Source organism: Pistacia vera, unplaced genomic scaffold (genome assembly GCF_008641045.1).
Source record: "Pistacia vera cultivar Batoury unplaced genomic scaffold, PisVer_v2 Contig108, whole genome shotgun sequence".
In the NCBI taxonomy this organism is placed as follows: domain Eukaryota; kingdom Viridiplantae; phylum Streptophyta; class Magnoliopsida; order Sapindales; family Anacardiaceae; genus Pistacia; species Pistacia vera.
In genome coordinates, this window is record NW_022195115.1 from 302,639 (window position 1) to 446,817 (window position 144,179).

A 144,179-nucleotide genomic window follows, 5' to 3' on the forward strand; every position below is an offset into this window, starting at 1 on the left:
AAGAACACAGAAAAAAAACAGGGGATTTTAGACTTCCGAAAAGTCTTTAAATAAATGTGTCTTAAATACATTATTTAATTTAATGCATTCGCTTTTGACATATAGGAAACATCAGTCTCAAATTTCATCAAATACTTAAACCATCAATGGGTTTACATGTAATTGTAAATTACAATATAATTGAAACGCATTAATTTATAAATGACACTCAATACTTAAACAATAGAGCCCAAAGACAAGAAAATGACTGATAATATAGCAGACAACATTGTCATATATGGTGGAATGCGGCCTGTGTCCTTCCTACAAAACATCCCTTCAATGATTGCGTAACCCTATCAATATATAAAATGAGTAAAACTTGTGCAAACATCTTCTCCCAATCTCCAGTGATAATTATCTAAGAACTCCCCAAAAGAAAGCTACAATGTTCAAAATAGTCAAGGTAACCAATGGAGCAAGGAACATGGTTGAAGTCTGGAAATCAAATATGCCCTGAGTGTATCGCTTAGCTTGTTCATCATCATCAGCTTTGTTCGTGGGCACAAAACTAGCTTCTGACAATCCAAGCTTCGACATTATGGCATTTAAAGTCCCATAGAAATAACATGTAACCCCTTTTATCATCCATATCCTTTGTTCATTTCTCCATATCCTGATTGATCCTCCCGTTTTAAGAACCTCATATAAATGTTTAGATAATGATGATAGAAAGATGAATAAGAATATGTAAAATTTGGAGTCCGAAACCTGTGAGTAAAAAACAAATGAAGTATCCGGGGAATATCCAATAGAAATAAACATAGGGAAGAAGAAGAAATGATAGAATGAGAAAGGAAGGGTGTTACCTTAGGGAACAAAGGGATGCCATTGAGGAGGCAAAGTTGAGGAATAGTGGCAAAACACCAGAGAGGGAAGAAATAAATGGAGAAAGATGCAAGTTCTGCATAGCCCATGCTCGCCAGTAAGGACATCCTGGGCGGCCCATATATCAGTGGACTAAACTTTGAAATAAGAACTTGAGCCAATCCTGAGCCCCATCTCGTGCCTTGAGTCAGCAAGTCGTTTAAATTGGTGGTAGAAGTACCCAAAAATTGTGGCCTTGATGGGTTAAGATACACTGATTTCCATCCCTTGCAGTGCAAACTTTTGAATCCAGTGAAGTAATCTTCAAAAAGAGAATGATACATAAAACCTACCTGTAACCACAACCAGGTGATTAAACAAACAAACATGATGTATCATTTCAAGTTTTCAAAATGTGGTAATTAATACTTGCCTCTTCACCCCATTTTGAGTTATCTTCATAAGCACAGGAGGCTAAAACTTTGGTCTCTGGCAGCAATTTACTAGAAGAATCACTACCATCATCAATGATAGACTTATGGTCTGCACGAAGAGATTTGAGGAACTCGTTGGATTGACCGAAACAATTCTTCAGCTCTATGAGATCCAAACCTGTTATCAATAATAAACAAAGGTACTATTTAAGAGAGAATTTAATTATATATCCTAATGATATACATGCAAAATAGTTAATTACAAACCAAGTTACCTTTCTGTAAAGAAATGCCATAGAGTGCTTCCCTCTTAATATAAAAATTTGTACCAGACAAGACAGGTCCCTTTAGTCCATCCAAACCATACCATGATATCTGAAATGGTGCAAATATGTTCGAATCAACAACATAGGCAAATATAACTAAGAATGGATTGGCCAATGGTAAAGGCTTTAGGGTGAAGGGTTTGCTCCCCTTGTGGTCTTAGATTCAAGTCACAAAAAAGGTTGCTAATATTGTTGGTTACGGACGGTAGGCTTGTCTGTTTGGAAGTCTTGTTTGGGGTTAGAGATTAATCGAATGGTGCGAAAGATAATCCGAACACCCCCATAACCAAAAAAAAAAAAAAAAAAAAAAAAGAGGCAAATATAAGTGAACCAAAATTGTGTTGAATTGGCATACCCGAAATATTGATCGAATCTCACTGTCTAGATATCGTTTTTACTGAGATTATAAATGTCTGAGGAAATTGAACAAATGCTACGATAGAGATCTTGGGATCAAAATGAAACACATAGCTTGCCTAGCCGAAGTTGGGTCATTGCAGTACATGTCACAGTCCAGCACTAGCATATAGGAGAGTTGCTTATCACACCAGAAACTCGAAGCTGTAATATTCAAAATATTTTAACCATAATATTCATGCAATATCGTTCAATGACTTTATGTATACATGTTAACTACGAGTAGCTCTTACAAGGACGTTCAGAGCTCCGGCCTTGAAATGGTGAGGATGAGAAGGCCTTTTTTCACGGGAAACATAAACAGAAGAGGCATCTTAACCTGTTCTGTTGCTTCATTATCCTTTTCATTTATTACCTGCAAATTTTGATTTCAAAAAAATTACAACTTACATTGATATGTTAATAACAGCTTTGGGTACTCTTTTTATCAAGTTCACTCAGATTGTGATATGCCGTAGGCTGTAGCTATTGGGGAACATGTGGTTAATTACTGGACCAGACTGATGAAAGGAGCCATTAATTTAAAGTAATGAAATAAACCTCGATCAGAGAAGGATGGGCTCCAGTACTGATCTGACCGTTTTTGTCCTCAGCCTGCCCCTTCTCTGCAGCTCTTATACCCGTTCCTTGAACGCTTCATACTTTTCCTGCATTCAAACACATTTTAATTATTATGTCTCTGATGTACTTTAAGCCTTTGGCTACATCAAAATAGTTCTTGAATATTAAAGGTATTCTTTCTTATCGTAATTTTGAATTAGAGAATAATATAATAATTAAGATAATTAATCAGTCAAAATGTTTTACATACTATATAAACGTTAATATAGTCAAAGAAATAAACTATCACATGAATAGATTAACAAACAAAACCAAAAGAATAATATTAAATAATAAATAAATTTTATAAAGTTTTATATAAATTAATATGACAAAAAATAATAATAATAAAAGAAGAAGTATGATGAGTTTAACTTTTTGATCATTTTATTTAATCATTATCTTACAATTTATATAAAAAACTTTATAAGATTGGTTTTTCTGTAAAACCCTTTATATCTACAATAAAACAAAATAAATTATTACAAGTAAAACTACACCCCTGTAATTGTTTAGACATTATTAATCAACCAGAAAAATAGGTGTGGTAACAGCCTGACTGGTGATTTAAAAAAGCTAGTACAATAGTTTAATTAAACAACTGTTCATGAATATTATAATCCACAAACCTTAATTTTTGCTTTTTCTTCCATGAACTCAGCCCTTCCAGAATCACATACTGATATTCACTACTAGAAAAATAAGCTTTGGGCAAATATTTTGATTCCATACTTCTTACAAAATGGTAGCCAAGACCTTGCAAACTTAAAAGCTTCCTTCATGCCAGTCAGTTATTGAAGCACCTCCACGTCTGAAAGATAAACATGCAGTTTCTCGGGTGGATAATCAAGCGCCATAGCTGATAAACAGTATTCATTACCTCCACGTGGGCTCCTTCTTTGGATCCGCAGTACAAATAAACACATCAATGGCCGGAAACTTTTTATCATCTTCGGTAATCTCTCAGGAACCAGTTCGATAGACGGGACGCCAACGGTAAGCTTGGCCTACGAGCCACATAAAGAGAGAACCAGCTCTCCGGCAAGACTAGAAGCCACGGTAACAAGGGTGTGGTTCTAGTTTTGGGTTCCTGGCAGAGAAAAGAAGCTTTGTAGTAAATCAAGAAAGCTATAGCTATGCAATGAGGAATGCTATGTCCTGTTTATGATGATAGAGAACTTGTGGACGTGACAGAGATGGAGAGGAGGAGTTTTCCATTTCCACAGCTTCTTGTTTGCCCTCTTCAGGTTATATCTGATAAGTTTTTAATTGGTTATAAACCTTTGGCAATAACCAATACTAAAACTATGCCACTGTGGACTCATGTGAAACCAAAGTATAAATGTATTTATGAACCACAATCCGAATACCGGGGGTAATTATAAATTATAAACATATCACAGAACAGTGTTTTTAGTTATTTTTACCTATAAATAATAATGTTATATTTTCTATTATTGTTACATATTTTTTTCTCTTTTATTTTTTTTTTTATTCTATTATTCTTAACTACTTTAAGTGATAGGGTGGTTTAATAGGGACTCTTAAATGTATTACTTAAGAAGTTTTTAGTTTAATATCTCTCATTGATTATTAATGGTAACCATGAAAACTCTTATCTAACCGATAATTCCAAGATCTTAGGAGATTGTTATAGAAATAGTCCCATAAATTTTTATCCAACAGTATTTTCAAGGTTTTGAAAAATTAATTTATGGTACATAAAATCTTTAGGTCTGATCATTAAAAAAAAAAAGTGATTAACCGATGTATTTATCTTTATATATAACTTAATATTTAATGTGATTTTCAGTCAAAGCATAATTTACTGACTGGTTTGCGTGCCGTCGCCGTTTATTGTTTTACCTTGGGTATCACTTAATGGACTGAGAGCATGTTGACAATATAATCTGGCATTTTCTTGACGACGCTACAGCTACAGCTACATATACAATTGTTTTTAATGATAAAACCAAACTTTTCATTAAAAACTGATGAACAAGCCAAAAAGAAAAGTTTGACTGGCTTTGATTTAAATTTAACAGCCCGGAATGGATGACAGTGAGGAGAAAGAGATTACACATCTTTGTAAGATTAAGCAGTTTCTGTGTTTCGCTGCTGCATGTGGCATGTCCCACAAAAAGGAAGTAGTCCCAACAAAAGGATATACCATTGAGGAAGAGTTAAATATTGTGTGATGTGCAATCGGTCCAATCCCATAAGAGAAGCTACACAAAACGAAATGAAAACTCTTGTGTTCTATGTTCAATCGACTGGCTGCACGTTGCTCCTCCTCACGTAAGCTATCATATTGGTGATTATATTTTCCTTATCTTTCTATTTCTTTCTCTCTTATTTATGATTAGAAAATTAAGCTAAAGCCAGGGCCCAATAGCATTGGCACGGCTAATCCCATTAATAAAACAGTTATCACGAAAGTCTTAAATGAATCTTTTCATTCCCTTGCCGCGGAATCCCACATTGGGAATGCACAATATTTGGTTACATTTATAAATTAAAGAGGTTGCCGACAGGCTATTGGGTTGGGGGCCGGAAAAGCACGCGCCTCTTCGAAATCTAAACATTTTCCACAGGGACATTGCCACCCAACCACGATGGTGACTTTCTATAAAATAGTGGTAGGTCCCAATGGGTGAATCGGACTCGAGAATGCCCGTTTTTTATTGCGACTTTTAAAAAAAATGTTCTAGGCCCCAATGGGTAAGTGGAGAATGCCTGTTTTTTACGTTGGGGTTAATAATTTTTGGATAGAATTTTGAGGATAGTATTGGGTTATTGGATAGGAGAGTATTACGAGATAATTTTAAAAATTAAAAAAAAAATCTTAGGTTTACTATTTAATTAAGACCCTAACGATAAAATGACAAAACACACCCCCACTACCTATAGTGATAGGGCCGAAAATTTTGTTACGGCACAGATCGGTCAGATCTGTCTGTACACGTCGTTATGGCCTTTTCACGCCAGATCCATAGTGGATCTAGCCGAAAAAAGCTGATCTATGGTCTGTTATGGACGTCGACGGCCGGAAAAGGCCAAACACGGCCATCTTTGGCCGTCGCTGAAGGCCAGATCCGTGGTGGATCTGGCCGGAAAAGGCCACATTGGCGAACTTTCGGCCATTTCTGGTCGAAGTTAGGCCATTGTACAGATTCCGGCTATCACCCGGTGGTTGCCAGAATCTGACAAGTTGGGTTGATGGGGGTGTTTTTGTTAATTTTTAAACTTTTTTTTTAGGATATTTAGTGAAATTAATAACCTTATGGGTCTAAAAATAATAAAAAAATAGGGTAATATTTGAAATATGTGTCAAACATATTTGGGAATAGGATCCAGAATATGGATAAAAATCTAAGCCAAACATAGCCCTAATCTCCCAAATTCAACAAAAACTCATACAATCACTCCTAACAGTGCGGATCCAAGAATTTTACTGGATGGGGGTAAAAAAATAACAAAAATAAAATAAAATTTAAGCCATCATAACTACTTTTTTTTTTTTTTTTTTTCATTAGGATGAACTTAAACAAAAAGTTACAAAATACAATACATATATTCAAAAAACACAACTTTTTCAATTGTCCTCACAAGTTTTCATATCTGAAAACGTTGGATAATCATCTCATTGTCAATTGTATCAATACATCTTTCTAATATAGGTGACCAAACAATCGTTCATCCATTGATCTCCCATTCGATTGCGTAACTGACTTTTCATATATCATTGCAAAAAAGCCCTTTCAACGGTCGCATCGAATTGGTAAAACCAAGCAAGTTTCACAAGCTTATACACCAATGGATACAATGTCTTTTTAAACCAAACTAAATTCTTAGCCAAATCACCAATTCCTTGTAACTTAGCAAATTCATCAAAAGAACGCTGTCAATAACACAAGTCTCAGCCTGGTTCTCAAGTACCATCAACTCAAATGCAGAAAAATCAGATGGATAAAACTGGCAAAACGATCAACTATGTTTGTCAAAGCAGAGAATGAATCACTTGGATCTAACATGCCATACAAGAAGCAGGTCAGTACTAACCTCGTGAAACGAGTATAGTTCTTGAAGTTGCATATCTATCACAGTATAAAACAATTCAACTCGATAGTGATGCAAATTTGTCATGTGCTCAACTCTCCATCGTGGCCGCCCTCGAATTGCAAACATACCCATATTCAAAATGGCAATATCATGCTTTTGGCAAAATGAAGAAACTTCACTCACAAAGATTCCCATCCTTCAATCTCTCAACAATTGTAACCGTTGTTTGGAAACTTTGACTAGAGCCATAGCATTTACAATGTCTTGATCTTTCTCTACAATGCTGTGACAACTCATTGGTAATTGTCATATTACTTTTCATCATATGTAAGTTAAACGCAAAATCAAAGGAATAGATTAAATCTAATTATACATGCTTCACCCCTTTGTTCAGGATTTAAACCATCTTCTTCAATAACCTCAAGCACCTCGCCCACAAGGATAACAAAAGGATTAAGTCTATCAATGTATAATAATACGAGCCCCACGTGTATCACACACTCGTTTTAGACTTGTCTCTGATTCAAACCTCGTCCTTGCTAACTCACCAATTTCTAGTGCTTGAACAGTTTATTAATTTGGCCCTCCCGAAGCATTTCTCGACGCTTGCGAACCTCTAACAACATTTACTCAGATTAGTAACCAGCTAAAAACAAAGCATAGAAATGTGATTTTTGCAATACTACTAGTGTCAACTGAAGTTGTGAGCAAAACAGTGAACATAATAAGCATATTCATTCTCCCTCAAAATCAAACTTTTCAGACCATTAATTCTCCTTGCATATTACTGCCCATAAACCTTGTCCCGTAATCTTGACAAACTCAATCCTGTTGACAAAATAATGACTCAAGAGCCATCTTAAGTGATACTGCAGTTGTGTCACTAACATGTACAATGCCAGAAATCGCTCGTACATGACCCTTTTTATCTACATAATTTATGGCAATAGCCATTTGTTCTTTAATTGACCATCACGAACTCATAAATCAAACTGAAAATATGTCATCTCAAGATCACTAATGATAGCTTTTGTGGTTTCATTTGCTACAGCATTCACAATTCTTCTGAATCACTGGTGCTATCAATTTAAGTTCCCATGTGCATTCTCAAAACAACGCTCCTAAAATGTCATTATGCTGAGCTAAGAAATAAGAGTCCAGAAAGTTACCTTGGTTCTTCGAGTCTTTAGTTTCATCATGACCATAGATGCCAACCCTTGATGCAAAAGAAATCTATGCAACAATGGATGCAATCAAGCGAGTTTGGTATTCAGTCTTAACTTGACTATGCTTAGATAGAGCCACTTCGATTATGTTGCTTTTGATTCATTAATTCACACAACTCTGTCGTGCTTGGTTATGAGCACTATTTGACTGGCAACATGAATTTGAAAGCATTCTGTTTTCTTCCATGACAAAATCCCTCACTAACGAAAGCGTCACTACCACTTGGCTTATAATGGAAGGTCTAAAAAGATAACAATACAAACAGAATGCGGCATCTTTGGTCACACTATACTCACCAATCGCCATACACATCAAACCAAGCAGGATTAAATCGACGATATCCTTTTCCAAATTTTGTCAGTGGAAATGCATGATTTCGAGGCTGGCAACAACTCTTTTGCAAGTAAAATCTTCAAATTGCATCCCTATAATTAGGATGATAATATTGATTTTAGGCCGTAGAGCTAGATCAGATGGAAGATCTTTTCAAGATGGCTTCTAGTTTCTACATGACTTTCTTTTAATGGATCATTTTCTTTATCTGGCTTTACTTTCTTGGACTGATGAGGATGATTGGTCTATTCTAATTTTCTTTTGAGAAATTTATCCATATTGCATGCCTAATAAGAAGTTTTAAAACAAATAAAACAATAGGAATTGTACAAGAATAATAACCTATAGTGATTTACATACATAGTAACCCGTAGTGTTTACAATCATAGTAATGGAAAGACAATAGAATGTGATATTTTGTGGTTTGATTCCTTTTAGACTCATTTAACATGAATCATGCATATTTAATGAAAAAAGAAGTCACTCTTTTATTAAAATTGACTTAGTAAGTATTTAATGAGAAGAAAGAAAAGATACATAAATAATGTTCTCAAGCTAATCTTTACAAACATAAATATTAGTTGTTTATGTTATATTTTAAAAGGTTTTGATATTGTCAACAAAGAACTGTTATTAGTATCCATCCTGTCAATTGTTTCTCAATCAATTATCTCCTATTATATATATTGGCAATGTACATTTTTTGCACATCTCATTATATTGTTCCCACCTATTTCCAGTTTCCTTCAAACCAGTTTGTGTATCACTTATTTGCTCAACCCTCGACCTTTTCAACTGAAAAAACAACAGTATTATTCCAGAAATTAGGTGCAGAACGTTACTCATATTATTCCTTCTCCCTTTTTCGCCATTTCCTCCTCCTAACTATATTTTTCCCTCTATTTGTTGTCCATGTCTCAATCTTGTCTCTACATACTCTTCTTTTTTGGGTCTTTTGGGTTTATAGGGTCTGAATGATTTTGTGATTTGTTGTGTTAGTCATACAACATAGTATTGAATGTCAAACTTGAGTCTTGAAGAAACCTTGTTACAAAATGATGCATAGACAATATGTCATGATGTTCTTGTACTCTTTTTGAGCTTTGTTATTGTTGTGGAATTGTGATTATTTCTATAATTAATTAATTGTTTCTTTATGGTAACAGCAGCAATAGTAATTTTTTTCATGTGCGCATCCACACACCCATATGATAAAAGTTATTAACCACTAACATCCTCCTTTTTCTTTTAAGCTTTTATGGTCTTAACCAAATGATACTATCCAATTTGCCCTTTGGAAACTTTTTCAACCACTTTCTTTCCATTACGTTATTCATTCCAAAACAATGATAAATCTTTTTCATTTTGATTTTTTGCCTTTCCCAATTGAGAGGATTAAAATTAAAATACACTCCAAACCAAACTTATTTCTCAACAACAATTAAATTAAAGGAACAAACTGGAATGATACATGTAACATGATCCAAGTTCCAAATCCAACCATCAGCAGTAAATGAGGCCTAATTCTGATGATGATAATTTATTTTTTTGTCCTGTTTTTCATTGTGCGTGGGGGCGTTTGGCATGCCGCATTGCTAAATGGTAAGGACCCCTTCCAAGACTCTGGTTGGCCATTAGGAGTAGGATTCAGGTTTAGTAAACACAAATTCTAATATATAATACTCAATTTTATTGAAAACTACAATAACAAAAGTCTAAAACGTAAAACATTGAATGAATAGAGAAAATTAGGATTTTAGTCTTTAGGATTAGGGACATTACCTTTTGATAAATTGAGAAAAGTAGTGTTATTTCAGCCGTTCAGATTGGAGAGAGTTTGGTGAGAGTCTGAGAGAGCTTGAGAGTTAGAGCACCTGCCACCATAAGAAAAAGGGAAGAGAGGTTTTAGTGTGTTGTTGTTTCTAGTGCGGTAAGAGTTCAAAAACCAAAAATCTTTTCTTTTCCCAAAATGTCAAAGTCATATAGTGGGCAAAATGTCAAAGTCTTATGGGCAAAATGTCAGTCCTTATGGGGGCAAACATGCAACAATAAATAATATTTATAGAATCTTGAATTTTTTAAGTTTGATTGGGGTCGTGGTCCCCACTCGTCATTAAGTAATCCGCCACTGCTCCCAAACAACTCAAAATCAATCAAAGCAACCAAAAGTGAGGATCTCTTTTCTCTCTCTCTCTTGCACGCCCCTACCTCCATTGCACTTCCTTTGTCCCTAGTCAGCATTGAATTTGTAGGCTCCTGCTCGTCACCACTTCTTTCGCCACTGTGGTCGTCGCCGACGACTTTTGAAGTTCCCCGCAACACAACCCCACCCAAACCAATCGTATCCCCTCTTTGTGTCGTGCTTGCGAGCTACGGATTTCAATGACAATTTGAAACTCTCGACCCCCAGCTCACCTTCCAACAACACCACCTTTCCTTTGCCGCCACAAAACACCATCCCCCACCCCCCGCAAAACCCATCATGAACAAAGTTTCACGTGACGCCTTCCGCGCGCGAGAGGTTGATACACCTCCTCTCCGCCACCTCCCACTCTGTCCTCCTGCACCCTTAGTCAACCTCACCGCCCAGCCGCCGTTGAACACATCTCGTGCACCTTCGTACGATAGGGTTGTTTTTTTCCGATTGAGATTTGATTGGTGTTGATTGAATGCAATTTGTTGGGATTTTGAAGTGTATTTGTGTTTTGGATTGAAGTTATTGTGTTGGTGTTAAGTTAAGGTGGAGAGGAAGGTTGGGTTATTTTAAAATTTTGAGATGTGGAGGGTTATTTTAAAATTTTAGAGTTTACTAACGTGGAGTGAGAGAATTAGGGTTTACTATTTTGGATAAAAAGACCTAAATACCTTTAACTGTTATATTAAAAGAGTTGGGCAAGGCCCGTCCCAACCAGGTTCGGGACTGGGACTTGAAGGACTGGTCCCAAAATGGACGTTCCTTCAAGGACAATTTCTCATGGGCATAGGATCGTCCCGGCCATGAGAAAATCAGGGCCCAAATTGGTCCCTAGGCCCATAGGATCAGTCCCAAGACTGGTCTTATGGGCTTGAATATACCATACCCTCCTAATTTTTTTATATATTAGGGCTATAGAAATTATGTAGAAGGTTTTATGTATTTTTTAGGGGGTGATTTGTAAATTTTTAATTAATTAGTAAATAAATATAAATGAATGGTAATTGGTTACAAATTCAGGGTGTTTTTTTAATTTAATTTAAAGAGATAATTTAATTTTATATAATAAATATTCACACATCACAATTCCAGATAAACAATTAAATAAATTTGTTTTTATTAATTAATTTATGTCCAATCTGTTTTTTTGAAAAGATCATAGTTCGGGAGCTTTAGGGTGTTGCTATAGTCTTCTGTCTGCATGAGTCCAATCCTGTAAACATGTTATGACTCAACCATCTCATTGGTTAACGACATATTCTGTCTTCAACATCAGCCACTATTGAATATTAACTTAGATGCAATTGTCAAACTGGCACAGATAAAATGTCACATGCCTTTGGGCTACAATAGTGAATCAACTTGCATTTTGGCTCCACATTGAAGCAGATCCATCTCACGTTTCTCTCCTTCTTCATCATGTAGGAACATGTCCATTTGTAGTACTGATACAACTCATTTGGTCCATGTCTATACGAGCTGAGTTGCTCCTTCCACTAACACCGCTATTGTGTTCCATATACATCTACATGCTCGATCTTTGTTGATAATATCTTCATCAGCAGGGTCCTAGTCGTCTCTGCTGGCATTGGGCGGTCCTGTCCTTGTCTGATATAAAGAAAAAATCTTTCCTTTTTCTGTTAAGTCTATCAAATAAAACTATAGTCATGATCTAAATGTCGGCCTATCTCAGTAACTATACATTTAAATACATGTAATTAAACCTAGGATCTACAATAGACCTAATCCATAAAGAATGGAATATTTAACCAATATTCCATTATTTTGTTTCCATTTTACAACAATGTCGCTTAAATTTGCATCATATCTATGTTTAGCAAAACTTTTAAGAATTTGAAGTAAATATCTACGCTACATTGGTAGTAGGATAATAAATACTACATATGTATTAGTGGATCGTAAAAACTTTAAGAAATGATAAAAAACATTGCAAACCGTCCAATCATCATCGTTGATGACTTCATTGGATAGGTCTTTCGGTTGACGAACTTTGTAATTTTTTTTGTGTTTTAGCATAGCTCTTGTCAACATCAAGTACATGAGTTCCAACAGACAAGCATGTTTATGCATAACTTCTTTGGTTGAATCGGCGCTCCTCTTGGCAACAATATTTTACGTACTCATCCATCTTGTTTGCTACCACACATGAATTCGATAGCCACATGCAACCCTTTCAATCCTAATGTATAAGCTTCTAAACCTGCTTTAACAATCAAATTGATGATGTAACAAACACCTCTCTAGTAAAAAAAATTGCCATCACCATGCAGATCCATCTCTTTTCAAACACATCTCTGCATTATCAAAAGTTAGCGCCACAACTCTCTCAGTTAATAAATAATCTTACAAAACTTCATAATTTAAATAAATTGTCTCTGCACTTTTATGTTAACATATATGGTCTAAAACCTATCAATTTTTGTTGTAAACCACAAGTATGATCAGTGTGATGTATTGTGACACTCAAAAAATATGTTTTTGATTTAAGGCAGCCCATATGTCTTTGGTAAGCGCAATAGTATATTCCTAAAGCTTTCAAATTCTATTTTAAGTTGATCTTTTATTTTATTTAAAGTTTTAGTATGTCCCTTCCATTTGTACCTCTACTAACAAGGTTATATGCGAGACAAAAACATATTTAATCATTTCACAAAAAGGATTTTCAGATAAAGAAAGAGGAGAGTCCTCTAGCAATTATTATCTTGTTATTGTCTCTCGCGCGTTGAGGGCATTGTATTGCCATGGTTGAGAGAGCTGATGATTGTGGATTAAAATTAAGTTGTGTTTGAATTTGCTTACGGTGCGATTAAAGTTGAACCGAACGGTCCGAGCTATATATTAGGGTGCTTCTTCTCCAATGTCACACGCATCATCGAAGTCCGTGCTCAACGCCGATAAGATTGCACAAATTTTAGGCCCGAGTTTAGGCTTGGCCCTATAGAGCAGTCCTCCAAACAGACCATCGTTTTGGTTTTTTGGGCAATTTTTTGGTAGAATCGGAACTGACAGGTACCTAATGTTGGTTTCGATTCCTACCTGGAACCCGCCGTAATAGGGTAGGTTCCGATTAAAAAAATTGGAACTGATACTATGCGATTTCGGTTCTAGTTCCAAAACAAAGGAATCAAATTGGGAACCGAGACTAAATTGATATAATTTTATAGAATAGGGTTTTTTTTTTTTTATTATATTTTGCATTGGGGGTTTTGATATTTACATCTCTAAATATATAAGAAAATTTGGTTTTTTTATCTTACTATCAAAAATCTTATTAATTTTCATTAAAGATCAGTTTTTAAAAAATATCTTATTAATATTAAGTTTCACTTATTACTTAACTAAGAAATTAATATCATTAATACATTTATGTTAAATATAGCATTTAAATGTTTATTATCAGTGAAAAAACAATTAAATACTTATAATCAAGCATCAAACATCAGTAAATATAAACAAATTATTATTTAATGTTTTGCACTTAATTTTTAGGGTGTATTGTAATTTTATAAGGGTTATTGTTTATTTTTTTTAAAAGGGAGTAATTGATATTTTTTAGGGTTCCCGAACCGGAACTCGTACACAGGTTCTGGTTCTGATTTCGTTTTGGTTTCTGGTTCTTTGATTTTGCTTGCCCACCTTACCATTAGGCTGGACCCTATTCCCACCTTAATATTAAAACGATTTTATGTTAATTTAAGGGTGAGACTGGAATAAATGAACTAGAGTGGAAACTTGTCATTTCACCAATCTTTGGGGGGAACATGTCATTTTATAATTATTATGTTACTCATCACCACGAACTTAACACTAAATTAACCATAGAATATATACTCTCTTTGACACTTTAAATTGTGTTTATGTTTAGGTTTTGATTAAATTAACAAATAGAATAATTTATATTATAATTTTTTATTTCTAGACTTTGTTATAGCCGCCTATGCTGACTGATCATGGAGTGTTATATTTTGAGATAGAAGATCTTATTTTTTATAGATGGTAAAATCTACGGTTACAGAATGAATCTGATCCTATGAGGTTAGGCCATTGACAATCCGTTAAACCTACACTCAAAAAACACCCCGCGAAGCTTACTGTAAACACCGTGTGGTGTCTACCGTAAGCACTCCAACCTTAACCATAGGTTGAATAGATTATTTAGTAGGGCTAGTGTGAAGGGTTCCAGAAGTTTAGTCGGAGACTAGAACTATGACGTAGGTGTATAACTCTTAGGAGCAATAGCTTAGGATCTAATAGGTGGTATTAGATTGATGCCTAATAGAGGCAAGACACTCTCTTTATTAGTGGTCATAGGATATTCGAATCCTAGTAGGACTTTGAATCCATTAGGCAAGTTCTTAAATAGGAAAAAACCTGATTTACTTGCCTAGTAGGATTGAGTGAATTAGATAAAACCCAAATGGAAGTAGGTGTACTTAGTTTTTTAGTGGGATTCTGAACCCTTGGCGGTTCCCACGGACTAAGGGTTTGGCCAAGGTAGCCAATAGTGTGCCCAATATGAGAGAGGCTAGGCTTAGCCAAAGGTCTACCCATGACATGAACTTTGACATAGCCCAACCGGAATTGGGCCGTGACCTTAGCCTACATAATGATGTTATTTGTTTGTACTGATAAGGCCAAGACGTTTTTGGCCCATACATATTAGTTAAATTATATTCCTATTTTAGACTTTCACGAAGGAAAGAGACATGAAAATTGTTAAGGAAATAAATCATTTTGATTTTATTTCCTTATTATCATGATCATTTATAATCTTAATCTTTCTTATATTTTTTATTAACTCTCATTAGGATGATTGTATTTCCTTAAGTTTTGATTAATTTCATTATTAGGATGATTATATTTTCCTTGTATGAATATGTTAAACCTATATGTACACTTTTATTAATATTGAATACACAATCATTTATACAATTCTTCACGATATCAAAGTAGTAATTACTCTTAGGTCCTATTCTTAAAGCTACATTTCCCTCCTGCAATAGGATTTTATCTTTTTCTTCCAAAGCACCTCCCTAACTTTGCGATCTTGCAAGTCACCCATGCAATTTTTTTCAATCACACTGCCCAGCTTCCTGACTCTGGCGACTGTTCAGCTTCCTCGCCTCGGTGACGACTCTGTCCTCTTCTCAGTCATCTTCTGATCAGACCAGCCACTATCTCTTCTTCTCTTTCTATTGTCTTATCCGTGATTTTTTTGCAGATTTCTTGCTCTTCTCAACCGCCACAATTTGCGTTTCCCGTTTCTCGGCAATCGTTTGTACTCTCTAGCCATGCTCCAGTAGCACCTACTTTGCTCTATCATGCTTTAGCCGATTTCTTGTTTTGCCTTCTTGAAGCCTTTTTTTTTTCTCATGGCAGATTCATCAAAGTCCACCACTTCACCGTGACTACCAACACTTCTGGTGTCCTCTTCCGGTCAACTCTCTTCCTCAGTTTGTTAGCTGACAATCTCCCACCATCCTTCTCCCTCTCCATGGGCATTTTCCTTTACCCACCACCACACCACATTTCCTCTTACTCAGGTGCTCACTTCTACAATTAGCTTATCTCACTCGTTGACACTATTCACCCCACCACAAGCATGTTATTGCCACCCTTGCCTACCACAATCAACATCGAAGAAGCTACTTTTCTTATCTCATGAGTGTGATACGTATCGCGCCTGGAAGTCCCAGTTTCTTGATGTCCTTGCTATCCACGACATACAACATTCATTGTTGGTGATGCCTTCCCCCTAACACCCTTCCTCTCCATGCCACTACAAACCCAGCTCTTCCATTGTTACGAACCGAAAGATTGGTTCTAACATGGATCAAGTCTACCGTTTCACCTTCTATTGTCCAGATCTTTTACTACCATGTACCACTGCTGTCGAAGCTTGGATCATACTTGACCATCACTTGAATCCTCTGTCTGGTGTTCATCTTCGTTCTACTCATGATCGACTGCGCAATCTCCGAAAGGCCACTACCCCATCAATGACTTATTATCTTATTGATGCTAAATCTGTGTTTGATTCCTTTCTGCAGTAGGTTTTCCAATTCCAGAATCTGACTTTGTGGAATATATGTTGATGGCCTCAGTCCAGAATATCAAGGGTTCATTACCACTCTCTATCTTCGGCCTTCTACTACCTTTGATGAATGTTTTGATCTTCTAGTTTCAAGAAGAGCGGCTTCATAGAAAAACTCAAGTTTGTCCACTCAGGCTGTGGCCATGGTTGTTAACCGCACTTTCTCATAGTCATATGGTTCCTCTAGCTCTTCCTCCAACCGGCACAACTACTGTTCTCACAATGGGGCAATCGCGGGTGAGGCCGTAGTGCTCAAAATATCAGTCACGCCAGCCGCCTTCGCCTCTTTCTAGCCTCCTCTACTGCCTCTCCAGCTGGTGTTCTTCTATAGGGTGCTTGTTAATTTGTGACAAACATGGGCATTCTGCTCGTGTTTGTCCCCAGCGTGGCAACTTTGCATATTCCGCAGAGACTTTTGCTACACCTTTTGCTGCTATGTCTGTGTGTGACCCTTCGACCTCCAATTGGTTTTGATTCTGAAGCCACACATCACATGACACCAATGCTACTACCTGTCCTCTCTTCGCCTCATAATGGTAGTCTTCCGTTCTAGTTTGGAATGGTCAGCCTTGTCTATTACCTCATAGGGTGATGTATGCTGTATGAGTCTCCTAATTCTAGAATTTTTTGTCTGATGCTTTGTGTGTTCCATCTCTTCGTAAGAATTTATTGTCTATCATAAACTTCCATTAGATACTAATTATTTTGCTTATTGTATTCGTCTGCCTTTGTTATCAAGGCAAAATGACTGTCAGATTTCTCTCTAGTCGCTAGCAGTAATAGTTATACTAATTACGTCTCCTATTACATTGCTCTTTCATCTGTTGTGTATCGTCTGATGTCTGGCATCGTCGTCTTGGACACCCTTCCCTACTGTGCTCGAGACTATGCTTGCCTCTGTGTCAGTCCAGTTCAATCTCTCTACCGAGTGCCAGTATGTCTCTGGTAAAGGCTATCGTCTTCCCTTTAGCAAATGACATACACAGCTAAATCTCTCAAGCTCCTTCATCTTGATGTATAGGGTCCTGCTCCAGTCGCGTCATTGTCTTCTTTTAAATACTACTATCTACTGTTGACGATATAGTTGGTATTTCGTTTTTCCTATGTTTAAAAATCTGATGTCATGAGATTTTTCGTAAATTTAAATTAATGGTTAAAAACCTCTTTCATGTTCTATTAATTTGTGCATTTTGATGGTGGTGGTGAATTTGATAATAAATTGTTTCGTTCCTTCTTGGTCTCATGTTATTACCCATCAACTGTCATGTCTTTACACTCCTGCCCAAAATGGTGTCGTTGAAGCAGAAACCCGTGACATAGTGGAAAAAAGACACTGCCTTTTTACAATCTAACTTTCCACATCCTTTTGGGGGGAGGCCTTTTCTACTATGTCTTTCTGATTACAGGTTGCCTACACCTATGCTCAAGCATCGCTATCCTTTTGAGGTTCTTTTTCGCGATCTCGTGACTTAAGCTTCTTGTGACTTTTGGTTGTCTGTTATCCATTGCTCACTTCTCCTGAATTTGCTCACAAACTAGTCCTATGCTCTGCTTTCTGTATTTTTATGGGTATGACTTGTCATCGTGGGTATCGGTGCCTCCATATTCCTAGTGGCCGTGTGTACATTTCTCGACATGTGGTGTTTCATGAGACAACATTTCCTGGTTATGTCACTATTGCCACTTCACCACCACCTCATTCGAATTTCCGCCTTATATTTGTTCTCATGCACAGTGCTTCAGCTTTTCGATGCTCTTGGATCTGGCTTCCTCTTCGTTACACCAGCCATGCCACCATCATCTACAACTAATATCAATCTTTCAATTAGTTCCATCCAACTCCACTGGTCTTCCTTAGTCTTCATCACTAGTACTCTTGTCTTCTTCCATCAAGGTTCCAATCGTCCCCTTGACGCCTGCAGATTCTATGCCTCCCTATTCTACAACACCCACCACCAGCAAACCAATCCGTCACGGTATTGTAGTCTATAGCCTCCTCACCTCATGTGCTTCACATTCTCTATGCAGAGACATAATCCTATGTTACACATGAAACCCATCCTTCAAGTAAGCACATCTGTCTCTCATTAGCGTTAGGCAATGTGTGAAGAATATAATGCCTTCTACGGAATAGCTTGGTTTTTGTTCCACCTAGTCCTCATCAGAATCTGTTGGTTGTCGTTGGGTTGACAAAGTTAAACCTCGAGCTGATGGGTTCTATTGAATGATACAAGGCTCGTCAGTTGCGAATGGGTTTTTATCAGCAACTTGGTGTGGATTTTGGTGATACTTTTAGTCTTATTGTTAAGCCTATCATTATTCGCACTGTTCTGCTCTTGCCACAAGGCATGTGCTGCTTCGCCAACTTGATGTCAAGAAAGCATTTCAACAAGGTTATCTCACTGAAGAAGTATTCATGGAGCAACCTCTTGGTTTCATTGATTCACAGCGACCCTCTCTGTTTGTTACTTATTAAAGCTATCTATGGTCTTAAGCAGGCTCCTCGTGCATGGTACCATCGTCTATACTCCTTTTTTATGATATTGGATTTACCATAGCCACTCTGACTCCTCTTTCTCATCCGTCGAACATCAGGATCTGTTGTGATTTTCTTATCTATGTGGATGATCTATTGTCACTGGATTAGACCCCTCTATTGTCATGAGTTGTGTCTCTTCATTATATTCTGCATTTGCCTTGTCGGACTTGGGCTCTGTTGGCTTCTTTCTTGGCATGGAAGTTTGTTCAGGATAATACTATTGTGTATCTGTCTCAACGACGTTATGTGGTAGACTTACTTAACACTTCCAACTTGATTCTTGTGCTCCATGTGTATAACCCTTTAGCTCCTCCAAAGCATCACAGTCCTCAGATGATGATCATTTTCCTGATATGACCCTTCATCGCATATGGTTGTGTCTTCAATATCTCACACTCACCAGGTCGGACATTGCCTTTGCTGTTAAATTAGGTTGCTCAAAGATTGTCTGCTCCCACTCAAGTGATATGCATTCTGTCAAGCGAATTTTTTGTACTTAAGGGCACACTATTTCGTGGTCTCACTTTTCATGTGACCCTAGCGTTCATCATCTTGCCTATTCTGATGTATGATTGGTTTTGCTAATTAGCTACTACCGGCGTTCTATTTCTAGCGGTTTTGTGTTTTCTTGGTTGCAATCTGATATCTTGGACTGTTAAGAAGCAATCTGTTGTGTCTCACTCTAGTGCTGATCTAAGATCGTGCTCTTGCTCATGATACTGTGATGTTTGGTGGTTTTGTTATTTACTGAGTGAGTCTGGCATTCCCTTGTATTCTCCTTACTGCTTCTTATGACAATCAATCCAGTCTACATAGGCAACTAATTCTGTCTTTCATGCTTGCACTCACATATCGATATGACCTACACTTCATTCGTGAGTTAGTTGCTTGCGGGGCCCTTCGTTTTCGACATGTCCCCACTGCCTCTCAGCTTGTGGAATATATTCACAATGCCTATCTCGTGAGCGATTTCAGTCGCTTTGACTTCAATTACAACTTCGGATCTACCCCTTCATTGTGGGGGAGTATTAAGGAATAAAAACATTTTGATTTTATTTTCTTATTATCATGATTATTCAATATTATCTTTCCTTATTTTTTTATTAACTTCATTATTAGATGATCGTATTTCCTTATAGTTTTGATTAATTTCATTATTAGGAGATTGTATTTCCTTGTATAGAATATATGTGAATTGTATGAAATGTTGAACCTATATATTGTACACTTTTTTAATATTGAATACCAGTCATTTATACAATTCTTCAAAAACACCCTCTTGTCTCTTCAAATTAACCAATCAGTTTATATCCTTAATTTACTTGCAATTGCAACAAACCTCTTTTTCTCTTCTTTTTCTCTTCTTTTAAATTTGTTTGGAGTTTACTTCTCTGAAGCATAGAATTAAAGAGAATTTGTTTTCACTAGCGACAAAGCCTGAATATCAGTTTGATAAAATAATGTCAATAGCTTTGTTATCAACGAATATGACTCTCATATTTATCCATTAAACATTAGCATCATTATCAACTTATCATAGGAAACTTCATGACATCTACCCTGTAAATAAGAGCAGACACAGCAAAAAAAAAAGGGGATTTTAGACTTCCCGAAAAGTCGTAAATAAATCTATGTGAAATCCTTCTTTAATTTAATGGCATTCACTTTTGACATATAAAGGAACAATGTCTCAATTTTCATCAAATACTTAAACCATCAATGGTTTACATGTAATTGAATCACATATAATTGAACGCATTATTTATAAATGACACTCAATACATTAAAACAATAGATCCCAATACAAGAAAATGACTGATAAATAGACAGACACATTGTCAAGATGGTGGAATGCGCTGTGTCCTTCCTCACACATCCCTCAATGATTGCTAACCAATAATCAATATATAAATGAAGTAAAACTTTGCAAACTCTTCTCCCAATCTCCAGTTTGATCATCTAAGAACTCCCCAAAAGAAAGCTACAATGTTCAAAATAGTCAAGGTAACCAATGGAGCAAGGAACATGGTTGAAGTCTGGAATCAATATCCCATGAGGTATCGCTTAGCTTGTTCATCACATCAGCTTGGTTCGTGCACAAACTAGCTTCTGACAATCCAAGCTTCGACATTATGGCATTAAAGTCCATAGAATACATGTACCCTTTTTATCATCATACCTTTGTTCATTTCTCCAATCCTGATTATCCTCCGTTTTAAGAACCTCATATAAGTTTAGATAATGATGATAGAAAGATGAATAAGATATGTAAAATTTGGAGTCGAAACCTGTGAGTCAAAACATGAAGTATCAGGAATATCCAATAGAAATAAACATAGGGAAGAAGAAAATGATAGAATGAGAAAGGAAGGGTGTTACCTTAGGAACAAAGGGATGCCATTGAGGAGGCAAAGTTGAGGAATAGTGGCAAAACACAGAGAAGAAGAAGTAAATGAAGAAAGATACAATGTAGGAGATAAAACTGTAAGATAGATTGTAGATGCAGATAGTTTGAAATTTAAATTTGTTATATAAGTTTAAACAAATCAATGAGTTGTTTTTTTTATTTGGTCTCCTAAGAAATAGGAGTCTATATTATCCTGATCTTTAGGTGTGAGTTGTTATACATTTGTAATATTTAGTGGGTCAATACTAATGAAGAAAGTGCAGAAGAATCAACAAACTCAACTCCTTTTGTTACAAAGCAGTAATTTTTTTTTCTTTCCTTTTGTTTCTCTCTACAACCTACCATTATGACGACCCTCAATTCCTTTGTTCTAGTAACATCAAACCCATCCATTCACAACACCAATGAGCCAAAATAAACTTTAAATCAGCATATGCTGCTGTTCAAGCCCTTCTCAAACTCATGGGTAATAATTAGTCTCCCTAGAAGCTCAATTTCAAACCTCTTTTCCTTGGTTATGTCTCCTCGTTTCATTGATGGCTCCAAACCATGTCCACCACGACTCTAACTATGACCCAATGTCACACAACCAAATCCTACCTAAATAATATGGTGACTCAGCAGATAACTAATCTTCCAACGCACTTATAGGCTCTCTCTCCTACAATTATCTCATTCATTGCTAGTGCCAACATGTCTCGTGAAGCTTAGACTATTCTTCGCTAATACATATGCCAAACCATCTCGTGGTCGCATCAAACAGTCAAGAACCTTCTCAAAAATCCAACCAAAGAATTATGAATGTCACTGAATATCTTCATTCTATCAAAGCCCATGCAGATGATGACTGGCCATCTAGGAGCACCAAGGATGAAGAAGATATTACAGAGAAGATTTTGGATGGATAGGAGATGACTACAAAGAGCTGTACGTGTTGTTCAAGCTCGTGACCCTCCATCACCTTTGATGAGCTCTCATGAGAAACTTTTATCCTTTGAAGCATCTCTTCCAACCAACTCCAAATCGGAGGCACATCTCCAATCACTGTTAATCTTGCAAACAACAAAGCAAGCCCTAACAAAACAATAATTGGTGTCCATTAATTCATCCCCTACAGGTAACACAGGCTGGCGCAATCCAACCCAAACACTAACCGACCTCCCATCCACCAATCGAAGCTCCACCTCACAACAACTGCCCTCCACCATCCATATAGGATTTTGCCAAATCTTTGAGTTCAAGGTCCACAAATCAAGCGTTGTCCATCGTTTCACGCTTTTACTTCAAGCCTCTATCCAAAAGCTCTTGTTAGTGTATGCCCTAGGAACCAATCGTGTCCGTTGGTTCCAAGGCATTATGTTTTTGTATATATATGTTAATGTATATATTTTGTATATACATTTTATCTTATCATAGAAAAAGTGTTCTTATTTCACATGGGTTTATTGCTTTATTATATATTGTATTACATGTGAAATATCCGATGATACAACTCTTCAGAAGATCAAAATCATCAAAGTATCCCTACATGGGTAATATTAATTGGGCAATAATATTCGTTAGTAGGCATGTTGAATGCCTCGTAGAAATCATTGTATGATATGTGTGGGTGATTATAAAAGTTATATCACCAGGGCATTAACATGGATACACGGTTCGTGAACTTTTATCGAATATGCTCATTTATATGAATCCATGGACATTTTAAATTGTAGTCAATGTTTATCATAAAATCGTACTATGTATTATTAATCTTAGACTTGAGATATCATGGTTTGGATTTTGCATAAACGCATATGGTTCATATGGTGAATAAACACGAGACTAATTATGTCATGTGCTAATAAGCGATTTTGGCCATGTGTTGTTTATTGTGTGAGGACAATGATAGTCAAGATGGGATCTGTTGACTTGGTATAAGATTGATATCAGTTCCTCAAAAATGTCAAGATACATTAGAAAAGGGAAATCTCCGGCCAGGTCTATAAAATATTTACTTGAAATTTTTTCATGGTGACACGTTCCATATGTATGATTGTCAATTTGATATAAAATCAGATAAAGATTTTGACATACCATGAACCCATTTTAATTGGATTAGACAATAGAAGAATTTGATTATACAACGCGTATGATTATAAAGGGTTTGTGTGGAGTATATCTTCATTGTGACTTAAGGGCTATGAGCTTGCTAGATGCTACCATATGTCTACCATAATCGGTGGGAGTTTTGTTCATAAAGATTTATGACAAACATATCGAAGTAGACTATGATATTGGGCCCCATGGCTAGGCCACAGTGAACCTAAGAGGTCACACATAAAAAACTAAGAAAATAGAGAAAGCCAAAGAGTGATTATCTAAGGTTGGCTAGCACCTACCAAGGGTAATAAGTATTTATACATTATCATTGAATTAGATTCATGGAAGGTTAATTAGTTATTATGCATAATTTAAGAGTTAAATTGCTATTGGAATTCAATGGATTTTATATTCATAATTATCATCTTTCTTATATTAAATTGGATTAATAATGGGTTGTAATTGAAACATATGAACAATTTAAGGTTAATTGTTACACATAACAATTTAAGAGTTAAATTGTTAATGGTGATTAAATTTAATCCAATGTTATTTTAAAGAAGTTTAACAACTTCTAATATTATGGAATTATTTACAACTTCAAATAATTATGGAATTGTTTAAGGAGTCCAAAACAATTATGAATCTTTACAAGGCTACATATTAAAAAAGATATATCAATTTTAGGGTAGAGATAAAAATTTCTAAGACTTCAAATGTCTCTCTTGCCTAATTCTTCTCTTTACCTTAGTGTGGATACTCTTTTGTTTAATTTCTCTTGAAATTAAAAGTCTCCAAGGTTGCTAAGGACTTGAGGTAACAGTTATCCCTTACTTGTTTTCAATTTGATTGAATTTTTTTTTTTTGCAAAATATGAATAATATGTTATAGTATCACATGCATCATTCTCCATGTATTCCCTTTCAGCTCCGCCATCCTCTACCTCACAACTATTGGCAACCACAAGCTTACCATGCTGTACACTCCCTCCAACAATTCAACTGGCTACTAGACAGCGGAGCTTCTCACCATGTCACTACGAACTTGAGCAACCTATCTTTTCATGCACCTTATACTGGCTTCGATGACGTTAATGATTGTTGATGACACAAATCTCTCCATCTCTCATATCTTCCCAACAACCTACTAAAACACAAAACTAAATCCGCACCAACACCACATGACTACCCGAGCAAAAAATAACATCACCAACCACTAAAAAAACTCAACCTGCACACCACAAAAATCTCTACACAAAATTTCGACCCTACATCCATTCACAAGCTCCAAAGATCCTCATTGGGGTCAAGCTATGTCTAAGAGTAGATTTATTGTCTGTAATGGAACATGGGAGCTAGTTCCACAAATGGTATCACAATTTATGTTGTTGTAAATGGATTTATCGTATTGAAGACATTTTGACGATTCTGTTGATAGGTTTAAAGCTCACCTTGTGGCCAAAGGCTTTCATCAAAGGTCGGGTGTGGATTACCATGAAACTTTAGTCTTGTTATTAAGCCTACACAGTAAGACTTGTGCTTAGCTTGCAGTGAGTAATGGATGGTCACTTCACAATTGGATGTCAATAATGCGTTTCTTCATGGCAGCATTATGAAAATGTGTTTTATGGCTCAACCTCTTGCTTGTAGATTCTGATCATCCAACATACGTATGCAACTACACAAAGCTATCTATTGTCTCAAGCAAGTCCTTGGGCTTGGTATCATGAATTGCGCCAATTTCTTCTAGCCACCAGATTCAAGAATTCACACTCAGATACGTCTCTCTTATTCTCAACAATGGCATCATATTCTGCATCTCCTAATGTGTAGATGACATTACCTAACTAGGAACAATGATGCCCTTGTATCTCATTTGTTGATTGTCTTGCACAATACTTCTCTCTAAAGATCTTGGCTCTATTATCTTACTTTCTTGGCATTGAAGTTCTCTCACATTGTCATGGCATTTTGCTCTCACAACGGAGATATTCCAAGACTTGCTTAAATGGACAAATACGGAGGATGCCAACCTGTTCTTACTCCATTGCCAACTAGTTCATCAACATTCTCCTCTGCATCTGGCTCTTCTCTATCTGATCCTACTCAATTGTTGGTAGCCTACAATACCTTCTCTTACTCGTCTTGATATCCTTTGTGTAGTTAATAGAATGTCTCAATTACGCACAACCCAACCACAGAGCTTTGGGTGCTGTTAAGCACATTTTGCGGTATCTTTGTGCATTTTGGACAAGGATTTCTTCTCTACGTGCCTCTAATTTCATTTAAATTTGATGCATCAATGTGTAAATTTATGAGAGACACAAGAATGTGTGTACTTACAAGGGTGTTGAGAGCTCCAGCTTTGAAACGATAAGGAAAGGATGGTCTTCTTCTCACGTGAGACATAGACAAGGCCAGGCATCTTGGTTTGCTCATCTTTGTACTCTATATCCTTTCTATTGTCATGTATATTACCAAAAAAAAAAAAAAATCATCCCAGAATACCATCTCAACTATAGTGACTTTGTCCACAAGCATTGTATTTATTCTCATTAGACTATTATGATGTAATTTACTTTTTTTTTTTTTTTTTTTAATGAAATAGTTGATATCTTTATTTCAAATAATTTCTTCCTGCCCTATTCCTTTGGCTGTTCTTCCAGGAGTATCTGAAATTTGTTGCTATGGGAGCTAGTCAGCTACTACTTATTTCCTCTATGGTTTGTTGTTTCTTTTGTTCGGGTTTCCAACCAAATCAACTCAGCATAGAGATACAATAAAAATAAATTAACTTCGACTGGGTCAAGATATCATACTGACCTCTATGCTAGATGTCAACAAATTAAAGAAAATTAAGCTGATTAAGTCTCTAGTTATTACATTAAATCATATACAAATTTTATTATAATTAAGGTAATATGGATCAATTTATGAAATGAATCTTATAATTAAACTACTTTTTAATAGATTTGCATCTGGATCATTAATTAACGGTTTTAATCTGAAAGTATACAGTAAAAAATCCCCTTCAAATAGTAAACAAGAGTTCCCATATGATTAATTTAAGCATACCTCAACAAAAGGGGTCGGTCCATCGCCACGCAATTGTTTTCATCTTTTTCACCTATTTCTCCACATTGCTCTTGAAATTTTCATACTTTGACTGTACAGATATAGATTAGATAGATATTATAACATCACGAATTGAAGTGTGATCTGCAGAAGATTATAGTAGTAATTAACAACAATAATGAAACACACCAACCTTAATCTCCTCCTCCTGGACCTTGAATTCATCACTCCAAAAAAGCCTCTCATCATCAGTAACATCGAGAATAAGCCTCAGGACACCTAGTTTTGGCCATTGTTCTTGCAAAAGGGAGTCCAACTCTTAGCAAATTCAAATGCTCTTTTAAGCATAAAACTTATAAAGACCCTCCATCATCCGAAAGATACACAGACAATTTCTCCGGTGGATAATCAAGTCTAAGGCCGATATAACAGTGTTCATAACCTCCACAGTCGGCTCCTTTTGGGATCAGCCGTGCATACAAACACATCAATTCCCGTAAACTAACATCACTAGTAATGCTTTCAACTGAAACTGAACGGGTCACCGGGAGCCATCGAAAGGCTTGTGTGAGTGCCCAAATGAAGGCGAGAATGAACTCGGAGACAGTGATGAGAGCCCATGCAAAGGATAGTAGTGTATTGTTTTGGTGGAAAAGATTTGTGAGGCGATAATAAAGCAAGAACGATACGGCTGTCAAGTGGAAGAAACCATGAACCCTGCTAGTTATGGCTCGAGATTGGTGAACTTTACAGGAGTGAAGAGCTGATTCGACCTCCATAGTTTTTTTATTTCCTGACTTGGCTGGGAATGATTTATGAGCTCACAAACTTGTTAATTCTCCTTTTATAGAGTTCCTTAATATGTTCTGTGAACTTGCATGCCATTAAAATGGCATATAAGAATGTAAAGATGCTTAGTTTTGTTCAGTAATTAATCTTGAAAATTATCTTTAAATTAACAATTGTTGTTTATTCATTTACGTACAAAACTACCAATAACATTGAGTGAAGGTTTATCTGTTGCACCAATTGAACATAAGACATTTCCTGGTATTTTTATTAATGGTGGCGTATGATTGAAGAAGTTCAAATTTGCCTTATATGTGTATGGCCAAATCAATGTGCATAGCTGGACGAGGATTGTCCTTTGTAGCTTGGAATTTGCGGCCTCCGTCTATTTTATTAGTTCAATAGTGTTAAAGAGACAAAATAGTAAAATATTTGCCATTATCAACGAATATGATCCTCACATTTATCCATTAAACATTAGCATCATTATCAACTTATCATAGGAAACTCCATGAACATCTATCCTGTAAAATAAGAGCAAGAACACAAGAAAAAAAAAAAAAAAAAACAGGGGATTTTAGACTTCCCGAAAAGTCTTAATGGCATTCGCTTTTGACATATAAGGAAACAACAATCTCAAATTTCATCAAATACTTAAACCATCAATGAGTTTACATGTAATTGTAAATTACAATATAATTGAAACGCATTAATTTTATAAATGACACTCAATACATTAAAACAATAGATCCCAAAGACAAGAAAATGACTGATAATATAGCAGACAACATTGTCATATATGGTGGAATGCGGCCTGTGTCCTTCCTCACAAACATCCCTTCAATGATTGCGTAACCCATAATCAATATATAAAATGACAGTAAAACTTGTGCAAACATCTTCTCCCAATCTCCAGTGATAATTATTCTAAGAACTCCCCAAAAGAAAGCTACAATGTTCAAAATAGTCAAGGTAACCAATGGAGCAAGGAACATGGTTGAAGTCTGGAAATCAAATATGCNAAGAATTTGATCATAAATGGTGCTACGTCACATTCCGTGCCATAATATATGATTCATCTAGTTCATTGCTATGACGTGCCCGTAGGAATTAATTTGTAAATTAGAAATGTCCTCTAAATGACTAAATTCATGACTAAATATCTAGAGAATGTCAATAGGTGACAAGAGCAAGAAAAAAGAAAATACTTAAATTAATTTAAAGATTAATTAGGGATTTTGTATTTATATTACATGAACAATGACATTAACTGGTATATTTCATTCAGAAAACGTAATTATATATGTCTGCACTAAAATGACATCCTCTTATTATAAAAAAAATGTGTTATACTTATAGGTGAAACTGGCTTGTCCTAATTCGTTTAATATTTTATTTTTATTCTCCCATGTTATAGACTGTTATTACTATGATTTGTTTCATTAATTATTAATTGTTACGCATGTTAACCCCCTAAATTAACACGTAATTAACCATAGAATATATACTCTCTTTTAACACTCTAAATTGTGTTTATTGTTTATTGTTAATCTTGAGATAGAAGATCTTTGTTTTGTTAAATTAGATTCCTGTTTTAGACTTTTACGAAAGAAAGAGACATAAAATTTCCTCTTGTCTCTTCAAATTAATCAATCAACTTCATGATTCTCCTAAATTGTTCCACGACGGATCTACCCATATAATCTTTATATTTGTTTGGAGTATACTCTTCTCAAGAAAGTAGAGAGAATTAAAGGGAGAATTTGTTTTCACTAGCGACTGAAGCCTGAATATCAGTTTGATAAAATAATTGCCAATAGCTTTGTTATCAACGAATATGATGCTCATATTTATCCATTAAACATTAGCATCATTATCAACTTATCATAGGAAACTTCATGAACATCTACCCTGTAAAATAAGAGCAAGAACACAAAAAAAAAAAAGAAAAAAAAAAACAGGGGATTTTAGACTTCCCGAAAAGCCTCTAAATAAATCTGTGCTGAAATACATTCTTTAATTTGACGGCATTCGCTTTTGACATATAAGGAAACAATAGTCTCAAATTTCATCAAATACTTAAACAATCAATGGGTTTACATATAATTGTAAATGACAATATAATTGAAATGCATTTTTTTTATAAATGACACTCAATACATTAAAACAATAGATCCCAAAGACAAGAAAATTACTGATAATATAGTAGACAATATTGTCATAGATGGTGGAATGCGGCCTGTGTCCTTCCTCACAAACATCCCTTCAATGATTGCGTAACCCATAATCAATAAATAAAACGAGAGTAAAACTTGTGCAAACATCTTCTCCCAATCTCCAGTAATAATCATTCTAAGAACTCCCCAAAAGAAAGCTACAATGTTCAAAATAGTCAAGGTAACCAATGGAGCAAGGAACATGGTTGAAGTCTGGAAATCAAATCTGCCCATGAGGTATCGCTTAGCTTGTTCATCATCATCAGCTTTGTTGGTGGGCACAAAACTAGCTTCTGACAATCCAAGCTTCGACATTATGGCATTTAAAGTTCCATAGAAATAACATGTAACCCCTTTTATCATCCATATCCTTTGTTCATTTCTCCATATCCTGATTGATCCTCCCGTTTTAAGAACCTCGTATAAATGTTTAGATAATGATGATAGAAAGATGAATAAGAATATGTAAAATTTTGAGTCCGAAACCTGTGAGTCAAAAACAAATGAAGTATCAGGGGAATATCCACTAGAAAAAAATATAGGGAAGAAGAAGAAATGATAGAATGAGAAAGGAAGGGTGTTACCTCAGGGAACAAAGAGATGCCATTGAGGAGGCAAAGTTGAGGAATAGTGGCAAAACACCAGAGAGGGAAGAAGTAAATGGAGAAAGATGCAAGTTCTGCATAGCCCATGCTCGCCAGTAAGGACATCCTGGGCGGCCCATATATCAGTGGACTAAACTTTGAAATAAGAACTTGAGCCAATCCTGCGCCCCATCTCGTGCCTTGAGTCAGCAAGTCGTTTAAATTGGTGGTAGAAGTACCCAAAAATTGTGGCCTTGATGGGTTAAGATACACTGATTTCCATCCCTTGCAGTGCAAACTTTTGAATCCAGTGAAGTAATCTTCAACAAGAGAATGATACATAAAACCTACCTGTAACCACAGCCAGGTGATTAAACAAACAAACATAATGTATCATTTCAAGTTTTCAAAATGTGTTAATTAATACTTGCCTCTTCACCCCATTTTGAGTTTTCTTCATAAGCACAGGAGGCTAAAACTTTGGTCTCTGGCAGCAATTTACTTGAAGAATCACTACCATCATCAATGCTAGACTTGTGGTCTGCACGAAGAGATTTGAGGAACTCGTTGGATTGACCGAAAGAATTCTTCAGCTCTATGAGATCCAAACCTGTTATCAATAATAAACAAAGGTGCTATTTAAGAGAGAACTTAATTATAAATCCTACATGCAAAATAGTTAATTACAAACAAAGTTACCTTTCTGTAAAGAAATGCCATAGAGTGCTTCCCTCTTAATATAAAAATTTGTACCAGACAAGACTGGTCCCTTTAGTCCATCCAAACCATACCATGATATCTGAAATGGTGCAAATATGTTCAAATCAACAACATAGGCAAATATAAGTGAACCAAAATTAGTGTTGAATTGGCATACCCGAAATATTGATCGAATCTCACTGTCATAGATATCGTTTTTACTGAGATTATGAAATGTCTGAGGAAATTGAACGAATGCTAGCGAGGGAGAGATCTTGGGATCAAAATGAAAACACATAGCTTGCCTAGCCGAAGTTGGGTCATTGCAGTACATGTCACAGTCCAGCACTAGCATATAAGGAGAGTTGCTTATCACACCAGAAACTCGAAGCTGTAATATTCAAAATATTTTAACCATAATATTTCATGCAATATCGTTCAATGACTTTATTTATACATGTTAACTAGAGGAGTAGCTCTTACAAGGACGTTCAGAGCTCCGGCCTTGAAATGGTGAGGATGAGAAGGCCTTTTTTCACGGGAAACATAAACCAGAAGAGGCATCTTAACCTGTTCTGTTGCTTCATTACCCTTTTCATTTATTACCTGCAAATTTGCATATTTCAAAAAAAATTACTACTTACATTGATATGTTAATAACAGCTTTGGGTACTCTTTTTATCAAGTTCAATCCAGATTGTGATATGCCGTAGGCTGTAGCTAGTTGGGGAACATGTGGATTAATTGCTGGACCAGACTGATGAAAGGTAGCCATTGATTTAAAGTAATGAAATAATACCTCGATCAGAGAAGGATGGGCTCCAGTACTGATCTGACCGTTTTTGTCCTCAGCCTGCCCCTTCTCTGCAGCTCTTAATACCCGTTCCTTGAACGCTTCATACTTTTCCTGCATTCAAACACATTTTAATTATTATGAGCTTCTGATGTACTTTAAGCCTTTGGCTACATCAAAATAGTTCTTGAATTATTAAAGGTATTATTTCTTATCGCATAATGTTTGAATTAGAAGAATAATATAATAATTAGAGTAATTAATCAGTCAAAATGTTTTACATACTATATAACACGTTAATATAGTCAAAGAAAATAAACTATCACATGAAAAAGATTAACAAACAAAACCAAAAGAATAATATTAAATATATAAATAAATCTTATTAAGGTTTATGTATAAATTAATATGACAAAAAATAAATAATAAATAAAAGAGTGAGTATGGTGAGTTTAACTTTTTGTATCCACTTTTCTATTTAATCATTATCCTATCAATTTATATAAAAAACTTTATAAGATTGGTTTCTCTGTGGAAACCCTTTATATCTACAAATAAAACAAAAGTAAATTATTACAAGTAAAACCACACCCGCTGTAATTGTTTAGACAATTATTAATCAACGAAGAAAAATAGGTGCGGTAACAGCCTGACTGGTGATTTAAAAAAGCTAGTACAATAGTTTAATTAAACAACTGTTCATGAATATTATAATCCAACAAACCTTAATTTTTTGCATTTCTTCCATGAACTCAGCCCTTCCAGAATCAGCATACTGATATTCACTGCTAGAAAAATAAGCTTTTGGGCAAATAGTTTTGATTCCATACTTCTTACAAAATGGAAGCCAAGACCTTGCAAACTTAAAAGCTTCCTTCATGCCAGTCAAAGTTATTGAAGCACCTCCATCGTCTGAAAGATAAACATGCAGTTTCTCGGGTGGATAATCAAGCGCCATAGCTGATAAAACGGTATTCATTACCTCCACGGTGGGCTCCTTCTTTGGATCCGCAGTACAAATAAACACATCAATGGCCGGAAACTTGTTATCATCTTCTGGTAATCTCTCAGGAAAAACAGTTCGATAGACGGGACGCCAACGGTAAGCTTGTCCTACGAGCCACATAAAGGAGAGAACCAGCTCTCCGGCAAAGACTAGAAGCCACGGTAACAAGGGTGTGGTTCTAATTTTGGCTTCCTGGCAGAGAAAAGAAGCTCTGTAGTAAATCAAGAAAGCTATAGCTATGCAATGGAGGAATGTATATGTCCTGTTTATGATGATAGAGAACTTGTGGACGTGACAGAGATGGAGAGGGAGAGAGTTTTCCATTTCCACAGCTTCTTGTTTTGCTCTCTTCAGGTTATCTCCGTTTGATAAGTTTTTAATTGGTTATAAACCTTTGGCAATAACCAATACTAAAACTATGCCACTGTCACTGTGGACTCATGTGAAACCAAAGTATAAATTTATATAGGCCCAACGATTTGTGCATACCCAAGATTTACTTTAATGATAAGTTGGTACTCAAAAGGTTTTGAAACGATAAATAGGTACCTTCCGTCATATTCTGTTACTGATTTCTGTTTATTAATAGTGAAAAGACTAAAATGCCCTTCAAAGTTTTAATTTTAGTTTTTTATAAATTTAAAAATTTCTAATTTCTAAAAAACCTCCTAAGTTTTCTAATTTAATTAAACACCCCCATATATAAAAAGTTTGTTAAATAACAAAAACACCCCCAGTGCCAGATTCCGGCCACCATCGCCGGAATCTGGCCGAAAAACTACATTACGACACAGACCCGTCGGGTCTGTGTCGTAACGTGCCGATCTGGCCTTTTCCGGTCAGATCCGCCACGGATCTGGCCGGAAAAGGCAAGATCTGGCCGTCGAAGCAACAGCCAGATCTGGCCTTTGCTGGCCAGATCCGTGGCTGATCTGGCCGGAAAGGGCCAGATCTACTGCCAGATCTGGCCGTCGACGCGCAGATGGAGTTTTGCGGCGTCGACGGCCAGATCTAGCCGTAGATTGGCCTTTTCCGGCCCAGATCAGCCACGGATATGGCCGGAAAAGGCCAGATCGACGCGTCACGACACAGATCCGACGGGTCTGTGTGCGTAACGCAACTTTCCGGCCAGATTCCGGCGGTGGTGGCCGGAATCTGGCACTGCAGGTGGCGGGGGTTTTGGTTATTTTACAAAATTTTTATACATTGGGGTATTTAGTTAAATTTGTAAACTTAGGGGGTTTTTTAGAAATTTATAAAAAACTAAAATTCAAACCTTTAAGGGCATTTTAGTTTTACTATTAATAAACAGTAATAAACAGAAACCACTAACAGAACATGACGGAAGGTACCTATTTGTCGTTTTAAAACTTTTGGGTACCAACAATTGTTGTTACGACAAACCTTGGGTACGTGTAAGTCGTTCTCCATGTATATATGAACCACAAATCCAGAATACCGGGAGGTAATATATAAATTTTAAACAATCACAGAACAGTGACTTTAGTAATTTACCTGTAAATAAATAATGTATATATTTCATTATTAGTTATAATATTCTTCTCTTTTATCTTTTTTTATTTTTATTATTCTAACTATTTTTGTGTGGTTAAGTGGTTCAAAAGAAAATCTTTAATGTATTATTTAAAGGCTAGTTCAATTTATCATTGATTGTTAATAAGGATAACCATAAAAACTTTTATCCAATCGAAAAATTATTATGGTGCACATAAATCTTTGGGCTGCTAATTAAAAAAAAAAAAAAAAAGTGATTAACCGATGTATTTATCTTTATATATAACTTAATATTTAATGTGATTTTCAGTCAAAGCAATAATTTACCGACTGGTTTGCGTGCCGTCGCCGTTTATTGTTTTACCTTGGGTATCACTTAATGGACTGAGAGTATGTTGACAAATATGAATCTGGCATTTTCTTGACGACGCTACAGCTACATACACAATTGTTTTTAATGATAAAACCAAACTTTTCATTAAAAACTGATAAACAAGTCAAAAAGAAAAGTTTGACTTGGCTTTGATTTAAGCAGCCGGAATGGATGACAGTGAGGAGAAAGAGAATGCAACATCTTTGCAAGATTAAGCATGTTCTGTGGACGAATGAGACGGATATAGGTTGGATATTTAGTGTTTGGCTGCTAGCATGTGGCATGTCCCAACAAAAGGAAGTAATAATTGAGGAAGAGTTAAATATTGTGTGAAGTACAATCGGCCTAATCTGATAAGAGGAAGTTACCAAAACGAAATGAAAACATCTTGTGTTCAATGTTCAATCTGCTGGCTGCACGTTGCTCCTCCTCACGTAAGCTATCAGATTGGTGACTTACATTTTTCCTTTTCTATTTCTTTCTCTATATTTAATGATTAGAAAATTAAGCTAAAAGCCAGGGGCCCAATAGCATTAGAACCGCTAATCCTATTAATAAAACAGATTATCATGAAAGTTTTGGTTTATTATTCTAATAATTTTTATAAAGATCTAGCCAAATCTATTATGGATCAGGCTGAAAAAACTTAGATCAATATCTTATCAATCAGATTTAATTGATTGTGTGCTATTATATCAGATTCTAACAATAGTGATCAGAATCTGATAAATATTTATTGTTAGAGTGTTTTTATAATTTTTAAAAAAAATTAGAGATGTTTAGTTAAATTAATAAATTTAGTAAGATTTAAAGAAAATGAATAATATAAAATAATAATATGAGAATAAGTCAATTTTACTATTTAATTTTATTGAGAAAAACTAAAATAATATTCATAAGAGTGAATCAAACGGAACTGAATCTTCTCATTCCCTTTCCGCGGAATCCCACTTTGGGAATACACAATATTTGGTTACATTTATAAATTAAAAGAGGCTGCCGCCGTGGTGTATCTGGGGTGGAGGGCAGGAAAAGCACGCGCCTCTTCAAACACTAAACCTTTCCCACAAGGGACATTGCCACCAACCACGGTTGTGACTTTTTTGCAAAATAGAAGGTAGGCCTCAATGGGTGAGTGGAGAAGGCCCCTTTTTTCAATAATCTAGTCTCCCAAAATTCAACAAAAACTCCTACAAAATCACTCCCAAACAACTCCAAAAATCAAATCAAATCTAAGCAACCAAAAGTGGGGATCTCTTTTCTCTCTCTCTTTTCGCACGCCCCCACCTTTGTCCCTAGTCAGCATCGGATTTGTACTCTCCTGCCTCGTCACACTTCTTTCGTCACTTCCGTAGCCGCTGATGACTTTTGAAGTTCCCCAGCAACAACCCCACCCAAAACCACCCGTACTCCCCTCTTTGCGTAGTGGTGCATCGCATGAACTGCTAATTTCGATGACAATCTGAAACTCTCGGCCCTTAACTCACCACCTTTCCTTTGCTGCCGCAAACACCATCCCCCAACTGCCACAAAACCCATCATGAATGACAATTCGTACGATGCCTATGTGCACGGAGAAGGTCATTGTGCCTCCACTCCGCGCACCTCCCACTCCCATCCTCCTGTACCCCTAGTCAACATCATCGCCCGCCACCGTTGAGCACATCTTGTGTGTCTTCGCACGATAGGGTTTGTTTTTCCAGTTGAGATTTGATTGGAGAAGTTGATTGAATGCAATTTGTTGGGATTTTGAAGTGTATTTGTGTTGTGGAGAAGTTGATTGAATGCAGAGAGGAAGGGTTGGGTTGTGAGAAAAATTTTAGATTTAGAGGGTTATTTTAAAATTTTACTAACTTTGGGGAGTGAGAGAGATTAGGGTATACTATTTTGCATAAAGACCTTAATACCTTTCAACTATTATATTAAACAGAGTTAGGCACGGCCTAGTCCCAATTGGGCCCGGGACTAGGCCTTGAAGGACTGGTCCCAAAATGGGATCGATCCTTCAAGGACCATTTCTCATGGGCTGGGGATCAGTCCTAGGCTCATGAGAAATATCAAGGCGTAAACTGGTCCCTAGGACCAGTCCTAAGCCTATAGGATTGGTCCTAGGACTAGTCCTATGGGCTTGAAAAATTACCAATACCCCCCTAATTTTTTATATACTTGGGCTAAATTGAAAATTATGTAAAATGTCTATGTAATTTTTAGTAGACCTGGCAAAACGGGTGGGTGGGCCGGGTAAAACGGGTACGGGTCTTATACGGGTGGATATATACGGGTCTAATATTTTGGACCCGTGCCCTACCCTATACGGGTACGGGTGGACCCTTTTTTCTCTCTCCAGCTTTCGGTTTTGACAGTTTCACCCCTAACAGTTTTCAATTATGACAATTACACCCCCAAAATTCCTGCAGTTTTAATTTTTTACATTTACACCCCCTAAATCAACTACTCTAAATTCAATTCAATTAAGAATATAAACAAATATGAACCAAAATAAACAAATAACACATAAACAAACAATAACATATAATACAAAACTACAAATACCAACCAAAACAAACAAATACAAAATCACTAATACACAATTACACATAAACAAACCAAATAAGTCAATAAACTATAAATACCAATTAAAATAAACAAATACATAATCCATATTCAACAAAAAAATTCTTAAGACAGCAAATGTTCATTCCACAGTGGGCGTGATAGGTCTCTTGATTCCACGGTCTCGAGATCAGTCAATGGCACATCAAGATCATCCAGAATCACTTTCACCTCATTATCTACAAAACAATGATCAACTACAAATATTAATAAATGTAAATAATAAAATATACAAAAATGTAACATGGTACAAACATCAATCCATATAGCCAAGTTCGGTGCATATCAAAGATTCTGCATTTTTTGGTCGAGAAGGAGCTCGATATTTGTTGGCACTTTACTACCAATACTAAAGCGGACTTGAGGCACAGGATGTTATTGGTATGCCATGATATCACGAGCCATATGGTAAGTACCGGATAACGATCACGATTATTCTTCCAATGATCGAGGATATCCAAATTCTGATATTTGACGCGATCAAACCTCACTCTTCCAAATAAAGATCTAACTCGAATTTTAGTGGAAATGAAAACACTCCCTAGCTGTCAAAATCCTACATCATTTAAACAGTTAAGTGTCCAAAGTTAAAATTAAACAATAAACAATACTTTATTTATCATAAGAATATAAAAACTAAAAGTATAGTGAATTACAAGAGAATGATCTACACGCCTACTAGAAGTAGAACTACTCGCAGGAGAACAACTGAAGGTGAGGCAGGAACTTCTTTACAACATTTAGCCTCGTAAGCTTTAAAAAGCTTTTGCAAGTTATTCTTAACAGTCTCCAACTTCAGTACGGCATTATTTGAATCATAAACTTTGTTTGAAAATACTCCACAAACTGAAACTTGAGACATGGGTCAAGAATAGTGCAATCGTCAACACAAAACTATAAGAATCACAATATTTTGTAATTTTGGGATCATTGTTTTGCCATGCTCTGAACAACTTCATCCTCACTCGTACTCTCTAATTAAACGCAATTGAATTTCCCACACACATTTCAAGTACAAGTTTGCTGTAGGATATTAGAACCTGAGAATAAAGTCGTAATATCATTAAATGTTCCAAGAACTTGCATATCCTCTCCCCCTATCCCATTCTTCATTGATGGACAAAATTTATAACTAGGATCTATTGTTGACAAAGCCACAAACACGGGACGAAATATTAACGCTGTATCAAGCATTAAAAATGTCGAATTCATCTAGTGGAAACATCCAATCCAACCCCATTGAGCTTTTCACTCCATTTGTACAGCAAGTTCTCCAAACTTGATTCTCCTAGCCTCAGTTGCTTAATATATTTCATACTATTCGAATCTATTCAAAGCAACACTAGCAGCTCTTAACCCTCTTGAACAATAAGATTCAAGATATGTGCAGAACATCGCACATGGAAAAATTCACCTTTACATAACAAAGCATTCTGCACACAAAGCTGGTTCCTCAAGATATCCTCCATCCTATCATTACTACTGCATTATCCAAAGTAATTGAGAAATTCTTTCAATACCCCCTCTTGCAAGAAAATCAGATATTTTCTGCCAAAACAACCCCTGAGTGTGGAGGAGGAATATGACAAAAGTTCAATAATTATTCGTGAACTCCCAATCCTCATCTATATAATGAGCTGTCAAAGAAATATATCCCTCAGTTTACTAGAAGTCCAAACATCAGAAGTTAAGCATATCTACTTGTTAGCCTCCCTAATTCAAGCTTAGTTTTTTCTTCATCCTTTCAAAATTTTAAGCAATCGCCTTAGCGGTGTTCCTAGAATAATGCACAAGCTCATTACACACATATGAAAAGACTCTCCTAGTTCCTTGATTCTCCACATTATGATGGATGTTATGTTGAATATTGATAAGGCCATATATTCACGAAAAGTCTCTGATAATCTTTCTACTTTGCAATCTATGATCATGATCAACAATAATTGCCCTACATCATGGTTGGCACGTTTTGGCAATTCTGTATATGACGCTTCATATTTTTAGTCCCATGTGTGGCATACCATATGCATAAGGTTATAGCATGCCTTACACCTAGTCCTCAGTGTTATTCTCAACAATATCTCAAAATAATTCCAAACTTCTGATGTTTTAAGTTTATTTCTAGAACTAGTGTAGGAATACTAGAACTAGAAGGAGGTGGCATACCTAGAAGCATCGTCACTGCTCTCACGTTAACCATATCTGTATTATAGTTTCTGAACCGCCATGTCATGCTGAGACTACAAAAAAAAAAAATTATATATATAGATATATATTTAGGTCTCTCACACACACTCAAAGGATAATACAATAAAATAAAGAAACAAACATCAAGAATTTAGTGCTGATATCATATTCATAATCACTGCACTTATAAACCAATTTCTCTTTCATTTTTGTTTAATTATGGCTTGATTTCGGATTTTGTAGGAGAGGGAATGGTAGTTGAAAGTTATTGTTGTTTAATTAATAAAAATGTTTCTAATTTCAGGATCTTTTCACCATTATTAACCCATTGCTAGATCTTATTATCCTATATAGATTAACTATATATTAATTGATGATTAACTGATATAGATTAAATATATATTAATTGATGATTAAATATATATTCTTCTTTGTATAAAATTGGTCTATTTCATAATAGATTTATGTAGCAATTATGCATAAGTGAGTTTTTATAGATTGATTAATGTTAAATTATATACACATGTTGATCTAAATATATAATTACATGGTCAAAGAAAATGAAGTTGGTGTCATGATTTATTAATGCAGACAGCCTTTTAATACCCTTTTAAAAGCGGTCATTTTTAATATATATTTTTTTTTTGTTGCACTATATCTATCTACTATGATGGAATTCTAAATTAATCACATGGCACCTCATGTGCAATTTGCCAAATTGCTATCACAATTTCCTTTCATCCTTTTAAATATTTTAATCTTTATTAAAAAAAAAAAAGAATATTAAATGTATTGACATTAATTTTGGTTGCACCACAGAAAATGAAATTGAATGTTGAAAATATAGAAATAGAAGTGAAGGTGTTGTTTGCAAAAGAAAAACATATATGCATGAATGATGAATCATTAAAAGATGTCAAAGTAGCATTGATTCATAGGCCCCATGACAAAACTTGCCAGGAACATCGTTTAATTTCTATTTATTGAGAAGTCCCAGCAAAGATTCACCCTTAAAGCATATCTAAAAAAAGGTAAAAATACATACAGAAAATAAATAAAATAATAATAATATTTTTTATTGTCTAACTAACAAGATCGACATCTATTACATCAACATACATGATACATCCCTGTCAGGATTTAGATTACAAGGAGAAGGAAGCAAACTGCAAAATACCCATCTATTACATTATACATACATGATACCTTACAAACACTAATGCTCATGATATTCAAAGATGAAAATAAAACAAAAAAAATTAAACAAAGCAAACTGCAAAATACCTCTTAAATAAGAAATTCCAAAATCTGTAACGAGTTTGAAATTTGTAAATCTTCAGCTTAGAAAGCCCTGAAAAAGGTGGAAAATTAGAGGTTAAATAAATTTCCGTTTAGGGGATAAAGCAGCATTTATACAAGTCAATTTGGTGTGCATTAAATTAAACACAAAGAATGCCAAATTGAGTAGCTGAAAGATGGTAAATACAAAGGGAAACTTTGCTGTACAAGTATTGATGCGTTTTTGCGTTAAAATGAGCAACTGACAGAATTCTAGGTTTACAGGATTTTGTTACAAGGGGTGAATCATATCTTGTATGTATGTCTAAATATATGACATTTCTATGTTTTAATGATACTTTTGTTAATAATTAATCTACTAAACTTGTATAAGTTATATGACATTTCTTCGTTGGAAGTTTGAAGATGAACAGAGTATATTATTCTAATGTTTAAAATTTATGATAACGGTGTCAAAGAGACTAGGGGAAATGTGGTTTACATTAAATGAACACATCAAACAGCAGCAAAACTAAATGAACACATCAAAGAGACTAGGGGAAATGTGGTTTACATTAAATGAACACATCAAACAGCAGCAAAACTAAAACCCATAGATAACATAAGAATTACTTCACTGACAACCCCAACATCATACTACGCTAAATCAGTAAATCTACGATTTCTTCTGAAGTAAAAATTTCAATAACGAGGTTTGTTTGTATGGTTTTTCATTACTTTTTCTAAGTCAAGTTTATTCGAGTAAAAATTCATTCGCTTCCCAAAAAAATTAAAAAAAATTAAAAATAATAAAAATAATCGAAAAGGATTTGTTTTTGAAGAAACCTGTTTTTGCCGAACTTCGCTTCTGATCTCTCTCTGAGCCTCTATTTCGTTACCGAAGTGACGAAGTGACGAATATTAATCGAAGAAGACTGATGAGGCGATGACTGAAGTGATGAGAGACTAATGACGAAGTGACGATGCGGCCGCGATCTGAGACTGAAAGATCAGAGATGAGATGTTCAGATGAGAGTGAGACTGTGAGAGGGAGGCGTGACCGTGATTCGTGATGAGTCTGATGACTGATGAGATGCGTGAGAGGGAGACGTGAGAGGGAGGCGTGACTGCGTGAGTGTGAACTGTGACTCTGTGAGAGGGATTCGTGATGACTGTGACTCTGTGAGAGGGAGGCGTCAAGCGTGAGAGGGAGGCGTTAGGCGTGAAAGGGAGGCGTCAGGCGTGAACTGTGAAGTCTGTGATAAAAAATAAAAGACTTTTAGGGATTCATTCAGTTCAAAACAGAATAGAAGCCTTGGCTTATACGGGTGCCCGCGGGTGCCCACGGGTTCACCCGTATGACCCGTAATTTATTGGACCGGGTACGGGTACGGGTCACACAAAAATGGGTTTAATTTATTGAACCCATACCCTATATTTTTTACCCGGGTGCGGACCGACCCGCGGGTCCATACCCGTTTTGCCAGGTCTAATTTTTAGGAGGTGATTTGTAAATTTTTTAATTAATTAGTAAATAAATACAAATGAATGGTTAATTGGTTATAAATTTAGTGTGTTTTTTTAATTTAAACGTTAAAGAGATAATTTAATTTTAACATAAATATAATATTCACACAATCACAATTCACAAATAAACAATTAAATAAATTTGTTTCTATTAAGTTAATTTACATCGTCCAAATTTGTGTTTTTGAAGAGGTCGAGTAGTTCAGGATCTTTAAGGTGCTGCTATAGTCTTCTGTCTAAATGAGTCTAATCTCGTGAACATGTTATGACTCCAACTATCTCATTGGTTAAATTTGTGTTCTGTCTTTAAGGTGTTGTTATGACTCTAACCATCTCATCGTCCAAATTTGTGTTTCTGAAGAGGTCGAGTAGTTCAGGATCTTTAAGGTGCTGATATAGTCTTCTGTCTAAATGAGTCTAATCTCGTAAACATGTTATGACTCCAACTATCTCATTGGTTAAAGAGCATCTTCTGTCTTCAACAATGCAACCACTAATTGAGATTGTTGATTCAGATGCAATTGTCGAAACTGACACAGATAAAATGTCACGTGCCATTTGGGCTACAATAGGGAACCGACTTGCATTTTGGCTCCACCATTGAAGTAGATTCATCTTACGTTTCTCCTTCTTCGTCATGTAGGACATGTCCATTTGTAGATACCGATGTAACTCATTTGGTCCATGACTGTACAAGCAGGAGTTGTTGCTTCCACCAACACCGCTATTGTATTCCATATACATCCACATGCTTGATTTTTATTGATAAAATGTCTTCATCAGGGTCCTAGTTGTCTCTGTTGGCGCTAGGCGCTCCATTGTACATAGTCTGATATAAAGAAAAAAGGCTTTCTAATTTTCTATTAAAGTCTATCAAATAACAACTATAATCATGATCTAAATGCTGGCCTATCTTAGTGACCATACATTTAAATACGTGTAATTTAAATATAGGATCCACAATAAGACTAATTTATATAAAAATGGAATAACTAACCAATATTTCCGGTATTTTGTTTCCATTTTTAAAACAATGTCGTTTAAATTTGCATCATATCTATGTTTAGCAAACGTTTTAAAAATTTGAAGTAAAATATCTAACGCTACATTAGTACACAGTAAAACATCTCTATAGTGATACTCTATATAGGAATAAACTCTACATAGTCATAAAAAATTATAATCCTAATTTGGGATAGTTATAAATAAGAATAAACTCTACATTATAATAAGTTATAATTTTTCTAATTCCTGCATTAAGGAAAGTTGCCGCTACATAGTAATATTTATTTGTATATTATAAATAAATATATGTTATGTTACATTAAATGTTTAAGATGAAATAAAATATTTATCTAAAATTGTTTAGGACAATGATTTATGCTTTAGAGTTATTACCACATCTTTTACCTTACGAGTACATAATACCTTGCTAGATTGGACACCTTCTTATTGAAGCAAAAATATTTTTATCTTCTGAAGCATGTTTAGAGCTTCATAGCAAGAAATTTTTTGTATTTCCGTACTATTCCTTAGGATTATTTCCTTTATCTTCTTATCTAATTGCAGTAATGATTTCTTCTTTGGTTAAAGTATATACGATTTATTGTTCATTTGGATGATCGAGGAAGACATTAATATCTATTTGATTAGTGTAATGAAGATGTCAAATCTGATCCCTCAATTCTACAATGACTCTTTTATTCTCTTTATCTACTTCATTTGTAATTTTGCAGTGCTTAAAACCACTGGTAATTGTCTGTGGCTTTACATCAATTGATCATGTATTAACTATATTTACAGTTCCATCAATGACACTTATCTTTGTTGGTTCCAAGACACGATCTTCTGTCAATTTCAAAAGTAGGAAATTGAAGCGCTGAATTGAAATTATAATACTATACTACTAAAACATGAATTATAAAATAAGAAATCAAAATAATAATTTTGTAATTACACCTCAATTAAGTTATAACATTCTCATAGTAATAAAATTAGTTAGTCCCACCATTATGACTATAGAGAGGTTAGACTGTAGTAGAATAATAAATACCACTTAATGTATTAGTGGAATCGTAAAAAATTTTACGAAATGAATGCAAAACATTGCAAACCATCCAATCATCATCATTGATGACTTCGTTCGGATAGTTTTCTGGTTGACGAACTTTGTAATTTGTTTTGCGGTTAGCATAGCTCTTTGCAATATCAAGTACATGGAGTTCCAAAAGACATGTATGTATGTACATAACTTCTTTGGTCAAATCGATAGCTCCTCTTGGCGACAATATTTTACGTACTCAGTCTATCTTGTATTGCTACCGACGATGAATCTGATAGCTGCACAATCCCTTTCAATTCTTGAATATATAGCTTCTAAACCTACTTTAACTATCAAATTGATGATGTGGCAGACACATCGCAGGTGAAAAAATTTGTCGTCACTATGCGGATTCAATCTCTTTTAAAATAAAGAAATTGTCACGGTGCTGACAACTGCATTATCAAACGTTACCACCATAACTCTCTTAGTTAATAAATAATCTTGTAAAACTTCAATAATTGTAAAATAAATTGTCTCAGCACTATGTTTACATATAATGGTCTAAAACCTATCAATTTTTGTAGTAAACACCAACTATGATCTAGGTAATGTATTATGACACTAAAAAAATATGTTTTTGATTTAGCAGCCGATATGTTTGAAGTGCAATAGATATATTCCTAAAGTTTTCAAATTCTATTTTAAGTTGATCTCTTATTTTATTATAAAGTTTTAATATGTCCTTTCTACTTATACCTCTACTAACAAGGTTATACGCTGGACAAAAAACATATTTAATCATTTCAACAAAATAAGGATTTTCAAATAAAGAAAGAGGAGAGTCCTTAGCAACTATGTATCTTGTAATTGTCTCTCATGCTTTGAGTGCATTGTATTGTCAGACTAAGAGAGTTAAGGATTGTGGATTAGAATTAAGTTGTGTTTGATTTGCTTACCGGGTGTGGTTGAAGTTGAACCAGATGGTCCAGGCTGCATATATTGGGGGTGCTTATTCTCCAGGTGTTGTCGCATCGTCAAAGTCCTATGCTCAACACAGATAACAGTTGCACAAAAATTACATACCCACATGTTTCTTCCCCCTCCCCATTTGGCTTTGCCCATATTGATTTGATAAAGTATGGCAATGCCCCAGACACGACCCTCTTTGACGATCTTGTCGTGCCCGTGGTGTCACAGCTCACATGTGTTTGGCTACACACAGTCTCGACCATTTCTGGTTGTGGAATTACTACCTCTAGAAAGGGTGAAAATGGATCGAACTCTTCCATTACTTCGGTGCATGGAACATAATACTCATTTGGGGATGATCCTCCGAATGTATGATTTCGGGAATCCATTGCGAATTTATGATAAAATAATAAATACTAAAATTGAATAATATAAATAATAATATGACTATTAAATGAATAAATATAAATATAAATTGAAAAGAGTTTGAATTGGAGTAGAGAGAATGAGAGATTGAGAGTTGTGAAGAAAATGGAGGAAAATTGGGTTATTTGTAGTTTAGGTTTGGAGGCCTTTTTTGTTAAATTTTAGTTCAACCCCCATATTTATTATCAACTTTGTATAAAACTGGGTTTTTTTTTTTTTTCTTTTTTTTTTTTTTTTAATTTGCTAGGGGTGTATAAGAAATTAAAGGGGGAGGGTTTCGGTCGGCCGTGGAGGAGGGACCAACCCAAGGATCGATCCCTCCTATTGGGCCTAGGTCCATGTTTAGGCCCGAGCCTTATAGGATCAGTCCTCCTAAAGACCAGTCTTGGGTTTGGTTTTTGGGCAGTCACATTGGGCCCGGACCCAAATTCTCACCTCTAATATTAAACAATTTTATGTTAATTTAAGGGTGAGAACTTGGAATAAATAAAACTAGAGGTGGAAACTTGTCATTTCACCAATCTTTGGAGGAACATGTCGTTTATTAATTATTAATTGTTACTCATCATCCACGAACTTAGCCTACTGAATTAACCATAGAATATATACTCTCTTTGACACTCTAAATTGTGTTTATTGTTTAGGTTTTGAATAATTTAAACAAACAGAATCATTTAATATATAATAATTTTTAATTTTCTAAACTTTGTTATAGTCGCTTGTGCTGACTGATCATGAGAGTGTTAATTTTGAGATAAAAGATCTTTGTTTTGTGTAGACTGTAAAATCTACGGTTATGGAATAAGGTTTGATCCTATGAGATTGAAGTCACTAACAATCCATTGAACCTACACGCAAAGAAAACAAGCGCGAAGCTTACGTAAAACATCAGTGTGGTTTTGTCAGAGGCACTCTGACTCTCTAATCAATAAAGCTGAATGAGACTATTCAGTGAGGGCTAAGGGAAGGAAAGGTTACTAGAAGTTTAGTCGGAGACTAAAACTACTTCGCAGGTGGATAACTCTTAAGAGCAAGAGCTCAGGAACTAATAGGTGGTATTGAGATTGAATGCCTAATGAGAGGCATGACCTCTCTTTATATAGTGGTCATAGGATCTTCAAATCCTATAGGACTTTGAATCCTTATAGGCAAAATTCTAGTAAATAGGAAAGAACCTAATTTATTTGCCTTAGTACGATTAAGAGTTCTAATTCACATAAGATATATCTGGAGTGAATTAGGATAAAATCCAAATAGGAAATAGGTGTACTTAAGGTTTTAGAACCCTTGGCAGTTACCACGGACCAACGGGTCTGGCCCTAGGTGGGCCAATAGTGATGCCCAATATGGAGAGAGGTTGGGCTTAGGCCATAGCTCTAGCCCATAATGTGAATTTTGACATAGGCCTAACCAGAATTGGGCTACGACCTTAAGCCTACATAGTAGATATTAGTTGTTTGGACTTGATAAAGCCCAAGACAATTTTTGGCCATATATTTAGTTAAATTATATTCTTGTTTTAGACTTTCACGAAAGAAAGAGACATGAAAACACCCTCGTCTCTTTGTCTCTTCAAATTAACCAGTCAAGTTTATAATCCTCAATTTACTTGCAACAAACCTCTTTCTTCTTCTTCTTCATCTTCTTCTTCTTCTTTTTAAATTTGTTTGGAGTTTACTCTTCTTCTGAAGTAGATGGAATTAAAGGGAGAATTTGTCTTCACTAGCAACTGAAGCCTAAATATCAGTTTGATAAAATATCTGTCAATAGCTTTGTTGTCAACGAATATGATCCCCATATTTATCCATTAAACATTAGCATCATTATCAACTTACCATAGGAAACTTCATGGACATCTACCCTGTCAAATAAGAGCAAGAACACAGAAAAAAACAGGGGATTTTAGACTTTCCGAAAAGTCTGTAAATAAATTTGTGCTGAAATGCTTTCTTTAATTTAATGGCGTTCACTTTCGACACATAAAGAAATAGTAGTCTAAATTTTTATCAAATACTTAAACCATCAATGGGTTTACATGTAATTGTAAATTACGTATTATTTTTACATTATTTATATGCATTATTTTTATAAATGACACTCAATACATTAAAACAATAGATCCCAAAGACAAGAAAATGATTAATAATATAGCAGACAACATTGTCACAGATGGTGGAATGCGGCCTGTATCCTTCCTCACAACCATCCCTTCAATGATTGCGTAACCCATAATCAATATATAAAACGAGAGTAAAACTTGTGCAAACATCTTCTCCCAATCTCCAGTAGTGATCATTCCAAGAACTCCCCAAAAGAAAGCTACAATGTTCAAAATAATCAAGGTAACCAATGGAGCAAGGAACATGGTTGAAGTCTGGAAATCAAATATGCCCATGTGGTGTCGCTTAGTTTGTTCATCATCACCAGCTTTGTTCGTGGGCACAAAACTAGCTTCTGAAAGTCCAAGCTTCGACATTATGGCATTTAAAGTTCCATAGAAATAACATGTAACCCCTTTTATCATCCATATCCTTTGTTCATTTCTCCACATCCTGATTGATCCTCCCGTTTTAAGAACCTCGTATAAATGTTTAGATAATGATGATAGAAAGATGAATAAGAATATGTAAAATTTGGAGTCCGAAACCTGTGAGTCAAAAACAAATGAAGTATCAGGAGAATATCCGATAGAAACAAACTTAGGGAAGAAGAAGAAATGATAGAATAAGAAAGGAAGGGTGTTACCTCAGGGAACAAAGGGATGCCATTGAGGAGGCAAAGTTAAGGAATAGTGGCAAAACACCGGAGAGGGAAGAAGTAAATGGGAGAAAGATGCCATTTCTGCATAGCCCATGATCGCGAGTAAGGACATCCTTGGCAGCCCATATATCAGTGGACTAAACTTTGAAATAAGAACTTGAGCCAATCCAGAGCCCCATCTCGTGCCTTGAGTCAGCAAGTCGTTTAAATCGGTGGTAGAAGTACCCAAAAATTGTGGCCTTGATGGGTTAAGATACACTGATTTCCATCCCTTGCAGTGCAAACTTTTGGATCCAGTGAAGTAATCTTCAACAAGAGAATGATACATAAAACCTACCTGTAACCAAAACCAGGTGATTAAACAAACAAACATGATGTATCATTTCAAGTTTTCAAAATGTAGTAATTAATACTTGCCTCTTCACCCCATTTTGAGTTTTCTTCATAAGCACAGGAGGCTAAAACTTCGGTCTCTGGCAGCTATTTACTTGAAGAATCACTACCATCATCAATGCTAGACTTATGGTCTGCACGAAGAGATTTGAGGAACTCGTTGGATTGACCAAAAGAATTCTTCATCAATAATAAACAAAGGTTCTATTTAAGAGAGAATTATAAATCCTAATTATATACATGCAGAATGGTTAATTACAAACAAACTTACCTTTCTGTAAAGAAATGCCATAGAGTGCTTCCCTCTTAATATAAAAATTTGTACCAGACAAGCCTGGTCCTTGTAGTCCATCGAAACCGTACCACAATATCTGAATTGGTGCAAATATGTTCAAATTAACAACATAGGCAAATATAAGTGAACCAAAATTAGTGTTGAATTAGCATACCCGAAATATTAACCGATTCTCACTGTCATAGATATCGTTTTCACTGAGATTATGAAATGTCTGAGGAAATTGAACGAATGCTCGCGAGGGAGAGATCTTGGGATCAAAATGAAAACACATAGCTTGCCTAGCCGAAGTTGGGTCATTGCACATGTCACAGTCCAGCACTAGTATATAGGGAGAATTTCTTATCACACCAGAAACTCGAAGCTGTAATATTCAAAATATTTAACCATAATATTTCATGCAACATCGTTCAATGACTTTATGTACACATGTTAACTAGAGGAGTAGCTCTTACAAGGACGTTCAGAGATCCGGCCTTGAAATGGTGAGGATGAGAAGGCCTTTTTTCACGGGAAACATAAACTAGGAAAGGCATCTTTAACTTGTTCTTCTGTTGCTTGAGGCCTGACCCGACCCGGCCCGTGGCGGGTTACTTCTTTTGATGGATTGTTCCTAACCCATCCGCCAACAAAGGCAAGCCGGGTTAGGCCCGCCATTTTCGGGGTAATGGCTGGCCCAACCCGGCCCGTCAACCCTAACCCGTCGGGTTAGGCTACGGGTCGGACCGGGTTAACCCTATTTTTGGATTTTTTTTTTTATTTAGTTAACTTTTCAAATAAATAATAAACGATTTATAAATGAATAGATGTAATTGTTTTTAGTTAACTTTTCAAATATCAATAATTCAATTAAATTAATTTTTTTATTTAACATTTCAAATATTAATTTAATTTTAATACAATAAAATTGTAATATAAGAAAAATTAGATTTATTCATTCAATTGATGAAACTTTAGTATAAGAATGAATTATATTTTATACAAGACATGGAAATTTAAGAATAAGAATTTAGTATTTAATTTTTTTATATTTTACGTATCATAAAAAATAATAATAACAATATGTCAAATATTACGAAGTTTTATACATTTTAATATTTATGATTTAGAAGTATAGTTTAATATTATTGTATAAAATTATTTGTAAGAGTTCAATCATAATAGTTTAATTAACAGAATTAAAAAAAAGGGAAAAACTTGAAAAAAATAATGAATTTTTTATTTTTTTAATTTTTTTTGGGCCAACCCGATAGGTTGACTGGTTGCCATATAGCAATCCAGCCCGTTCAGGAGTTGCATGAGGGATGGGTTCAACCCGACCCGTTTATAAGACAATCCAGATTAAACCCTTTATAATGTGAGCTAGATTAGGATTGACCCGTCTAACCCGGTCATTTGTTTCACCTACTTGCTTCATTGCCCTTTTCATTTATTATATGAATATAATTGATTTGTTTTTATCTCAAGTTAAATCAGATTGTGATAGGCCGTGGGCTGCAGCCATTTGGGGAACACGTGGGTTGAAAAATTACTGGCCCAGATTGATCGATGAAAGGTAGCCATTAATTTAACGTAATGAAATAATACCTCGATCAGAGAAGGATGGGCTCCGGTACTAATCTGAGCGTTTTTGTCCTCAACCTGCCCCTTCCCTGTAGCTCTTAATACCCGTTCCTTGAACACTTCATACTTTCCCTGCATCAAACACACTCTAATTATTAGCTTTTGAAGTACTGTCAGCCTTTGGCTTTATCAAAATAGTTCTTGAATTAGATAAATAATATAATAATTAAAGTACTTAATTAGTCAAAATGTTTTACATAACAGTATATAACACGTTAATAGAGTCAAAGAAAATAAACTACCGCATGCATAAAATTGACAAACAAAACCAACAACCCTTATATCTATAAACAAAACCAAAGTAAATTATTTCTAGTAAAACCACGCCTGCTGGCTGCTGTAATTGTTTAGAGAGAATCATTAATCAACGAAGAAAAGTAGGTGAGGTAACCGATGCTTTGAAAAAGCTACTACAATAGTTTAAACAATTATTCACAAATATTATATTCCAACAAACCTTAATTTTTTCTTTCTCTTCCATGAACTCAGCCCTTCCAGAATCAGCATATTGTACTTCAGTACTGGAAAAATAAGCTTTTGGGCATATAGTTTTGATTTCATACTTCTCACAAAATGGAAGCCAAGACCTTGCAAACTTAAAAGCTTCCTCCATGCCAGTCAAAGTTATTGAAGCACCTCCGTCGTCTGAAAGATAAACATGCAGTTTCTTGGGTGGATAATCAAGCGCCATAGCTGATAAAACAGTAATCATGACCTCCAAAGTGGGCTCCTTCTTTGGATCCGCAGTACAAATAAACACATCAATGGCTGGAAACTTGTTATCATCTTCTGGTAGTCTCTCAGGAAAAACAGTTCGATGGACGGGACGCCAACGGTAAGCTTGGCCTACGAGCCACCTAAAGGAGAGAACCAGCTCTCCGGCAAAGACTAGAAGCCACGGTAACAAGGGTGTTGTCCTAGTTTTGGCTTCCTGGCAGAGAAAAGAAGCTCTGTAGTAAATCAAGAAAGCTATAGCTATGCAATGGAGGAATGCATATGTCCTGTTTATGTGATAGAGAACTTGTGGACATGACAGAGATGGAGAGGAAAAGAGTTTTCCATTTCCACAGTTTGCTGTTCTGCTCTCGTCAGGTTATCTTTGTTTGATAAGTTTTATAATTGGTTACAAACTTTTGATAATAACCAATGATAGAACTAGGGCTACTGTTGAAACCGGAGCACTAAGTATATATAAATTTACCCATGAACCAAAAATCCAGAACATCAAGTGGGGTTTAAATCATATAATATTTTATTATAAAGATATATTATATTAATAAAAAAAATATCACCTTAAAAATTACTAATATTATTTAGAAAATATATTTGGATGGTTTGAATAAATTGGTAAATAATATATTTGGTTAGGAGGATAAGTAAATGGGTATGTTATGTAGATTATTAAATTGCTTTCCTTTTAAATATTGATATAATAGTATTTTTTCTTATTTTTTTATTATATTTTTTGAATCAATTTTTTTAATCCCTTACATTTGAAATTTTGCTAAAACAAACCAACCATATAAAACTTTAATTTGTAGCAAAATCACTTCCACCCACCCCAAGCCACTGTCAGTAGCCAACCACTACCGTCGGCCACCCCTGACAGTCAACGAAATGATACACAACTGGCCATCTCTGACGGGTCATGAAAAGGCCAAATCTTTGTCGTTTTCGGCACAGATTCTAGATCCATGGCAGGAAAATGCCTTACCAGTGCACAATCGGTCAGATCCCGCTGTCGTGCACCATTACGGCAACTGACGTTGGCTGCCGGCGATGATCTTGGGTGGCTGGGGGTATTTTGTTAATTTTTAACTTTTTTGTGGCTAGGTTGTTTTAGCTAATTTTTCAAATGTAGGGGAGTTGAGTAATTGTTATTTGGTAGACATGTGAGGGCAATTATGTCCAAAATAATTTTTAATTAAGGGTAAAATAGGTAGAAAAATCATATTGCCTCGGTAATGTTTTAAATTTAATAACACCCCCAACAAGGTAAAAAGATTACCCCCCACATTACCAACAGTAAACACTATTTACAATAAAAGATTATCATAATATTTTATTACTTGTAAACCAAATACCGAAATCTTACAAAATAAAAGTAGATTATTCACGATATCTTATATACCCTGATCCAAACGGCCCCTAAGAGGTAATTCATAAACATGTCACATAATATATTTAAATAGTGGATAGTGGCAGTGGTTTGTTGCATTAGTCTCTCCCAATCATTAATCGAGGTACGTGTAATCTGATCTGAACACCTTAGATTAAAAAAAATTAAGATTTAATTTGATTTTCGGTCATAGTAATGCTGTACTGATTGTATTGCATGCCCTCGCCGTTTACTTTTTTGCCTTGGGTATCACTCAATTGACTCGCCGTTTACTGTTTTGCCTTGGGTATCACTCAATTGACTCGCCGGTTACTGTTTTGCCTTGGGTACCACTCAATTGACTGAGAGTGTAATTTGACAATTATGAATGTCGTAAAAACTGATGAACAAGCCAAAAAGAAAAGTTAGACTTGGTTTGGTTTAACTTTTAGCAGCCGAAAATAAATAAAGTGTAAGATTTAGGTTAGACATAGTGTTAGCATGTCCCAACAAAAGGAAGCAATCTTTGAGGAAAGAGTTAAATATTGTGTGAAGTGCAATCGGCCCAATCCCATAAGAGGAAGTTACCAAAACGAAATGAAAACATATATTTAAGCTAAAAGCCAGGGGGGGCCAATGGCAGCCTAGCAGCCCTAATTCTATTAACAAAAGAGAATATCAGCCATTAGCCCATTGTTATTTATTAATCTGGGTAGAATATAAAACAGTTAGATTAACTTTTCGATGATCTCTCTGTACAAACCTTTAAAGCTTACAGCACCCTCTTCGTCTGGAATCCCACATTGGCAATACATACCATTTTGGTGACATTTATAAGTCAAAAGAGATTGCCAATGTGGCATATCTGGGGGTGGAGGGCGGGGAAGCACGCGCCCCTTTAAACCCTAAACCTTTCCCCCAAGGGGACATTGCGGGGTCTTTATCCGATGTTTCCCCCGTGCGGTTATAAAAGAAACGTTGATGCACAGCGCGTGTGATTCCCATGTTGACGCAATTGCCCCTTGAGAGGATTGTTGGTGTGCTGCCTGCACCTGATTGGTGTTGATTGTCGCGGTTACTGTTGTCCACTCCTCTCGACCACCCCCATTTTCTAATATATATAAAATTATTGATTTTAAAAATATGCTTCACAATTATTATATTCCCTTCCATCTGATATTTTCTTCTTACATCGTTTTATTTTATTTCTTTATCTAAATTTAAATATAAATGCATTCATTTAACAATATATTTTCTTTTCAAAAATTTGTTTGGTATCAACCTTTTCCATGATTTCTCTTTCACCAAGAAAATAGAGATGGAAAAAATCAAACAAAAGAAAATTTGAAAAAAAAAAAAACATGATTATTATCTTGCATTGATTGAAATTCCATCACTTTAGAATACTTTTAATCATAAAAACACAATTTCAAAATCCAATTTAATCACTTTCAAAAATCCTTTCGATAACTGGGCTTACCTCTAATCCATCCAACTAAAAACATATCATATTATAGGATGATCCCTGCCAAATTTAATTGTAAATAGGACAACTAAAAGTAAAATATGGAATCCAAAAAGCTTGTTATAAGACCATGCTTTCGCCAAAAATATAAAATTTGAAAGGATTATATACACAAAATGTATATTCATGTATTTGAATATTAAAAGTAACCCTCCCCTAACTCTGAATTTTCTTAGAGGTTTGCAGAACAATACGGAGCGGCAGCAATAGCAGGCAAAAGATAGACGCTATGTTCAATCCAACGAAAACAAATCACCAGATCTGACAGCTCGCACTGTAAGGGTATACATCTTCAGGAATTGATACTTCCATCACAATCCTTCCCTAACAAAACATTATACAATTTGAAAGCAAATAAATCCCTGGCTACGAATGAATCGAACTAATAATTTTTTACCGCAAAGTAAATTAAGCTGGAAAGCTTACTCTGCTAAATTAGTTTCCCCTCTAAGATGTGTGGTAGTGAGAAGTCAGTATAATTATATGCAGGCATTGCACGTCCCAGCTTGACTGTAGATTCAACGTAGCCTCGACACTAGCGCAATTTCTATGATGAAATTCATTAAGACATAAGTTTTGCTTGATGAAATTTTTTCTTATAACCAAAAGTAACAATAATTCATGTGAATTCACCTTTCTGTGAGAAGGGAATCATTTTGGTGATGACGATGAACAATGTTCCAAAAATTTCCATGAAGGCCGCAGAGCATTTAATGGAGGATTATTCCTCATCTGTAAAATACCCTTAATCCATTTCACCCGGTTTACAAGCTCCTCCAAATCTAAGATTGCTGCTTCTATTGTATCAGAACACAAAGAATTTAAAGGAATGGTTCCATCATTTCTTGCCTTCTTTGATGATCCACTATTCTGACAACTGTCTTTCTCAGCAGCAGTTCCTGCCATTTCAGCCGTTGCATCTCGAACATGTGAACTTGACACACTATCTGAATAACTAGATTTTCCATTACCAGCATCTAACACATCAAAGCCCATCTTTTTTTCCAGTGTACGAATTTCCTGGCATGCAGGAGGACCAAAAGGTCGCTTCGCAAGTCTTTCTGATATTTCTATAGGGGGTAGTGAACTAGCTGAAACATGAGAAGAGAATGACGCATTAAAATCAGTTGACCCTTCAGCTGTTGTCTGAGCATCCTTTCTCACTTCATCAACAGAATGGGCAATCGACTTTACCAAGCCTCCTGCAGCCATAATGATTCCCTTGTTAAGCAAGCTCATCTATTACCTATTCAAAGTATCAAGAAGCACAGCGACCAAAGTAAATATGATGGTAGCATCCAAAATAAAACCTGACATGGTCGAACCAACTTGTGACTCATTAAAATTCAACATCAAGCTTGTGATTAAATCAAATTATAGCCTTGCTTGTAGTCGGAAGACAGGTTAACCTCATTAAATAATTCATTTAATGAAACATTTTTACCTAAATGTAAAATAATATACAGTCATGCCTTTAAAATTGGAAGTTAAAACTACTTGTCAACATCTAGCACATAGGAAACTGACCCTTGATAAGCATTTCATTACTGATTAACTTTAAGGGGCATACCTTTGAATGTTTTGAAGGCATTAACCCACATTTTCATAATTTCAGTGTCAAGAATCACCTCTCCCAACACCCAAAGAAAGTAGAGAGAGGTTTTTCCACTAATAGTCTTGAGCAAACTTGAACCTTTTTTTTTATGAAATAAACCCGAGTCCAGGTCAGTGTTCCTCCTGCCAGCTAAATTTCAAGCTGTTAAGTCCTTCAAAAGATCATTCAGTTATGCTCTTAAATCTCCAGATCAGTCAACAACAATTTTCTGATAAGGATACTGCCAGCTACTCAATTCCAACTAACAACAGATTAATCAACCATTTCCCACTAGATTGGGGTTTGAATGTATCATTGCAAATCATAAAGGTAAAAATTCTCCAGCACCTAATGTCAGTGCTATATAGAGTTAGGAAATCTGAAGTTAGATAGAATGAATTAAAATAAATAAAAAACTTCACCAGCATTCTTAGAACAAGATGTTTAACCCTTTCAACCAAAAGTAATTTCAAACATTGGGAAAAGAAGAAAAAAAAACCCAAGCTAGGATATTCTTCTTTCAAACAAGAAGCAGATAAATGTTGATTGTTGCAGCACTCTTACCTTGATTCACAGGCTTGATTAACCGAGCACAGCCTTCTCTCTCCTGCAACAGCAAAAGCATTGCAAAATAATAAGCAACTACAGTTAAAAGCAAAAATATATAGGGATCCCCAATTTAAAAGAGGAAGAAATAAGTGTCATGAAAGCTTTGCAACAAGGTTTAAAAAGCAATATGTCCTAAACAGAAGAAAAACGAAATATGCATTCAGTCACAAATAATATTAAATATAAGGGAACCTCACAGGAATAGGAACAGTCCAGCCATCATTCGGAGACCAATCCAAGGATGGGCGTAGGTCGCTGCAGGAAACTTCATAGGATGATCCCTCACCCAGAGGAGGTTGTGGCAAATCAATCTATAAAAATAAAAGATACACTGATAAGATTTCTACTGAGAGACAAAATGAATGGATACAAAAAGTCTGAACCAATAAGTAATCATCAAAGTAATGTTTAAATTTAAACCCAAAATAACAATAAACCAAGCGCGGTGTGGTACGCGGGGTCAAGAATAAATTCCCATCCACAAAAAATAAGGATTCTGAAATTGGACTTACTAAATGAAAGTTTTTTCACTATTTCTACTACAGTTCCTTCGAAAAAAAGTGAATACAGGATGACTTAAAAAGGTTCATATCAAAAACATAGTCTAGCATTGTCAAGACATATACTAGTTTTGCCTCACTTGTTGCAGATCAACTTGGAGAATTTCAAAAGGCCTAAACCATCTTTTTACATGTTCTCAATTCTAAACCAATAGTTAAGAGTTAAGACCTACTACATATGTTCTACTATTATTGCAGAAGCCTATCATTTTAGGACTGAACACTTCTTCCAAAATTAATTGACACCAATAATATTGAGCATTTCAAAATTCATGACTCCTAACCTTTCCTTCCAAGAGAAGTCAAACTTAATTTTGAAGACTTTTATCAGGAATTGACTAGTAGTTCTAAAAACACTTGGAAAGGAAAATTCGGAAACTTTGTTATCAATAAACCACCTCATAAATGATAAAAGGTATCTAGATTTATTTAAAAGAAGCAAAAACGAAAATCATTATTACCCGGGCCTTCCCGTCCCCTAATATTTTCGTTATCCTAGCAGACCAATAACAATTATCAGCCCACCAATCAACCAAATCTCCCACCTTCCATACATCTCTGACAATGACTACTACTTCTGAAATGGTATTGAGATCAGGCCTTTGACATTCACGATACACAGGAGGAAAGTGAGGGCGAACCATTAATTGCCTTTTTATCACCGTCGATTTACCACTAGAAGAGGGCTTCTGATATAACTTTGTCCATTGTATTTCTGTAAATATGCACATGTCAACTAACAAAATGACCAAAAATAAGAATAAAAAGTCGACTAAAAAGCATCACCACAATATCTCGTGCAATGAGAGCACAAGGCAAATGAGGTAGGGCCCATACCAAGTTTTAAAAAAAATTACAAAATAAAAAGTAAAGCTGAATGAACCCAAACAATCTTAACTCAGTCTAACTTTTGAAAAATAAATATGTTATAAAATAGGAAAAGTAAAATTAAATGCACCTTGCCCTTGCAGCTTTTCATACACACCAAATTTACTATTTTCTTAATTAAAATTATATCTTCCAAAACAATCAACATTATTGTCTTACAAACCTTATCTCTTATGTGTTGCTTGAAATAGTTCTTTACAATTAATTTGCATCTCTTCTACAAAGGTTAAGTGCACCCTCTTTTTGGTACATTTTGAATTTATTATACATCATCTTATACATAATTGTGCCGTTTATATTTTCTCTTATGTCTATATATTTGTTTTTCTCCCTCCTTTCTTTTTCATTAATAATTTGTTTGGTTTTGTCGACAATAAACTTCTTGGACCAAAATTCACTAACAAAACAATCATAAGTGAACAATATTGAATAATAGTATCCATCATTAGCTTTAAAATTGAGAAAGCCAGTGTAAAATTATTTCTGTATGGTTACAACTAAAATTTAGTTAAAAAGCCAATACATTCACTCTCCAGACCAAAATACATAGCAACAAAAAGAAGAGAAGAGAACAAATAGCAGTAGCATAAAGCGCACTAACAAAGAGATATTACTTACTTTCATCTGGAAAATCATAATATTCCATGGCATGCACTATCTCCTTTTTCCTCCGACCAATCTCCTTTATCTGATCAAAGACATACTTATTAAAGTAACAATGAAAAGAAAAAGATCAGGCATATTTATTAAAGTAATAATAAAAATTGTGAGCTTCATCAAATTAATAACACTATGCAAGGACAGAAACTACAGAATTGACAGTCAAAGGAATTAATAAAAGAAAAATGTATAAATTAAAGAAACAACCTTCAAACCAAAATGAAGAAGACATTTCATTACCAAAACACCAGAGTGGGTGTAACAACTGATAAAATGAATTGTGTTTAAACATAAAATATTTTTAGCATAGTAGACCTGACAGTTAAGTGGAATAATCGAGGCTAAAAGTTTAGCAGAGAATTAACTTCATGACCAATCATCAGGTCTCCCACAGCCAAAAATGGCCAGATCATTAAACCAAATTGATCATAATCACTTATCCATTAAAATTTCCTTCCTTTCCTATTCTGTTTGACTAGCTGAAACAAAAGAGTTTCACTTTATGCAGAGACAATAAGAAATCTCAATGATACATCTAAACCAAGAAGTCAGGCATGTGGTTTTTTCAGCTTGAGCCCTTTCCTTATGAATTGTTTAGTGACACCTAAATCCTAAAGACATTGACTTTCAAGATGTGCCCCATATATCTTTCCAGAATGCTTTCCTGCCCTCACAAGTAACTCAAACAGACTATTTAAAAATATGCAACTGAAATGTATCATCTTCTATTTAATTTGATTCAAAAAATAAGCCTATCAACAATTATAAGGACAAACATGGATACAAAGATAGAGAAATAATCAGGATGAACTGAAATTTTTTATCAGTGCTAACACAACAAGAATCTAGATATTAACATGACCCAGAAGTAACCACAAGAAACTGATCTTTGTAGGCTATAACCCTAAAACATACCTTGCATCGGAACCACGCACCACGATAACCCGATATGAAAGATCTCGCCTCTATCAGTTGGTCAACTTTAAAAGGAAGCTCCACCTTGTCCATCACAGTCCATCAAACAGTAAATAGCTCAAGGCTGAATTTATAGTTGGCCAACTTAAGCCAGATTCTTCTTCTACTAAGAACTTTTTTTGGCAGTTCAGATTGGAGGGTCTGAATCCGTGACACAAAGAGCTGTCTTAGAAAAGAATAATCACGTCAAAATATACAACTATACCCAGGATTTCATAAGGCTTGTAACAAGAGAAATAATAGCTGAACATTAAAGTAGAATACTTCAAACTAGAAACTTCTTGGAAAATCAACACCTAGCCTGGGATTGTACAAATTTTAGAAAAGTGATGCAGTACAACCTAGAGATTTTAGGGATTTTTTGTAACTTATTTAGGATTCATTTTCATTCATTTTCTTAGTTTGTTTTTTCCTATTGTAAATGAAGTGAGAACTTCCTCATTTGGATTGATCTTCTTGCCTATTAAGTGGATATTACATTTCCTTCAACAACTTGATATTGTTGATAAATTCACAATAATGATAAGTTACCACTAGACCTAAAAGCTTAACCCAGTGGGTAGGATTCAACAATAATATTTAAGTCCTGATAAAGTGGGCTTGGGTAGAACTCACACCCAAAAGCTAGCTCAAGGGAGGAGGGAGCCCAATCATTTATATACACCATAACAGTCCACTATTAGGGCAGTGTGGGACAAATTCAACTACTAACACCCTTCCTCACGTTTGGCGTGCAAGGCCAGGGTCCAAACCCATCATCGCCCTAACCAAAGAGGAGAGAGAAACAAACATGGCTCTGATACAATGATAAAGTGGGCTTGGGTAGAACTCACACCCAAAAGCTAGCTCAAGGGAGGAGAGAGCCCAATCACTTATATACACCATAACAGTCTACTATTAAGGCAGTGGGGGACAAATTCAATTACTAACAAGTCCAATAGGCCCTCTCATCTAAAGCGTGGATTTTATTTTTCATTCAGTTGAAATGAAGGAATTTGAATTTGAGGCCCTTAACTCTAATACCATGTTAAGATACCACTTGACCTAAAAGCTTAAGCTAGTAAGTGGGTGACTCAATGTTTAATTCAAGTCCAATAATGATGGTTTTCTCCTCATTTTTATATTTCTCCCTTATTCTTCTTGTTTTTCCTAGGGGTGCTCCAAAAAAATGCAAAAACCAAACCGAAATATATATATATATATAATAATCTTAATCCCTAAATTTGCACAATTTCTTTTGTTGTTTTCCATTGGGACTTAGTTATTTTGTTATTTTATCATGGACGTTTCATTACAGACTTTTATTTTTCTTTAATTTCGAGCTTTTATTTGTATCAATTTTTAATGTATTGTTAGTTATGGTCAATAGATATGTATGAATGTTTAATTTTTATTTGGATATGTATTGTTGATGTTTACAATTTAATTTAGGAAAAATTTAAAAAAATAAAATAAGTTTTATCCAATAAAAAAGGGAAAACCAGTTCAAAACCGGTTAACCGGTTTTTTCAAAGCGATTAATCGAAAAACCGATTTTCCCCCAAAACCGGTTCGGTTCAAGAAAGCGGTTAACCGAACCAGTTAACCGCTTTTGAAAACCCCTAGTTTTTCCCCCACTTCTATTTCTTATCATATCTCTACTCTTTCCTGCTACTTCTTCCTTAATTCTATCCTTCTTAACCTCTTTCAAAAAGTTCACTAAGAAGCTATTAGTACAAGATTCAATTTAAACTTTCAAGATAGCACTAAGCCTTATACCAAGCAAAAAGCAAAAATAAGGCACTTCATAATGTTAACCATAGAGTCTTCAAGAGGAGGAGCAAATAATCATCCTCATGCTTGTTAGATTTCTCTAGGACACCTCAAGTAAGGGGTGATGCTACCACCAATAAGCCAAAAATCTCCCTCCCATCTCCAACTTGGGATTTGAATCCATTACCACACTTTGATAACATCACTTTTTATTAAGTGATGCCAATCAACTCTCACAAAAGTTTCAGTTGAGAGAAACAACTTATTGTTTTAGAAAAAGGCAAAGCTCCACACAAAATGGTAGACCAATGTAAGACACTTCGCAATGCATTTCAAATAGCACCCGGGGCTGAAGGTGATTTGTCACATCCCACATCACTAACTAATAGGTCTATGATTCAATTTATAAGGCTTTTGTACTCATAACTAAGTAGATATGTTTTGGGTGGAAGACGCTAACGTGAAGCCCAGAAGCAAGTCTGTGGCGAGCTCGCTACCCGATGAGAAAGTATGACGCCTCAAGAGGATACAAGATTTATAAGATGTGGAGTTTGTCACAACTCACATTGCTAGCAAATGGGACTAGAATACAATTTATAAGACTTGGTTCTAATAACTAAGCAATACACATTTTGGGGTGAATGACACTTGTGTGAAGCCGAAAAGCAAATTTGTGCGGATCTGAGCCCAAAACAACTTACATCAACCCACCTATTTTTCTTTAAGGAGTAATTTTAGCAGCAAGGTGATGGCAACCCACATAAACCAGCTATTTATATTCAACTAATGAATATAAAACACCTATACTCTCAAACTAATTACATCAAAACTAATTCGATTCAACCTTACTCTCTTCTTTAAAATCATAGCAAATGATTAATCATATAAGCATTCTGTCAATCAAAAGTCACATACAAACCCAAAACTAGTGTTTAAGGATTCATATTATCATACCACTTATCATCATATTAGAATACTCCACATCAATTGGGCCTATAAAATCATGCGCTCCCCAACATCTCAAGTCTCCACCTAATTTGCATCAAATAGCATATCAAAGTAACTACTTTACCTTTTCTTAATTAGAATCCTAAGGTCGTCATCCATAATGCAACTTACTTAAATCAAAACTCTACAATCAGGTCACCATCCATAATGGACCTTATTCAACCATCACATAACACCCCACGACACTTTTCCACTTCAACCATGTTACTCAAGTCTTTGTATATCTGCCTTTCTTCATGTATAACCAATCAACATATCTATATTAGTTTTCTTATATGCATCTTAGCTGCTCCATATGTATATAAACAAACCTATATAATAATTTACCAAAATAGCTCCTTCATTGTGACAAACACCACAACATCTACAAACCAATGGCCAAAAAGTATACAAAGAAAGACAACACAAACGAACCAACAACAAAATATGAATCTAATAGCATTTTCCGTCCTTGTACAATAAGATGTGTAATAACAAATTAGATTCAAGTCCGATGTGAAAATCAAAGGTGTCAAAAAAAACTTCTATTTCAACTAAATAAATTGGACAAATTCGGCATTATCAAGCCCTAGAGTGAGTGAGCAGAATTTAATCTCAAAACCTCCTTGTACAACCCCAATAAATCCAAACATCCAGTACCCACTGATCCAAAAAAAAATACGAGATCAAGAACTTAACTCCACAAAAATATATTGACCACTAATCCAAACCATCATCCAAAATCCAAAACCACTCATAATTCAAATATTTTCCTCAATGAAAATGATGAAAATGGAAGTAAGATTAATAGTGCAAATTCTACCACAAAGTAAGACTTGTACCACTAATATCAAGTATAATTTGCTCAAATCTCAGGATAAATAAAGGTATTAGAATAAAAATAAAGTATACTCAAAACCTACATAATAACAATAACAGAATATATGTAAATTAAGATTCAAAGTGATGCAAAAACATCAAAGAAAAGAGTAAAATATTATGACCTTACACCTCAAAGAACCAAGCCTCTCTCAAAAGAAAAAGAAAAAACCCTAGATTTACATTACCTTTAAAAACCTGTATATAAAGCCACATGTTGCTCTCTTAAAAGGAAAGAAACATGAGGAAAAAGATCACAAAGAGAAAGCGTTTTGTGGAGTTAAATGCAAGAATCCTTCTTAACAACAATTTTGTCATATAATTAAAAAATAAATAAATAAATGAAATGGATAAAACCTAATAGAAATTGAAAATCTTGGAAACCTTGCTATGAATTCCAATCGAATAAGTATGAAAGGTTATCGAGGCGCCGCCGCGCGTTGGGCGAGAAAGTTAAATGAGAGTGATTGAGGAATTTAATGAAACGATAAAATGCGGTGCAATGCCATTGATTTAACTTACAAGTCTTTCCGAAGCGAACAGCAGGAATCGCAAGAAAGAAGACCCACAACCGACTTCCGCCCGGGTAAATCCTAATTTGTGTGTCAGAATTTGAATTTCCTTTACTCCACTCTTTATTGTACTTTTATAGCAGGTAAGTCACGATATTGTCGGTTGCGTCTTGTTTATTATTTCGTACCCAATTCCATTCCTAAAATATTTGGGCTCCGTTTGGTTCAAAATTTGAGGGTTTTGGAAAAAGTTAAAAAAAAGTTGAATTGGGCGGATATTACGATGTAGGATTTATAAATTAATAAAATACCTATATATTTGTTTTTTTACAAAATACCCCCTATAATAAAACATTAAAAGTTAACAAAAATACCCCTAACCCACCCTCAAACACCCCCAGTCGGCCACCACCACCGGAGGTGGCCGGAGTCACCTTATGGGCGCATGACCGGCTGGATCTTGCCGGTCATGCGCCGATATGGCCTTTTCCGGCCAGATCCACGGTGGATCTGGTCGGCAAAGGCCAGATCTACGGTCAGATCTGGCCGTCAACCGCCAGATCTGGCTGTATTTGCTCTCAACGATGGCCAACAAACGGTCGTCATTGATGGTCAACGACGACCGTTTGTTGGCCGTCGTGACCGACTGTTACGACCAAAGATCTGGCCGTCAACGGCCAGATCTTTGGCCTTAGATCTGGCCTTTTCCAGCCAGATCCATCGTGGATCTAGCCAGAAAAGGCTAGATCGGCGCACTACAGACCAGATTCAGCCGGTAGTGCGCCATCCAACCACATTCCGGCCATTTTCCGACGGTGGTGGCCGGAATCTGGTAAATGTAGATTATTGGGGTGTTTTTGTAATTTTAAAAAAAATATTTAGGGGTATTTAATTAAATTAACAAATTTAGAGGGTTTTAAAAAAATTGAATAATATTGAAAATAGTATTCCCAAAAATGAGGGCTCCGTTTGGTTGCCAATTGGGAATACTACTTTTAGTATTCCCAAAAAAGTTAAACAGTAAAATACCCAAAAACTCACAATATTATTCAACATTTTTTAAACCCCCTAAATTTGTTAATTCAATTAAATACCCCTAAATATTTTTAATGTTTTTGTTACAGCAACTCCGGCCACCCTCCGGCGGTAGTGGCCGGCTGTCCGTATTTGACATTGGGTTGGGGGTGTTTTTGTTAACTTTTAAGATTTTATTATAGGGGGTGTTTTGTAAAGAAACAAATATAGGGGGTATTTTATTAATTTATAAATCCTACATCGTAATACCCGCCCAATTCAACTTTTTTTTTACTTTTTTCAAAAAACTTTTCCCAAAAACACCCAATTGTGAACCAAACGGAGCCGAGAGTTTTTGGGTATTTTATTGTTTAACTTTTTTGGGAATACTAAGAGTAGTATTCCCAATCTTGAACCAAACGAAGCCTTGACTCTTATTGATTGGTTTTTGAGAATACTATTATTAGTATTCCCAAAAAAAGTTAAACAGTAAAATGCTTAAAAATTCACAATATTATTCAATATTATTTAACTTTTTTTTAAACCCCCTAAATTTACAAATTTAATTAAATACCCCTAAATATTTTTTACAAAATTGTAAAAACACTCATAAACCCACATTATACCAGATTCCGGTCACCACTGTCGGAAGTTGGCCAAAATCTGATATAATGGCGCACTACCGGCTGAATTTGGCCAGTAGTGCACCGATCTAGCCTTTTCCGACCAGATCCACGGTGGATCTGGCCGGAAAAGGCCAGATCTTTGGCCGTAACCAGACGATGGATCTGGCCGAAAAAGGTCAGATCTAAGGCCAAAGATCTGGCCATCAACGGCCAGATCTTTGACCGTAACCAGACGTCAACGACGACCATATCTTTGGTCATCGTTGGCGAGCAAATGCGGTAAGATCTAGCCGTCAATGGCCAAATCTAGCCATTGATCTGGCCTTTGCAGATGGATTTGGCCGGCAAATGCCATATCGGCGCACGACTGGCTGGATCCGACTCTGGCCACCCTCTGGCAGTGGTGGCCGGCTGTGATTATTCAATGGGTGGGTTGGGGGCGTTTTTGTTAACTTTCAATGTTTTATTATAGAGGTGTTTAGTAAATAAACAAACATAGGGGGTATTTTATCAATTTCCAAATCCTACATCGTAATACCCGCCTAATTCAACTTTTTTTAACTTTTTTCAAAAAACTTTTATAAAAAATGCAAAAAAAGTGAACCAAACGGAGCCAATATTATTTTGAATATAATTTTGTGAATAATATTGGGTAGTTGAATAGGGGAGTATTACGAGATAAAATTTAAAAATTTGTAAAAAAAACTCTTAAGTTTGCTAATTTAATTAACCACCCCAACATGTAAAATGACAAAAACACCCCCACCACTTGCAATGCCAGATTCCAGCCACCACCACCGAAATCTGGCCAGAAAATTACTTTGCGACACAAACTGGTCGGATCTGTATCGTAATACGTCAGTCGAAAAGGGCCAAAGAAGTCAATCTTTGGCCGCCAAAGATATGGCCGTCATTTTTTGTCAACGACGACCATTTTTTTTGCCAATCTGGCCTTTTTCAGCCAAATCCACAGTGAACTATCGGCAATTTCTCGTCGTGGTGTAGGTTGTTGTACAGATTTCGGCTACCACCGATGGTGGTTGTCAGAATCTGGCAAGTATGGGGTGATGGGAGTGTTTTTGTTAATTTTTAAACTTTTTTTCTAGGGGGATTAATAAAATTAATAAACTTAAGGGGTTTAAAAGTAATTAAAAAAATATATTAATATTTCTGGAATAATGTGCCAAACAATATTTAGAGAATAAGATTAAAAATATGGGAATAAATAATAAGTCAAACGCACCCATTGTTTGTTTCATTATTTTTGACTTATTATTTATGAAATACTATTATATTTTATTCAATTATTTCACTTACAGAAAAAAAATTAAAAATAAATAAAAACACCCCCACCCACCCATAGTTGCCAGATTTTAGCAACCATTTTCGATGGTAGCCGAAATCTGTCACAACGACATACAAATGATCGGTAATTTGCCAATTTGGCCAGATTTGGCCATCAGCAACGGTCAATTCTTGGTATCTTTGGTTGTCATTGACGGCCAGATTTGGCCTTTTGCGGCCATCGATAGCCAAATCTAGCTGTAGATCTGGCCTTTTCCGGTCAGATATGTGGTGAATCTAGCTGGAAAAGGTCAAATCGATGCACGACCAGCAAGGTTCGATCAGTCTGCATCGTAACGCCAGATTCCGACCAGATTTCGGTGGTGGTGGCTGGAATTTGGCACTGTAGGTGGGTGTGGGTGTTTTTTGTCATTTTATAAAAAATTTATATGTTAGGGTGTTTTGTTAAATTAGCAAACCTATGAGGTTTTTTTTTGTTAATTTTTAAATTTTACTTTGTAATAATCGCCCTACTCAACTATCCAATACTATTTCCAAAATCCTATCCAAAATAACAAACCAAACAGACCCTAAAAGTCTCCAACCGTTCTAAGCTGCTACAATGATGCAGCACTTGTACGATTCAAATTATTCTTTGAAATTCGGATTGAACCGGATCCTTATCGGTCCAGATACACTTTAAACCTCCTGTTAATTGTTATAACAGTTGGACCAGATTAATTTTTCATCAGCATCTCCTTCAGAAACTTTGTGTTAATAGTGAATAAATAAATAAAATAAAATAAAATACATTAAATTTGTTCACCTATAAGCGAACAATTTTTCTCTCTTGCAATAATTTTTATCTCTTCATTTCTCTCTGAAAATTCTTCTAAACGATCAATTTAATTTGTTCTAGCGTCCACCTTTTTTCTTCTATCAAGTTTCGTTCGCGTTCCTAATCTTCTTTTTGTTATTCTCCTTCTTCTTTCTTGACCTCCTATGAAACACAGTTGAGGTAGAGTGCAATTATAACTAAATCACAAACAAATTGATTAGAAACCGTAAATTACCAAACAAATTAATTAGAATCCCATATGCCCTCCATGATCGACAAGGAGGGAGGGTTTCGACGGTTGCCTTTAATGTTACATAGAATTTTGGAAGAATTTATTCACTGTTTGATGCACATTTTTACATTTTTGGGAAAAGTTTTTTGAAAAAAGTTAAAAAAAAATTAAATTTGGCGGGTATTACGATGTAGGATTTACAAATTAATAAAATACCCCCTATGTTTGTTTTTTTACAAAACACCTCTATAATAAAACATTAAAAGTTAACAAAAACACCCCCAACCCACCCATCAAATACGAACAGCCAGCCACCACCGCCGGAGGGTGGCTGGAGTCGCCGTATTCGCACATGACTGGCTGGATCTTGCCGGTCGTGCACTGATATGGCCTTTTCCGTCTAGATCTACGGCTAGATCTGGCCATTGACGGCCAGATCTGGTCGTTGATGACTGGTTACGGCCAGATCTTTGGCCTTAGATCTGGCCTTTTCCGACCAGATCCACCTTGGATCTGGCAGGAAAAGGCTAGATTGGCCGGTAGTGCGCCATTATATCAGACTTCGGCCATCTTTCGACAGTGGTGGCCGGAATTTGGTAAATGTGGATTGCTGGGGTATTTTTGTAATTTTTAAAATAAATATTTAGGGATATTTAATTAAATTAACAAATTTAGGGGGTTTAAAAAAGTTGAATAATATTGTTAGGATTTAGAAATTTTTGCTGTTTAACTTTATTGGGAATACTAAAAGTAGTATTCCCAAACTTGAGCCAAACGAAACCTTTGTTTGTTTAATTATTTAGGAAATATTATTATATTTTTTAATTACTTTTAGACCATTTAAGTTTATTAATTTATTAAATACTCCCAGAAAAAAATTTAAAAATTAACAAGAACACCCTCACCTACCCGTAGTTGCCAGATTCCAGCAACCATCGTTGGTGGTAGCCAGAATCTGTTACAACGGTCGGTAATTTGCTGATCTAGAATTTCTGGCCGTCGATCTGACCAGAAAGATCAACGCACGTCCGATCATATCTGATTGGTCTGCGTCGTAATGCCAGATTTCGACCAGATTCTGGCGAATGGCTGGAATCTGGCACTGTGGGTGGGTGGAGGTGTTTTCGTCATTTTACAAAAATTTTATACTGGTGTGTTTAGTTAAATTAGCAAACTTATGAGGTTTTTTTGTTAAATTTTAAATTTTACCTTCTAATAAGTACCCTATTGAACTATCCAATATTATTTCAAAAATCCTATTTAAAATAAAAAAAAAACCAAACAAACCCATTGTTATGGTAGGCCCATGGAAAGAATAACCTTTTTAACCATCGTGTGAATCCCTTAAGTCTTACTTTCATAACCTTTTACCTATCACCAATTTACTATAACTGGCTGTATAATTGAAGTTAATACATTTAGACTAGATGGAAGTTGGAGTGATCCATGACCGGTAAAAGGAAAATGTTACCACTATAATCTATTTTCACAACCTTAGCTTGTAATTAGTCAATTTATAATTGGTATTACCTATGTCTCATCTAATAAATTATGATTGATTAATTGCGAGCTGTTATGTTAGGATTATAAAAAAAGTTTATAATAAAAAATTATGGGTATAACATTATTACTAGTAAAAAGTGTCAAGAATAAAGAAACCGTACTTTATTTTAAAATTAATTAATTAATTAAATAGGTGATTTTTGGAGAAAAAGAAAAAGTGTTATACGTTATATAGTTCATGTAAATATTTTTTCATGCTTCTTTTTAAAGGAAATATTTAATATATTATTGTTTTTATTATTAGGAATTTAAATTAATTAATTAATTAAATAGTATTTTTTTTTTTAAATTAGTTTAGTATAAAAGATCTTTCGTCAAACTTTTCTTTCTTTTCTAGCAGTAAGCCACTCATGTTAGATTCCACGTGACATTTTTTTTTTTTTACGGGAGAACGACTTTTCCCACTCAAGGTTTGGTAAAAAGACCTTTCTCATCCTTCGAATTTCAAAATGACACTTTTACACCCTTCACTAAGCTTTGTTATATTTTCCGTTTATATTTTATTGAAAAGACAAAAATACTCTTAAATATTTGATTTTATAAATTTTTATTATTTTTTAATTAGCCAAAAAGTAAAAAAGAAAAAAGAGTTAATCTCACTTAAAAAGTTATGTATAATACTATGAAATTATTTAAAGTTAAATAACTATTTATTTATTTATAATATCATCAATATCTCATCATTATTACTTAATAACTTATTAAATTTATGATGTTTTTTCATTTTTACTAATTAACTTAGAATATCAATATTTATAATTAATTAAATAAATAAAGAAAAAATATATTTTTACACTTAAACTAATAAATAATCAAATAAAGACTTTAACTTAACTAAATTTTAATTTACAATAAAACTAATCAATAAATAAACTTTTTAAGGATATTTTCATCTTTCAGTCAAATGTTAACAGAAAATACTAACAGAACCTGACGAATAGTAGACAAGTGTCATTTTGAAACTTGATGGGTGGAAAAGTGTCGTTTTACCAAACCTTGGGTAGGAAAATGTAGTTCTCCCTTTTTTAATTTTTCTCCAAATTAATGTTAGAAATAAAATATAAAAATTTCTTTAAACTAACAAATAAATTAACTAGTTACATTTTATTAACAAATTTAAGTAATAAATAAATATATTTTTTTAAAGAATAATAAATGTATATAAGAGTAATTTTGAAATTAAAAAAAAAAAAAAAAAAAAAAAAAAAACACGTTTTACTCTAATGCTAGAGTCCACTGGATTATAGCGTTAGAATTAACTAGGTTGTAACGGCTCGAGCACTAGAATGGTTTTCCTTAGCAGCTGGAGTGAAGAGAGTAAAAGTGAAAAGAAATTCGAAGAAGGATCTTATCAACTGAAGCAATTAGAAAGAGATCAAAACTACAATTTGACTCTTAAAAAAAAGGTTTTTTTAAGTAATTATTTGGTATTATAATGTGAATTTGTATCCACTATAGTGGTAGAGCAATTTTTGATCGTTTAAATTTGTCAAAATTACATTACGATTAATTTTAATAATTTTATTTATATTTTGTAGTTGTAAATTCTGTGACAAGAGAGGTGATTTGAAAGAATAAAAAACTTATTTATACATTATTTTTCTTTATTTAATAAGTATAAAATTTCAATTTTTTCTTCATAATATTTCTTCATTTTAAATGTCAAAGAAAATTCATAATTTTCTTGTTTAAAAGAAATTATTTATAATTATATTTTTATCTAAAATATTAGGGTGTGTTTGGTTGTGGTTAATTTCTTATTACTGAGGTAATATCATCTTATATTACTTGATTACCATGTTTGGTTGTCAAGTAATATAAAATTCTAGTAATCTTTCAAAACCAATAGTAATTACTATTGGTAATATAAATTTGATTACCTCAATTTTCTTAAGTATTTTAAGATTATTTGATAATCTTAATTTTGTTACAATTTTATCCCATTATTAATAAAATTTTAGGACAATAATACCCTTATTATTTAAACAATTTATAATAAATTTATGGACAATTTTAACCTTATATTCAGATTTTTAAGATAGAACTACCCTTATACTTCAACCAAATTACCCAAGAGCATAGCCACCCCTAGTCACCCAAGATTGCGGCCGGCCGCCATTGGTAGTCATCAGAACAACATACGGTTGGGCGGATCTAAAATTGTTGGATTTTGACATGTTGGATGATTGTTCGACAAACATGGTATCAAAATCACTTTCATAATCAACACTATATTATATTCAAACAACAATATTATAAATACAATCAATGCGAGCCTTACACCTAGACATAAAACTGTGCATGACAGTGTATTTTTAATGATAATTGACTAGTTGATTGTGGTGGATTTATGTTGTGCAATCTCCTAATTATATCAATATATTGTATAATTTTTAACTGACATAATTAGGAGATTCAATTAATCGTTTTCTATCTACATAATGTCTCTAACTCTGTAATAGATATCAACCAATTGAAACATCAAATTCTTCAAACAAATATGGTATCACAACCACTTTCATAAACAACACTGCATTATATATAAACAACACTGCATTATATATAAACAACAATACTTGAAATACAAGCAATAAACTTACCCGTGCAATCGTGCGGGCCTTCCACCTAGTGTAAGAATAATACCTTACCCAAACATTTTTAACAAGACAATCATTTATATCATGTTGATAAAATCTCAAATTAAGATATTTAGTTCTCAATAAATAGATATTTCCTTTATGTTAATACATATCTTGTAGATCATGGGTTGAATTTTTAATTTATATTCTATATTGCATTTATATTAATTATCATATCTTTTCGTTAATAGATAATAGATTACAAACTTTATAGTACATTTATATTCCATATTTATCTTCAATGCTTCAGCTATTTGACAAAGTAAACTCCGTATAGAATTTCCTTAATATTTTTGCAGGATAGTCTTAAGTATGTGATTTTGGCATAGTAGTGTTCTTTTATCATGGTCTTTGACGTTTTAACTTGGATAAGATTTTCCGTGAATAACTATGAGTATTCTGTAAATTGTTAGCTCTTTTACATGGAATTTGCTGAACGAAAAAGTGAAATATAACACAATAATTATTTGTAAAACACATTTATATTCCAATATTCATTGATAATACAATCAATTTCAATATAAAATCTCCATGGAATATATGCGGAAGTAAATGACAAACCTCCAGCCATAGCAATTGTTCTTTGATCTTCTTGCTCCTTTATAAATTACAGGATCTTCCACTGACTGCAATTTTGGGTGATGGTTTTTGGGAATCAATATGAAATTAAAAACTACATCTATGGGGACCTGTAAAGTCTCTTTCTTATGCAGTTGTCTTTCCATCAAAGACAACTGCTCAAGAGACACAATCGAATGACCACATCAACAGGGACCAAAATATAATTATATGAGAAGTGTAGGACCATATTGTAAAAAGTCTAACATTCTCTCACTTGGTCCAAACTTGTATAATATAATCCAAAAACAAGAGATGTATATGCGGTATGTTCAATTAGAAAGAGGAAAAAGAACATGAATCATAGCGGTAAGTCCCTTTGAAACAAGTATTACCTTCCATGTATAACAATGCAATTCTTCTCTTTCTAAATAAACGCTTAAATGTGGAATACCACTTTATGAACAAACCTCAAATGTTTGTTCTAGGTCCTCTAGAATGTTTGTTTGTCTCCAACCAAAATGTATACAACTTAAAAGAGAAAACAAACTAAATTACAAAGTTTCAGACAATGAAAGTATTACCTCTCATAGTGACAAAGCGGGACATAGTCCCATTTGAACAACATGATCCTTGAACGTCTTTGGTGGCATGCCTTTCGTTAGAGGATCAGCAATCATCTGCTCAGTATGTATGTGTTCAATGAGCACTTCTTTGGCTTTAACGTGCTCCCTTATTGCTAAGTACTTAATGTCGATGTGTTTACTTCGACTTCCACTCTTATTATTCTTAGCAAAGAAGTACAGGCAGAGCTGAATTGTCACAATAAACTTTATTGGCCTAGAGATAGACTCAACAACTCCAAGCCCATAAATGAACCTTCTCAACCAAATACCCTGTGTAGTTGCCTCAAACAGAAACAAACTCAGCTTCCATGTGGAATGCAACTAAAGATTTTTTGGCACTTCTCCAGATATAGCACCTCCGGCGAGCATAAAACATATCCGGATGTTGATTTTCGAGAATCAACGCATCCAGCGAAGTCTGAGTCTGAATATCCGACGACTTCTAAATGTCGGAACGTTTATAAGTAAGCATGAAACCTTATTTTCCTTGAAGATACCTCATGACCTTCTTTGCAGCTCTCCAATGATCTAAACCTAGATTACTTTGATATCTTCCTAACATGCCAACTGAAAAAGCGATGTCAGGTCTAGTACAGACTTGAGCATACATTAGGCTTCCAACAATTGAAGCATAAGGAATAGTTTTCATTTGTTCCTTTTCAATCTCAAGTGTAGGACATTGGTTCAGATTGAACCTGTCACCCTTAACAATGGGTGCAACACTGAGTGAACAATCTTTCATTCTAAATCTCTCAAGAATTTTATTAATATAGGCTTCCTGAGATAGTCCCAAACATGTCGAGACCTATCCCTATGAATCTTAATGCCAATGACATAAGACGCCTCACCCATATCCTTCATACTAAATGTTAGAGAGAGAAATTGTTTCACCTCATGTAGCAAACACCAAATCATTGGTTGCAAGGAGAATATCATCTACTATAACACAGAAATGATTTTACTCCCACTGACCTTGTGGTATATACACTGATCCATGACATTCTCTACAAACCAAATGAGAGATACCAGTGTAAAATCTTAAATCCCATTGTCGGGAGGCTTGTTTAGTCCATAAATGGACTTCTAAGCTTGCAAAACAATGCTCACCATCACTTGAAATACCCATCAGGCTGTTTCATATAACCTCTTCCTCCAAATCTCCATTGAAAAAGCTGTTTTAACATCCATTTGATGTAATCTAAATTGAAATGGGCAACTAATGCCATTATGATACGAAAGAATCCTTTTTAGAAACTGGAGAAATTTTTCTTTGTAATCTATTCCTTCCTTTTGCTGAACCCCTTGGCAACAAGTCTAGCCTTGTATCTCTCAATGTTGCCTATGAATCCTTTTTGGTTTTAAATACCCATTTACAACCAATAGGTTTCTTTCCAGTAGGCAGGTCAACAAGGTCCCAAACTGTATTATTTGCCATAGAATTCATCTCGTCATCATGGCATTATACCACACTCAGATTTACTACTGTTCAAGCTTGTAAAAACATGTCTAGATCATCCTCAATACCATGTCACAGTCAGACTCTTGCATATACACTTCATAATCAGTAGGAATTGCTGATTTCTTTGTTCTAGTAGATCCCTTAATGTTGTATCAGCAGTCTCTTGAGACTGTTGCACAACTGGTTGTTCCACTTGTTTGGAGGTTGTTCAAAATGATCTTCTAAAACAATCGCATCAGAAGTGGATTTTGATTGAGTGGTTCCTCATTATTCACCCTGTTTGGTGAAACACCAATCTTTCACTTGATGTAGGAGCATTGTCTAAAACATCATTTTCTCAGAGACTGAGTCTCTGATTTGATCACTCCCATTGACCACATCATTTTCAAGAATTTGGCATTTCCTGATTCACCTTCTACTGGAATGGTTAGGACAATAAAACTTATATCCCTTGGATTTTTCTGCATATCCAATAAAATATGCACTAATAGCCCTAGATCTAACTTCCGTTCTTGTGGATTATAAACTCTAACCTCAACTGGGCAACCCCAGATCGTAAATGACTTAAACTTGGTTTCCACCTTTCCATAATTCGAATGGCGTTTTGGGAACCGCCTTAGTTGAACTCGGTTTAATTATACGCTGCAGTTTTTAGAGCTTCAATCCACAAAGAATGAGAAGTTTGGAGTTACTTAGCATACTCCGTACCATATCCATTAATGTTCTATTTCTCGTTCTGCTACACCATTCTGAGATGGTGGCCAGGCAAGGTGTACTGAGCCACAATACCTTGCTCTTGAAGAAATTTAGCAAATGGACCAAGTGCTTGTCCTATACCAGTGTATCTACCATAATATTCACCACCTCTATCAGATCTCACGATCTTATTTGTTTTCCACATTGTTTCTCTACTTCTGCTTTATATATTTTGAAAGCATCCAACGCTTCATCCTTGTGATAAGCATATAGAGATACATATATCGTGAGTAATCATCAATAAGGTGATGAATATTTCTGACCACTAAGCTCATGTCAGGGCAACAAATATCTATGTGTATGATTTCTAAAGTTCAGAACTCTTCCTGGCACCCTTCTTGGATTTGTTAGTCTGCTTTCCCTTAATGCAGTCTACACAAGTATCAAAGTCAGTAAAGTCAAGAGTTTCAAGAACTCCAGCATTTACCAACCTTTTAATCCTATCATGGAGATGTGTCCTAATCTCCTATGCCATAAAAAAAGAGTTTTCATACATAATAGTACGTTTCATACCAGTGTTAGCATGTGAAGTCATAAGACTATAAGGAACAGTATCACTTAAATGAATTTTAAACAACCATCAACCAAAATACCATTTCCAACAATAGATGAGTTCTTAATTAAATTAAAAGAACTACCATAAAAGTTGAAAGAGTATCCACATGGTACAAGTTTAGAAACTGAAATTAATTCCTAAAAAACTAGAATATAAAGGTTCGTTCCAAATCCAAAACATAATTAGTACTTAAAATAAGTCTAAAAGTTCCAACGCTTCAACACGTGAAGGCATCCTATTCCTGAATAGATGCTGCATTCACTTCCCAATGGCTTCCTTTGATCCAGAAAACCCTGTATGTTATTAGAAACATGGATTGTAGAACCAGAATCAATCCACCAATAATTATGTAAACACAAATCATATTAGATTCATACACACAAGAGATAGAGGTTACCTTTCTTATCAGGTCAGGCCTTCCTCTTAGGACAATCCTTCTTCATGTGTCCCGTCTTTTTACAGAAGAAACACTTGATATTGTCCTTATTACCTTTGTTCATAACCTCATGCAGCTTGCCTTTTCCCTTCCACTTCTTATTCTTATTTGAAGCGTACTTGACATTTCCTGTCACCAGATGTGCATTTTCATTCACTTCCTGAAGCAGTCTCTTCTCCTCCTGAACACACATGGTCAAAAGCTCATTGATTGACCATTTATCCTTCTGTTGTGTTATAAGATATTTTGAAAGGAGTATAATGAGACGAGAGAGAGTTCAGGACATAATGCACCAAAGTCATCATAATCACCATCTGAAGGGTTTCAACTGAGCAGCTATGTCCCTCATTTTCATAATATGCTCACAGACTCCTTTAATACCAATCAACTTCATGGATGTTAATCTACTCATTAGGATGCTACCTAATGCCTTATCTGATGTTTCAACTGTGCATGAATTGCATCCATCAGATCCTTGACATTTTCACACTCCGGTATCGACCCACGGATACTATTTGTAATGTGAGATTTGATAAACATCATGCTTAAACGGTTGGATCGCTCCCACTGTTCGTACAAAGCATCTCAGCTTTAGAGCTAGTATCTATAGGTGTTGGTGGCTCTTCCTTACGAAGAGCATAGTCAAGATCTATGCACCCTAAATGAAGGAGGACAGCCTTTCTCCAGGATTTGTAGTTATCACCATTTAAATTAGGAACCTTATCCTCAACCATCATCAAAGTTTGATCAACTGTAGGTAATTCAATAGACTGCTTACTATAAATTATGAGACACAACCATCATAACAATTATAAGTTTACCAATGTAACAAATAATAATCATAAATGAATCGACATATCATAAATCTCCCTGTGGGTAAAGACATTACATATTATGATTCATTATCCTTTAATGATGAAACTAGAAATTATTAATATTTCATATACCTGTGGGCTAATTAAGAAATAAGAATAATTTCTATTTCATCTCTAATTAATCATAAAAATATAACATTCCCTGTGGGTAAAATGATTATACTAATATGATTAACTACAAAACGATGTATAACCTTATATGATCATACTATATTTTCTTAATGCATATATTATCATAATTTAGATGCTGCGGCTACTCTAAATTATCAAAATATATACGATCATAAACATCAAATAATTTATAACATGAATTGTATAATATAACACAAATCAATACAAGAATAACACATTATTTATGCATAACAAAGTAATATATAACATAAAAACCATCATACAAGCTGTCACCGACTTCCACTGCCACCGTGACTAAAGGACGTGCCCCCACGCCCGCCAGAAGGCAGCACACACCTCTCACGCGCCACCACGTCTTTCACGCGCCCAAACACACACCCTCACGCCACCTGACGCAAGCACAAGTCCTTCACGCGCCAACACGCGCCGGGTCTTGAACAGGGTCGGGTTGACCCGTTTGACCGGTCAGTTGACCCTTTGACCATTGGACCGGTTCGTTGACCGGGTCAATGATCGTTTTTGACCCGTTGACCGGTTCATTGACCGGTCTGGACTGTTGCCCGGGTCGGTTGACTAACGTTTTTGGGCTGGTTGACCGGTTGTTTGACCCGCTTTGACTTTTGCCTTTGACCGGGTCAGTTTGACCCGTTTTTCCTATTGGGTCGTTTCTTCTTGACCCATTTTCTGCAACTTTTACCCAATTTTTTCCAGATTTCAACAGCCCGTTTCCGCCATTTTTCCGGCGTTTTCGATGTGAAACTTGAATGTGACATATAACATATATCAGTGACATCCCAAATGACAATTTCGTCCTAAATCATGCCATAAATGGCTTCCGAAACACCCAAACAATAATTACTAACCAAACTTAAACTAGCATAACTTTGCATCCAGAACTCCGTTTTTGACAAATAATATACCGTTGGAAAGCTTTTTCAACAAGGATTCCAATGACATCAAAATCGAAAACAAATTCTATTTATAATAAAAGTTATGCTTGATTTACAGTACGGGTTTTAATGGAAAAAATCCTAATTTTATGCAATATTTTTCAGATTTACAACAAACAACTTCATGCTAGGCAGAGATTCAAATAAAGCTCTGATACCAAATGTAAAACACATTTATATTCCAATATTCATTGATAATACAATCAATTTCAATATAAAATCTCCATGGAATATATGCGGAAGTAAATGACAAACCTCTAGCCATAGCAATTGTTCTTTGATCTTCTTGCTCCTTTATAAATTACAGGATCTTCCACTGACTGCAATTTTGGGTGATGGTTTTTGGGAATCAATATGAAATTAAAAACTGCATCTATGGGGACCTGTAAAGTCTCTTTCTTATGCAGTTGTCTTTCCATCAAAGACAACTGCTCAAGAGACACAACCGTATGACCACATCAACAGGGACCAAAATGTAATTATATGAGAAGTGTAGGACCATATTGTAAAAAGTCTAACATTATTTTCTCATAACCACATTCTGTTGCTACATGTGTTATGTTATGAAATTGTCAGAAAATATGTCATGGTTGGCTTTGTTATGAAATTGTCATTTCTCTCTTTTAAAATTCTAAACCTTGTAACTTTGATTTGAAGCTTTTTCTGTACTACTACTTCTAAATGTAATTTTCTTTTGATGTTATTTTCTATATAAATGTGTTCATTTTGCTTTGGATTTGGGTTTGTAGGGAGAAATCAGATCGCCTTTTTCGATGCCTTGATTGTCAGTATAGGAGTGAACTTGTTAGGGTATATTTGACAAATGTGGAGCAAATATGTCGGCGTTTTGTGGAAGAAAGACGAGGGAAGCTTGGGAGGTTGATAGAGGACAAAGCTGGGTGGACAAGGTACTGTATTATGTATATGCATAGTTGTCGACTTTCATTGTTGATTGTTCCTTTAAGATGGTATATTACTTTGTAATATACGGTTTGGAGCTTTTCCCAAGAAGTTTATATGGTTTTTATGAAGAACTTTGCGTGTTTGATCATAATATATGTATGGCTATGGCTGCAGCTTCTCTGCTTTCTGGTTAGGGATTGACCAAAACGCCAGGCGCAGTACCGAGGAAACACCAGCTCCTATTATTAATGTGGAGAATGTTATGTTTGGTTTGGTGGATAATGTCCTGCCACTTACTAGAGAGGGCTGTCTTGTGTCACAGACGGGAAGTTTTATACCCAAAAGACTAACTTATTAGGTGGAGTGACTCTCCCTTTATAAGCCTAAGACCTCTTCAATACGCTTCTCATATGGGACTTGTTACACTTGGAACCATTGCCACCAAAAGATGAAAAAGGTCCTCAAAATTGTACAAAAGGTGGGCTTTTGTAACTCAGGCAAATGAGCTATATATGTTCTTGGTTAGTATGAATGAGAATGCACATGTTGTCTGATTCAGGTTAATCCTTCAATGGTTTCTATGAAGTTTGAGTTGCTTTCATTCCTTTTATTTTTTCCTTGGAAGTGGTTTGTAGGTTTCGATTCAAATGATTTCTTATCAATATTGTGCTAATTAATGTTTCGGACCTTTCAGAAATTCTAAACAAATGACATTTCTACATGCATATTGTTATGCCTGAAAAAGTAGGGCTGACACGAAGTCTTGTCAGTATAGGGTGATCAGAACTTAGGAAGGTTCCACGACCGTTCAGATGTAGCCACGTCGCATGATGACGTGAGTGGCATGCCCCTGTTAGTGCAGTGGGTGAATGTCAGGTTAGCGGATGGTTGGAAATCGTCCATGTGTCCAATCTCTGCACAAGTTGAAGAAATCACTCAAGCAGGTGAACAATGGGACGTAGAGAAGGATTTGCACGGTACCCACCCACTTACAGATCTAGTAATCATTACCTTGATTCATCCCACTATAAATAGATGATTCCTCTCTCATTTGCGAGATTAACTAATTGCACCCTATAACAACTTACTCTCTCTCTCTCTCTCTCTCAATCTCAATCTCTTGTATTCTTTAAGCTTTAACTCAGCTCGCTGAACGCGACCTGACCTTACTATCATTAAACAATATCAGTGGACGTAGTATTCACTTTTGAACATCCGAACCACTTTAAACATTGTTTCTCACCCTTTATTTAATAAAATATTCTTGGGTGCGTTTGGTTTATTATTTTGGATAGGATTTTGGGGATAGTATTGGATAGTTGGATAGGGGAGTATTACAAGATAAAATTTAAAAATTTATTAAAAAAGGCCCAAGGTTTGCTAATTTAATAAACACCCCAATATATTAAAATATTGTAAAATGACAAAAACGCCCCCACCACCTGCAGTGTCAGATTCCGGCCACCACCGCCAGAATCAGCCGAAAAATTGCGTTACGACATAGACCAGTTGGATCTGTGTCGTAACGTGTCGTTATGGCCTTTTCTGGCCAGATCCACTACGGATCTAGCCGAAAAAGGCCAGATTTAAGGCCGATTATGGCCTTCGACGGTTGGAAAAGGCCATCGTTGACAGTCAACGATGGCAATTTCTTTAGTTGTCGCTAACGGCCAGATCTGGCCATTACCGGCTATTTTCGGTGGTTGTGTGACTATTGTGACAGATTTCGGCAACCATCGGCGGTGATTGCCGAAATTTGGCAAGTATTGGTGGGTGGGGGTGTTTTTATTATTTTTTAAACTTTTTTTCTGGGGGGTATTTAATAAAATTAATAAACATCTGTGATCTAAAGTAACTAAAAAAATAGACTAATATTTTGAGAATAATGTGCCAAACAACATTTGAAAAATAAGATTGGGAATATGGATAAAAACAATAAGCCAAACGCACCCCTCATTATCGACACGCTTAACATTTCTTATATATGAATAGTTAGTGTCAAAATCAAGCATCAACACATATGTTATTTATAAAATGGACTATCGATAGGGAATTAACTCCACGTTTTATTGAATGACTTAGCAACATGTACTCATTTGTATACAGGATGGTAGCGCTGGGGAGGATTCCATTGAGCGGGATGAAAGGCGTCTTACAGAATTGGGGCATAGGACTGTGGAAATTTCTGTCCTTGCCCATAGATACAGAGGCAAGAAGAGCTAATTGAGTAGCAGACATTGGATTCCCATACATGAGTGATGAGGTTAAGATTTCCACTTATAAAAAATAGTATTGTTTTAGTGGGTTTTGCATTGTATCGTGTCAAAATTTGAGGAAACATCCCACGTAAAAGTTCCATTAATAGTTTTACTTTATAATAAAATAGGTCAAAGATAAGAACGGGGATCGTCTTCATCCGTTTATCTGAAATTTTATTGGCTCCGACACGACACCCCAAGTGCACAGAGATATTATAATTAATTTTCACATTGATTGAAATTGACCTTTACCGAAAAAGTGCATGAAAATGCCACCAATTATTCAAAGTAATTTTGATTGTAATTGTATTGCCTTGCCTAAAATAGTCAAATGACGATCCACAGAGGAATTAAGTTTTATTTATTTATTTATATATTTGGAGCCAAAAGTCCGTTTCCTTTTGAGCTACATTAAATTACTAGTTCTAGAAAACAAAATCATATCGTTTGATGCCCATTGATTGAGAGGGGGATACACACGTGTGATTTAATTCTACAATTTTGATTGAGTTTTTAGATTAATTTAAATAGGAAAGTATATAAAATTTGTATAATTTAGAGAATCCAAATTAAAGGAGATTTCCTCCACCGCCAAAGTAGGCCCCCACAACAGTAGATGTAGGGTTCGGCCCATATTAGCATTTCTTTTGCTTTATACAAGTCATAATCCAACATCAATCAAATTTTAACAAATCACGTGTTCATCTAGAACTATAAGCATAGGTTATAGGTAGAGACGTAAAGAAGAGATATTTAGATAGGGAATATAAGATTGGATTTTATTTTTTAATGGTAGGGTATATGAGCCAGTTTACACGTATCTCAATTAATTTATTAAGACCTTGAAACTATCGGTTAGATAAAAGTTTCAGTAGCTAACTTTATTAGAGATTGTATAGACTCGAACTCATGAAACTATATTAGATCATTTTTTTTTTCATCTTTTGTCATTAAGGGAATTCATATTTAAAAGACTATGTTAGATTTTCTTTTACTTTTCCATCATCCTATCTAGTGGTTGTTGATTTTTTTTATTATTATTTTTTACATTAACATTGGGGAAGCATCTTTTACTCTCAATCAAATTGATTAATATTCCCTACCTATAAATGTATTTTATTTATTTATTTTTTTTTGACAAGTTTAACTTTAATGATATAATAATTTAACCTTGAATGCAAATTTTCTAAATCATTGAAACATTTTTTTTTTTAAATTTCAAATAATTCTTTGCTTGATGGAAAACATTACTAATTCTATAGAGAGTAATCACACAAAGGAATGAATCTAAATCTAAATCTAGGAAGAAAAAAATGGTATAAACCAAAATCTAATTAAGAAATTGGAGGAAAATAGTGTTAAAAAAAAAAACCTAATTAAGTTAGGAACTGGGGAAAAGTACTATAATAAAAAACCCCAAAGTTTAAAATTTGGGGAAAAAAAAAGATATAAATAAAAATCCTAATTAAACCAGGTTATTTTTATATTAAACGAGGTATAATAGAATTTTTTAAAATATAATGGAGATATGTATTTAATAAGGGAGGATAATAATCAATTTGATTTATGCAAAAAAAATCATTTTCCCACTTTCTCCCTTCATTTTAGTTGTGGATTAGGATGGGAAATTAAGTGCTTATCTGGGCCTTGCTAAAACGACCCAAGAGGTTTCTATATTAACGCAGGCATAGGCTTAGGCTTGGGCTCGGACATGGAAATCTTCTATTTTTAAGTTATCTGTAACCCCCTAGAATGGTAGATGCACTTTATTATGGTATACTTATATGTATAAAAGTGCATTAGCATTTAGCACTATATATATGCATGATACTCTTAAAAACTTGATTAAATAATTAATTCATAAATAAAAATTTTCAAATATTTAATTATTAAAAAATTGGTTTGTATAAAAATAAAAAAAAAATTTACTTGGAGAATTTAATAAGTTCTGACTGGACTCAATATAGTTTTTTTGAGCCCAACAGCTTTGATATAAACCTATAAACTGCAAGACTTTCTCACAAGAGAAAAACATAATACTATATATATATAACATTTCGCATACAACATTATATGATAAAAGATGATTGCGTAAAAAATTATTTTTAATTTAAAATCACATAATTATATTTGACCATATAATGTTGTACGAGAAATATTATATAAAAATATTATATATATAGTATTACTCAAGAAAAAAATATCTGATATAGGCCCCACATTAAATAAGTTGATCAATATCATCAGCACGTGATTAACTTGTTGAAGTAGGACCTACATCCATCTAACATTCTAACATGATCCATAGGGAGAAAAGTCGCCACGTGTCATAAGAACATCCCTGACATCGTAGACTCCGTCTGTCCCAATTCACTAAAGTCAGAGATATTCTAGATTTACGCTTTACATCAACCACAACCCATCAAGAGACACGTGCCCACCTTTTGTGATAGACATGTGATATCATTAAGAATTCTTTTTTTAAATAAAAAAAACTTGTGTCTCTTTTTAATTATCTTTGTAAATATGTATCCTCATTTTGATTTTGTAAAAGGAAACAGAGCTATTATCTGCGATAAAAAAAAAAAAATTAACAAAGTTGTGTAAGTAGCTTTCAACATACACCCCACATTGATTGCAAGTTACTAAAATCTCTAATGGATGGTGAAATCTCTCCACCCAGATTCAAGCTAGACAAGTTTTTGAAAGTAGCCGGTACAGAGAAAAGAAGGCAAAAAAATAATTAGTTGAAAACGAAGAGATAGTTACATTGTAGTGCATAACAAAAGAGAGTAGAGACCATACAAAGAAGTAATTGACAAGGTGGCATTGTCACAAAAAACACCACGTTGTGAACATAAACCAGAGTTGTGCACATCGTCCCAGTCCAGAAACACATTATCTATATTGCTAAACAATGCTTTCATCGCCATCAAAGCTTTCCCTGCAAACCACCATTAATTAACCAAAACTATGAATAAAAGGTTAACTGCAGTTCAAGCTCCTGAACTTTGATTTCCAAAGAACAATCAATAGTCTAGCAGTAAGTTTCTTTTTGCCCATTTTCTCAACAGCCAAACATATATTCCAAAACACATTGTTTAAATCTTGTCATCCAAAAACAAACAAATCAAAATAAATGAAAAGGAATAGGAACCTTCATCATTCAGCGGAGAAACAAAATAACAAAGAAGCAAAAACACGGCGTTAAACAACACAATGAGAATAAACTTTTCTTCCGTAGCTCTAAAACAAACACTTACATATAAAACATTTATATTCCAACATTCATATAAAAGTTTATAATATAATCAATTATAAACATGTTAAATACTCATGGAATATTGCGGAAGTAATTACAAACCTCCAGCCATAGTAATTGTTGTTTTAGTCTTCTTGCTTCTGTCACTTCAGAATACAGAGTCTTCCACTGACTGCAATTTTTCAGAGCAATGATTTTGGGAATCAAATGAATTAATTGCATCAAATGGGGACTGTAAACTCTCCCTTTATAAACGCAGTTATCTTTCCACCAAAGACAACTGCCCAAGAGAAACAACCGCATGTAACTGCTCAACAGTTACCCATTTACGTTATATTAAAAGTGTAGGACCAATCCAATTAAAGAATTCTAATATAATTAAATTTCTAACATTCTCCCACTTGGTCCAAACTTTTATTATATAATCCACAACATAGGAGTTGTATATTCTGTATGTTTAATCAGAAAAATAAAAATTACATGAATCATAACGGTAAGTCCCTTTTAAACAAGTATTACCTTCTATGTATTACTATGCAATTTTTCTCTTTCTAAATAAATGCTTAAATGTGGAATATTACTTTACCTCAAATGTTTGTTCCAGGTCCTCCAGAATGTTTGTTTGTCTCCAACCAAAATGTATACAACTTAAAAGAGAAAACAAACTAAATTACAAAGTTTCAGAGAATGAAAGTATTACCTCTCATAGTGACAAATCAGGACGTAGTCCTATTTGAACTACATGATCCTTGAACGTCTTTGGTGGCATGCCTTTTGTTAGAGTATCAACAATCATCTACTCGGTATGTATGTGTTCAATGAGCACTTCTTTGGCTTGAATGTGCTCCCTTATTATTAAGTACTTAATGTCGATGTGTTTACTTTGACTTCCACTCTTATTATTCTTAGCAAAGAATACAGCAGCTGAATTGTCACAATACAACCTTATTGGCCTAGAGATAGACTCAACAACTCCAAGTCCATAAATGAAACTTCTCAACCAAATACCCTGTGTAGTGGCCTCAAAACATGAAACAAACTCAGCTTCCATGGTAGAAGTGGCAACCAAAGATTGTTTGGCACTTCTCCAAGATATAGCACTCCGACTAGCATAAAAACATATTCGGATGTTGATTTCTGAGAATCAACACAGCCAACGAAGTCTAAGTTCGAATATCCGACGACTTCTAAAATGTCGGACCGTCTATAAGTAAGCATGAAACCTTTAGTTCCTTGAAGATACCACATGACCTTCTTTACAGCTCTCCAATGATCCAAACCTGGATTACTTTGATATCTTCCTAACATGCCAACTGTAAAAGCAATGTCAAGTCTAGTATAGACTTAAGCATACATTAGGCTTCCAACAGCTGAAGCATAAGTAATAGTTTTCATTTGTTCCTTTTCAATCTCAAGTGTAGGACATTGGTTCAGATTGAACCTGTCACCCTTAACAATGGGTGCAACATTGGGTGAACAATCTTTCATCCTAAATCTCTTAAGAATTTTATTAATATAAGCTTCCTGAGATAGTCCCAAAACATGTTGAGACTTATCTCTATGAATCTTAATGCCAATGACATAAGACGCCTCATCCATATCCTTCATACTAAAATGTTGAGAGAGAAATTGTTTCACCTCATGCAACAAACCCAAATGATTGGTTATAAGTAGAATATCATCTACATATAACACAAGAAAGATGATTTTACTCCCACTGACCTTGTGGTATATACATTGATCCATGAAATTCTCTACAAAACTGAATGAAGAGATAACAGTGTGAAATCTTAAATACCACTGTCGAGAGGCTTGTTTAAGTCCATAAATGGACTTCTTAAGCTTGCAAAACAAATGCTCACCATCACTTGAATTGAACCCATCAGGTTGTTTCATATAAACCTCTTTCTCCAAATCTCTATTGAGGAAAGCTGTTTTCACATCCATTTGATGTAAATCTAAATCGAAATGGGCAACCAATACCATTATGATGCAGAATGAATCCTTTTTAGAAACTAGAGAAAACGTTTCTTTATAATCTATCCCTTCCTTTTGCGTGAACCCTTTGGCAACAAGTCTAGCTTTGTATCTCTCAATGTTGCCTAATGAATCCCTTTTGGTTTTAAATACCCATTTACAACCAATATGTTTCTTTCTAATAGGCAACTCAACAAGGTCCCAAACTTTATTATCCGCCATAGAATTCATCTCGTTAATCATGACATTATACCATAACTCAAATTTACTACTGTCCATACTTGTAAAAATGTGTCTAGGTCATCCTCAACACCTATGTCACAGTCAGACTCTTGCATAGACACTTCATAATCAATAGGAATTGATGATTTCTTCATTGTAGTAGATCTCTTTAATGTTGTATCAACAGTCTCTTGTTGAGACTGTTGCACAACTGGTTGTTCCTCCGTAGCGGAGGTTGTTCAAAATGATATTCTAAAACAATCTCATCAGAATGTGGACTTTGATTGAGTGGTTCCTCATTATTCACCCTGCTTGGATGAACAACCAATCTTTTACTTGATATAGGAGCATTATCTGAAACATCAATTTTCTTAGGGACTAAGTCTTTGATTTGATCACTCCCACTGACCACGTCATTTTCAAGAAACTTGGCATTTCTTGATTCAACAATTCTACTGGAATGGTTCGGACAATAAAACTTATATCCCTTGGATTTTTCAGCATATCTAATAAAATATACACTAATAGTCCTAGGATCTAATTTCCGTTCTTGTGGATTATAAACTCTAACTTCAACTAGGCAACCCTAGATGCGTAAATGACTTAAACTTGGTTTCCAACCTTTCCATAACTCGAATGACGTTTTGGGAACCGCCTTAGTTGGAACTCGGTTTAATATATATGCTGCAGTTTTGAGAGCTTCAATCCATAAAGAATGAGAAAGTTTGGAGTTACTCAGCATACTCCGTACCATATCCATTAATGTTCTATTTCTCCGTTCTGCTACACCATTTTGAGATGGTGTGCCAGGCAAGGTGTATTGAGCCACAATACCTTGCTCTTGAAGAAATTTAGCAAATGGACCAAGTGTTTGTCCTGTACCATTGTATCTACCATAATACTCACCACCTCTATCAGATCTCACAATCTTAATATGTTTTCCACATTGTTTCTCTACTTTTGCTTTATATATTTTGAAAGCATCCAATGCTTCATCCTTGTGATAAAGCAAATAGAGATACATATATCGTGAGTGATCATCAATAAAGGTGATAAAATATTTCTGATCACTAGAGCTCATGTCAGGGCAAAAAATATATGTGTGTATGATCTCTAAAAGTTCAGAACTCTTCCTAGCACCCTTCTTGGATTTGTTAGTCTGCTTTCCCTTAATGTAGTCTACACAAGTATCAAAGTCAGTAAAGTCAAGAGTTTCAAGAACTCCAACATTTACCAACCTTTTAATCCTATCAATGGAGATGTGCCTAATCTCCTATGCCAAAAAAAAGAAGAAGGGTTTTCATTCATAACAGTACATTTAATACCAATACTAGCATGTGAAGTCATAAGACTATAAGGAACAGTATCACTTAAATGAATTTTAAACAAGCCATCAACCATAGTACAATTTCCAACAATAGATGAGTTCTTAATTAAATTAAAAGAACTACCATAAAAGTTTAAAGAGTATCCACAAGGTACAAGTTTAGAAATTGAAATTAGATTCCTAGAAAAACTAGGAATATAAAAGTTTCGTTCCAAATCCAAAATATAATTAGCGCTTAAAATAAGTCTAAATGTTCCAACAACTTCAACACGTGAAGGCATCCTGTTTCTCGAATAGATGCTGCATTCACTTCCTAATGGTTTCCTTTGATCCAGAAAACCCTGTATGGTATTAGAAACATGGATTGTAGAACCAGAATCAATCCACCAACCATTATGTGAAACACAAATCATATTAGATTCATAACACACAAGAGATGTGAGGTTACCTTTCTTGTCAAGCCAGACCTTTCTTTTAGGACAATCCTTCTTCATGTGTCCATTCTTTTTATAGAAGAAACACTTGATGTTGTCCTTATTTCCTTTGCTCATAACCTCATGTAGCTTGTCTTTTCCCTTCCACTTCTTATTCTTGTTTGAAGTGTACTTGACATTTCCTATCACCAGATGTGCAGTTTCATTCACTTCCTGAAGCAGTATCTCCTCCTCTTGAACACACATGGTCAAAAGCTCATTGATTGACCATTTATCATTTTGTGTGTTGTAAGATATCTTGAAAGGAGTATAATGAGACGAGAGAGAGTTCGGGACATAATGCACCAGGAAATCATCATTAATCACCATCTGAAGGGATCTCAACTAAGCAGCGATGTCCCTCATTTTCATAATGTGCTCACGAACTCCTTTAATACCATTGAGCTTCATGGATGTCAATCTACTCATTAGGGTGCTACCTAATGCCTTGTCTGATGTTTCAAGTTGAGCATGAATTGCATCCATCAGATCCTTGACATTTTCACACTCCAGTATCGACGCACGAATACTACTCGTAATGTAAGATTTGATAAACATCATGCTTAAATGGTTGGATCACTCCCACCGTTCATACAAAGCAATCTCAGCCTGAGAGCTAGTATCCATAGGTGTAGGTGGCTCTTCCTTACGAAGAGCATAGTCAAGATCAATGCACCGTAAATGAAGAAGGACATCCTCTTTCTAGGAGTTGTAGTTATCACCATTTAAATAAGGAACCTTATCCTCAACCATCATCAAATTTTGATCAACTATAGGTATATCAACAGATGTGCTTACTAAATAAATTATGAGGCACAAACCATCAACAACAATTATAAGTTTACCAATGTAAAACAAATAATAAATCATAAATTAATCAACATATCATAAAATATCCCTGTGGATAAAGACATTATATATTATGATTCATTATCTTTTAATGATGAAACTAGAAATGATTAATATTTCATAATACTTGTGGGCTAATTAAGAAATAAGAATAATTTCTATTTCATCCCTAATTAATCATGAAAATATAACATTCCCTGTGGGTAAAATGATTATATTAATATGATTAACTACAAAACGATGTTATTAACTTTAATATGATCATAATTAATATTACTTAATGCATATATTATCATAACTTAGATGTTGTGGCTACTCTAAATTAATCAAATATATACGATCATAAAACATCATATAGTATTATTGCATATAATACAACATAACATAAATCAATACAAGAATAACACATTATTTATGTATAACAGACTAACACATGACATAAAAACCATCACATGCACTGTCATCGACTCCCACGCGCCACCTTGACAAGACCACACGCAGCCACATGACTCCACACGCCGTCACGCCCTTCCAGAAGACAACACATCATTGCACGCGCCTTAACGGTCCTACCACGCGCTGCACGCACCTAAACACACATCTCCCACGCGCCTGACGCAAGCACGCACACCTTCACGTGCCATGAGTCAACATGGGTTAGTTTGACCTGTTTGACCAGGTCGAGTTGACCTTTTACCTGGTTCGTTGACTCGGTTTGACCCATTGATCGGTTTGTTGACCAGCTTGACTCGTTGACTAGTTCATTTACCCGGTTTGAGTCGTTGACCATGTTGACCGGGTCCGTTGACCCATCAATTTATGGGCTGGTTTGATCATGTCGGTTTGACCCATTTTGACCTTTGACTTTGATCGGGTCAATGTGACCTGATTTATCCTTGGTTGGGTCGATTTGACCCATTAACCCAATTGAGCCGGTTCTTCTTGACCCGTTTTTCTGCAACCTTTGACCCATTTTATGCAGATTTTAACAGCCCAATTCTGGCCATTTTTTTGACGTTTTAGAGGGGAAACTTGAATGTGGACGTATAACCTATGTCGATGACACCCCAAATGACATTTTCATCCCAAACCAGTGCCGTAAATGACTACTGAAAACACCTAAACGACAATTTTAACCAAAACTTTAAACTAGTATAACTTTGCAATCATATCTCTGTTTTTGAAAAATAATATATCGTTGGAAAGCTTTTTCAACAAGGATTCCAATGACACCAAAATTGAAAACATATTCTATGTATAATAAAAGTTATGCTTGATTTACAGTATGGGTTTTAATTGGAAAAATCCCAATTTTATGAAATATTCACCAAATTTGCAACAAACAATTTCATGCTAGGCAGAGATTCAAATAAAGGCTCTGATACCAACTGTAAAACATTTATAGTCCAACATTCATATAAAAGTTCATAATATAATCAATTATAAACATGGTAAATACTCATGGAATATTACGGAAGTAATTTACAAACCTCCAGCCATAACAATTGTTGTTTTAGTCTTCTTGCTTCTGTCACTTCAGAATACAAAGTCTTCCACTCACTGCAATTTTTCAGAGTGATGATTTTGGGAATCAAATGAATTAATTGCATCAAATGGAGACCTGTAAACTCTCCCTTTATAAATGCAGTTGTCTTTCCATCAAAGACAACTGCCCAGGAGAAACAACCGCATGTAACTGCTCAGCAGTTACCCATTTACTTTATATTAAAAGTGTAGGACCAATCCAATTAAAGAATTCTAATATAATTAAAATTCTAACATTACATTCGTACTAGGTCTTTCATGAAGCTCTTGATCATACTTGTTTCTTTTGATGGAATAAAAAAGAGTGTCATAGGTTGCATTCATAAGTTTGAAAGCCTATATAAACCTCATTTCGATGGCCTTATCATTAAGACATGCAGTAAGTTACCAAATTACTCTTAAAATGTTAATATAAATAATAAACCCTCTAAATTTTGTTAATACTTTGCTTTGCTCGTTCCAGTTTCTTACTTTTTAGTATAACTCTAGCTATTAAATGGGTCAATTTTTTCGTCATGTCTAATATCAATAGAAGCATTAAATTATGTCTGCACATTTTGTGCATTTATCCTTTTCTCATGCACTAGCTCCCCTAACACCATAAATACCAGTATAATTAATGACAAAATATGATTAAAGATAAAAGGGCATTTTAGGGTAATACGAGTAAAGAATATCAAATCCATATCCACATGGAGAAGCAAAAGAGAAACAAAAATAACAATGATGATGATGATAAACACATCAGTAATTATAAACACTAATGTAGAGTACCAAATCTCAACAACTATTGCTTAACTCAACATCAAACAACAAATAAACATTTCTTTTATCCATATATATTTTTTTTTCTTTTTATATAACATTAATATAAACCCTTAAATCTCAATGTTAATGGATGGGTAGTCCAATTTTTGACGTGCAGCTCGCTCATGCTTGTGGGCATTTTGGTGGCCACCCAGAGCTTGAGAGCTATAGAACTTTCTAGAACAGTAGAGGCATTGAAAGAGGTGGGTGGCAGAGGTTGGAGGAGGGGGAGGTGGCGATAGTTGTTGGTGTTGGTAAGGGTGATGAGCTTGTTGTTTGGTGGGTCTTGGGTTGTCGAAGGCGAGGAAGTTGTAGATGCTACGGTTTGCCATTTTAAAGGAATTTTCAAAGTCTCATTCTCACTTTGGTGTGGGCAGTGAGATTTCTTTTAAAACCCAAAATCCTTTGTGCTCTCTTTGTTTTGTGGTCCCACTTTTTTTCTTTCTAAATTTTTAAAATTTAAAATTAGTCAAAAACATGATCCAACCCTAGTTTTAATTGTAACCATGAGGGAAGAAAAGGGAAAGATCAAGGTGAGAAAAAAATGGCAACTGGTGCTTAATGAAGTGTATAAGGAGTTTAAGTTGCATGGTGATCTCCATACTTGAAAATTGTCCAACTTGTGGATTTGATGACAAATCCCCTTTAACTCGCGGAGATTGATGTGAACCCAACTCCAATCAAATGCCAGTTGTATCTTATTTTGGCTAGGTTTCATCATCCTACGGATTTGAGGACAAATCCTCTTCAACCCGAGGAGATTGATGTGAATCCAACTCCGATTGAGTCCATTAACTCTCAATCGGCCCAAGAAGAAACCATGAAAAGAGGTCTTTATGGTTCTAAGGTTCATTCAGCCCAAGTTAAGTCAAAGAAGAAAGATGACGACATGCCCCAACAAGCCCATGAAGAGTCCACATGCCCAAGCCCTCAATTTATTGGCCCACATGGCCCAATTTATCCATTTGGGTGTAATTTAGTCTTGTGGGAACCAAGCATTCCATTTGGGAGGGAAAACTCAATTGGTGTTCAAACATAATCACATGGGAGCAATTAATGCAAGGAGAGCAAAGGTGGCACATGGTTTCCATTTTTGGCAAAAACAATTTATGACATTCTTGGCAACTCCATGTTCTTTTCCCCTTTGGGAAACTTTTCTTATTCGGCAAGGACAATCTATGACATTCTTGGCGGCTCTTAATCCCTTTCCCGAAGAGGAAAGTCACATGTTCTTTGATTTCCCCTAGGATTTTATTTATAGTTTTTTTTGTTTGTCGTGTTTACATATCCCCATGTATGTCCAAACTATTTTGAATTTCAAATCTTTCTTGAGCACCACATGTCTGGTCAAGATTGATCTTAGTTCCTTTTTTTTGTGGCACATGGATGGCCTAGATTAGTTGTTGAATTAGGGCAAACTTTTTGTAAGGCTTATATAAAGGCCAACGTCTTATTGTAATGGTTAGACTTGATTAATGAAAAGGGAGAGCTCTTAAGAGGGTTTGTTTGTTCATCCTTTATCTAATCTTTGCCATAGGTTGGTGGTGGATTCCTTGGCGGGTGGATTTCCTTTAGGCCAAAATAAATAAACAAGTAAGAGAGTTACCAATCTCGTGTGGAAGGCTTCATATCTCATATTCTCCTTGTATCCCACTTTAGAGTTCGCGTTCAATAATCATGAACTCCCAACGGTCATCTTCTTCTATTTTTAATTCTAAAAGTAAAACGCTATCTCAACAGTCCAATTCAGTCTGTAAAACTAACAAAACCATTATTCTTTTTAATTGTGATTATCTAATAGGCCCAACGCCCAAGCCTTCTTCAGAAAAAATAGTACATTTGATCACTGCAACTTCAATAAAATATTTTACATTAAAATTGGACCAATTTTATTATAATAAATAAAGTTAAAGAACTACACTTTTAGGGTGCGTTTGGTTAGGGATAATAAGAGATAACTGAGGTAATATCATCTTATATTACTTGATTATCACGTTTGGTTGTCAAGTAATGTAAGATTCCGGTAATCTTCTAATAACAATAGTAGTTATTGTTGGTAATATAGGAGGTAATCTGATTACTCATTTTCTTAGGTATTCCAAGATTAATTGTTAATCTTATTTTTGTTATAATTTTACCCCTTATTAATAAAATTTTAGGACAATAATGCCCTTGTTTTAAAAACAATTTACAAAAATACCAATTGACTATTTTATCCTTATAGACAAAGTTCTTAGGACATGAATACCCCTGAAATTTAAAAAAATTACCCAAAGATAGTGGTTGGATCTGGCCACCATTGCCAACTGCTAGAAACCACCGTCGGCGACGACAGAATGGCCGACCGTGCGTCGATAAGGCTGCAGGAAATAGCCAGATCTGGCTGTGAAAGGCCAAATATTTTGCCGTGAAATGGTCGTCGTTTCACTACCAGATCTCCACTTTCGCCGCCAGCAGTGACTTGGGATAGGTGGGGGTATTTTTGTTAAGTTTTAAACTTTTTTTTTGCTGGGGTGTTTTTGCTAAATCTGAAATATAGGGGGTTAAAAGGAATTATTCAAAATAATAATAATATATTAATATTTAAATTGGAGGGTAATTTCACAAAATACCCACCGATTTATTCATTTCAACCAAACATATTAATATGATATACCCACCAATTTATTCCAACCAACTAAACACATTTCCCTAAACATTTCCAGTAATCTTCAAGGTAATCCATCTTTCCATTAATATAACATTCCCTGAACCAAACACACCGTTAAAAAGATGCTACTTTCTATGTTCAACTGCCTGCCTCTGGCCAATGGCCATCCCCTTTAGCTTTTATTACACTACTCTAACTCTTACCTAGCTTTGTCATTTTCTATGACTCTTGATCTTTGTTTTTTAATCTTAAGTCTACTTCAATTTATCATCGTTCGATGCTCCTCGATAGCCAGAAAAGTTAGATCCAACGGCTTAAACACCAAGAAGACCAACTCATGACAAACCCAAACATGTTGCCCTCGGCTTAACTTTTCCCTTCTTTTATTGGGTAATACTACATTCACAAACTTTTCTCATAAACTTTCTCTCACAAACATGACGTGACAACTCATTATGCTCTCCTTTCAAAAATCTAATAGCTTGAATCAGAATCGAGGGAAAAGAGAAGGAGAAATAAAAAGGTAAAAGGAATGTAAATGCAAAGGTTTTGTATTTATGTGAATGAGAAGTGATTAAACACATCCACCAAACATCAATCTATGTATCTTCTTTTGAATTAACAAAGTTTTAATTAAACCTTTGGGATGCCGAATAAAGTATGATCACTATTTAATAACATATTATTATTAATACAATAATACTATACTTACAAAGAAATTTTACGAAGATTTTCATACAAAGTGAGGTGACAAAAAATGAATGGAAAAGTGAAACAAAAAGTCAAACTCATTATATTCACCCTTCTATTCATTTTTTACCGCATCACTTTGTATAGAGATCTTTGTAAGTATAATATTACTCTTATTAATATATGTGAATGTGAAGGGATTAAACACATCCGCCAAAGTTGAGTTAACAAAGTTTTAATTAGACCTTTGGGATGCCCAATAAATTATAATCGTTATTTAATATCATATTGTTATTAATATGTGTTATTAATACTAAAAAATATCAAACACCAATTACATTAAGTCACATGTAACCAAAAATCCTACACATTTACATGTCTCACATCATCACCAGCCACATGAAGCCACATGTAAATATCCTACATCATCACCAATCACATGTAGCCACATGTCGAACAATCATCCAACATGTCAAAATGAAACAATTCTAGAGCTTAAAAAATCATAAATGGCAATAAAAAAAAGGCATGTCTTAGGATTATATAAATATATAGATATAGATGAGGTATAAAAATAATTTTTAAAATATAATAGAGATATGTATTTGTTATGCCTAAAAAATCAAGGCTGACATAAGCTTATGCCAACAAGGGTCAATCAGAGTTCAGGAAGGCTTTGTGCTGTCTAGACACTACCACGTTGCACAAGGATGGAATAGGTAAGGTTGTCGTCAGCATGGCAGGTGAAAGTTTGGCTTGTGAGTGGCTAGGAATTGTCCACCTGCCCAAGCCCTGTAACGCCCCACTTGAGGTATATAGTTAAATTATTGTTGCATTGCTTGAATGTTTATTGATTTGTTCTCATTTGAGCTTGCATATTGTTATTTTTGGTTGGTTGGCCCTTAGTTGAATTTTGTTAAAGTTATTTTGAGAAAAATGTGAAGAAAATCCCTTAAACTTTCATTAGGAGTAAAATGGTCTTTTCACTCAAAATTAGTTGAAAAATTGGGGAGTGAAAAGAGATAGAATTTCATGGAGAATGTAATAAAAATGAGGGCATTATTGTAATTGACTAAGGGACATAGATGGAATTTTCAAGAAAGAGCAAGGGCAAAATGGGAAACTAATATATATATTATTATGTAATAAGAGTTCAAGAGTAGAAACCCTAGCCACTCTATCCCTCCATTCATGCCATTCTCTACTCAAATTCTCTCAAATTTCTTCACTAGATTTCCAAGGAAATTCATAGATTTTGGGTATTTTTGAGTGGATTTTCAATCCTAAGCATCCAAAGGTAAGATTCTTGTATCAAGATGTGAGATTAAATTTTAAAGTTTTGAATTCTTATGGTTTTATATGCTTAGGGTTTAAGAGGAAAGGGAATTCTATCAAAGAGAGATTATAGTGTTGGAGTTGCTCAAATTCAAGGTAAGTAAATCCAACCAAGTTAAGATTTAAGAAAATCAAGTGAGTAGAGATTTCTTTTAATTATGTATGTATTATGATTATTGAGAAATTGAGATGAGATTGATGATGAATTATGCTTGTTGTTGGATATATTTGAATTATGAGAAGTGCTTTTGATTGTATGATGATGGGTTGAAGTTTGATTGAAGTTGAAAGAAGTTTAAGTAAACTTTTGGGAGTGTTTTTCCTTGGCAGGTTTTATGATGATACAAGGGAGCTTTACTCCCATTTTGGATGGTTAAAGAAAGAAGAAGAGTTATAGCTAAATTAGAATTTATGTTTGCACATTTATTGTTTGATGAAATGCCTAAGTGAAAAGCCTAAGTGAAAACTGCTTTGTCACAACCGTGACCTTTTGATTGATTTTTAGGCATCTTACAGATTGAATTGGGTTGAGACCAAAACATAAAAGTTGTAGCCCTGTCTCTAAGATTTAAAACGAGACCAAAATTGTAGCAATCCAATATGTATAACTCAAATTATGCCTTCTTGAGTGTGACCTATGCAGAATGACTATCTTGATGCAACATTGCATTTGTGCATTTCATGAGTGCATTAATGAGCATGAATCATCCATATGCATTAGAGAAAGAGTAGAAAAAGAGTAGAGAACTTTGAGTATGAGCTTTATTAAGAGAAAAGAGAGAAAAAGATAATAGAGTAGGTTGTGCGATGGGGAACCCGTGAGTAATGGGTAGAGTATTCCCGCATGTACGCTGCATTGAGAGAGCGGCATGAGTATGAGAGAGAGAAGTGGTGTAGACCGTGAGAGTGCATGCGGATGAGGGCTATACTCGAGAGTACCCGAGAGAGAGAGAGAGATTATATACTCACATGGCCAAGGGTTCCGAATCCATGCATAACAGAGTCCGATTGGCTAAAAACAAGTAGAAGTCACGGAGAGCGGGAGCGAGTCCCGGCCGTGCCCTTGGTAAGATGGGGCCGTGACTTACTAAAGAGAGTTAGTAGAAAAGAGTTCTAATAAAGAGAAACAGAGAGAGAGAAACAGAAAGAGAAAACAGAGAGAAGTATAAAAGAGAGAGTAAATGAGAATTGTAAGGAAATACTTAGAGAGAGAGAGTTACGGGGATAGATGACTAGAGGGTTTACTTACTGAGCATTATTTGTGCTCACCCCGTTGTCTTTCTATGTTTTTGTAGGATTTAGGTGAGGACATGGTCGGATGGATGTCGGCACGTGAGGAGGAATGGCTACACTGTCTACATAGTTTTTGATAGTTTTTGTTTATGATACTAATTTTGTATAAAGAATGTATATGTTTAATAAAAGAAAAATTTGGGACCAATTACTTATGTTATTATACATGTATTTTATTATGTATATTTTTATGAGTATTTGAGTATGAAGTAGTTATTACAAGCCCTACGCGTTTTAAGGATATCTCCTGTACTGTCAACCAACGGGAAGCAAGTTAGGAATTGTATCACACCTACCCGACTGCAAAATCATGATTATTACCTTGAATCCCTCGATTATAAATAGATGGCTCCTCTCTCATTTGCAGGATCCAGACATTTTTAATCTTCAAAGAGTAGACTTTCTCTCTAGATTATAACTTAGCTCATTGTCCGCGACCTGACTGTAATCATCCATCAATACAAATATAGTGGATGTAAGATTCGCTTTTGAGCATCCGAGCCACTTTAAAAATTGTCTCTTGTTTATTCTTTCGTTGCACATTTCCATATCACGTGTGATTTCTACGTCCGCTTAGCAATTTATATGTGCGAGTCGTTAGTGTCAAAATCAAGTATCAACAGTTTGGTGCTAGAAGATGGGCTTGATTTAGTATCCGTTCTTCATCAGGAATCTCTGACCGATTGGTCCTATCCATCAGTAAATGGCTCGTGGTTTTGAAACTGAGCGAACTATCTCGACAATGAGGAGATCCCCTGGGTATAAGATGACGTTTCTCTCGAAGTGCCTCTAGTCCAGTAGAGTACCATGGCGGATATTCCTTCGAGCTCACAACTCGACCCAACCGTGATGGATTACCTAGTGAGGTTCAACAATACTCTCCAAATGGTTAGCCAAAGGTTCGACCATTTGGATCAGATCGTACCACTAGAGTTCGACAAAGACGCCTACAGGTTGTGCGAAAGTGCGAAAATGGGTGAAAGCCCATACCGCGCGCATTGCAGCACATAAAAGTAAGGGAATGTCATTTTAGCATGACTTGCATTTAATGTGCATGACTGGCACTTATTACGCAAGACTGTCACTTATTGTGCAAGACTAACACTTATTGCGCAAGAGACACGTCTATCATAATAAAGTTTACTTTATTGACCAGACCAATTGTCAAGCACAACGGATAACATCTGAAGAGATCGTTCGAGTAAAACACTCTTCTCCATATATCGATTTCGAGATGATGTGACCCTTTGTTTTGGGTAAAAATGTGTTAAGAATTTTCAAGTCGTGAGCGACGGATGAAGTTTAAAGCATGTTGGTATAACACTGAGCAAGGTTCGACCCAGGTCGCTAAACCAGTGGGGGAAGGCCGCCTCAGGTCACTTGTGCTATTCTTAGAGACCTATGCTGCGACCTCCTTACAGCTCACTGGTCGGGTTGAATTACTAATTTCACATCATCTTAACTACTTGTCTCCTTACCGCTTGATCAAGTGTCACTCAGGATAAGTCAGGTCACGGCATAATCATGAAGTTTTCAAGGTTCAATCCTTAAACCTTAAGAGCTGAGGAGCTTTTATTATGCCTAAAAAATCAGGACTGACGTAAGCTCACGCCAGTAAGTGCCAACCAGAATTCAAGAAGGTTTTGTGCCGTCCAGACGTTGCCACGCCGCACAAGGATAGAAGAAGTAAGGTTGTCGTTAGCGTGACAAGTGAAAGCTTGGCTTGTGAGTGGCTAGGAATTGTCCACCTGCCCAAGCTCTACGTGATTTAAGGATATCTCCTGTACGGTTAACCAATGGGAAGCAAGTTAGGAATTGTACCACACCTACCCGATTGCAAAATCATGATTATTACCTTGAATCCCTCGACTATAAATAAATGACTCCTCTCTTATTTATAGGATCCGGACATTTTTAATCTTCAAAGAGTAGACTCTCTCTCTTTGTATTTAAATTCTCTATAGATTGTAACTCAGCTCGCTGCCCGTGACCTGACTTAATCATCCATGAATACAAATATAGTGAACATATGATTTGCTTCTGAGCATTCGAACCACTTTAAAAATTGTCTCTTGTTAATTTTTTTGTTGCACATTTCCATATCACGTGTAATTTCTAAGTCCGCTTAATACTTTATACATGCGAGTCATTGGTGTTAGAATCAAGCATCAATAGTATTTAATAAGGGAGGATAATAATCAATTTGATTTAGGCAAAAAATCACTTTCCCACTTTCTCCCTTCATTTTAGTTGTGGATTAGGATGGGAAATTAATTGCTTTTCTGGGCCTTTCTAAAACGACCCAAGATGTTTCTGTATAAGCTCAGGCTTAGGATTAGGTTTGGGCTCGGACTTGAAAATCGTCCCCTTATTATTGGTCAACAGCAGCATTTAACTTAAATTCACAAGTGACTGCCCGACATCGAAGTTGTGTCAATCCCGGGAAAATCATTCACAAAGGAAATGCCGGCGATATCACTGTCCAGCTCACTTCATTTTCCTGCCAATTTACTGGAGAAATTAGAAACTCAGTTTTTCAGAAAGAGTTGTCTACAGTTTAAGTCCAATCAAAATTTGCAATCGGTCTTATTATTTAAGGAGAAGAAGAGTTTCATTTCAGTTTTAGCAAAGGGCACATTTAAGAAAAATCAAGAGTGTACTGCCGATCTCAAGAACCGAAAGGGTTGGATTCATTTTGTAGGTGTTGGTGGTTGTGGATTGTCTGCTCTCGCCGTGCTTGCTCTCAAACAGGTAAGCTCTTTTTGCAAAACTCTGACTTTGATTTTCTGTTTGGTTGCTGAGAAAGTGGAGGAATATGAAACAATATGTAAATTTGAAGTTAAGCAGGATTTTTCAGAAGCTTGAGTATGAATATTATGCTTAGTGATCAACTGAGAACCTAATGAACTGAGTTTTCTCATTTAAAACATTATTTAGTTGCAAACTAGGGAAGGCTTGAATAGTTTGTTATTTGGTTTTAGGGTTTTGAGGTTAGTGGTTCTGATTTGATGTGGAGCAGCTACATGGATGGACTGCAGGCAGCCGGGGCATGTTTGCATATCGGCCATTCTATATCGAATATTCAGAGGAATAATGAGTCAAGGTTTCCAGATGCACTTGTTATTTCAAGTGCAATTCCACAAGATAATGTGGAGATTTTACATGCGAAATCTGTTGGAGTACCCGTGTAAGTACCTCGATATGGATGAAATTAGGCACTTTCATAGCTCTGAAAGCGTCAAAATTTATTTGAAGGAGTACCCAAATAGTTTCATACCTTAATGGCAATCATAATATATTGATTTCTGTAATTGATTTTTTCTTTCACGTCTGTTGTTATCACTTTTCACAGCTACAAGCGAGATTATTGGTTGGCAAAGTTAACAGAGAACTTCAATCTTGTTGCTGTTAGTGGTAGTCATGGTAATATGATAAAAGTTATCATAATTATTTATTGTACCTTCGACACACTTCCTCAAAATTACGTGGTTCATTAGCTCTTTTTAAACGCAGTTATTATGAAAATGATGTTCTGATTGCTTCTTAATAAATGGTTTTTTGTCCCTATTTTTCTCATACATGCCTAACTGCTCTAAAACTATTTAATATTTATCATAGTGATAAATCTTTTGCAAAGATAACAAATATTGTTGCTTATCTGTGAAGCCTCAATTCCATTTTCTTGAACCCAGCTATAGATTTTAGCTTCTCAGTCCTAGCTTAGACTAATTTTTTTACCGCAGTTGTGGCTTATAGCATGTTCACAATCATCACCTCAATCAAGTCTTAAAGCTAGCATGCTTATATGTCTAATGTTGAAATTTCATGATCGTGTTTGAACTGGGATGCAATAATCTCTTTGGTTTCTGGATTGAGTAAATTATTTGCCAATTGTATAGAAATATTATTGACAGTGAAAACAAGATATTCTTTTGCTTTATATTTTATCAATAACATAATTTAATACTGTGGATACAATTGTAATGCTATTTATATTTGAACTACATCAACTATTATTTTCATTTTTTTCATAAAATTTGATTATTAATCTAAGCAGGGAAAAGCACAACCACAAGTATGCTTGCTTATGTTTTGAAGGCAATCGGAGATGATCTCACAGCTGTGGTTGGAGCACATGTGCCACAAGTAATATTTTACCAATGAAAGAAAAATATTGTCTACAAAATTCATGTTCCCTATTTTGTATTCAACATGTAGAATTTCTGTTGCAAAGCACCTATTCGCTTCATTTTCCAGTTGTCCATTTTGGTTCCTTTATTACTTTATCTTTCAAGTGAACTAAGTAGTTGCAGTTGCAATTTTAAGTTTTTAACCAGTTTGGCCTGGTTTCAGTAAGCCAAATGTATAGTCTGTCAACAGAGGTTTTACATGATCCAATCTGACTCTTGCAGTTTCCAGATGGAAATATAATTTCAGGTGGTGGCCAAAATTTTATTCTGGAGGTATGCTTCCATTTGTTTCCAACTTTCCTGATGGAATCAACCTTATATGAACAAGTTGGATGAACATTTACATACATAAGGTTGAACGTTCTCTGAAAAGATGGTTAAAATATGCTTTATTTCCATGAGTGGTTGAACTTAAAAATTAAGATAAGGAATTAAAAAAAAAAAAATTCTCTTTTTATGTCTATTGAAACCCCTCCTTGAATGATTAAAATAATTGATATGTTTGAAGTTATCATATATCTTATATCTTTTTTATGAGAATCACATTTAATGCTTGTGACCTCATTTTGAAGGTAGGCCGATGAATATGATGGTTGTTTCCTGGGCTTATCGCCACATGTAGCTATTGTAACAAATCTTGACTGGGAGCATGTTGATATCTTTGAAGATGAGGTTTGGCAATTGATTTGCTATTTTTGCATGGAAAACTGGGACTTAGAACTTGTATCAACAACTAGTAAAGAATAATATTCCTTGGTTTAATATTCTTTTTTTCCTTATCAATTAGGAGGCTGTCAAAAGTATTTTCAAACAGTTCCTGAAGCAAATCAAGAAGGGTGGATATCTCATTATATGTGGAGATAGGTATTTTTGGCTCTCCTAATATATCATAAGATGAGTTCGAGGAGAATGTTCTTGCTGGAATATGGAGTATGTTATTCATATATAAAGAAAAGATTGATTATTTCGAAACATGCAGTCTCACATTGGAAAATAACCAAGTTGGAGAGTAGAATGCTCTTGTTAGAGTATGTTATTAATATGTAAAGAAAAGACTGTATTTTGAATTACATAGCCCCACATTAGAAAAGAATCAAGTTGGAGAGTGGTATATAAACAAAAACTCTCCAAAATTGTGGTAACAAGGAAGCCTAATGAGCTTGCACGTACACGAGACCAAGTTGGTTTCAAATTTCAGAAACTGATTCAAAATACCACATGCATAAATTTGATTGTCAGTGTTTGCATATCAAATTTTGAAATTTGGCCTGTAGTTACTAATTTAAGATATTAAGTGACAGCGAACTGCTCTTTGATGTGCTTTATTTGTTAAGATCCTGCATTTTATACTTTACAAGGACCTTTTTCAACCTTACAATGTCTATAGATTCTAATTATGAAATTCTTTGGGGGAAGGAAAGTGCAGTGTAGGTGCACGTTCCTTGCTGAATGGAACAAAACAAGTTATTGGATCAGAGCATTCTTGTCGTCTGCCGTCAAATCCTAGTACAGATCTTTGTGAAAATAATTACAGAGTAATAACTTATGGAATTTCAAGTACTAATGAATGGCATGCAGAATCAGTTCATCCAAACTCACTGGGTGGTAGTGACTATATACTGGTAGGTGCCATTGTTTCTTCACTTCCAAAGATAGCCACGTTGAAATTTGTTCTGGTTTTCTTAAAATTCTATGAGAAAAATTGCTACTATTGAATGTGTTTCAGAAAACTTATTGGATTTCTGAAGTTCCTTTGAGAATTTGAAATGGGTTTTGAGCCACATTTTCTTTCGAGAAGCTTTTATGGAAATTGGAAAGTGTGAAGTATGTTTCATTTTGGCTTATATTAGTTTATTACTTTTCTGGTCATTCTTCCAAATACCGAATTCAGTGTGGCCGTCTAAGGTTGAACAAGAGTTATAAATTTTATGTAAGAAGATTTAATATTACTATCTCTGTGTTTAACTTATAGACTAAAAATATGACTTTATCTGTTGGACTCTATATTAAATGAGCTGTAATGTGACTCTTGATGCTTATGTTTAAGCTTCTGGGATATACCATTAATGCCCAGTATACTCTTCGTATCTGTTTATACTGCTCTGACCATGTCTGAATTTGTTGTTAATAATTGTTGTATTGATTAGCTTACTAGATAATATTAATTCATCTGGTGTAAATTTAATTGGCTGCAGTGCTGTAGAGGGTGTCCATTAGCAGATATCAGTCTACAGATTCCAGGAGTCTATAATGTATTGAATTCATTAGCAGTAAGTGATTCTTTTTCTTTATGATAAGAAACATAAGAGGCTGTGTACTTCAATTGAGTTTCCTGCTTATAATTGCATAAGTTAGTGCCTCATTGATTTTTTTCCAGATTGTAAAATATTGCTCTCTTATACTGTTGTTATAATTCATTGCATAGGTTATTGCAACAGTGCTAACGTTAGTAGGTGACCAAGGGCAATTAAAGGAATCAATTGATTGTTTAAAGTTGCACTTGGGCAAATTTAGAGGAATATCTAGACGTTTTGAGATGGTTGGAACAATATACGGATGCCACATATATGATGATTATGCCCACCATCCAACAGAAGTTCGTGCAGTTCTTCAAGCAGCACGTCAAAATTTTCCAGAAAAGACCCTTCTTGTGGTATTCCAGCCTCATACTTACAGGTGCTGCCTGAAGAAAAATATGAATATTACAGATTCTCTTTTTATTACATTGCACTGGGCTTAAATTTTGGTGATTTTCAGTCGCTTGGTAGCTTTGAAGGATGACTTTGCCACTGCATTTAGTGATGCAGATAAAGTTGTGATTACGGAGGTACAAGTATATTGTTCATCATAGTTGAGGTTTCCACTTACAGGTCAGAAATGGCTATTAACAGTATAATTGGTTATGTCAGGTCTATGCTGCCAGAGAAAGAAACGGTTGGAATATTAGTGGAAGGGATTTAGCTGCTTCAATAATTAGCCCGTCAACTGAGTATATCTCCTCTCTGGTATATCAAACTATCGGCTTTATTATATTTATAATATGTATACGGATGCACTTTGGAGAGTTGTACGGATTTAAAAAAAAAAAAAAAAAAAAAGCTGGAAAAATTAGTCTACCAAATGCCTAATAAACACTTTGGGTGTTTTCTCTCTGCTTCGGGAGAATCTTTGAGCTCCTTTTAAATATATTTTTTGACATAAATAATGTTGGAAAGAGAATTAGAAAAGTTATATACAAAATAATCTTTCTTACCAAATATAAACGTAATACATGTTTTTGCTGAAGATTGTTCTAGTAATTTCAGATTTTACTCTACTAGCCGGCCAAAAGCATTAGGTTTGCATTTGGATTGGTGGCTTAAAACAGAAAATTAGTTTCATTAATTTCTAGTTAATAAAGTCTAGTAGTTTAGTAAAGATACAAAAGTAATGCTACCTACAACCGTTTGTACATAGATTAAAGTGCTACTTATTAATTGAGTTTACTTGTGTATTTCACTCTTCCATTATAGTTGTGTTACATCAATTTTTGAAATGTGGTATTATTATAAATAAACAAGGTTCTTGAATTATGTCCTAGTGTAACTTAATATTAATGTCAGTCTTCTCTTTTTATGTTGTGTTTTTACAGGGGAATGTGGTTGATAAGCTAACGGTTCAGATATTCAAGGACCCTCATCATGAAATTGTCATTTTAACACTTGGAGCAGGTACTTAACGTGAAATCTCTGTAAGTATCAAGAAGGCAATGTTACTGATAAAATGTCTGAATGTGTCTTATTTTGAATTGTCAGGTGATATTAACACTGTGGGTCCTAAATTGCTCCAAGAATTGCAAAATAGATTACAAAATGTGAACTCCTAACTTGGTCCATGCTATTGCTACATTGGCATAACTCAATACAATTCAGAGACTCAGATTTTTTTTTTTTTTTAATGAAGGTCACCGATTTACATGAGAACTCAAGCTCCCGGAATGCCGACAAAATCAGTTGTATAGTCTAGATTTTGGTTTGATGGACATACAATGTAATCAATAGAAAGTTGACGATACCGGTAGAACTGAAAGCCTTGATTTTGTCTTCATGAGCTCCCAGTTAATATGTAAAAAGGGTTGACTGAAATTTCATTTCAGGTGGTGCATTCCGTTTTACGCTACAAGGATTTGTGGCTAAGGTAGAAAGATGAAAGTGGACGACAAAGTAGTACCCCAGTGAAAATTGAAGCTTCTCTGCCTGTTACTGCCCTTCTACAAAGTGTAATTCAGTCATGAGGTGAGGCTTTTATGTAGTGGAAAAAACTTGAGTAATGCTATGTGCACTAGCTAATGTGTATTAATCCAAGCACTAATATTGGAAATTCGAAATTCTTTTTTGGAGGGAATTTCAAATTTTTAATATTAGTACTTGGTACACATTAGTTAGTCCACATAGTTTTATTTAAAAAACTTTGTGCTGAGCTGTTAAATTAATATTTTTTTTTTTAAATACTCGGCAGGCAATGCTAAAAGGTTTTAGCCCAAATACCAGGGCTTCAAGTAACTAAATGTTCTGAATAAATCACGAAAATGGTAGGACTTCCAGTAAACCTTAATGAACTGAATACAAGCATACTGCATACATCAAGACATGCAGGAGCTCTTTAGAAACATAAAAAATATTCCTGTAAGATTTTGCAAAAGGGAAAGAAGCCATGGCATTCTGTGTGGCATATGGGCTTCAAAATTGCAGTGTCCCTTGAGAGGAAATGATAATGCATCAACCAAGAAGATGGCTTTCATGAAAATATCACCTCAGGATATTTTCAGCCATGACAGCAAGTAGCAGATTGAAGTTAGAAAATCATGAGGAATTTAGCAGGGCGTGTAAATGAAAACTTTATATCTCTCCATTGCATGACAATCAACTGGAGTAAAATGCTAGCATACCAAAATAGCTCACGTATAAGCATCGCTGAAAAGGGATTGGCGATGACATACCAAAACCGCTCATCAAATGAAAAAATATGAAGCAACTAATCTAATAGTTGAACTGATCCCTGGTTTATTGTAGCATGGTATCAAAAGCAAAAGCAAAAGCATCCCATTATAAGCACCATTGATCCAAAATCATAACCAACCATTTTCAAAAACTTAAACAAACAAAACAAATGACAACTAGGTTAACCTCCAGATTCACCCGTCAAATTCAAATCATATATATACAATGATCAACTAATTAGCATATTCACCAAATCTGAGAAAAATCTGTCAATCTTATATTATCCACATCTCAATCAACCACAAAACAAGCTGGAAACCCAGAAGGAATATAAGTTCCAATATCAATAGAGAAAACCAGAAGGGATATAAGTTCCAATAGCAATATAGAAAAATAATTGCATTGATAATCTAACATACCTCACGAACTTGCAATAGCAATACACCAAGTTCAATAGCCAACAATTTCAGTTTGGATTTCGTAGATACAAAATTTAAACATTGAACCCACCAACACAATTATCATATCAGCAAAATTGGGAGTAAAATCCCAAATCTAAAAAATGCAGGTAACACCCCTAAAACTAACACAAGAATCATTATGATCACTAAAATTGTATAAGCAAACATTACTTGCCCACTGTACAAAACACTAAGCACATTACCAACTCAACAAAAAATCATCATTATTAACCTCCAAAAAAGGAGAAAAACCCGCGTTTCTTGGGCTCCTCCTCCATCATAACAGCTTTCATACTATCCTGCTCAACGAGCCGCCACGCTGCCTGCTCAAATGCCAACCCAGCAAGCGTAGGCGGCTTGTTCAAAACAAGAGGATACCCCCTATTTGTACTCCTTATAACTTCTGAATCCTCAGGAATTACACCCAATAAAGCCAACCCCAACATCTCTTGCACATCTAAAACCGACATCATATCCTCTCCTTTAATCATATCGGTCCTCACTCTATTAACCATCATTTTTATATCCCTTATTCCGTCACATTCTAACAGCCCCGTTACTCTATCAGCGTCTCGTAAACTCGTTATATCCGGAGTTGTTACTAGCACCGCTTCATTAGCCGGTGTTATCGCCGTTATAAAACCGGCGTCAATGCCGGCAGGACAATCAATTATAATGAAATCAGGACTACCTTCTTCTCTTGATTTTAAAGCCTCGACTAGCCAAACCAAAGCTTTGCCTCCAAACCCTAATGGAAGTTTCGATCTTGGCTTCGAAATGCAGAGTAGTTCGAAGTTCGACCACCGCTTGTCGCGAACCAAAGCCTGATCGAGACGGCAGTCGCCGTTGAGAACCTCCACGACAGTGTAGTTGACACGATTTTCCAGGCCGAGGAGAAGGTCGAGGTTGCGGAGGCCCACGTCTGCGTCGATGGCCACGACGGAGAAGCCGAATCGGGCTAATGAGAGACCGACATTAGCGGTGGTGGTAGTTTTACCGACTCCGCCTTTACCGGAGGTGATAACGACGACGCGGGGAGTTTCGCCGGCTAATTGGGGCTTTCTGTTCCATTGGAGGACCGACTGGATGGGTTTTGAGAAATAGGGTTTAGTGGGTTCTAGGGTTTTGAAATTGAATAAGGGTTTGAATGGAGTTGTTGGAGATTGAATAAAAGAAAGCATTGCTATGAAGAAGGAGAGAATCACAGAATTAGGGTTTTAGGGTTTTATCGAATGACGGAAATGAGACCATGTCATTTGGCTGAAGCAGATGAGAGTTGAATGTGACTGTGTGAGGGTCTGAGTAGCAGTGAGAACTGACAAGTATGTCTTCTTTTTTATTTAGTTAGTTAATTATAATTAAATAATGAAATTGAGTTTTTATTTTTTGCTTTTAATTTTTAGTAAATATTATTTCAAATAAACAATAAGTATCTCTTTTTTGTAAACTATATGGTTAGAGTATGTCCTTTCTTTGTTTGATGCATATAATTTATGTTTCATCTCTTTGTTCTTATAAAAGCATGAATGAAGTTGACATGTTTTGTAAACTGATACAACATCTAACCAAATCCTCCTCCGTTCAAGATGCATGAATCATAAAAGTTATATTGTATGGGAATTAAATATTAATTCAGTTATAAGGTCTAAAGATTAATTAAAGTACGCATAAACTGATCTAAATATCTCTTATCATAAAAAAAAAATGTAATAATTCAGTTTGTGATATTTATTTGTTCAACTTATTCTTACGATTAACTTGTTATTTTGTTTTAAGTGTAGATAGTCTTAAATAGACCAAAAAAAAATTGATTATTTTCATACATTTACACTTTTTAATATGTGATATGATTAGTTTTTTATTTGGTTAGGAAGACAACTCATAATTAATTAATAATACAATAATTTTGTACATTAGCACTATATATATGTATGATACTTTTCAAAACTTGATTAAATAATTAATTCATAAATAAAAAATAATGCAAATATTTAATTATTAAATAATTGAATATGTGTTTATTTGAGAGTTTAATAAGTTCTGGACCGGACTTAATAAGTTTTTTTTCTGAGCCCAACAACTTTGTTAGAAACCTACAACGGCAAGGCTCTCTGATAAGATAAAAAAATCTGATATGGGTCCCAGGTTATATAAGTTGATCAATATCAGACGTACACGATTACCTTGTTGAAGTCGGACCTACATCCATCAGACCTGATCCATTGGAAGATAAGTCGGATGTCATAAGAACATCACTGACACCGCAGACTCTGTCTGTCCGAATTCACTAAAGTCAGAGATATTTTAGATTTACGCTTTACATCAACCACAGCCCATCAAGTGCCACGTATCCACCTTCCATTCGTGATAGACACGTGATTAGTTATTTTATCTCTCAAAACCTTATGTTGTGTTGTGTTAGATCCAAACACAACGCAAACTTCAGAAGCCACCAATTCTCTATTTGCTTTCTGCTTTCTACTTTCTACGATCAGATTGAAGCCATATAATTCAAGGTTTGGTTTTCATCTTTTTTTTTTTTTTTCAATTTTTATTCTCAATTGTTTTCGCTGTTTTATTTATTTATTTAATTTGACTTGTCTGAATTAGCTTGTAGGTATTTGGATCTGATGCTCATGTTTGGGTTTTATTGATTTATATCGATCGAATCTGATATTTATGCATCTGGGTTAATTAGATCTCTTGTGGATTTGAATTGTCTTAGATATTAATTGAAGTTCCGTGACGGATCTTGTTTTGGGGAATTGTAGTTGAATTATATTCACTCTCTTGTTTTTGGTTGTTAAGAACTCGAATTTGACGTACCAGGTAATCAGGCTATTGAAAAAGTAAGAAACTTTAGTTCCGTTTTAGAAATTACAGTTACTCTGTGGTTAAGAAGTGAAATTTCAGCCTTAGTTTCGTATGTAAGCAATTAGGTTGTGAGATGGATCTTCAATTCAGGAATTAATTGGGTGTTTCTAGATTAGGGTTTTTTTTTTTTTTTTTTTTTTTTTTTTTTGGGTTTTTTTGGGTGGTTGGTATTTATTGCGAATTTCTTATCTATGAATAATTCACCTGATGTAGGTTGCAAGTAAAATTTCGATTTTCTTTGTTGATGTTTTTTATTTGAGTTTCTCCTTTTAGCTTTTGGATCTAAAATGTTTTAAGTAGGTTTCTAGGGGCTGGGCGAAAAAACTTTAAAATGCCTTATTGATACAAAGAATCAATAAGGCATTTTACCAATGAAATATACACCTAGCTCAGACATAATGAATCTTGCTCTCAACTTTAAATCAATAGAAAGAACCCAAAAATATGGTTGCTATGAATTTCTTTTAACAGGATGAATGTATGAGTAATTGGGGAAATATTTTTGTGCGATTACAGCATCTGGTAGGCCATGCGTTTGGTCATAATTAGTTGAAGGATGAGTCTCTTTCTATATAGATTGCTAAAAATTAGGTCCATTAAATTTACTATATATTTTCTTCTGCGCATTAGTAGGGTTATGTATTCTTTTGAAACTCTATATTTAGGGAGTTATAATATGAGGGTATATTAATACACGTAAACTATTATTATTGTTATTATTATTACCTTTTGAATTCTGAATTGGCCTTCTAGTGTTTTGTCTGATGATGCTGATTATGGATTTGGTTATAGTCTATTTTTGTTTTGTAGTCCATTTATCTTTTTTATTGTTTCTGTGGATGTGGATTTGTTCTTAAATGTTTTTAATATGTAATTTTAATTGTCATCTGAATATAAATTTTTAAGGTTCATCACTTTTTTTCTCTTGGGGACAAGGTCATGTGAGGCGTGTAAAACTTTTTTTTTAATTTTATTATTATTTTTTTTTTTAATTTGAACAATGTACACCTTCTTGAGTGGTTTCATTGTCATTGTCATGGATGTGGTGCCCCTTTTGCTTGCCCAGATAACATGTGAATATGATGGCAATATTTATTCTTAGAGCTTGATAGATATCATGAATCCTTTCTGTGAACTTTCTGTGGTTAAGACCTTATTTGTCAGTGTGCTTGCCTTACATCTGAATTCATGCCATTCATTGGAAAATCAATCTTCTGTCGTGTGTACTTTCTTTGCATTTTAATGGCTAATATTTGGTTTTGTTTACTTGTAGTGGAGAGGGCCATGTGAGCTGTCTGAAACAAGACTGAATTGTCAGTTCTGCAATTTTGATAAGCGTACTGGTTCTCCTGGTGTGCAGATAATGGGTAAATGCAAGGGTTGTGGGAAATTAGGAAGAATGCTGCCAAGGGATGGGTCTGTTAGTCCATACCATTTTTCTCTTCTTTTGTGTCCTGTCGTTTCTGTTTGGGATTGCATTGTTCGTAAAATGAGGTATTCCTACAGACCTGAGTGGGTGTAGTCGTTGTGATCATAGTTCAGCATTATATAAGTTTTCAATACAAGATTGAACCAGAAATTAATTAGGGTTATTAGTAGGGAAAAAGAAAAGTGAAAGAAGAAAAGATAATTATAGGGAAATGTATACATTTTAGAGGAATACTCTTGAAGGAAAAAATTGAGCCAACAGGACCGAGTTTGTAAAGGTCAAGTCTATAGACGTTTGTAGTATTCATGGATAACATGGCATGTAATAAAGCGCAACCTGTTGTGAGAAAAGCAAAGAAGAAGCAGGTAAAGGATGAAATGGATCGCATCAAACAGGCTGAGAAGAAAAAGAGGCGCCTAGAGAAAGCTCTTGCTACATCTGCAGCCATTCGATCAGAACTGGAAAAGAAGAAACAAAAAAAGAAAGAAGAACAACAGAGGCTTGATGAAGAGGGTGCTGCAATTGCTGAGGCTGTTGCTCTCCGTGTCCTTTGTGATGATTCTGATGATTCATGTAAAGTTGTGCTGAACAAAGAAGAGGGTTTCAGTTCTTGGGATTGCACTAGCAATGTTGACATTTTCATGGGTGGAGGGAGAGCATCTCTTCCTCATCAGGACCGAGCAAGGTGTACACTTGAAGGCATTGGGTGGCTCTCTAACACGTGTGGTTCTGGCTGCAAGTGGGATGACTTTGGAAATGGTGACTGGTCATTTACGTATGGGCCTATTGAAAGAAATCTAACTATGCCGTATCTTGAGGACGAAGGTTGGGCAGCTTCAGAATTCTCTGCTGGTCTTATTGCAGCACAAGCTGTTTCATCACTACAAATTGCAGAGGATGCACAAGTAGACGCCATTGTTTTTAATGGGATGCTCAAGAGGGACAAGCCGTGGTTTAAAGTCTAAAATAATGGTTTTGTATATATTTAGTACAAATGAGCCCTCTACTTAAATTCTAATGTTGCTTGCTTCTTCAGTCAAAAAAACATTACCGCACTAGCATGTCCAAGTCGGTTCTGTTTTTTTTTGGGGGTGGGTCGGGGTTGCTTTCATAATTCTGTGTCTTGAAGTTGCTTGGTTCATATATGGTTGATTTTCACACGTCTTGAACAATTAGTAGATTTGTGTTCTTGTTAACTCTAATGAGTTAGAAATATCTGCTGACTTATTGTATCGAATATTTATAGATTATATGTTAACTAAATTAGTCCCTTTTGCAATTTGTGATTCTTTCTCTTGACCATAAATGGAATAGTTAAATATTATGTTAAACAAATTAGCTCCTGACGCAATTTGTGATTCTTGCGCTTGCCCATAAATGGATTCTTCCTTGCGACATTGATGGGTATCTTTGGGTGCGTTTAGTTCCCTATTTGTATTTGTATTTGGAATTGGATTTAGGGAAAAAGCGTTTGTTTTGGTACTCACAGAATCAAATTCTAAAAATTTGATTCCTGACGCACAAAATGACCATTTAGACAAATTTCTTCTTCTTCCTTCACCACGCTAACACATTTTAAGGCATTCAGAAACCCACCCTTAACTTGAAACCACCACTGGCTTCAGGAGATTCAGATCGTCATCCCCAACAGTCACCATCTTTCATGTTACAACCAAAGCTAGAACATCTTCCACCTGCATTCAAACTCAACACCCAAAGAACCTGAAACTCCTCCTACAACGATATTTAGCAAAAAAAACAACCACCAGCGGAAGAGGACAACAGTAAAACACCCCATTGCCAATCTCGACAGATTGAAAAATTGAAGCCAAAATCCACATACCCAGCCTACCAACAACAAACACCAGCCCATATCCAAAGCACCCCTCGACTGGACATAAACACATTCACGATCTACTAAGGAAAAAGAAACAATTACAGATAACATTTCCACACCATAGTCACAGACTAAGAACCCAAAGCAAATCATTTCACCATCATCATCCACCATCTTTGACCGCCACCACCTTCGAGCACCACCTCTAGCGTTGACAAGACTCCAGATCCAGCAGCAAAAAAGGTTTTCTTCTCCAACCCGAGCCCACCACCTTCGACAGCCACCACCTTCGAGTGCCACCACCGACGCACACGAGCCCAGATCCAGCACCATCGTCGGTGAAACCTCCCCCAACCCGAAGCCAGCAGCTTCTTTAACAAGCACTAGTTCCACCACCATCGTCGACGAAAGCTCATCTAACCTAAGGCCACCACATTCTTTAAGCACCAGCAGCGTTGTCTAACTACTTCATTAACCCATCGTCGACCACCCTCCTCCAACCCCATGCCGCCGGATCCAAATGATTTGTTAAAAGGTAACCCAAACAATGCAGCACACTGATTTGGATTATGTTTTAGGATGCATTTGTTATATATTAGTTTAATATTTGTTTTATTATGCATTTGTTTACGGTTTAGTTTATATTTGTTTTATTTTGCATTTGTATTATATTTGTTTATGTTCTACTTATACGCAATGCAGTGTATGAATTTCATTAGTCGTTTGTGTTTTATTCGTAGTTGGTTAGGTTGTAGTTAATATGGCTGTATATGATTAGGAGTAATTAGTTTAGTTAGTTGAATTGGTTACTATAGTTACTATCAACTACAGTTAATTAACCATGGTTACTAGAAATTTTGGGCAGATTCGGCATCGTTATTTGATCGTAAGAACAAATTACGATCATATGAACAAAAGTCAGTATAATTTGATCCGTCATTGCAGGATCGATTATTATACCCTGTTGGTCAACATTGCCTATAGCTTCCTCTGCATTGACGGCTTCAAGTAGTGTTGGATCGAACGAGGTAACAATTTATATGTGTTTAGTTTATGAGGTTTAAATGTGCATATGTGTGTTGGTAATGTGTTTGCTGATTATTATGGTGTCCCAATCTTGGTTGTCGTTCTCACCGTACTATTATTAGATGAGTGATAATGTCAACTAGTCTGCTGAGATGAGCCACAAATTTCTGGCTCTGTTATTTGAGCATGCGAAAACTTCCCACGATACTTCAATAAAAATAGCAGATTACCAGGATATGTTAGATGACTTATCATCATTGGCTGGAAGGAGACTCAACGTGACACAACTAGCCTCTAAGTACTTTTGCTTGAGAAAAATATATCAAGCCTAGCGGACATTGCTACAACACATGAGCTTTGGTGTGGATCATGAGTCGCAAACTCCAACGTGTCCTTTACAGGTTTGACAAGAATATATCAAGGTAAATTTCAAATTTTTAAATTCATATTAATATACGACACCGTACTTTTACGAATTTTTTTTGGGACTAACAGATATTAATATATGTTTATTTTTCATTACTAGCAAAACCAGGCGCAACAATTCTTCCACAACGGATTTTTTCACAAGGAGCTTTATGAAGTCATATTTGAGAAGCAAATTGCCATAGGAAGATATGCGTACACATCTACGTCTCAATCTATGGAGAACTTCACTTCTTCTTATCAGGGACCGATTGACATTGATGATAGTGGCTTCGAACCTGATCCAGATCAGACGACGGAGAAAAACTGTCAAACACATCTGGTCATGCAAGACCGACAAATAGGAGGAAGAGAAGCGGCCTAGGATAGGCATTTGTGGATGTCATTGGCAGATTGATAGACGTGCTTGTGTAGAGGAGTATGAGATCAAGAGCTAGCAATCGTAGTGGAGATGAGAGGGACGAAGGGAACATCAGTGCTCCATCTGATCCGTTTTCCATGAGTCATTGTATTGACATCTTGATGGTCATGCAAGTACCCACCGAGTTTTACATGTCGGTTGTCAAGTACTTATATCAAAATCTAGGGTGGCGGGGGGTATTCGTCAAACTGCCGCCTGAGGAAAATGCCATTTGGATTTATAACGACTTTCGCAATTTATAGATGACCCTATATGTCTTAAGTGTTTGCCCATGGTTTTGTATGCGCCAATGGGCACTTATTCCTTTTACGGCTAACTCAAACTTTTTTTCAGTACTTTGATTTGAAAAATGTACCCAAATGTCTGCTATTGTATGAACTTATTCATTGTGCTATTGTTTTATGTGAGATAACATGTTTCATATGAGTTTGAGATTGTAATTAGAATTAAAAATTGAATGTTATATTTTGCTAAGTACTATAACAACTATTAAATGATGATCAATGTTTTACAAATGTATAGGTTTAAATGACATCGTCTAGGCGTACAAGAAGAAGACGAAGTACTACAATGACGAAGAAGAAATACTGATAGATATAACAGTTGCACTGTACGCTGTTGCCGCATTGGAAACAGATGGGCGTCACTTACGATATACATCTATATTAACTAGTCATGATTACATGTTGGAAGTACTAAATGATCATGATGACATAATCTTTGACAAGTGCCTTATGGACAAAAACTATATTACAAAGTTATGTTACATTTTGGCACAACAAGGGAAATTGAGAGCAACCAGGAGGATGAGTATTGAAGAACAAGTCATGATATTTTTTACAATCGTAGGTAAAAACGAGATAATCAGAACGATGATAAAGGATTTCCAACATTTGGGTGAGACAGTCTCTAGATATGCTGGCAAAGTTTGCAAGGCGATATGTGAGTTGAAGACAGAGTTTATCAGGCCACTTGACTTCAGTGATGTTCCACTGGAAATATCGACCAACGGAAAATATTACCCTTTTTTTAAGGTACTTCTTCATTATGTTTTATATTAGTGGGTAGTTAAGTTCATTGTGTTATTAATGTTGATAGTTGGTTAATATAGCTAAAATTCAATTTTGATGATAAGACTATATTGGAGTCATTGATGACACACATGTTTATGCTTCAGTTCCACAGGAGTTTGGCGATAGGTACCAGAATCGCAAAGGAACGTTGTCATAGAATGTAATGGTTGTATGTAACTTTAAGATGATGTTTACTTATGTTGTCACTAGGTGGGAAGGATCTGCGCATGATTCAAGAGTTTTAAATTCAGTTCTTGATGATCATAATTCTAGATTCACACATCCTTCACCAGATATAAGTATCTTCTTTACATATTATAGCGTATTGGCTCCATTTTTGAGGCACTGGAATTCAAATAACATGTGTGATTTTATTACAAGAAAATACTATTTGGTTGATGCAGACTATCCAAATAGAGAGGGGTTCCTTGCCCATCATAGGCGAATGGCTTACCATATTTATGATCACCGTTGTAACCGGAAGGGGCCACAAGAGTTGTTTAACTATAAACATGCATCACTCCGCATTGTTGTCGAGAGAACCTTTGGTGTTTTAAAAAAAAAAGGTTCCGTATTCTCAATGGAATGAACAATTACCCGTTGGACAAACAAGAGAAGATTGTTGTGGCAAGGACCCTATCTTCCAACGGTATACTGAAAATACGGGTAATGAGCAAGTGTATTTTGATGGCTAAAACGGGGTAGAAGATGGCAGAAATGGAGAGGGACCGAGTCAACCACAACAAGGTATTATAGACGACATGGCGACTCTACGGGATAACATAACGATTGAAATGTGGGCAACACATATGACCATGTCGTACTTGTTAATGGAGTATAGGTGTACAAACGATTTTAAGGGTTGATAATTAGTAACTTTGTCATATATGTATTAATGTAATTTTTTTAAACAGTTGGATTAGTACTTGAAATTAATAAGGGATTTTTTTTTTTTAATTTAGTGGTTACGAAATTACCAATCAAATGTTTAATATTATTAAAATGTAAATTGATAAGTTTTTAGGTTATAATAATAAATTATTTTAACAAAATACACCAAAATATTGTATTAATAAATCATTTATAAAAAATATACCAAACAAATATTTAACAATTTATTCAACTTAAATAACAATGTTAAAATACTCTACCAACACATTTTATTCAAATCTTATTCTTGTAATAATAACCCAACTCAACTTGACAATACTATTTCAAAAATCTACCAAAAATAACAAAACAAACACACCAAAGTTTTTTGTATTATTGCCTTGGCCCTAGCAAGTTTGGAAGGTTGCAACCACTAAAACATTTTAGGCTGCATTTATTTCACAATTTTCCCCCTATTCTATCTAAAATACACATTTATTTCCTTATTCTGAAAATATTATTCAATCATTTTTAAACCCCCTAGGTTTGTTAATTTAACTAAATACTTTCAAATTTTTTTTTTTTTTAAGAAATTGACAAAAACATCCCAACAACTCACATTTGCCAGATTCCGGCCACCACCAACAAAAGGTGGCCAGAATCTGGTATAATGGCGCACTACCAATGGATTTGACAGGAAAATGTCAGATCTATGGCCAAAGATCTGGCCGTCATAGCCAATCGTCAACGACGACCATATCTTTGGTCGTCGTTGACGACCAAACGCGGCCATATTTGACCGTCAATGGCCACATCTAGCCATAAATCTAGCTTTTTCTAAGCCATATCGACGCACGACTAGCTAGATCCAACCGATCATGTGTCGATACGACGACTTTGACCATCCTCCTATAATGGTAACCGATTACCGGTATTTAATGGGTAAGTGAATGTTTTTTTGTTAATTTTCAATGTTTTATTATAGGGATATTTAGTAAATTAACAAACCTAGAGAGCATTTTCGTTAATTTTCAAATCATATCTCGTAATAACCATTGAATTTTATATTTTTTAAAATATTATTCTAAAAAATATCAAAATAATGAACCAAACACACAATCACTTCCAAAATTCGAATTATAGATCTTTTGTTGATTTATCTAGCGACAAAGAAGCCATCTTAAGTGAACGTACATGTCCAAATTGGACCTTGAAAGTTGACTTACAGATAAGCAAGTATCACACCTAACAGGCAAAAAAATAAAAAATAAAAATGGAATTTTTTTACTTCACCGAATGAAAGGGTCTAAATCTACAAACATACATAAGCGCCTTGTGTCTTTGAAGAATGTAAGAACAGCCTAAAGCACAGCATGAGAGCTTCCACACTTTAATGAAGAATCAAGCACGTGATCAGTTTGTGAGGAGAAAATACGTGCAGATACATCAAACGAACCTTTGAGTCAATTGAACAAATATTAATTGGAACGATTGGACACTTTACATTTGATACACAATGAATATCTTGCTGGGAAAAAAGTTTCCTCCTATATCACGATGTAGATTCAGTTGCGGTGGGACTTCTGATGGACTTTGCTCCTGTTGTGGATGGGGTATCCCCCTCGTTATTCTCAGTATCTGAACTACTTGAAGGTTTAGCGCCAGTAGTGATGAGATTTTTAAACCAAGTTGCTTGAACTCTAGGTGTCCCTCTGATTAAATTGCTTGGGGAATCAGGAACAGGCCCATTGCTGTTGCCATTACCATTGTTAGCAACACCCAGAAGGAAACGATAAGCCACTTTGCTAGCCGAGACAATCTCTGTCCTGGCTTGTCTCAACTGCAATAGCACAAACAAGAAGGTAAAGGCAATGTTATTCACAAAGCAAAACTCTCAAACCTATTAATAAGGGTTTACATTTGAACTGTTATCATTAAATATCCAAACAAAAAAATGCTTGAGAGACACAAGAACTTAAAACAATTCCAATCTGATTACTCATCCACATTTCATGTCTGATGGCAATGGTACATGACAGCTACAAGCTTAATTCAAGCCACCAGATTTTAACACCGCTAAACAGTAAATGAAAGCAGATGTGAATGGCAACTCCCAAGTCCAAATTCTATAGTTTAGCGTAAGATCATGTGTTGAATAATCAGGAATAGAGAGTTACTTCTAAACCTTCACAAATATTCAACATCAAATATTCTCCACTACAGGTAAAAACATCAACATTTTCCAAGCATTTCCCGTAACAATTGGAATCAAGCAACATTGCAGAGCAAATGCATAAAATAACCACAAAAATTAACATTTATTCACAAATTGTACATGTGTGANCATATCGACGCACGACTAGCTAGATCCAACCGATCATGTGTCGATACGACGACTTTGACCATCCTCCTATAATGGTAACCGATTACCGGTATTTAATGGGTAAGTGAATGTTTTTTTGTTAATTTTCAATGTTTTATTATAGGGATATTTAGTAAATTAACAAACCTAGAGAGCATTTTCGTTAATTTTCAAATCATATCTCGTAATAACCATTGAATTTTATATTTTTTAAAATATTATTCTAAAAAATATCAAAATAATGAACCAAACACACAATCACTTCCAAAATTCGAATTATAGATCTTTTGTTGATTTATCTAGCGACAAAGAAGCCATCTTAAGTGAACGTACATGTCCAAATTGGACCTTGAAAGTTGACTTACAGATAAGCAAGTATCACACCTAACAGGCAAAAAAATAAAAAATAAAAATGGAATTTTTTTACTTCACCGAATGAAAGGGTCTAAATCTACAAACATACATAAGCGCCTTGTGTCTTTGAAGAATGTAAGAACAGCCTAAAGCACAGCATGAGAACTTCCACACTTTAATGAAGAATCAAGCACGTGATCAGTTTGTGAGGAGAAAATACGTACAGATACATCAAACGAACCTTTGAGTCAATTGAACAAATATTAATTGGAACGATTGGACACTTTACATTTGATACACAATGAATATCTTGCTGGGAAAAAAGTTTCCTCCTATATCACGATGTAGATTCAGTTGCGGTGGGACTTCTGATGGACTTTGCTCCTGTTGTGGATGGGGTATCCCCCTCGTTATTCTCAGTATCTGAACTACTTGAAGGTTTAGCGCCAGTAGTGATGAGATTTTTAAACCAAGTTGCTTGAACTCTAGGTGTCCCTCTGATTAAATTGCTTGGGGAATCAGGAACAGGCCCATTGCTGTTGCCATTACCATTGTTAGCAACACCCAGAAGGAAACGATAAGCCACTTTGCTAGCCGAGACAATCTCTGTCCTGGCTTGTCTCAACTGCAATAGCACAAACAAGAAGGTAAAGGCAATGTTATTCACAAAGCAAAACTCTCAAACCTATTAATAAGGGTTTACATTTGAACTGTTATCATTAAATATCCAAACAAAAAAATGCTTGAGAGACACAAGAACTTAAAACAATTCCAATCTGATTACTCATCCACATTTCATGTCTGATGGCAATGGTACATGACAGCTACAAGCTTAATTCAAGCCACCAGATTTTAACACCGCTAAACAGTAAATGAAAGCAGATGTGAATGGCAACTCCTAAGTCCAAATTCTATAGTTTAGTGTAAGATTATGTGTTGAATAATCAGGAATAGGGAGTTACTTCTAAACCTTCACAAATATTCAACATCAAATATTCTCCACTACAGGTAAAAACATCAACATTTTCCAAGCATTTCCCGTAACAATTGGAATCAAGCAACATTGCAGAGCAAATGCATAAAATAACCACAAAAATTAACATTTATTCACAAATTGTACATGTGTGAGTGTAAAACAGTTATCTGTTATTCAATAGATCCAGCTATAGACATTCACATAAAAAAGGGGTAATATTCTGATATCCTGCAGGTTATAAGCAAACAAAATGCAGAATGGCATCTCACCCGTAATGCAGTGGTTCCCGCTACTTCCATGGCAGCATCACCAGCGTTGGCAAAACGATTAACCCAGCCTGTTACAGAAATTATAACAAGATTCATATTATCATTTATTACCATAATTCTACAAAGGAAGAAATAACCTATCAACACTGAAGACAATATTTTTAAATAGAAAAAACCTCTGGACAGGGCATAATCTCAGAAAAAAAAAACCTCTTTGAATAAAGTAGTCAACAGCACGGAGCACAAAAGCAATAAAAAACATGGTCCTCCCTCCCCTAATCTTCCTACTGATCCCCATTAAAAAAAAATTAAAAAAAAAAAAGGGAAGAAGAAGAAGAAGAAAGATAAAAGGACAACAAACTGAAGCTCAGTTGTTCTATCTTACATGTACAAACTCATAGTTAGAACAGACCATGGATTCAGCTAGAAGCCTAGTATAAAACAGCACCCATTTAACCCATTCCCCACCCCTACTCATGGTAGAGCTTGCAAGGGCAAGACAACCATGAACAAATTAAATTGCAAAATATACAATCAAATTTTTTATAGATCGCTTATCCATATCTGAGTTGATAACTCTCTTAGGAATTAAAACTAAATAATAAAAGGAAAATAACTTGCATATCAATACATCACTAGCTGCTTTTATCATTGTTTTTATATTGCCTTTACAGTGTATATCTCAAAGTCTTGCTTAGTCAATTGAGCATCTGTACGCCAGTGCTCCTCATATATCAAACAGTTCACATGAAAAACGCATAGGAATCAATCCATCCCTATGTATCACAAACCAGAATTTAAGAATTCAAGTGGACGGATAGCAGACTACATAATCTGAAAAAGTTTACCTGGAAGCTTTGGCACACCAAGTCTTTCGCACAACTCATCACAAAAGTGGTTGCAGTTTCTGGATAACAAGTCATATGAACTTCCAGGCCACTCTCGACTAAGTTCCCGCAATATCTGATTCACCTTGAAGATTGAAAAGTTTGTTTTTCCAAGGACAATACATTCGCGATATGTATACATTGGATTCTTTCCAGATGGGCAGCTAAAAACTCCTGATCCATGTTCGCAGAACCCAAAAGACCATTCTTCATCGCCATATAACTGTCAAGTTAGGACAAAATTATCACTCAATAAAATTAATGAAATAAGATATTAGCAATCAAAAGTTATATATCAAATAAATGTCAACGACAAAGAACATAAATTGCAAAGCTATAAGAATCTGAAATATATATGGAATAAACTGCAATTTGAAGGCACTGCATAAAATAATATGGCTAACATGTGGCAAAGAGTATCCAACAAAACTAATAAGTGGCACAAATTTTCTTTTCTTCACAGAAAAATAAGAAATCATAGGTTTTCAAAGTTTGAGCATAACCCTTTCCCATAAAGTATTTCAAGAAGAGATGGTAGAGCAATCTCAGACTGGATGTGAGAAAGTTAAAGAAAATAAAATTGATTTAAATAGGCAACATAGCAGATGACATTGCTTTATATGACATATGGAGACCTTAGTTCTGTTTACAAGTTTAGATTCCCAAACAAGAGATACAACTATGTACAACTCAACTAATCCTAGATCTCAAACATACGAGGTTGCCTCCTTGCATCTTACAGCTCTGAACATAATGCGCACATAATGAAAAGAAACTAAGAAGCATAGCACTGCAGAGTAATATATCTTGACATAAACAGCCACAATCCTATGAATTGACAAGCAGGCCTCAAGGAGAAAGAGCTCCTACTATCCTTTCTAATGGACTCAAGTATATATTATTTTAACAAAGAAAACTTAGAGCAAGAATCCAAAACTAATTCTTCAAATTGAGTTGCACATTCCTTACAGTAACAATATTAGGAAAAAATAACCTCTAAGCTAGCCTGCAACTATTTCTCTGAAGGGCAATAAAGATCAGAAATCCATTCCTCATAAGTACACATCTGATTTGCTAGCGATGACCAGTAACTAGTCCAAGAGGAAGATCAGCCACAGCCAGGGCAGAGTTCATTTTATAAATCCACAATTCATAAGACACGCCCAATTAATTGACCAATAAATAGAGGCCCTGTAAGTGTAAGAGTGAACTCGAAGAATACAAACTTGACCTAATTTTAGGTGAGGCAGATTTGTCGGCAATTCTACTGTAAAGCATTAACACAATTAAACACACCAAACAAACACACGAAAATTGCAGATCTCACTACATTACACAACTAACACAATCAATTATTACCGTCATTCACATATCTAAAGACTGATATTACTTAAAAAACCTTGATCTCATTCACACTCACTCGGCAATGCACAAACACATTTAAACATAAAGATAGAGATAGAAAGGGACCTGAACAGCGCTGTGGAAGATACCGCCGACGCCAATACCGTCTTTGAAGATCTTATTGATTTGCATTATAGTGTTGTTGGTCTTGTCCGATCCACTATTCGTCACGTCGTATATGTGAAGTATCACATCCGTCATCTTCGCCTAAACCCTAGATTTTACCCTAATTGTGTCTGTTTTCACTTCCTACTTTCTTCACAAAGAAAACCAACTCTCGCTACTCTCTCTGTGTCCCTCTCTTCCTCTATCAGTCTGTAAAGCGAAGCAATCGAATTACTCGATTCAACGCTCTTTCCACTTTCACTTTTTTGCTCTGTAACTAATTTGAATATCTCCACCTCGAATCGCTCAATTTCTCTTTCCTTTTTTGTTTTTAAATTATTCTACCCTTTTTGGATATTTTATTTCTATTTTTATTATTATTATTATTATTTGTATTAAAGCGATAAAGAAAAGGTGAATAAGATAGATGGAGTTTCAAATTCTGAACCAAAATACATTTTCAAATTTATATATAAGATAAAAGATAAAATATTAGTTACAAAAATACCCCTGGGTTTAGAGGAAACTACGAAACTGTTAGGTAGTTATCTTACAACTGTCAGTGAGTGATGGATATGATTAGCCCAATGTGGAGGATGCGGCCCCCACGTTGTCACGCATGAAATTATTTAAACTTTGAGACACCGACACCTTAAAATACGATAATACCCTTGTTTTGGTTTATTACAAGCATTGAGCATATGAAATTGGTGACGAATTCTAGGATCTTGAGGCTAAAGATGGTGTATGCTGTATGGTCAGTTTAAGATATTTAGGATTAGAAGCTTTTTTTATAACAAAAAATATCCTTAATTTTGTCCGACTGCGGCAACCAATAGTAATACACAAAAGAATAACGCATGGGATTTTGTTAAGCCACCGACCGCTTTCAGAGAAGTCGATTTCCTTTTTTGTTTTTTAGTTTTAGAGATAATGCAGCACCACTGAAACTAACCAAACAAGCTATGCTTAAACAAATTAATGGCTACTGTATTCTTTGGTTCTTTGCTGTTACTGCACTTAAGTTAATAACAACATAACAGAAAGGTTTTTTTTTTTTTTAAAAAAAATTACGTGTGTAAACTGGTATGAACATCTCAAATTAAAAAAAAAAAAGTTTTAATTTTAAGGAGAAACTCAAACAGAATTAATTCTTTGGTTTTCTTCACTATAGTTCCTGGGGAGATAAGATTTGCAGAGATAATACGAAAGGTGCATGAACAGAAGGCATCTTTATTCTAAATTTGGTGGTGGGTCAGACACTCAGAGTCACAGCCAATGGAATTTATTAAGAAATCGAAACTCTGTATCATCCATACGAATTTTATTAGCTGACCAAAAACACTGCCCTGTTCATCCCCACTTATGCAATCAATAATATTAAAGTCTCAAGTGCTCAACTCTCTTGGTTGATTGCAGTCTCCATTCAATTCAAGCAACCCTTTTCAGAGACAGCAGTATTCCTATATATTCTAGTGGAATTGCTTCATCTTTAGGATTATTTTTCTTTTCCTGTGTCATGCATCATGTGAAAGTCACACTGATGTAAGCATAGGAAGACATTTTTAGCTTCATATTCTTGACCGATCTACTTGACCTAAACCAGAAGAAGATATGACCGTCTACCGTGAAGAAGTCTCCAGATTGTAGATACGTGTCGTGACAAGTTTGTATGAATAATTGAATATAACAAGATAAATGGTCGGCCTCAAGATAAAAAAAAAAGAAAAAAGATAACAAACTTTCTATAGTTGACATTTTGGCTTCATCATAACCATTTCAGCCATTGGTGTCACCCATGTGGCTGATAAAGTAAACAGTGAGCAAAATAAAAAGAAAGAAAATATCTCATTCAAGCATTTTGCTTCTCTAAGATCAACCGGGTGCATGTGAAAGATTGAAAGTTGCACATGCAGAAAACTTTCCGCTGCGTCTTAAATATGAAAGTTATAAATGAATTTACCTTTAGCATATAATGAGTCATCATGGGAAGCTTTAAGTTTTTCAAACTTGCCATAATTAGTTTCTTTTACAATGGATCTTTTTCTTTGGGCTCTCTCTCATATTTGTCAAGTTAATTTTCCTTTTCAATGAAGCTAGCTTTGTATGCTACCAGAAAAAGATGTTACATTCATAAATATCCCTCAAGCTCTTAATCAACAAACCAAGCAGTTTAGAAAGAGGAGAGGAAAAGAAAGTTTAGGCCTCATTCAGATAGACAAGTTGTGGCAACAGCAATATGTGTGCTTAATTCTAAACAATTACAGGTTTATTATCATTAACGCAGTATCTTCTTAGCTACATAGAAGAAAAAAAAATCTTGAAAGATAACACAGCATCTTTTTAACTCATCTAATAGCCTAAACATTTTTAAGAAACCTACGTGAAAGTCAAGATACAACTGTGCTTGATTAAAAATTTAAAGAGAAGACCGAACTTCAAATTAGTACCTCGATCCAAGATAATTTGAGTAAGTCCTTGAAAGTGTCACTACAGAGGGAACCTCGTATGCATGTATTAATTATCTGCCTTCATTGGTCATCAACTGGGAAAAGACTTGGCTTGTTCTCAAGTCTGAGCTGCCATCATCTCGCTCCACTCGTACGCTTGTAGATGGAACTTGGGGATCAATTTCAGGTGTTGGTAGCTCTGGTGCATTTGTATTGCTGTCTTCATGCGGTTCTCTTGATGGTCCAGCAGAATCTTGAAGCTGAAGCGTATACTCCAAATTCCACAAGACATCACCCATAGTTGGCCTATCGACACCATATTCAGCTAAACATTTCTCTGCCGTTTCTCCTAATTTTTTTAAAGAGGCAGGACTGATCTTTCCAATAATTTGAGGATCAACAATTTGCTCGAGCATTCCCTTCGTCTGCCATTGCATTGCCCACTCTGCTAAATTCACTTGTTCCCTAGAAAGCGATGGATCAACAGCAGGTCTAGCACAAAGAACTTCGAAAAGCAAAACACCAAATGAATAAACATCTGATTTGTCTGTAAGCTGCTGCCTTCGGAAATACTCTGGATCGAGATATCCAAAACTACCTTTCACTCCGGTACTGACATGTGTTTCATCGAGACATGGGCCAGATCTTGAAAGACCAAAATCAGCAACCTTGGCTACATTATTTTCATCAAGCAAGATATTGGTAGATTTAATGTCACGATGGATGATTCCTTGTGCTGAACCTGTATGAAGGTAATGAATGCCTCTAGCCGCACCAATGCATATTTCAAGCCTCTGTTTCCAAGATAAAGGTGTACATATTCCCGAACCATATAAATGTTTCTTCAGTGGCCCCTTTTCCATGTATTCATATACCAGTATCATTTCTGACTGTTCTTCACAATAACCAACAAGAGAAACAAGATGGCGTTGACGAATCTTGGACAAGACAGTTATTTCAGTCTGGAATTCTGGTAGTCCCTGCCTAGATCCTGGCACACCTCTTTTAACAGCAACTTTTGTATTGTCTCTAAGAACCCCCTTGTAAACCATACCAAATCCACCAGAACCAATAATTAGACTCTTTTCAAAATTGTTCGTCGCCTGTTGTATATCAGCAAAAGGGATTCTTAAGCCGTGATATCCATTTGTCCCTGGAGATGCATTGACAGTCCCTTCAGACATTCTACTGTGTGAGCTGCCTCCATAAACACGTAAAGGGGTCCAGCCTACACTTTCTGCAGGTCTTGGTTTTGGTTTCTTCTTCTTGCATTTACATGAGAGCAGAACTACAACTGCAACTAAACACAATATGATGAAGCCTCCAACAACTGAACCCACCACAATCCAAGTTTTTTTGGTTCCAGTTTCTGAACCAGCCGTACCAACAACATTTACCATCCTCATGATCTCTACTCCATTCAAAATAGCATTAATATTTGAAGAAGTACTCAAAATTGAAGGCCCAACACTTACACGTATAACCCCAGAATCATCCGACTTCGCAACAAAGTCTATGTAAAGTGGAGATGAAAGCTCATGGAATGTCATTACCGACAAATCAACAGGGTCATAGGCAGAGTATTCATTAATGAACACATTAAAGTAGAGTTGATTAAGAGAAGAACTAACAAAATCACAAAAATGCAGTCGAATTAAGTGTCGAACACTACTCAAGCCCACAGGAAAATCCCATGAGATGTTAAATCTTGCACCAATAGTTTGATAATCCCTATTCATCTCTTGTGCAGTCATGTAAACATTATCGGGCGCAATCTCTCGAGTTGAGCCACCCTTTTGGTAGTTCGGTGTGTGAGTGGTGACTACACGCTTTGCAGCAGATTTCAAAACAAGGAATTCATCATCAGGGATCCAAGTCCTCCACAAAGTATCATTAAAAGGGGTTAGTTCCGAACCTCCAACATTAATCCTATGAATAGTCTCTAAAACCTGTGAAGAAAGATTCCTGTACTCTTGAATAGCCCCACTATCACTAATCAGCTTAGCTCCAACATCTAAAATAAAGTCATTAGGAGCTGAAAAAACTTCAATTGCATTAACAAACCCAAAACTCGAACCACTAACAGGCCTAAACATAATCTCAAGCACATCACCTTCTACTTTCACAATAAACTCTCTAAGCACCACAACTTGAGTATTAAAAACTTTAAGCGTAGACAACCCATTAACAAAAACACTAAACTTTGCAGTTGGGGAAGTTAAATCAAAATCTCGAGAAGCAAATGGCGAGAAATGGAAACGTACCAAATGAGTCCCGTTATTCTTGATGTTAAACTTGTAGCTAAAGTCAGAGGTGAAAACTCTAGCCGTATGGTATATAAAAGGAGAATTTGGAGATGGGTTGTGGTTTGTGAGTGAAACGGAGTTGTCTTTTGAGAGAGAAACAGATTTAGAAGAAGCATCAGGAGTGAAGAGACGGTTGTAAAGAGAAGTATTTGAGGTTGATCCACAGTTGATGAGGTAGTTGTCAGGAGGAATGAAAGACGATGCTGAGAAATGGAGGAGAGAACAAAAGAGAGTTAAAGATAAAGAGAAAATGAAGTCCATTGAAGGAGGTGAATGTTTCTGGGTTGGCTTCAGACAAAACATAAGAGCGTTATAAGATAAAGGGAAGTGAGTAACTGTATGAAACGGGAGTGTTAATTGCTGAAGAATGAAGAGAGATTTGTGTGTGGTGGAGCCGTGGAGGAAAACTTCACTCGTTTTATTTGTTTATTAAATTAATTTAATTCACGGCTAAGATTAATTATTTGATATAATTATTAGCATTTTTACCGTGTCCATTTAATCATATATTTTTGTGTAAAATAAGGTCAAAATGTCAAATCTTGCCTAGTTTTAATTTAACATGAGTTCAGAGGTAATCACGTTGTTGGACCCAATTAGAAGTTTTTTTTTTTTTTTTAAATAAACGAGTTGTTTGGACCAATTTACGTGCACCTTAACTAATTATTTGAGATCCAAAAACTATCAATCAGATAGTTGGATAAGAGTTTCAATGACTACTTTATTAATAATTGAGTATGGATTCAAACTTAGGACCTCTTGAATAATATACTAAAAAATCTCTATTAAACTATTCGACCACCTAAGGGTTGGTTATTAGAAGATTTTTATGAGGTGGAAGTTTTAAGGTAAATATCCTATTTAATTAATTATTTTTAGCTAAAAATGTCAAAACTTGCTTGTCTTAATTTATCATAAGTTTTCACATGCTTAGACTTAAAGGGTGTTTAATTTTCTTGGTATAAATCTAACCAATCTCTTACCTCCAAAACGTGTTGTGTTTGCATATGTTTTGGCAAGTGGATATGAATGACGGGGTTAGGTCGCTTTCCAATATACTACTACTGAGTGCGAAACATGAACAAAATCAAAATTGAAATCCTACCATAACAAGATTGTTACATACTAATTAATGTTAATTGATCTATGATTACTACATAATTTGATTGCATAAACTTTTGACACTTTGTTATGCAATTACAAAAGCTTTTAATTGAATTTCTCAAATTTTTTTTTTTTTTTTTTTAATGATTGGGGGTGTTCGGGTCAGTATACCACGTACTTCAACTAATCATTCGAAATCCTAGAATTATTGGCCGAGTAAGAGTTCTAATAGCATTGATCACCCCTATTAACAATCGAGGAGGAATTTGAACTAAATACCTCTTGAATAATACACTTAAGAGTTCATGTCAAATCACTCGATTATCCAAGAGTTGGTTTGAATTTATGAATTCATATCATATATGGGAATTTTCACAGAAACTGCGACCTAGGCTATAGTTGGCATCTCCTTTTTTTGGGTACTTGTATAATGGGTTACAACTAGCACCATTCATTTCAGTATCCATTCTAAATCAATCAACAATTCGGCTGTGTTTGAAACGTTTTTATTTTCAAATTGGTGATTTGAAATTGGCAAATTGCCATTGTCTTGATGGGTTTTAGAAAATGGAGAACAACAAGACCCTTGTTGGGAAGCAACAATTGGATTATATTCTTATGCTCTGTCTAACACTTTGTTGTCTCAATTAGACTTTTTTATGCAGGGGTCCAATGGACATTAGTTTATGCTTGTGGACCAAATTTGTTGAAATTTTATTCTCAGTCTGGTTGGTGAGTGTTGAGTGTTATTTTCTAACTGATGGATTGGATTTACATTTTTTTCATCATTAACTTGTAATACACATTTATTTACTAATAAACCTTAATCTTATTTAAATATCCCCATTTTTATTTAATTTTAATTTTAATGATAATTAAATTTAAAATGGGGATATTTAGAAAATTAGTGGAGGCCTTTTAGCAATCGTCTAATATAAATGGACCAGATACAGCATTTACTATTGTATGGGCCACAAGTCCTTAGAAACGCAAACCCAATTCAGTCCAAAATGATATCACTGTTAACACGATGTCGTTTATGCTTCACAGAAAATGTGAAAGCTCTACATTAACGTTTTGTCTCGGCTGGCTCGCTCTCGCAAGGTCTTTGACCCTCTGAATCTCGTTCTATTCAAGATCAAAGAGCCCCTCATCAACTTTCAAGCTCAGAGGATCTTAATTTGTAAGCTATTCCAGTAATTATTAAGTTAAATTCTGCAATAAATTTGCGTTTCATTATGTTAGTATTTTATTGATTGTATTAATCCCTTTAGGTTAAGGATAATTATAGACCGACCATTTTTGTTTTTACGAAGTTATCACGGATAGAAACAATAATTCATTGTGTACGGTTCTTTACAGTGGCAATAGCCGATATTCATATCTTATGTGAAGTGTTAAGTATTTCTTTGGATTTTTTAAAGAATTTTTTTAAGAGTTTCTACAATATCTATTTTACTTAGGTTCCAGATTAATTATGTTTGAGCATTTGATTCTGGCTCAAAGGGTCAATCGTAGAGGAAATGTAATGTGGACTAAGGAATTATTTGGTTGGTGTGGTTTTGCCTTTAGTAAAATGAAAATTTGTTTGATTGCAGGATTCTTCAGATTTTGATTCTCTGAAGTTTCTGGAGCTTTTTTGTGCTCGTGAGCTACCGACGATTATTCTTTGCATATCTGCTTGCAGTTTATGGTAAATTTTTTTATCTTGGAACCACCAATATTAACGGATTGTGCACATTCTTAATATTCCTTTTCTTCGACTTCTTTTTCGGTATTGATTATCATATTGACGCATTTCTTTGCTGTGTTTAAGTTGGATTTTTGTTTGGGTCTTTAACAATTAATTGTTGGTTCTGGTGTCTAATACTTTAACATATTTTGTGGCTATTTTACTTTATTCCTCTTGTTGTTTCATGCTCCCTGGTGTGAGTTTAATCATTTTGCTGATGTTATTAAACTTGAACTTTAATTTCTTGTTGGACCCCCAATAATTGTTCCTGTTGGGTGATTGTTTATGTCAAAATCATCATCTTCTGGTTTGATCTATGCTGTTAATGTAAAAAATTTGTCAAGTGACGCTCAAGCTCTTAGGTTGTTTAGGATTTTGACGAATAATTAATTTGTGGTAGTTTTTCTTGTACCTTTGTCATTTGAGCTGTACTTGTTTTTATAGTGGCTTTTTGCTAGAAGTTGATTCTAACTAAGAGTGTCACAAATACCAAGTGTATTGCTAGACTGCTTCAACCTCTTCCTTTGCACATTGCACTCCTAGTACCTATGTTTCTCACATTCTTTCTTCTGTCTTTTCTGTAGGTTTAAAAATTGTGTTTCTGAACAACAAATCTACACAATTATAAACTCAAATACACAGTTGCCCTTTTTTTTTGGTAAATCATATTTTCATTTGTGGAACCAACAAGTTAGATGAAGTTCAGGATGAAATGGTCTTTCCCATAAAATTCATCTCTCATGTAATTTAGAGAGGCTTCTTATATATGTCAAAGTAACAAATTACTGAATAGTATTGTGTGTTGACCAATTTAGGATCCTAATGCCCTTGTTGATGAGAAGAGTGAAAGCAGACTTTATATCGGAAACCTTGACCTGAAGATAACGGAGTAAGGATTACTAATTGAGTTCTTTGCTTCTAGCCAAAAGAGAGGAAAAAAAAATTGAAAAAAAGTACTGTAGATTTTTTTGGGAAAATTGAATTTTTTTTTTTTTTTAATCTGTTTGTTGTTATTTATATTCAGTGGTCATTATGCAGGGCTGCTCTGATTAAGATGTTTTCTCCCTATGGGAAGATTGTAGCTGAGGATTTTCTGTGGCATACTCGTGGGCCGAAACGTGGAGAACCACGAGGCTTTGCATTTATTCAGTTTAGCACCAAAGAGGTAAGTTGTCTGCTTTCTATCTCTTTGTTTGAAAGCAATTTCTGATTTCCATATTTAAAGTGAGCATGCAGGAAGCACGATTGGCTAAGGAGAAAATGCATGGGAGACTGGCTTGTGGGCGCCCTTTGGTTGTTCGTCTGGCAAGTGAGAAGTACTTGGAAGAAACAACACAAAATTCTTCCAAAGCAGTAGGTGATGCAAACAAAATAGGCGTTATTGGTAGTGGTGGAGGACAGATGAACCGGAGTGCTAAAATAGCCGCAATCAAGAACAAATTGAAGGCATTGGAGGAAGAGAGTTGCAGTGCAAAGAAACAGAAGCAAGCTGAAGGCACCTCCTGTAACAGTAGTCTTGACCATCCACCGAGCAAAAGATAATAAACGACGTTGCTGAAGAGAATATTGTGAGTGGGAGAAGATTTCAATCTCCCTTCAGATATAGTCATAACTACATGCAGAACTGATGTAGACAAATTTGTACAACCTTGATGTATTACAACATTTTGATAAGAAGTTCTGATGAGTTTGATTATTAACATTAGTGAATCGCAATGCACTCAAGTAGCTTGAAATTAGTGTGGCAGAAGCCATAAACCATTCTCACTTATTGTGAAGCGAGATAATCTTCTTACAGTCTCTAAACCTAAGAATAGTGTAGAAGACTAAAAGTTGAATTAGTGTGAATTACTATATGTATAATTTTTATGACCGAGGGTGTTCGGATTAATTTATGTGCACCTCAATTAATCTTTCAGAACCCTGAAATTATTGGTCGAGCAAGAGTTTCAGTGGTTACCCTTATTAGTAATCAAGAAGGGATCATGGTTTTAAAATCTGGACCGGCTCGACTAGTTTAACTGGTTGGATCGAGACCTAGGGCCTTCTTTGGGTCGGGTTACCCTTTCAACTGTTTCAAGTTTGAAATCTAGCAAACACACCCTTGACTAATACCATCAGTCCTTAAAGGTTTGAAATATAGCAAACACACCCTCTTGTCAAATGCAAATAGGTGATGACCTTCCTTTTTCTGGAGACCTTCCACTTTCCCTTGCTGTCAAAAACCACCTTCTGACTTTCTCTGGGGTAGTGACGCTCCATCTCCTGCTGTTGCGTGATGTTTCATTGTCTAGCAATTTTTCTTCCATTTCCAGCTTCGATCGGCCTTCTCCGACATCGATAAGCCTCCTCAGCCACCAATCTACCTTCTCCCAAGCTCCCTTCTCATCATTCACGAAGATCCATAGTCATCTCGCCAAAAAAAGCCACCGCGACCGTTTGACTTCCACCACCGATCTACCATTTTTTGGCGATGCCTCCACTTGCCAGCAGTTGCCGATTCGTCCTCCCCATCACCCAATCTACCCTCCTTGGTGTGTCGTCGCCGCTCTTCCAGTCGATCACCGATTTGCATTTGGCCAGGGGTTGTGTTTGCTAGATTTTAAAACTATAGAGTCTGATGTATTTATCAAGGGTGTGTTTGCTAAATTTTAAACCTGTCAAACCATTGGTTAAACCGGTTAACCCGTTACTCGGTCACTTGAATGGGTCACCCCTTGGGTTGAGTTTTAAAACCTTAGAAGAGATTTGAATTTAAAACATTTTGAGTAATACTATATATATTGTTTGGTGGCCACCTTTGTTTGAGTAATACTATATATATTGTTTGATAGCCACCACAAAAGGACGCATCAATTCAGGCCAAAAAGAAGCAGTAGCATTCTACTTTTTTTTCCCTGGGTAACTATTTTGACTCATCCTGTGATGTTTTTTTTTTTTTTTTTTTTTTAACCCCTTAGATAATATTAAAAAGAGATTTTCTTTATTTGTTTATCCAAAATTTAACTGATTAGGAGTGTTTTTTAAGTTTTTGAAACCATTAAGAGTTAACAACATTTTCCCGCCCAAAAAATAGTCCATTGACAAATTCATACCCACACACATTTTAAATACCATTTTAGTACCCAAAACATAAATTTATTAGTAATTTTTGTTGATAGGAAGGGCAAAATGGTCACCAAACAGTGGCTGCCGGAGAAGAAGAATGGCGCACGTTAGCAATGTCAGATCCGACAGGTTTTTGCCATTTTTCGATCGATCCCGGCATTCAAAATCACTTCCGACACCATTCAAAGAATCACCATCACCTCCTCTACAAAAGTCCAAACCTCCATTTGCGGTCATCACTCACCTTTTCCCACCACCACCTCCATTCGCACAGCTGACTCTTCAAATTTGATTTTCGGATTCTTAAATATGGGAAAGGTAGTGAATGGTCTGAGTGATAAGTCAGGTAATTTAAATGTTCAAAAATCATTGAAGAGGTTCGCTAGCAATGTTCAAAATCCTGATAAGAAATCCGACAGTTTGGATGTGGATATTAAAGCAAAGGAGTTGGTTGAATTTATTGTCAATCCTCATTCGCCTTTTCACATTTTTGTGGTTGAAGATTCTACTAAAAAATCTATGTTGTTCAAGATTTATAACACAGCGGATGTCCAGAAGCAATTTGCTTGTGGTGCTTATGTTCGTTTATGTTATGCCTAAAAAGTTACGCTTATGTCAGCCCAATAAATGTCTTTTTATACTAGTTGTCAAGCCCATATCTCCTCAAATATATTCTTACCAACCCTATCTCCTTTCAAGAAATGAATGGATGAGAGTCTTCCATGTGTCAAGGCAACTTGCAAAACACTCATTACATTGAGTGTTTAGGTGTATAAATTGACACTTCTCTTCCTGAAGAGGGAGGTTGGGCATATGAGAGCTAACCATAGATTTGAACTCAATTCTTTCTCTCTATAAACATTGTATTTCTTCATCTGTGTATGCCTTACGGGTAATATCATAGAAATAGTTAGAGATCAATAAAATAACAGTGGATGTAGGAGTCGCTTGTTTGAGCATCCGAACCACTATAAATCCCCCCCCCCCCCCCCCCCCCCCTCTTGTTAGCCTATTATTTATGTTTTCTGCAACATATATAATCTCAGCTCCATATTCAAATTTCATGGATCCATCACGTGTAATTTCTAAGGCCCTTTTAGCACTTTGCACGTACGAGTCGTTGGCTTCCAAAATCAAGCGTCAACAGTTTATCTGGTAATTTTGGAAAATAAAAAATTATCACTGATGTACTGAATTAGGTTACAGGGAAGAGAGGGGAGAAAAAATTCCCTCTTGAGTCGTCACTGAAACAGGAGCTGCGCGAGAAGAGGTATTTGGTAATGTTGCTTGATGTCCCAACTCCTGATATTTGGTAGATTATCAAGAATGGTTTTCCAAATTCATCGAATGGTAGCCGAATTATTTTCAGTTTTCAAGAAGCTGATCCAACGCGGTACCCAAAAATAAGATTCTTTGGAAGAGAACTTTTAAGGCTCAAATGGGAAGATACTGAAATTGCATCAACTCAAAGCAAGAAGGGTGGGGGCAATGATATTGTTAACAAGATAAATCCTGATTGGGAGCTCAACCCGCGCCTGGAGGGATGTAACGCCCTATTTGAGATACATAGCCATTGTTTATGTTATGGCCGCAAGGTTTACTGAATTGCCCTTAAATGAGGTTGTATCTTATTCATGTTGTTTGGTTGGCCCTTGGTTGAGTTATGTTTTGGGTTTGGTTGAGTGTTTACCCTGGAATTGATCAAGACTTAGCTGATTTTGGAGTTGCAATCTTCGCCGCGGCGACGTTGGCTTTGTGTATGGTGGTGTCGGTTCTGTAATTCTTCACCGGGGCGACAGAGAATTCTTCGCCGCGGCGAAGGGCCGGCTGAGTTTTTGTTTGAGTTTCTAGAGAATTCTTTTCTAAGGGAAAAATGACCATTCTACCCCTAATTAGCTGGAAAAGTTGGGAGTAAAATGCAAGAAAATTTCATGGAGAATAATGTAGAATGGGGGTGAGTTTGTAAAGAATTAAAGGATAAAGGTGGAATTTTTAAGAAAGAGTAAGGGCAAAATGGGAAAGAGTGTATATTATATGAGCTAACTAAACCCCTTCATTTCACCCATTTCCACCGCCTCTTCATCTCCCATTTTCTCTCAATTCCTCACTCAATTTTCCAAGGGATTTTTGAGAGTTTTGAGTTGGGATTTGACAAAGATTTGATCCTAAGCAAGAAGAGGTAAGAATCTCTACTCTAGATATGAGTTTTATTTATGTAAGGGTTAAGTTCTTACTAAGTTTATGCTTAGGAAATAAGGGAAAGCTAAGGTCCAACAAGAGTAGAGGTTTTTGGTGAAGACTACTCAAGTATGAGGTAAGTAAATCCAACTCAAGCTAAAGTTTAAGAAATCCTTGAGTAGAGATTTTCTTTATGCATGTATATATGATGCTTGTTGAGAAATTGAGTAGAGATGTATGTCTATTTGTTGAGAAATGGAGTTGAGATGAATATTCATGTTGTGTTTGTTGGATATTCTTCCTTTATGAGAAGTGTTGATGTGTGATGAATTTGAGATAAAGTTGGAGGAGATTGAGCAAATTTTTGAGGAGTGTTCGTCTATGATAGGAATTATGTCCATAGAAGGGAGTTTCTTCCTATTTTGGATGATTAAAAAGAGAAATAGAGTTGTAGTTATAGAGGAGTTTTTGTATGCACATGAGTTGTTTGATGAAATGTCTAAGTGAAAACATGTTACCAAACTGCCCTGTCACAGCCGTGACTTTCTAAGTGATTTTTGGGAATCTTACGGATTGAACTGGGTTTAGACCAAAACATAAAAGTTGTAGCCCTGTCTCTAAGCTTTAAAACGACACCAAAACCGTAGCAATCCGAGGTGTATAACTCAAGGTATGGCTTCTTGAGTGTGACCTGCGCAGAATGACTGTTTTGATGCAATATGGCATTTGGCATTTCATAAGTGTATTAATGAGCATGAACCATCCATATGCATTAATTGTGCATTTGAGAGGTAGCTTGAGAAAGAGTAGAGAATGTTGAGTATGAGCTACATTATGAATAATAGCTTGAGATATAGTGGAGAACTTTGTGAATAAAATACTCTAAGAGTATAGCTTAAGAAAGAGTAGAGAACTTTGTGAATAGACTACCCTAAGAGTTAAGCCATACTATGAGTACTAGCTTGAGGAAGAGATGAGTATTAGCTTGAGTAAGAGTAGAGAATTTTGAGTATAAGTTATACTATGAGTAATAGTTTGAGTGAGAAAGAGTAAAGAATGTTGAGAATAGCAACTCTGAGAGTAAAGAGAATGAGAACACTCTAATAGTAAAGAGAAAGAGAGATTAAGCACTAGCGAATAAAAGAGAGAAAAGTGCTACAGAAGAGAATAGAGTAGGTTGTGCGATGGGGAACCCGTGAGTGATGAGTAAAGTCACGAGAGTGGGTGCTTTGTGATCCCCAGCCGTGCCTCCGGTTAGATGGGGCCGTGACATTCAGAGAGAGAGAGAATACACTCACGTGGCCAAGGGTTCCGAATCCATGCATGACCGAGTCCGATCGGCAGAGAATGAGTAGAAGTCACGAATAGTGGGTTGGTGCTTTGTGATCTCCACCCAGCCGTGCCTCCGGTAAGATGAGGCCATGACATGCAAGTAAGAAAGAATGAGCAAACATGAGAAAGAATAAAGAGAGACAATGAGTAGGGTTACGAAGAGTGGGATGAGTACCCAGCCGTGCCTCCGGTAAGATGAGGCCGTGACCTACAACAGAAAGTTAACAGAAAAGAGTTATGAGAAAGAGAGACAGAAAGAGAATCAGTAGAAGTCACGTAGAGCGGGAGAAGTCCCGGCCGTGCCTCCGGTAAGATGGGGCCGTGACATTCAAAGAGCGAGTTAGTAGAAATGAATTATGAATTATGAGAATGAGACTGAGAGAATGAGAAAGCTTGAGAAAGAATGAGATAGAAAGAGAGAGAGTATGAGAAAGAATGAGAGAGTTTGAGTTAGTAAGAATAGAGAGTAGAAGAAAGAAACATGCAGTTCTTTTACATTAATTGCATGTACATCTTATACATGCATGCACCATGAGTTCTTCGATGGTTAGTGAGAGTATAACGAGAATAAGAGAGAGAACCATGATTTTCCTTCATGGTGAGTAAGAATAAGAGAAGAAGAAAAGAGAATGAGAACAGAGAGAAAGAAAGAATAAAAAGAGTAGAACAGAGTTAAAGAAGAATAAAAGTATTAGCAAGAAAGAGAAAAACAGTGAGAATTAGAAATAGAAGAACGATAGAGTAAGGAAAGAACCAAAGAGTGAGTTGCGGGGACAGGTAGTAAAGGATTTACTTACTGAGCATTGTTGTGCTCACCCCACTGTTCTTCCTTGTTTTGCAGGAATTAGGAGCAGCGGTCGGATGGACGTCGGGGAGCGGAGAGTATTGGCACTACTGTCCACCAGTTATAATATTTTGTATTAAGTAGAAAGTTTTTAATACATAGTATATTGTATTTGTAAAGAATTATATTTTATTGAGTAAAAAAAAATTTTGAGCCCACTATTTTTCATACACTATGTATATCTATAATTTACATAGTATGAACTATAAGAATAGTAGTAGAGAGCAGGTGTTACAAGGGAGCTTTCAAATATTTGGACAAGGATGATGGCAATGATATTGTTGGGCTAAAGGATTATCAATGTGCAAGATAAACCAAACAAATCAGATGGAGTTTGATATATGTTCCCACCTTAGGGTTTTTTGAGTTTTAATTGGGTTAATTGGGTTTGATTCATACCATGTTTGTGTTTGTTGGGTTAAAATACACTCTCCAACGTGGGTGGCAATTGCCGGCAATAGAAGAGGTGAGAAGAGAAGAAAGGAGAGTAGGGTTTTTTAGTAAATCACTTTATTTCCCACCCAAATTAGAGGATAATCTAATATTTGGGTAGTAAAAAAGTGTTTTAAAAGTTTGAGGCATTTTTTAGGTGGCAACATGTCGTCAACTCTTTTTTAAATTATATCTCAGGATCTTTAAGTAATTGCCTCTTCATTGAATATAAATAAAATTAATATTATTTTTTGAACTTTTACAAGTACTTTAACTTCCCTAGAAGATGGTTGGCCGTCACCGGACACATGAAGGAATCTTAACATGTGAAAGAATTTGTGGGGGCAGAAAGTAGCTGAACAGCCGAGCAATATAGACTTCTGTTCATCGAAATCAATATTAAATTGAACATGAACGAAACCGGGACTTATAATCTAAAATAATAATTGTTCGGTTAAAAAAACAAAAGACGAAATCAGTTTCCGCGAACTGTGTGTAATGACCATCAATCCAACAATACAATCTCTCAACTGAAGTGGGTTGAGCTGCCCAGAGACTTGGCGTCAAATGTCGATGGCAATAAAGCTTCCATTTCTACATCCGCAACCCACTCGCACTCCATCACCGGCCTTTGAGTTCCAACGCTCACATTTTCCTTATTCCCGACAGAACCGTCTCATAATCTCAACAACAAGAATCAATTCATTTCTTGGATATAAACCATTACTTCAAAAGAAAAGTAATTTCTTTCTCTCTCCTTTACGTAAAACCTCCAAGTCTACTCCATCTTTTACCATCAAATCCCAAATAAATTTCTCTCTAATTTCTTCTCCCCATGACAAATGGGGCACGTGGATTGCCCTCTTCGCCACCGGCGCTTTCGGTATCTGGTATTTTCCCTCTCTCTCCTTCTTTGGATTATAGAAATGAGCATTAGATATCGTTGTTAAATTTGCTGTTGCAATTAAATATTGAAGGTTAGAGAAGACCAAGATTGGGATCGCTTCCTATGCGGCGGTAGTCAGCATTTTGGTTGGTTTTGCGGCTAGTAACTTGGGGATTATTCCGCACGAATCTCCGGCGTACTTGACGGCTTTGGAGTTTTTGCTCCCTTTGGCTGTACCATTGTTGCTGTTTAGAGCTGACTTGCGTCGCCTGATTCAATCCACTGGGACACTTCTCTCCGCTTTTTTGCTAGGATCAGGTAATATTCTACTGTATAGATGGCAAAATCCTACTGTTTGGTTCTATAAAATTTAGTTAAATTGGAGTGGTTTGACTTTATTTGCTTTTGTTACAGTTGCAAAAACAGTTGGAACAATATTGGCATGTATGATGATACCAATGCAGTCACTCGGTCGAGATGGTTGGAAAATAAAAGCTGCACTCATGAGTAGACACATTGGTGGAGGTTATTTGTGCTAATGATCCTTTTAATTATCATGATCGTCTTTGTGAATTTATCTTTTCTTGTTTTCCAAGTTGTGTTTCACGACTGATGGAATTTTTATCTTTGATGTTTATTGCAGCTGAGAAATATGAAGCCACCGCTACCGGTCTTGGTGTTTCTTCATCAGTTCTAAAAGCTGCATTGGCTGCAGATAATGTTATCTGTGCATTATATTTTACGATATTGTTTGCATTGGCTTCTAAATTACCTCCTCAGTCTTCAGCATTAACTACTGGTTCGCATAACTCTCGCCGTGTTATCCTTCCCGCTTATTTCGGTTTTACTGTCTTTATCATGAATCTAATAAATTTAGTTTTCTTTTTTGCCTCGTTCTCGTTGTGATTCTTTATTTAAAAGAAAAGAAAAAAAATGTTAAGACTTTGAAACATCTGGTTTAAAGTTGAAAGTGTTTCTGATGTTTCAGTGAAGGTAGGTGAGGGCATTGAGGGGTCCAACTGTGGTGACAAACTGACGTTCTGCAGTTAGCTACCGCCCTTGCGGTAGCCTTGCCGTCTGCAATACTGGTACTTATCTCACGAATTATTGGGACATTCCGGGATATAGACTCACAGCCATAACACTATTGTTGTTACTTTAGCTACTGCCCTTCCAACACAGTTTGATAAACTCGCACCAGCCGGTGAGGCCATGGCTCCAATACTATTGCAGGCGAGTTAGTTTTCCTGGAAATGAAGATGTTTCTATGATTTTTAGCTCTTAAAATCTTATGCATCCTTGCCAAATGTCGAAGTTGAAATTTGCAATATGAAGTTTGTATATCCTGTTTTCGGAACAGGTGTTTTTAACTGTAATGGGCGCAAGGGCTAACGTAGGCAGTGTCATCAACACAGCTCCGAGCATTTTCATGTTTGCTCTTGTCCAGCTCTCTGTTCATCTAGCTATGACTCTTGGGTTAGGAAAGCTATTTCGCTTCGATCTGAAAGTGATGCTTTTGGCATCAAATGCAAATGTTGGAGACTCTACAGCTGCGTTTGGAATGGCTGCTGCTAAAGGTTGGAGATCTTTGATTGTTCCTGCTATAGTTGCAGGCATATTCGGAAATGCCATGGGAACTTCTTTTGGGCTCCATTTGTTTGCAGACTTTGTCCTCTTTTGGGTCAATTTTATGAGAGGTATTAGAACATACCACTTAGTATTTTTTAGGATTAGTTACACGGTTAGTTGTATAATTATGAAATTTAGGCAGATATACATTTGGTTAAAGTAATTATAAATTATTGATAAGTAGTTGATGTGTTTGATAAAATGTAACTTATAAGTATATTTTATGTTTAAAATGAATAAAAAGGATACTACATTATTAAAAATAAAGGTATAGGATGCAGTTTTAATATTAAAAATGTGTAATATGGTAATATACTTTGTCAAAGTAACTTATAAGAAAAAAAAAAAAAAGTACCTTCCCTCCAAACTTATTTCTTTTAGCTTATAAGCTCAACTTATAAGTTCAAAAAAATTATAAATAAACAGGTCAGCTTAATTTTAGAGTTATATAAACACTTGTACTCCACATTTTTCAATAAGAAAATATATTCATTTTTCCCAATTAATTTTCATGGTATCAAAGCAAAGTTAACCTAGCTAAAATTCATCAATGGCAACTTTTGCAACTCAAATTGATCCTACTCAAAATCCATCTGATCCTTATTATCTTCATCCTAATGAAAATCTAGCTCTTGTTCGTATCTCCAATACTTATGGGTACCAATTACATTCTTGGGCGTGAACGATGAAGATGGCTTTGCTTTCCAAGAACAAATTGAAGTTTGTTGATGGTTCTCTACAAGCACCTTCGAGCACTGATTCTTTGTATCCTGCTTGGGAGCGATGTAACACTATGGTCTTGGTTGACTCATTCTCTTTCACCTTCCATTACTCATAGTACCTTGTGGATAGACAAAGCCTTTGATGTGTGGAGTGATCTTCTAGAAAGGTTCTATCAAGGAGACATTTTTCGAATTTCTGATCTTCAAGAAGAAACTTATGCTTTTAAGCAAGGAGATTGAAATGTTACGACTATTTCATTGAACTGAAGATTGCTTGGGATGAATTGCTAAATTTTAGACCTATTCCTTCATGTTCTTGCGCGAATCCTTGCTCTTGCGATGCTTTTGCTGTTGTCAAAACTTATCAAAATAATGATTATGTCATCTGATTTCTTAAAGGTCTTGGTGATCTGTTTACTATTGCTAGATCACAGATCATGCTCATGGAACCTTTACCTTCCATCAATAAAGTTTTTTCTTTGGTGCGACAGCAAGAAAGACAGATGAGTTCAGGAGTCTCCATGGTATTCTTTAATATGACTGTTCGAAATGATTCCTTCAACAAGAAACCTATTGGCACACAATCATCTACTAAGCATGTTAATGGCCATAAACATTTTTGCACTTTTTGTGGTAAATCATGCCATACTGTTGAAACATGTTATAAGAAGCATGGCTATCCACCTAGATATAAACCCAAAAATTACAATCCATCTGCTTATAATAATGTGGTTTCTGTAGAAGGAAATAAGTCCTCTAAAAACTCATGTCCTAATCCTGATCCACCAAAAGGGAATCCTAAGCACTCTGATGTTTCGTTGACTAAACAGCAGTATCAACAAGCATTAACTTCCTCTAATCCTCTAGCATTGAGAAATTTCCATCATCACCTCATTATACCAATCAAGTGGCCACTCAACATCAAAATTTCACCCTTATTTCCAATATTTCATTTCTGTCAGGTAATCAATTTTCACTCTCTTGCTTATCTAAATCCTAACTATGGATTATTGAAACAGGTGCCACAAATCACATTACTCACTCCTTCTCCTCATTTACCACATATAAGCAAATCAAACATGTTTCAGTAACTCTACCAAATGGACATCGAATCACCACATACTATTTTGGCACTATATTTTTCACAAATAGTTTAGTTCTTACTAATGTTCTTTATGTACCCGAATTCTCTTTTAATTTGATTTTTGTCACAAAACTTACTTCTTTACTTCATTGTTGTTTTGTTTTTCAAAACACTTGTTGTTTTATACAGGATCTGACCTCGTGGCAGACGATTGGTTTAGCTGAAATGTTGGATGGCTTATATACAATGCATAGGTCCTTTGGCAATCCTTCTTTTCCATCTCATGTTTCTTTATCCAACACAAATACTGCTATTGATGTCTGGCATTATAGGCTTAGCCATCTTTCGGATTCAAGAATCAAACTTTTGGCTCCATATATACCAACTCTTACGTTTCATAACAATTCAAGTTGTACTATTTGTCATTTTGCTTAGCAAAAGAAATTGCTATCTTCTGTAAGCCACACTAGATTCAATAAGTGTTTTGATATTTACACGTCGATATTTGG

General features: G+C 35.3%; 8 protein-coding genes and 2 pseudogenes across 14 annotated transcripts; 3 read left to right on the top strand and 7 right to left on the bottom strand.

The window, feature by feature from the left end:
* Nucleotides 1-215: 215 nt before the first annotated feature.
* Nucleotides 216-6,880, bottom strand: LOC116133799 (annotated as a pseudogene).
* Nucleotides 6,881-29,431: 22,551 nt separating this feature from the next.
* Nucleotides 29,432-33,149, bottom strand: LOC116133986 (cellulose synthase-like protein G3). The gene is made up of 8 exons (XM_031419644.1): nucleotides 32,462-33,149; nucleotides 31,744-31,851; nucleotides 31,428-31,550; nucleotides 31,123-31,335; nucleotides 30,945-31,044; nucleotides 30,677-30,855; nucleotides 30,246-30,596; nucleotides 29,432-30,147 (listed from the first exon to the last, which is right to left on the bottom strand). The coding sequence occupies exons 1-8, from the start codon at nucleotides 33,065-33,067 to the stop codon at nucleotides 29,599-29,601; spliced, it is 2,229 nt and encodes a 742-aa protein (XP_031275504.1). The 5' UTR covers nucleotides 33,068-33,149; the 3' UTR covers nucleotides 29,432-29,598.
* A 14,436-nt stretch (nucleotides 33,150-47,585) lies between these two features.
* LOC116134056 lies at nucleotides 47,586-51,808 on the bottom strand (annotated as a pseudogene).
* Nucleotides 51,809-54,381: 2,573 nt separating this feature from the next.
* Nucleotides 54,382-58,712, bottom strand: LOC116133466. Its single transcript, XM_031419174.1, has 7 exons — nucleotides 58,639-58,712; nucleotides 57,594-57,847; nucleotides 56,770-56,883; nucleotides 56,528-56,570; nucleotides 55,003-55,571; nucleotides 54,796-54,916; nucleotides 54,382-54,693 (listed from the first exon to the last, which is right to left on the bottom strand). The coding sequence occupies exons 1-5, from the start codon at nucleotides 58,664-58,666 to the stop codon at nucleotides 55,021-55,023; spliced, it is 990 nt and encodes a 329-aa protein (XP_031275034.1). The 5' UTR covers nucleotides 58,667-58,712; the 3' UTR covers nucleotides 54,382-54,693; nucleotides 54,796-54,916; nucleotides 55,003-55,020.
* Nucleotides 58,713-100,340: 41,628 nt separating this feature from the next.
* LOC116133570 (UDP-N-acetylmuramate--L-alanine ligase-like) lies at nucleotides 100,341-107,421 on the top strand. Of its 5 annotated transcripts, none has more exons than XM_031419269.1 (17): nucleotides 100,341-100,671; nucleotides 100,902-101,107; nucleotides 101,273-101,343; nucleotides 101,978-102,066; nucleotides 102,333-102,383; nucleotides 102,687-102,782; nucleotides 102,898-102,974; nucleotides 103,537-103,732; nucleotides 104,306-104,380; nucleotides 104,536-104,786; nucleotides 104,868-104,937; nucleotides 105,020-105,115; nucleotides 105,742-105,820; nucleotides 105,905-105,963; nucleotides 106,053-106,166; nucleotides 106,246-106,384; nucleotides 106,608-107,421. In XM_031419269.1, the coding sequence occupies exons 1-15, from the start codon at nucleotides 100,384-100,386 to the stop codon at nucleotides 106,113-106,115; spliced, it is 1,767 nt and encodes a 588-aa protein (XP_031275129.1). In that variant the 5' UTR covers nucleotides 100,341-100,383; the 3' UTR covers nucleotides 106,116-106,166; nucleotides 106,246-106,384; nucleotides 106,608-107,421. The 5 variants fall into 5 exon arrangements, with proteins under 5 accessions (XP_031275129.1, XP_031275138.1, XP_031275136.1 ...); XM_031419283.1 differs by having other exon boundaries at nucleotides 100,569-100,671; nucleotides 100,940-101,107; XM_031419278.1 differs by lacking the exons at nucleotides 106,246-106,384; nucleotides 106,608-107,421 and having other exon boundaries at nucleotides 105,020-105,099; nucleotides 106,053-106,134.
* Nucleotides 107,422-107,511: 90 nt separating this feature from the next.
* Nucleotides 107,512-108,764, bottom strand: LOC116133614 (putative septum site-determining protein minD homolog, chloroplastic). Its single transcript, XM_031419289.1, has one exon. It carries the CDS (start codon nucleotides 108,729-108,731, stop codon nucleotides 107,778-107,780), a length of 954 nt encoding a protein of 317 aa, XP_031275149.1. The 5' UTR covers nucleotides 108,732-108,764; the 3' UTR covers nucleotides 107,512-107,777.
* Nucleotides 108,765-111,955: 3,191 nt separating this feature from the next.
* Nucleotides 111,956-112,888, top strand: LOC116134065. The gene has a single exon (XM_031419713.1). It carries the CDS (start codon nucleotides 112,159-112,161, stop codon nucleotides 112,816-112,818), a length of 660 nt encoding a protein of 219 aa, XP_031275573.1. The 5' UTR covers nucleotides 111,956-112,158; the 3' UTR covers nucleotides 112,819-112,888.
* A 7,380-nt stretch (nucleotides 112,889-120,268) lies between these two features.
* On the bottom strand, nucleotides 120,269-124,238 carry LOC116133722 (deSI-like protein At4g17486). Its single transcript, XM_031419419.1, has 4 exons — nucleotides 123,825-124,238; nucleotides 122,316-122,577; nucleotides 121,468-121,535; nucleotides 120,269-120,847 (listed from the first exon to the last, which is right to left on the bottom strand). The coding sequence occupies exons 1-4, from the start codon at nucleotides 123,957-123,959 to the stop codon at nucleotides 120,560-120,562; spliced, it is 753 nt and encodes a 250-aa protein (XP_031275279.1). The 5' UTR covers nucleotides 123,960-124,238; the 3' UTR covers nucleotides 120,269-120,559.
* A 1,796-nt stretch (nucleotides 124,239-126,034) lies between these two features.
* Nucleotides 126,035-128,959, bottom strand: LOC116133475 (probable receptor-like protein kinase At5g24010). The gene has a single exon (XM_031419184.1). The coding sequence runs from the start codon at nucleotides 128,920-128,922 to the stop codon at nucleotides 126,385-126,387; it is 2,538 nt and encodes an 845-aa protein (XP_031275044.1). The 5' UTR covers nucleotides 128,923-128,959; the 3' UTR covers nucleotides 126,035-126,384.
* A 1,819-nt stretch (nucleotides 128,960-130,778) lies between these two features.
* On the top strand, nucleotides 130,779-133,194 carry LOC116133487 (probable RNA-binding protein 18). 3 transcript variants are annotated; one of them, XM_031419198.1, is made up of 6 exons: nucleotides 130,779-130,906; nucleotides 131,322-131,416; nucleotides 132,040-132,113; nucleotides 132,271-132,344; nucleotides 132,494-132,620; nucleotides 132,692-133,194. In XM_031419198.1, exons 5-6 carry the CDS (start codon nucleotides 132,510-132,512, stop codon nucleotides 132,995-132,997), a joined length of 417 nt encoding a protein of 138 aa, XP_031275058.1. In that variant the 5' UTR covers nucleotides 130,779-130,906; nucleotides 131,322-131,416; nucleotides 132,040-132,113; nucleotides 132,271-132,344; nucleotides 132,494-132,509; the 3' UTR covers nucleotides 132,998-133,194. The 3 variants fall into 3 exon arrangements, with proteins under 3 accessions (XP_031275058.1, XP_031275052.1, XP_031275066.1); XM_031419192.1 differs by lacking the exon at nucleotides 132,040-132,113; XM_031419206.1 differs by lacking the exons at nucleotides 132,040-132,113; nucleotides 132,271-132,344.
* The last annotated feature ends 10,985 nt before the right edge of the window (nucleotides 133,195-144,179 follow it).

Excerpts from the sequence above, each read along its gene's own strand:
- LOC116133986 (XM_031419644.1), bottom strand. The coding sequence starts at position 33,067 with ATGGAAAACTCTCTCCCTCTCCATCTCTGTCACGTCCACAAGTTCTCT. Across the intron at positions 31,336-31,427 it reads CCGGAGCTCTGAACGTCCTT|CTTCGAGTTTCTGGTGTGAT; the intron begins GTAAGAGCTACT and ends TGAATATTACAG. Across the intron at positions 30,597-30,676 it reads ACTCAAAATGGGGTGAAGAG|GTAGGTTTTATGTATCATTC; the intron begins GCAAGTATTAAT and ends CTGTGGTTACAG.
- LOC116133466 (XM_031419174.1), bottom strand. The coding sequence starts at position 58,666 with ATGGAATATTATGATTTTCCAGATGAAA. Across the intron at positions 56,884-57,593 it reads TAGGGGACGGGAAGGCCCGG|ATTGATTTGCCACAACCTCC; the intron begins GTAATAATGATT and ends TTATTTTTATAG. Across the intron at positions 56,571-56,769 it reads GCTGGACTGTTCCTATTCCT|GAGAGAGAAGGCTGTGCTCG; the intron begins GTGAGGTTCCCT and ends TTGCTGTTGCAG.
- LOC116133570 (XM_031419269.1), top strand. The coding sequence starts at position 100,384 with ATGCCGGCGATATCACTGTCCAGCTCACTTCATTTTCCTGCCAATTTA. Across the intron at positions 103,733-104,305 it reads GTGGTAGTGACTATATACTG|TGCTGTAGAGGGTGTCCATT; the intron begins GTAGGTGCCATT and ends AATTGGCTGCAG. Across the intron at positions 104,938-105,019 it reads ATAAAGTTGTGATTACGGAG|GTCTATGCTGCCAGAGAAAG; the intron begins GTACAAGTATAT and ends TGGTTATGTCAG.
- LOC116133614 (XM_031419289.1), bottom strand. The coding sequence starts at position 108,731 with ATGCTTTCTTTTATTCAATCTCCAACAACTCCATTCAAACCCTTATTC.
- LOC116134065 (XM_031419713.1), top strand. The coding sequence starts at position 112,159 with ATGGATAACATGGCATGTAATAAAGCGCAACCTGTTGTGAGAAAAGCA.
- LOC116133722 (XM_031419419.1), bottom strand. The coding sequence starts at position 123,959 with ATGACGGATGTGATACTTCACATATACGACGTGACGAATAGTGGATCG. Across the intron at positions 121,536-122,315 it reads TGGTGTGCCAAAGCTTCCAG|GCTGGGTTAATCGTTTTGCC; the intron begins GTAAACTTTTTC and ends TTTCTGTAACAG. Across the intron at positions 120,848-121,467 it reads CGGGAACCACTGCATTACGG|TTGAGACAAGCCAGGACAGA; the intron begins GTGAGATGCCAT and ends GTGCTATTGCAG.
- LOC116133475 (XM_031419184.1), bottom strand. The coding sequence starts at position 128,922 with ATGTTTTGTCTGAAGCCAACCCAGAAACATTCACCTCCTTCAATGGAC.
- LOC116133487 (XM_031419192.1), top strand. Across the intron at positions 132,345-132,493 it reads CTTGACCTGAAGATAACGGA|GGCTGCTCTGATTAAGATGT; the intron begins GTAAGGATTACT and ends GTCATTATGCAG. Across the intron at positions 132,621-132,691 it reads TTCAGTTTAGCACCAAAGAG|GAAGCACGATTGGCTAAGGA; the intron begins GTAAGTTGTCTG and ends GTGAGCATGCAG.